Source organism: Meriones unguiculatus, chromosome 16 (genome assembly GCF_030254825.1).
Source record: "Meriones unguiculatus strain TT.TT164.6M chromosome 16, Bangor_MerUng_6.1, whole genome shotgun sequence".
Lineage (NCBI taxonomy): Eukaryota > Metazoa > Chordata > Mammalia > Rodentia > Muridae > Meriones > Meriones unguiculatus.
Window position 1 is genome coordinate 29,064,199 of NC_083363.1, and position 118,365 is coordinate 29,182,563.

The 118,365-nt window shown below is 49.7% G+C and overlaps 4 protein-coding genes, 1 long non-coding RNA gene and 1 pseudogene across 13 annotated transcripts; 3 read left to right on the plus strand and 3 right to left on the minus strand.

The window, feature by feature from the left end:
* Window positions 1-276: 276 nt before the first annotated feature.
* On the plus strand, window positions 277-3,099 carry LOC132648225 (uncharacterized). Its single transcript, XR_009586595.1, has 3 exons — window positions 277-595; window positions 1,374-1,605; window positions 1,929-3,099. It is a non-coding gene; the product is annotated as an uncharacterized LOC132648225 (long non-coding RNA).
* Window positions 3,100-3,328: 229 nt separating this feature from the next.
* On the minus strand, window positions 3,329-3,997 carry LOC132648260 (coiled-coil-helix-coiled-coil-helix domain-containing protein 10, mitochondrial-like; annotated as a pseudogene).
* A 7,734-nt stretch (window positions 3,998-11,731) lies between these two features.
* Znf318 (zinc finger protein 318) lies at window positions 11,732-61,943 on the plus strand. Of its 5 annotated transcripts, XM_021640152.2 has the most exons (11): window positions 12,398-12,519; window positions 15,008-15,159; window positions 24,657-24,812; window positions 24,902-25,296; window positions 26,616-28,103; window positions 31,336-31,435; window positions 33,761-34,065; window positions 36,283-36,483; window positions 36,933-37,032; window positions 37,555-37,673; window positions 37,929-42,046. In XM_021640152.2, exons 2-11 carry the CDS (start codon window positions 15,072-15,074, stop codon window positions 41,067-41,069), a joined length of 6,093 nt encoding a protein of 2,030 aa, XP_021495827.1. In that variant the 5' UTR covers window positions 12,398-12,519; window positions 15,008-15,071; the 3' UTR covers window positions 41,070-42,046. The 5 variants fall into 5 exon arrangements, 3 of the variants coding, with proteins under 3 accessions (XP_021495828.1, XP_060225527.1, XP_021495827.1); XM_060369544.1 differs by having other exon boundaries at window positions 11,753-12,519; window positions 24,657-25,296; XR_009586769.1 differs by lacking the exons at window positions 36,933-37,032; window positions 37,555-37,673; window positions 37,929-42,046 and adding exons at window positions 46,686-46,835; window positions 61,829-61,943 and having other exon boundaries at window positions 11,732-12,519; window positions 24,657-25,296.
* On the plus strand, window positions 54,407-57,136 carry Crip3 (cysteine rich protein 3). The gene is made up of 8 exons (XM_060368947.1): window positions 54,407-54,412; window positions 54,612-54,773; window positions 55,137-55,194; window positions 55,289-55,420; window positions 56,118-56,189; window positions 56,320-56,414; window positions 56,507-56,564; window positions 56,725-57,136. Exons 1-8 carry the CDS (start codon window positions 54,407-54,409, stop codon window positions 56,784-56,786), a joined length of 645 nt encoding a protein of 214 aa, XP_060224930.1. The 3' UTR covers window positions 56,787-57,136.
* On the minus strand, window positions 56,864-63,652 carry Slc22a7 (solute carrier family 22 member 7). Its single transcript, XM_021640162.2, is given in 13 exon segments — window positions 56,864-56,869; window positions 58,291-58,418; window positions 58,421-58,493; window positions 58,712-58,824; window positions 58,906-59,120; window positions 59,709-59,818; window positions 59,980-60,056; window positions 60,059-60,096; window positions 61,846-62,014; window positions 62,105-62,259; window positions 62,380-62,483; window positions 63,082-63,405; window positions 63,407-63,652. Coding segments are annotated over 13 exon segments (1,584 nt in total). The 5' UTR covers window positions 63,479-63,652.
* A 7,639-nt stretch (window positions 63,653-71,291) lies between these two features.
* On the minus strand, window positions 71,292-114,615 carry Ttbk1 (tau tubulin kinase 1). Of its 5 annotated transcripts, none has more exons than XM_060369546.1 (17): window positions 114,370-114,615; window positions 110,976-111,131; window positions 107,223-107,370; window positions 106,686-106,759; window positions 106,361-106,501; window positions 105,337-105,441; window positions 105,027-105,092; window positions 104,532-104,624; window positions 104,326-104,451; window positions 101,629-101,783; window positions 98,772-99,003; window positions 98,438-98,616; window positions 96,260-96,376; window positions 95,448-96,009; window positions 89,762-90,040; window positions 75,899-77,442; window positions 71,292-75,159 (listed from the first exon to the last, which is right to left on the minus strand). In XM_060369546.1, the coding sequence occupies exons 2-17, from the start codon at window positions 111,042-111,044 to the stop codon at window positions 74,781-74,783; spliced, it is 4,269 nt and encodes a 1,422-aa protein (XP_060225529.1). In that variant the 5' UTR covers window positions 111,045-111,131; window positions 114,370-114,615; the 3' UTR covers window positions 71,292-74,780. The 5 variants fall into 5 exon arrangements, with proteins under 5 accessions (XP_060225529.1, XP_060225528.1, XP_060225530.1 ...); XM_060369545.1 differs by having other exon boundaries at window positions 110,976-111,135; XM_060369547.1 differs by lacking the exon at window positions 96,260-96,376 and having other exon boundaries at window positions 110,976-111,135; window positions 114,370-114,613.
* Between the last annotated feature and the right edge of the window lie 3,750 nt (window positions 114,616-118,365).

Sequence of the window (118,365 nt, forward strand, 5' to 3'; positions counted from 1 at the left end):
ATAGTCTCCTAGTCCGGAGACGTTGGGTTCCCTGGTCTAGTCAGCCTTCAGGAGTCCTTCAGAACTGTCTCCTGGAGAGTTCCAGAACCTCCCGCGAAGGGTCGCCAGACTATGTTCCTGGGATGTGGAAGCTCCTGCTGCCTGGCACCACAGACGTCAGCAGAGACAAGAACTTAATCTTTGACTGTTCTTTGCTCAGAGAGCTGCTGGTCTTCACTGGCTTAGCCCTTCCAGAACCAAACTGCTTCCCACGGCACTTCAGCGACAGGCTCTGTAGGAAGGGGTCAATCATTCTGGAGCTCAGGCTGGCCCCTTTGGTTAAGCGGTTGTCGGTGTGTAGCCGGGGTTTCCGCTTCTTCCCTCGGGGCGTCCAGGCACCGATGCACACAGGTGCTGGACTCAAAGGAACCGAGCTTAGCTGGGAGGGTGGATCTTTAGGATCCGGATTTGGCAGTGAATGCCCCGGAAGAGACTGAGGTCTCCGATAAGGCTGTTCTGATGATGCTGTCGGTCCTGCTTCCTCCTACCCCTCGGAAAGTCCAGGCGCCAGAGCGCGAGGGCGCTGGACCCGAAGGAATGAAGCCTACCCGGTCTGGTGGGTACACACGATCTCAGTCGACGCAGTGAGTGCCTGGAAGGAGAAAGGCTTCTCTGAGATAGCCCTGTAAGGGTTTACATCCCTTTTAGCTCAGAGCTCTCTCTGCGACACAGAAACTTTTAGATGATATTCAGCGCAACAGCTTGCACACTTTATTCGGGGGTGAACAAGGGCTATATGAACCTTGGGGATGGGGAGAGGTTTTCAGGGTGGGCGTATATCATTGGCCGGGGCTGAGAAGCTGCGGGTGCTTCATTTGCATGGAGAGGAATTCCAGGCACTACTTTGAGAGTTTCAGAGGTAGGTGTGGTTGACAGCATGCCCCGGGGCATGCTGGCACAGAGCAGGGAGGGAGCGACCTGCCAGTTTCAAGATTGAGATTTTGGGGGGTTGGACACTTTTCAACTCCCCTCTAACTCCAGAACAATTTCCAGTGTCCCTGGTGGCACGGTCCATGTGTCCCACAGGTGGTCATTCACTTTTCTGAGATGAGTCAGTTTATAAATGCTACTTCTGTAAAATTATATGAGTGTTTTTTGTTTGTTTGTTTGGTTGGTTGGTTGGTTGTTTTGTTTTAGACAGGGTCTCATTATCCCTGCTTACCCTGTACTCACATAGTGAGTTACACTTACTCTGTAACTCACTACGTGGACCAGGCTGGCCTCAAATGCACAGAAACACACCTGCCTCTAGCTCTTAAGTGCAGGGACTGAAGGCAGGCACAACCATGCCTGGCACTGATGTGGGTGTTTTTTATTTTTGTGTTTTTGTGTAGCATTTTTTGTGAGAGACTGCCCTCCAAGCCAAACAACAGCCATCTTGAGAAGTTCAGCTGTGTTCATTGCAAAAGGATTATCTCTACTGGGCTCGTTGACTGTTTACACGACCACACAAGGGTGTGGGTCGGGGTCGGGAGACCCTCTGAGCAGCCAGTGGCTCCCTTCTACCTGCTGTATGCAACTCTACCTGAAGCGCTGGTGACCTCGAGGAGACATTATGATATATAGGTAGGGGAAGGCTAGGGAGAGGAGGCTCATCCCTCCTAGGCGAAGGCTTTCAGGGTGCTTACCATTTCAGGAGGAGTAGCACCCACACTCCTGTAGGAACCCAACCCCTCAATTATGCTCTATAAGGAAGCCCCCCCCCATAAACTCATTGGTTTCCCAGAGTGAACCTTCGCAGAATTGTGCCTTTGTTTGTCACTTGGACCCAGATAGGGGGGTAGCCGCTGTTTCTGTCTCCTCCTGGAAAGCAAGTTTAGCAACGAGTATATAATTCTCCTTTCACTGCATTTTCTTTTTTTCTTTCTTTTTTTCTGTTGTATTTACAGGGTCTCGCCCTGTAATCCACCTGCCCTCGTACTTGAGAGCCTTCTTCCTCAGCCTCCTGAGTGTTGGAATTACAGGTATTACAGAATTACACCATGCCCTGCTCCATGCCTCTCTCCCTCTCTTTCTGTCTTTCTTTCTTTTAGACGTGGTCTTTCATTAACCCTGGAGCTCATGAATTTGCCCAGACTGGCTGCATAGCTAGTCTTTGGTGATTTCTTGTCTCTGACTTCCCAGAATTACTGGGATGCACTGCCTTACTGGAGCTGTGGGTGCATGTGTGCATGTGCATGCGTGTATTTGGGGGGAGGTTTGTGTATCATAGGTCTACATGCCTTCATAGCAAGCACTTTACTAACCAAGGTATCTCCTCAGCCCCCATTAAATTTTCATAATGTTTTCTGACAAGCAGAAGTTAATTTTAATGAAGTGAAATATGTGACTATGTTCTTACTTGTATGCTACCGAGACGCCCCAGAAACCAGAGCCTGATTTGATTAGGGGCTCCAAGGTACAGGGATGAAGGCCACGGACAGAGAAAGAGTGGGGATCAACATGACGATGCTTCAAGTTAAACTACTTACTCATTCTGAGGACCATGATGTCACTAAACAAACTGTATATTAAGACAATCCCAGAGACATGAGCTAGGGCAGGAAATGGGGGGTATTAGTCACTAACTGTTGCTCTGATGTCAATCCAAAAGTTCATCCTGAGAAAGAGTTATCACTCTCACACTCCCCAGTTGGATATCTATGGGTTTATCTAATAAAGCAGCAGTTTTCTTTAGCCCCCCGCTAGTCTCCAAAATAATTGACACAGAGAGACTATGATTTATTTTACAAGCTTAAAGCACTGGAGCTGGGCAGATTTCAACCCTCTAAGTTATGCAGCTATTTCTCAGCTCCACAACCCATACATCATCCTTGCCGGGCTCAGTCGGCTCCATCGGGCCACGACCTCCTAGTACATCTTCTGTCTCTTCCTCCTCTCTCTCCTTGCCTCGCCGTCCCTCGACTCCAGCCTTTGAACCCCAAACTCTGCCTCCTTTTCTTCTGCCAAACCCCAAGCTTCAGCATTCTTTAATTAGCCAACTTTAAGTTAGGCAGAGCAAGGTTTACACAAGAAGGACAGGTCTAAGTGAGAATGTGCCTGGCTGGGAAGCAACCAGATCTTGGGGGCCAGTAATTAGCATTAGAATATACAGCAATATGATCTATGCATTTATACCCTGTGTGTGTCTGTGTGTGTGTGGTCTAAAGTAAACTCTTTAATGGAACATTGACGCCTCTTGTTAATCTATGGGGTGGAAATTACCCTCCTTACTTCCAGTCCCAGGAACAACCTCATCTTGGTCAGGCTATCGGTGAGGGATTAGGGTAAGAGCAGGTCCATGGCCTCTTCACGGTAGGGAGCTCAGACTGGGTTTATATTTGCTCTGCTTCAGGGCCTCCCTGAAGCCCAAGCATAGGGTTAGGTCCCTCTAAGTGGTTGATCCAGGAACTGCTTGATCTCCGAGGAACAAGGCCCCATCTGTGTGTGGGGGTGAGAGGCAGGATCGGCAGGGCCTGCTGGATGGCAGGCTGGGCAGGCTCTGACCTTCCTCCACTGAAGGCACTGGTCAGGATGCTACCCATATGTCGTACAGCTGAGCCCACAGCTGTGGAAATGAACGCCATCTGCGCCTGGCCGGCCCCAAGTAGCAAGAGCTGGGACAGCTGCTAAGGGTGGTGGGCGTACCAGAGGGTGGGCTGGGCATGGAGCTGTCTCTTCCCTGAGACATGACAGCAGTGAGACCAAGGAGGAACAGAGTAAGAAGCGTGGACCATAGAAGCTGCTCCGTGCAGAGAACTCACTCGCATTTACACTTTCAAAAACAGACAAATAAGGGCTGGTGAGATGGCACAAATGGGTAAAGAGGCTGCTCTGAAAGCCTGATGACCTGAGTTTGAGTCCCAGAATACATGTATCAGTGGAAAGAAAGATCTGACTCCATAAAGTTGTCCTCTGACCCCTACAAGCATGGTTTAGCATGCATACAACCTCTCACATACCAGACATGCAAAATCATAAAGAATTATGAAAATTATAGAAATGTGAGAACAGCTCCCATGAAAACAAAATAAACGAAGACAGACAAAGCTCTTTTTGAGTGGGAACTAAGGATTTAGTGGATTAAATCCACTCTGTTTATCAGGAAGGCAAATTTTTGACTTGTTTTTTATCAGCACCCAGGTGACACCAGGATATTGCCATTGCACACACTGAGCAAGGCGTGCGAGACTTGTCATTGCTGTGAAAATGTCTCAGGGAAAGCTTACAGAAGGCTGGTATTTCCAGCCAGCTGTCTGCTTGCTCTGTTGCTCTGGTGGTCTGCGACAAGATAGAGCCTCAGGGCAGTGAGGGTGGTGGTGTGGCAGGATACTTGATCGCACTGTGAGCCCCGAGATTGTGTGCTGGCAAAACCTGTTTCTAGTTGTGATCCGTCCCGCAAGTCTGTCGCCGGAGATCCTGAATGGGGGAGTGGGAATGAAAAAGGGGACAAGGGCTCAAGAAATGAAGACCAAGACAGTTTCTCTGATCAAAGTCTCCGTTTATTATTTTTAGTGTATCCTTTACATAGGCAGTGCAAAAGGAATGTAATTGCCTTTGGTGGGGTTACTAAGTGACTAGAAATCACAGGATGGCCCACCAAGCTGTGCTAATAATGGTTGTTTGGGAAGTTCCTCAGAAGTGTTACTTAGGAAGCCCTGAGGGAGAGGAGGATTTAAGGTATTACAGGAAGATGGTCTTATCAAAAGCCCCAGGTCAGCCAGGGATACTATTGTATCCTGGCAGTAGGCCGGTCAAGCCAGATGCCAAAATTCAGGGGGCAGCAAGGTGCCAGAAGGTCCCCAACATAGTTGTGGTGTGGCTCAGCCCTAGCACACACCTTTGATCCAGGAGCTAAATAAAGTCAACCATAGGTCAAGAGGCGAAGCAAGGAACCAGCTGACAAGGAGTGAATATAAGAAAACTCGGAAGAAGGGACATTGAGGTGAAGGGTATTTAATACAGCGTGGAGAAGGAGAAAGGGCTTTTTTCCTCCTAGGATATCAGTAAAGCAGGATGGTCAGCTGGGTGCTTTCTCTGCCTCTCTGAGCTAGCAGGTTTTTACCTCAGCATCTGGCTGCTAAGTCTTCATTGGTAAAATGGATCCTTTGGGATTTTGTTTAAAAACAGGGTAACAGATCAGAGTGCTTACCTTGTGGCAGCCAGGAGGAATAAGAGAGAAAAAGAACCAGGAGAGGAAAGGAGAGACTACGCAGTGGTCCAGCAACAGATACATCCTTCCAGGCAGTTCCCCCAGCGACTTCCTCCCGCTAGGCTCTGCCTCCCAAAAGGACCGTAATATTTTGAACTTATCAAGATAGCAACCCACTGGTTAGGTCAAAGACAGCATGATCCAACCACTTCCACTTCCCCAAAATCCATCCGCTGGAAACCAAGTTGCTAAAACGTGAGGCTTTTGGGGCCCGCTTCTTATCTGTTCCATCATAAGAGGAGCACCCAGGCTCAGTTCTCTAAAGACTGCCAATGTGTTTATCTTCCCACTCTCTTGGCGTCCACCTCTCAGTAAAGACATAGCCCCAAGCAGAAGGTTGGCAACTGTCTTGTTCATCTTGCACGTAGAGGCAGAGGGGTCCTTGATTGTAAACTGAAAATTTGGCTCAAGTCCTCCTGTTCCTAGGGGCCACTTACGTCTGCATTTCCTCATAGAGAGACACAGCACTGACAGCAACCCTTACTTCCCGATTCATTCTAGAGACCAGGAAGGTAGCAGCTTCAGTATGTTCATAATAAGGGAAAGAGAATCACGTCTCAGGATCTATCAGTCTGCTCAGGCTATGTCTAGTTTGTGTATATATTTTGTGGCTGTGAAAAGATACCTGACGTAAACCACACTCAAGAGAGTGAAGGTTTATTTAGGCTTATGGAGTCAGTCTTCATTGACTCTGAGGTGGAATATAACAGCCTTGGGAACAGGTGGTCGAGGCTACTCATGGCAGACAGGAAACAGAGAGAGATAGAGACGCCTGACGTCAGGTGTAACCATCAGAGTCCAGTGTTCAACATTATAAAGATGGAAACTTCAAGAGCAGGCCCCTAGGAGCCCATTTCTTCCTAACATTTCCATCACCTCTCAGAATAGCATCATCACCTGGGACTAAGCTTTCACCACATGAACCTACAGGGAACAGCTCATATTGAAATCAGAACATTCAATCCCTAATTCCCAAAGGTTTACAGAGATTTCATAATACTGTATTTAGTCCCAAAGTGATCCAAATCTTAACAGTTCCAAGATTGTTCAAGGAGCTGGAGAGATGGCTCAGCACTTAAGACCACTGGCTGCTCTTTCAGAGGAGCCGAGTTTGATTCCCAGCACCCAACATGGCTTGCTTACAATCATCTGTAACTGCAATTCCAAGGGATCTGATGCCCTCTTCTGCCTCCATGGGTACCAGGTACACACTTGGCGTTCAGCTACTCATGCAGGCGAAACACCCTATGTTGTTCAAAAGTCCATATTAAAAGCCAATTTTTAGCTGTGAGCCCCTGAAAAAGAGAAAAAAAAAAGTATGCTTCTATTATAAATGGCAGAGAGTGAACATTCTCATTCCAAAAGGGAGGAATAGCAAGGAAAGACTGGATCAAAACCCAGCAGGGTAAACACCAGGTTTCTTAGCTTTTCGTTCAGCAACAGGGCATATGATACCATGAATAGGAGCTCCACAGGGCTTGGGCAGCCCTGACCCTGTGGCCTTGCCTTTTGTAGCCCATGTGACATCTTTCTACAGCTGGCTCCACTTACTGTCACCGACTGCTTTGGCTTTCCTTGGAAGGAGCTCCGTGTTTCTGGCATCTCTAACATCTAGGGCCACGGATGAGGCTTACTCTTTACTTGAACATTGCTGTCTCAGAGGCGGCCTCCAAGGGCTTACGCCTTCCAGATATTATTTGCTTTCTCAGATTTCCTCTAGAGCTTGAGTGAAAACCTCTGCAACCCTACAAGCCTCACATTCTTTGTGCCTGTGAAACTAGTAGCACGTGGAAGGTTTCAAGAGCTTGGTTCAAGCAGAAGCCAGGCCCCTCAAGTGTGAACACATTGGCCTCCCTGAGCATTTGAGTGTGGTGACACATGTCCCAGGAAAACAACTTCTTAGGCATCTCTGTATAGACAAGGTGTCCTGAAGGTACCTTTTTCTCTAAGGAAAAGTCTTTCAATGACTTTACTCTTTCTTACTATCAAGTTGGTAATGGGGTGAGGTCTGGACAAGTCTTGAGATTCCTTGGACGTGTTTCCTACCATCTGATGCAGAGGCAGAAAGATCAGGGGTCCATGCATCTTCACTACACAATGAGTTTGAAGCCAACCAGAGCTAAGTGAGACCCTGTCTCCTAATCACAGACAGTTATTTCTCATAGTTGTAGGGGCTGAGAGGCCCATCATCAAGGTGTCAGCAGCTCAGCACCTCATAAAGGCTACGTTTCTCATTTGTGGTTGGCTCTCTTCTCTGTGACCTCACATGGCCGAGAAAAGGGCTTCCATGTCTTTTTCTCTTTTTTTAAATTTAATTTTATTTTTATTAATTAAAGTTTATTCACTTTGTAGCCCAGCTGTAGCTCCTCTGTCATCCCCTCCCAATCCCACCCTCCCTCCCTCTTCTTCTCCTATGCCCCTCCCCAAGTCCACTGATGAGGAAGGTCCTCCTCCCCTTCCTTCTGACCCTAGTCTATCAGGTCTCATCAGGACTGGCTTCATTGTCTTCTTCTGTGGACTGGTAAGGCTGCTCCCCCCTCAGGCAGAGGTGATCAAAGAGCCAGACCCTGAGTTCATGTCAGAGACAGTCCCTGTTCCCATTACTAGGGAACCCTCTTAGACACTGAGCTGCCATGGGCTACATCTGAGCATGGGTTCTAGATTATCTTGATGCATGGTCCTTGTTTGGAGTATCAGTCTCACTAAAGACCCCTATGCCCAGATTTTTTTATTCTGTTGCTCTCCTTGTGAAGCTCCTGTCCCTTCCAGTTCTTTCTATCTTCTTCTTCTTATCTCATCCTGAGTGAGGTATCCCAGAAGTAGAAAGACACATATGGTATATACTCACTTATAAGTGGATATTAGACATATAATATAGGATAATCATACTAAAATCTATACACTTAAAGAAGCTAATCAAGAAAGAGGATCCTGGGTAAGATGCTTAATCTTCATTCAGAAAGGCAAACAGGACAGACATTGGAAGAGGGAGAAAACAGGGAACAGGACAGGAGCCTACCACAGAGGGCCTCTGAAAGACTCTATCCAGCAGGGTATCAAAGCAGATGCTGAGACTCATAGCCAAACTTTGGGCAGAGTGCAGGATTTTTTTTTTTTTCTCTTCTTAAAAGGCACAATCACATTGAGAGAGCCCTGCTTCACCATTTCCTCTAACCCTAATTATCATCACATTAGGGATGGGAGTTTCAGCAGATGAACTGGGCCCACGGCATGTGAAGGCTTTTAGCCATTTTCATCAAAAGTCCAGTAAGAATTTATTGAACTGATGACACACATCAGTTGAAAGAGGTTTTTAGTTAGATTCTTCCTATTGTCTTTGGCCTTTCAGCAAAGGTCTCAAAGGCTGCACAGTTCTGTAAGGATTATTTATATTTTGGTAGGACTTTTCTTTCTTTCTTTCTTTCTTTCTTTCTTTCTTTCTTTCTTTCTTTCTTTCATTTATTTATTATTTATTCAGTGTTCTGTCTGCATATGTGCCTGTACGGCAGAAGGGTGCACCAGATCTCGTTATAGATGGTTAATTGAACTCAGGACCTTTGGAAAAACAGCCAGTGAGTGCTCTGAGCCAACTCTCCAGCCCCTTGGTGGGGCTTTTCTATTCATCTGCTCTAGCTCCCAAATAAATGAGACAGAGACTTATAAGATTTATTGATAAGCTTCAGGCACCATAACCGGGCAGATATTATACTAATCCTCTATGCTACTTTTGTTAGTTCCCAGCCATGCCCCCTCCCACCCAATTGCTTGCCATTGGTCCTGCCTGGGCTGTTTCTGCCCCATCAGGTCAGTTCTTAATCTCCACATCTTTTCTCCACTTCTTTTTTCCTTCTTCTCTATCTCTCTCATGGTCCCTACTTGAGACCCAAGACAATGTAAGTCCCTATTCCTATTTCTCTCTCATCCAGCTATAGGCTGTGTTGCTTTTTCTTTTTTTTTTTTTTAAACCAGTCAGAGATAATTGGGGAGCAAAGTTCACACAATATTGATCAATATATGTGAAAATGCCCTCGTCCTGACTACAACTAGATCTCAGGGTCCAGGAATCAGCGTTTGAATACACAGAGCACCAGACCAACCCCCAGTACATTTCCTCTCCCACCATTTCACTAAGAGAAGAAGTGTCCACATTGACAAAGTCTAGCCCACTCCCTAATTTTACCAGGTGTCAAGGCTGGAGCTGTTATCCAAAATGAAGTTTAAAGGTTTGTTTGGTTTTGAGACTGAGACTCTGGAAGACTATGAGGATGTCATTACAAAGCCTGCTCTCCCAGGAGTGTGCCTCCTGCCTGGTAGAGGCTTTGTGACCCTGGGCTGGGCATTCCCACTATTGTAATGACACTACTCACAATACTGAAAAATGAAAGTGAATGGCTCTGCAAAGACTTTCATTCAAGACACAGAAACAGTTCTGCACAGGACAGGCATGAAGGGCAAGGAGGAGAGATTTTCTGACTATATACTATAGAAACTTGCCCCTTTGATTATAAAATACTTTAAAAAGACAGAGGAGGCAATGTTAATACTAGAAGAGCAAACCCTGATTTAAAATGTACCAATTCTGGCCAGGCAGTGGTGGCACACGTCTTTAATCCCAGCACTCAGAAAGCAGAGGCAGGCAGCTCTCTGAGTTCAAGGTCAGCCTAGTCTACAGAGTGAGTTCCAGGACAGCCAAGGCTATACAGAAAAACCCTGTCTCAAAAAATAAAAACAAAACAAAATAAACCCAAAGACAAAAAAAAAATGTTCATTCTGATTTTAAAAACTGTATTCCATATCTGTGTTCCCAGCATCTATGACATAGAAGCAGGAGAATCAAGAGTTCAAGGTCGTCCTCTGATATATACCAAGTATGAGACAGGCCTCAGGTAACTAAGACCCTAATACACACAATAAGCATTCTAATACACACAATAAGCATTGACTTCAAGTAACTAACTAGTCATAGCGATTTCCGTTTTCTCACCTTTACTTAAATTCTGTGGGCTTGTAAATAACTAATTACATGAACAGTGTGATAAAGACAGTGTTGGGCTGACTTTTTCATTAAAATAACTTGTGTATTTAAAAAATATTATCAATTTTATGAGATAAAATAAATGGGAATCCAGCTGGTAAGCTTTTTATACTGAGGCCAGGTGGGAGGCAGAGGCAGGCAGATCTCTATGAGTTCAAGACCAGCTTTATCTACATAGAAAATTCCAGACCAGCTAAGGCTGCTAGTGAGACCCTGTCTCAAAAAGAGAAAACTGGAAAATAAAGAAGCAAAATTTTGTTGTGAAATATGAAGCATATGGCATTTATAAATGTAAATTGGTTATATTTTAAAAGTAATTTTAAAACAAATTAGCAAATAGTAATATTTTACAATTTAAGTTCTTTGCTCTGCCTTTGTTTTGAAATCAGAAATCTGATTTTTGGTTTTGGTTTTGGTTTGTTTGTTTGAGTCAGGGTTTCTCTGTGTAGTCCTGGCTGTCCTGGAACTCTACAGACTAGGCTGGCCTTGAACTCAGAGATTTGCTTGCTTCTGCCCCTGAATGTTAGGATTAAAAGACAGGTGCCACCACCGCCCAGCTCAGAAATCTGATTTTTACACAAATTTCAGATTTGTGTTTAGCTGGTGAAGCTATTGTTTTGGGTCAACTTACTTCCTTATTATTATTTTTTTATGTGTATGGATGTTTTGCCTGCATGAATGCCTGCGCACCCTCTGGATGCTTAGTGTCCAGAGAAGGGTGGGATCCTCTGGAACTGGGGTCCCACCTGGTTGTGAGCCCCCACGTAGGTGCGGGGAAAAAGCTCCTGGACCATCTATCCAGCCCCTATTTTCCTATGTTTTGGCTGACCCTTATTTTGTCATCTTTGTCTTCATCACAACTTTACCGCAGTGCTTGGTCAAAACTTGTGGAAATTTTACTGATGTCTTGCTTTTTGTTTGTTTGTTTGTTTTTCTTCCAGATAGGGTCTCTCTGTGTAACATCGCTGGCTGTCCTCGAACTCACAGGGATCCTCCTGCCTCTGCCTCCAGAATGCTGGGATTAAACACATGCGCCGTCACGCCTGGTTTACTGCTATCTGCTCAAGTTTCACTTTGACCTCCTCTCACTTTCTCATCCTCAATTTAAACCTCTATAAATTATAAATAATCGGGCAGTACGGGGGAAGGACTTCAGTGGGTGCTCTTTGTTGGGGTTCCTAGCCTCTGACAGGGCTTAAGGGGGGGGTGTCATTTGTATCCCCACCATAATCATGTATGATAAATTAGGTGAGAGGAAGAGGGCAGGAAAACCACAGACACGCTCCAGCAGTCTGGGAACCAACCTCGAGATACAGACCTGGGCCACACACACTGACCCTCCCACTCATCCTGTTCTTCGGCCCCGCCCACCGCGCCAGGCCTCTCCGCGTCACGTGGTTACCGGGCGGGCGGGGGGGGAGTGGGCGGCTCGCCGGCCGCCATCTTGCTGGCCGAGAGGCGGGGCCTGTGCGCCTCAGGGCGCGCGTCCCCGGTCCTCCCGCGGCTCCCGCGCTCCTCCCCAGTCTCCCCGGCTCGCGCGGCCGCTCTCGGCGTCCGGCCGCTGGGCGCCCGGGCGGGCGGGGGCTGCGGGGGGTGTGTCGGCGCGTTCCCGCGCCCTCCAACCGCTTGCCGCCCGGGGCGCCCTCGGCCTGGCCTTGGGGGCGGGGCGGCCGGCGGGGAGGGGGCTGCTCCGTCCGCGAGGGCGGCGCGCTGCGGGGTCGGCGGCGGCGGCGGCTGCAGCCTCGGCGGCGCGCTCCCGGCAGCCATGTACCGCAGCGGCTCCCGCTCCTCCGTCTCTTCGCACCGGCCGAAAGACGGCGGCGGGAGCGGTTCGCGCTCCGGCCGCTCCGCCGGCTCCTCCTCAGGCCCGGCGCGCCGCCCCTCGCCACCGCCGCCGCCCTCTTGCTCGTCGCTGCGGCTCCCCTCCCGCCGCCACCGCTCGCCCTCCGGCCACCGCAGCCGGCGGGCCTCGCCGTCCCCGCCTCGGGGCCGTCGCGGCTCCCGCTCCCCGCCCCGCGGCCACCGGGCCTCGCCGTCTCCTCCTCGCGGCCGGCGGGCCTCGCCGTCCCCTCAGCGGGGTCGTCGCGGCTCCCCGTCCCCGCCGCGCGCCCGTCGCGGCTCCCCGTCGCCGCCGCGGAGCCGGCGACTCTACCCGCCGGGCCTGGCTGGCTTCCGAGGCAGCATTCGAGGCGAGTCCCGCGCCGACTTCGCCCGGGACGGCCGCGGAGACCATCCAGGCGACGGCGGCAGTCGGGTAATCCCACCCTTCGCCCGGGTCGCCCCTCGGTCCCCAGCCCCCGGGCCTTCACGCCGCCGTCCGAATGGCCAAGCGTACCCCGCTCCCTGACAGCCCTGGGCGCCTCCTTTCCACAATAACGGACTCGGGACCCGCTCGGTCACTGGGTTGGAACAGAAAGTCCGGTTTCTTGGGAAGAGGCTTTCGCTCTTGTCGTGTGGAGAAGTTGACCAAGGCGAGGGGAATTCATCCACACTTTGTGGCGCCTTGGGTGTTTTTTTTCCCCCCCTTGGGTTTGATGAGTTTCATTCCCTTAAGGCCCGAGTTTAGAAAAGCGTCCGGAATGCCTGGTGGCGAGGTAGGAGAGCTTGAACCAAAGCAGTCTGGATGCTTTATCTGTCACGGAGTCGCAGTTGGATCTGTTGCTCTGAAGAAGGTGTGCACAAGCAATTATTGTGATTGCTGCCACCAGCTAGCGGTGTAGCAGCAGCTACCCGCAGTCTGAAAGCGCTCACAGTCCCCTTGAGGTAAAGCGGACGAGTGTTACTCCTTATCGCACAGCTGAGGAAACAGCTCAGAGAGGTTTCAGTAACTTGATCAAGGTGACACAGCTACAAGTGATGGGGCTGTGGCTTAGTACATGCTTGAGTCCCAAAGCCCGCGATTTTCAATGTTAAAGTGTGCCGTCAGAAGAACAGAGTGAGAGGTTGATTTATAGTGGTGGTGGGTAGAGCGGAGGTAGTGCAGGGCTTGCAAAAGTGTGAAATGTGACGTGGATCCTTAGCATCCTCTTTTTTTAAGTATTGATGTGATGTTGACCTGTCAGGTAACACTACAGTTCTAGTAGAGTCTCCAGCTCGTGTTTTGGATTTTTTTTTTTTTTTGTTTTCAGAGCATCTATCTTTGTTAGTGAAGAGTCTCTCTGGGACAGCACTATATGTAACATGTATCCTAGGGCTCTCATCATAGATCAGCTGATTTGTCACATTGTTAAGACTTTTCAAAGTCTCTCACTTCAGAGGAATGAAGAATAGAATATTACAGCCTCCCTCTTCTTCAGGGTACTGTATTTGCTCCAGTTTTCTGTCCCGTAGGAAACTGTTATCTCTTTTTCCATCTGATCTGAACATTGACCTCATCTAACCTGTTAGATGTACCTTCAAGGGAAATCCCCACGCTATCCTTCTATCACCTCCCAGCACTCTGATGGCCCTGTTACTGGTTCCTTGGATGGTTACATTTGTTTTCTTTATAATTTAGCCTTGCTATATAAATAAGTGTATTTTTCTGTGTTCAGCAATCAAATAGATTTTTAAAAACGTTTTTTGTTGTGTGTATTTGTTTCCTGTGTGTGTGTATGTATATACATGGGAGTGCAGATGGTTGGTGGAGACTTTGGATCCCTTGGAAGTAGTTGTTAGCTGTGAACCAAAGTGTTGCCCTTTGCAAAAAACAGTACTCATTCTTAACTGGAACCCCAAACTGATTTTAAGCCTTCACTTTATACTTTTAGTGGGTCTATACTGGTCATCTGTCATGAATTAGACAGTTATGATAAATAGATGAAGTTAGAAATTCTGTGGTGTGTTAAATGTGATTAAGGGCTAAAAACAAACTTAAGCAGTAGTTTACGATTTTTGATAGGGTTTCAAGGGAACAAGCCTCCTAAGAAGTGAGTTTTGAATTAAGACCTTAAGAGACTGAGAGATCAAGTCGTTCAAGTGCCAGGAGGAAAGTTCTGGTTGGGTCTCATGAGTTGAATGCTTAAAACCCTCCTATGGCTCCTATCACATCAAGATCAACCAAATTTCCTGATTAGTTGTGTCTCTCTCCTCTCTGTCACATCACTGTACTGGCCTGTTTTCTGTTACCCAGAGCATGCTAATACATCCTGAGATGTTGCCTCCTTCTCAAGTGGCAGCATCTCAGAAATGCTAATTTTACCGCCGTATCTGAGTGATTCCTCCTTTTCCTTAGTCTTTTACAGTTCATTTTTTTTTAGTGTCTGTGCCACTTGTTGCTATCTTCTGCAATACTTAGAACATAATTGGTTTTGGCTCTCTCCTTTAGCTAAACATGTATAGGTCCTGCGAGCAGGGATTTTATTTACTTGGCTATTCCTATGTCCCATAAGAAAAAGAGGTCTTGGTTTTTCAAGATCCGGTCTCTGTGTAGCCCTGCATAAGAGACCATCTTTTAGAGGAGTGGGGATTATAAACTTTTATCTCTCTGGGTGCTGCTGCACACCTTTATTCCCAGTACTCAGAAGACAGAGGCAGGCGGATCTCTGAGCTTGCGGCCAGCCTGGCCTACAGAGAGAGTTCCAGGACAGCCAGGGCTGCACAGAGAAACCTTGTCTTGAAAAAAAAAGGTGTAAAGAAATTTCTGTTTTTGAATAGTTCCTTACCTTGATAGACAACGATTTTATGAGTAGGGAACATTTGGGGCATAGAATGCACTCATGTTGACTACTATATGGTTATTTATTTATTTTTAACTTTTGTAGAGACATTCTCCGGGTCTGTGCTCTGATTCTTCTTTGGAGCAGAGTTTAAGGATCACGGTTGGCAATGACCACTTCTGTCCTAGCACACCAGAGCGGCGGCGGCTCAGTGACCGGCTGGGGTCTCCAGTGGATGGTCTGGAGGACGTGGGCAGGTAGGCTTCAGCTATGACAGGTGTACCAGACTAATTTTGGATGGTAGAAATACTGTTTTCTGAGTGATGTGCTTGAATGTATGGTGCTAGCACTGAAATCATCCCCTGTGCTGTGTCCAGTAGAAGCTATCACACTGAAAAAGGCTTTCTGACTGGGATGAGTATGTTGATAAAGATTCTGTTGCTGACTGAAAAGTGTGCCAGAGAAAACAAAAACAAAATCATCGTGGCACATGTAGAAAGAGAAGGGGACATATATCAAATATTGGATTAAAATCTAAGAAGAGCCTCTTATACAATAAAGGTTTTGGAGAAAATGGAAAGTCTGTTTTTGTTTGTTTTTTTGAAACAGGGTTTCTGTCCTGGTACTCACTTTGTAGACCAGACTGGCCTTGAACTCAGAGATCCTCTTGCCTCTGCTTCCGGAGTGTTAGGATTAAAGGTGGGTCACCACATATGTTTGTTTATATTCTTATTGATAAAGGGTTTGTTTATTTGAAATAGAGTCTCAGTATGTAGATAGAGTCTCACTATGGCTTTGAACTCACAGAGATTGGCATGCCTCTGCTTCCTAGCACTGGAATTAAAGGCTTGTGGTAATGTACTTGGCTTTTTTTTTTGGGGGGGGGTAGGGGGGCAGGAGGCAGTCTATGTAGTTCTGGCTGACCTGGAACTTGCAGAAATCTTTCTGCCTCTGCTTCCTGAGTGCTGAGAAGCATGAGCCCAACAGCCTGCTAGAAAATTATTTTTCAGTGATTCATTTTTAGCTTGCTTGGGCCAAAATATGGATACTGAAAGCATTTAAATAATACAAGTATGTATATTAAATTTATGGAGCAGTAATAGAAAGTTAGAGATCTTTAAAAATATATGTGTGATTACTGCTTACAAATAAACTAAACAGTGTTGAATATAGACCTTAATTACTAAAAATTATATGTGGAGATTAAATAGTTTTATTACATAAGAAAAGTAAAAAGGTAAGCATGGGAGTACAGGACAGCATTTTCTCCATCTTAGAGCATATTTGTTATAGTCTCTGTCTAGCACAGTGGGGTTTTCATAAATATGAGAATTAATCAAGGAAATATTGTTTATTACAGGTAATGTTAAGTATTGTATAGAGTATAGGCAGGCAGATGGGGACAGCTGGGCAGGAAGTCAGGACAGTGGTATTACTGGTGATATTTACTTCAAAGCTCCAGTGGCTATGGATGCAGTGAAGCAAGGACAGTCTTACGTAACACTGAGGCTTCTGATGGTAGGCCTTCAAGGTGTGTGACTGGGTCGCTAATTGAGTCAACAGCTCTTGCCCTTCAGTCTGCTTCTATTTTGGGAGGTGATTGAGTAGGTGGACTAGGGTGGTGGTACAGGGTGTGATTCTCTTCCTTCCTTGCTGGGTTAAGTAACTTCAACATTTCCTTTTGTAGGGCTTAGTCTGGCATTTCCTTTTGTTATGCATATATGCTTCTGAGAACCAACTATCTTTTCAAATTATGAAAAGTTAATTTTCCTCAGAATGTGTTTAGAACTGTAGTATTTCTAGAATCACGTGACTTAAAGAGATCTGTTTTAGAGACAGTGAGAGAGGCTCTAAATGGGAGCTGTGGGTCTACTTTTTATATTTTTACCACCTGCACATTTTTGTGTAGTCCTGGCTGTCCTGAACCAGGCTGCCCTGGAACTCAAGAGATCCTCCTGCTTCTGCCTTCTGAGTGGTAGGACTAAAGGCGTGTGCTACCACCACTCAGCTATTGTTCTGGTTTTCACTCAGCTTTTCTCTTCTCTTCTTTTCTTTTCTTAATTACACTTTATTCACTTTGTATCCCCCCCATAAGCTCCTCCCTCCTCCCATCTCGGTCCCACCCTCCCCACCTCCTCCTTCTTCATGCATGCCCCTCCCCAGGTCCACTGATTGGGGAGGTCCTCCTCTCCTTCCTTCTGATATTTATCAGATCACATCAGGAGTGGCTGCATTGTCATCTTCTGTGGCCTGGTAAGGCTGCTCCCCCTCAGGGGGAGGTGATCAAAGAGCAGGCCAATCAGATTATGTCAGAGGCAGTCCCTCTTCCCATTACTTTGTAACCCACTTGGACACTAAACTGCCATGGGCTACATCCATGCAGGGGTTCTAGGTTATCTCCATGCCTGGTACTTGGTTGGAGTATCAGTCTCGGGGAAGACCCCTGTGTTCAAATTTTCTGGTTCTGTTGCTCTCCTTGTTATGGTTTCTTTTTGTATGGATAATTACTATTCAGTAAAATCAGGTTGTAGATCCATTAGCATATTCATATGTTTCCTGATGGTGGTCTAGTCTTCAGCTAATTGAACCAGCCATTTCCAGGGCTAGAGAGATGGCTCAGTTGTTAAGAACACTTGGTTGCTCTTGCAGAGGAGTTTCTAGAATTCATGTTCAATGACTCAAACCAACTATAAACCTGTAACTACAGTTCCAAGGGATCCAGTGTCCACTTCTGGCCTTCATGGGCATCTGTACTCAGGTGCACATAACTACACAGAGAAAGAAATGCACGTGTGTGTGCGCGCACACACACACACACACACACACACACATTCTTTTAAAAATAAGATCTTTAGGCCATTTCTAATAGGCCATTTTAATTTTTTTCTTGAGACCCCCCCCCCAATATTTTTTCTCTTTTTTTGAATTTGTCACATCTTGTTATTAGGTTTTTGAGTAAAAGCCAAATGTCTTAGTTAGGGTTACAATTATTATGATGAACCACCATGACTGAAAATAAGTTGGGAAGGAAAGGATTTATTTGGCTTACACTTTCACTTTGTAGTTCATCACTGAAAGAAGTCAAGACAGGAACTCAGACACAGCAGGAACCTGGAGGCAGGAACTAATGCAGAGGCCGTGGAAGGGCACTGCTTAGTGACTTGCTCCTTATGGCTTGCTCAGCCTGCTTTCTTATAAAAACCAGAACCACCAGCCCAGGGATGGCAACATCACAGTGAGCTGGGACCTTCCCCATCAGTCACTAATTAAGAAGATGCTCCATACCCACACCCCAGTCTCATGGAGCGTTTTCTTTTTCTTTCTTTCTAGCTTTCTTTCTATTTATTTATTATTTATACAGTATTCTGCCTACATGTGTGCCTGCACACCAGAAGAGGGCACCAGATATCATTATAGATGGTTGTGAGCCACCAGGCAGTTGCTGGAAATTGAACTCAGGACCTTTGGAAACGCAGCCAGTGCTCTTAACCTCTGAGCCATCTCTCCAGCGTAGGAGGCATTTTCTCAATTGAGGTTCACTCCTCTCAGGTGACTCCAGCGTGGGTCAGGTTAACATAAAACTAGCCAGCACTCCAGACCATCAAGATTGTGGTCTTGCCTTAGCAGCTCTCTAATGGACTATAACTTACTCTAAAAAGGGAGTGTGAACAAGTTGAGTGAAAACTTTTAAGACACTTGGATACTGAGACACATATTCAGAGTTGTGTATCCATAATAGCAATACATTTTAGAACATTTTTATTATTTCTGGAGAAATCCTAACACCCTTAGCCTTATCTCAGTTCTAAGCAATCTTTATTTTTTACTTTAATGAGCTTCCTATTTATATAATGTATGATTCTTTGTGACTAGCTTTCACATGTTTTAAGGTTCATCATGTTCATGGTGTTTCTTTTTATTGCCAATAATATTTCATAATGTGTATATAACAAGTTCTGTTTATTCATTATTAGTAAGTTGTTGAATATCATTGGGTTGCCTTTTCTTTAGCTGTTATAAAGAATTCTACTAAGAACGTTGTTGTGAAAACTTCTTTGTGGATTTATATACCTATAGACCAGTGGTTCTCGACCTTCCTAGTGCTGTGACCCATTAATAGAGTTCCTCATGTTGTGGTGACTCCCTAACCATAGAATTACTTTAATTGATGCTTCTTAACTGTAATTTTTTGCTACTGTTATGAATCGTCATGTAAATACCTGATATGCAGGCTGTCTAATATTTGACCCCTGTGAAAAGGTCATTTGACCCCTAAAGGGGTCATTGTGACCATAGGTTGAGAACCACTGCTAGACAAACATTCTGTCATTGAGCTATACCTCTAGCCTTACATTTTAAATTTGTTTAATGGATTTTTGTAAACAAACAAAAAAGAAGGGATACTATTTGGTACGAGGAAAGGATGAGTAGGAAGAATGAAAGGGATTGAAAGGGGCAATGGGGGAGATATAATCAAAGTATATTTTGCATATAGGAAAATGTTATGCTATTTTGTACTACTAATATATGATAATAAAAATTAAAAAAAAAACGGAATAAAGTACAGTGAACACTCATGTTCCTATTATCCACATCTAACTCTTTGTTTTTGTTTTTCGAGACAGGATTTCTCTGTGTAGCCTTGGCTGTCCTCGAACTCTTATCTGTAGACCTCTAGGCTGGCCTCAACTTACAGAGATCTGCCTATTCTGCCTCCTGAGTGCTGGGACTAAAGGAATGCACCACCACTGACTGGCAAAAAGTGCTTTCTTGTCTTTACATAAAGTTCTATCAGATGGCACTCCTGAATGATTTTAAATGTACATGTAAGAGTCAGCTGGGTAGTGATAGCTCATAGGACCTCTGAGTTCGAGGCCAGCCAGGTCTACATAAAGAAACCCTGTCTTGAAAACCTAAACCAAGCTGGTTGTGATGGTGCAAGCCTGTAATCCCAGCACTCAGGGAGGCAGAGGCAGGTGGATCTCTGTGAGTTTGAGGCCAGCCTGGTCTAGTTTGAATCCAGGACACCTAAGGCTACATATAGAAACCCTGTCTTGGAAAAAAAAGAAAAGAAAAGAAAAAGAAAGAAGAAAAAACAAACTCAAATCAAACCAAAACTAATTGGTCTTAGCCAAGGTTGTTGTTACTGTTTTGAAAGAGGGTCTCTCTGTGTAGTCCTGGCTGTCCTGGAACTCAGAATGTAGTCCAGGCTGGCCTAGAACTCAACAGAGATCTTTCCTACCTCTGCTTCCTAAGTGCTAGGGTTAAGGCATGCTCCGCCATCTCCAGTTTAGCCAAAGCTTTTAGAGTGTCTGTCACTGGACTGTTTTGTGCTACAAGCAGCTGTGATTCTTTTTGTTTTTGTTTTTGAGACAGGGTTTCTCTGTATAGCCTTGGCTGTCCTGGAACTAGCTCTGTAGACCAGGCTGGACTCAAACTCACAGAGACCTGCCTGCCTCTGCCTCCTGAGTGCTGGGACTAAAGATGTGTCTGACCACTGATTGACAGTTGTGATTAATGTTAAAAATAATCACACTTTTTTAATTTAAAAGTTTGTGTGTCTTAAGTGTCTGCTGTGTGTATTTACATATGTACCACTTGCATGCCTAGTGCCCATTTTGGATGCCCTAGAACTGGAGTTTCAGATGGTTGTGAGCTGCTGTATAGGTGCTGGGGACTAAACTCAAATCCTCTGGAAAAATAGCCAATACTCTTATTCCCTGAGTCAGTTCTCTCCTAACTGGTGGGAGTCCTGAAAAAAGAGGGTTGAATTTCTAATGTGCAACCTGACTCTGGACTATGTTTACATGACAGCTTCTGGTTTTGTTTTGTTTTTCTAACTGTTCTTGTGACGCCTTCCATTATATCCCTACTTTTGTTGGCAATTCAAAGTCACACTAAGGCTTTATGAGGATTATCGTATTTGTAGCTTCTTGATAACTTAGTGTCATATTAGATCTTGGGTTAATGTTTTATTTGGTGGTGACATGTCCTGGTTCTAGTGAGTAGTGGAACATAGGTGACCCTGCTACTGTACATATAGTTTATGGGGTTTTTCTCCTACACTATTATGAAGCCTGTTGCTGGGTGATTTGGTGAAGTGAGTCAACTCATGAACATTTTCCTTAGAAATAGATGTCTTTATAATTGATAAGATTAAAACTTTTGAGTGTTTTTTTTTTTTTAAATTCAGAGGCCATTCTTAGTTTATTCCAGTCCTGTTTCATAATGCATTAAGACCTCAAAATTATCCAGATATTTTTTAAGGTCATTTCTATGGGTCTGTAAGGATGGGTCATTGGTTAACAGTGCTGGCTCTTCTTCTAGAGGACCCTGGTTTGATTTCCAGCACCTACATGGCAGCTCATAACCACCTGTAACTCCAGTTCCAGGGACCTGATAACCCTCTTCTGGCCTCTATGCATATATTTGGTGTGTAGACATACATGAAGACAAAACACATGCATAAAATTTTTAAATATTTTTAAAAGGTCATTTTTAGAAACACATTATTAGAAACAACATAGGACAGCTGAAGAGATAACAATGGTTAAGAATGTACACTATCAAAAAAAAATGAATGTACACTATCTTTTAGAAGACCTACGTTTGGTTTCTAGCTCCCAATTGTCTATGACTACAGCTCCAAAGATCTAAAACACTTCTGGGCTCCTGAAGGTGATCAAATAAATGAACCCACCTAAATAAAAATTTAAAATAAATCTTTTTAAAATTTAAAAAGGGAACATATTAATTTCTCTGGATGGTAATTCATTCTGTTTTTTTTTTTTTAAGATTTGCTTATTTATTATTTATACAGTACTCTTCCTGCATGTAGTACTACACACCAGAAGAGCGCTCCAGATCTCTTTACAGATGGTTGTGAGCCACCATGTGATTGCTGGGAATTGAACTCAGGACCTTTGGAAGAACAGCCAGTGCTCTTGGCCTCTGAGCCATCTCTCCAGCCCTGGATTTTTTAATAAACAGTTTCTTTTTCATTTTGAGACTTTGAGGAGTTTCTCTGTTGTAACCTTGGCTATCCTGGACTCGCTTTGTAGACCAGGCTGGCCTCAAACTCACAGAGATCTGCCTGTCTGAATGTTGGGATTACAGGAATGCCCCATTGTACCTGGCCAGTGCTCTTAACAGCTGAGCTATCTCTCCAGTGCCATATTTTTTTCTTCTTTTTGTATTGTTTGAGGCTGGGTTCCACCTTAAAACTCACACTGGCCTGGAACTCATTCTATTCAGTCTGGTCTCAAACTCAAGGTGATAATCCTGCCTCAGCCTCCTAAATCCTGAGATTATTTGTTTTCTTTTTTTATGAAATTAGATTTCTAAAATTCTAGAGGCTATCTTGGTATACAGGATGTCTGGGTGAGTGAGATGGCTCAGCAGATAAAAGCACTTGCCACTAAGCCTGAAGTCCTAAGTTTAATACCTTGGACACATACAATAGGACAGAACCAATTCCCACAAATTGTCCTCTGACCTGTATACATGTGCCACTGACCACATGTGCCCAGAAACATACAGACATATACATACACAAAACTATTTTAAAATGCAATTTTAAAACATTGGAGAGGAGCTGAGCAGTGGTGGCTTAGTCCCAGCACTCGTGAGGTAGAGGAGGCAAGTTTGAAGCCAGCCTACTCTACAAAGCTAGTTTCAGGGCATCCAGAGCTACACAAAGAAACCCTGTCTTGAAAAACCAAAAATCCTAGAGATCTTTCTTTCAATCTACAATTTAAGTCAGAATCCTTGTTTTTTGGGTCATAGAAGCTCTATGGCCATAGTGCCCCCAAATAGCTAAGTTTATTATTTGCCTCTGAGCTAGAAGGAAAACTATCTCATCCTGAATTTTGACCTTTATGCCACAAAGGTCTGAGACTTTTCTATTTCTGAAAAATAAAAATACACAGTGAGCCAAAACATCACTTATTTCTGGGTCCTACAGTAGGAGACTGCTCGTGGATATCCAGGCAAGGCAGGAAAGAACATGACCAAACAGTTTTAGGGTTTTAGTTATCCTTATAATGAAACTTTTCCCCCAGTAGAAATATATCAGGTTTGAGGATGTAGACTGAAGTTGGGACTGAGACAACTTAAAGGAGATGGGAAGTCCAGGGCCTCCCTCACCGCTTTCCCAACGTATTTCCTTTAGGCAGCCCCTAAGTGCTTTGTAGAAAATCTGTGGGCTTGAGATACATATGCTCAGTGATTAGGCACACTCCTGTTAGACGCAGAGGCCCAGGTTCAGTCCCCTGCACAGCGAAGGAAAGCCAGGTTAAGAATTGACTCCAAACCATGAGACAAAGCTCAAAAGCCATTGTTCTTGAATGTTGTTTCTCGAACCTTAAAGCACATACAAACCACCTGGAAATCTTGTTAAAATTAAAACTCTAGTCCATTAGGCCTGAGGTAGAGCCCAACAATCTGTATTTCCTTTTTGTTTGTTTTATTCTGTTTTGTTTTTGAGATAGGTCCACAGCCAATCTGTCTTCAGAGTTGCTAGAGCCCAGATTGGCTCTGAACTCTTACTGTTATCACCTTCTCTGGTTAGAATCATTACTTAAAAAAAAAAAAAAAAAAACAATATATATGTGTATTTTAATTTATTTTTATTTTATATGTGTTGGTGTCTTGCCCACATGCATGTCTGTGTGAGGTAGTCAGATCCCCTGGAACTGTAGTCACAGACAGTTGTGAGTTGCCATGTGGGTGCTGGAAATTGAACCCAGGTCCTGGAAGAGCTGCCAGTACCAACTACTGAGCCATCTCTCCAGTCCTAGAATCATTACTTTTTAATAAATTCTCAAGCAATGTTAGGGCTGTTGGTCCTGACAAAGAGCTTTAATTTAACTGGTCAAGTTTTTGTTATTGTTTTGTTTTTAAATTTTGTATTTATGTGTATGGGTGTCTTTCCTGCATGTATGTCTGTGTACTATGTACTTGCATGGTGCCTTAGGAAGAAGCCTGAAGAGGGCATTGGGTCTCCAAGTTAGAGATAAATGGTTGTGAGCCACCATGTGGGTTCTGGGAGTCAAACCCATGTCTTCTAGGAGAGCATCCAGTGCTTTAAACCAGTGAGTCCCCTCTCCAGCCCCTGTTTTGTTCTTTGTTTTTCCAACATAGTGTATCAGGATGTAGTCCTGGAACTCAGAGCAGTCCACCTGCCTCCCTGGTGCTGGGATTAAAGGTGTAGGCCACTATACCTAGTCTAGCTAGTCAAACTGTATCAATTAGGACTCTGATTTTTTTTTAAGATTTATTTTTATTTTTCAGTTATGTGTGTATGTGTGCTTCTGTATGCACATGAGAATGCATGTGTGCTCTAATCAAGAAGGGGAAATGTAATGGAGTAAGCCATTAAACATGGGTACTGGGAACTACACTTGGGTCCTCTAGAAGATAGTATGCACTCTTAATTGTTGAATCATTTCTCTAGCCTCTTTGTTATGGTTTTTTATCTCCTGAGCTCTAGTGTGATACTCAGTATCCTCAGACTAATTAAAAAAATAATTAGCCTAAGAGTTCTGTTAGTGTATTAGTCTCTTAATAGAGTCTAAAGCTGTTGGTGACCCTGGGAAAGGAAGAGGAAATGTTCCATGTCTAATCTGTCTTTGGATTTCATGATTATTTACTTTAAGCATTCTATTGTCCCCCTCCTAAATAATAGTATTTTAGCATTGTCTGGCTTTTCTTTCTCCAAGTCACTATATTCAGTGATCCTTGTCTCTTTCCTCAGGGATGACCCGACTGATGATTCTGTCTTCACTCGAAGCTCCCAGTGCTCTCGAGGCCTTGAACGATATATTTCTCGGGAGGAGGGACCACTTAGTCCCTTCTTGGGACAACTTGATGAGGACTACCGGACGAGAGAAACTTTTGTGCATCGATCTGAGTATAGTCCCCATATCAGTTGTCATGATGAACTGTTGAGGGGAACAGAACGGGATAGAGACAAACTCAAAAGCTCCTCCTATTCCATAGGATCTGAGGAAAGAAGCCGAGAGGCCAAAAGGCCCCGTTATGATGACACAGAGAAGATACACGGCATGGGAGGAGATCACTCAAGTTTTACATCTGGGACTCGCAACTATCGACAGCGAAGAAGCAGCCCAAGCCCTAGCTTTCTTGACCCTGAGTTTCGAGAACTGGACCTTGCCAGGAGAAAGCGAGAGGAAGAGGAGGAACAAAGTAGGAGCTTGAGTCAGGAGCTGGTGAGCGTTGATGCTAGGACTGGATGTTCCATCCCTGGGTTGTCAGGTGTCCTAACAACAGAGGAGCCAGGATATTCTTTGCATCGGCCTGAGGAAGTACCTGTGATGCCTAAGAAGTCCATTCTGAAGAAACGAATTGAAGTGGACACGAAGCCTTCCTTGCAGGTCTTTGTTGCATTTCTCTTGGTAGTCCCTCTAATATCCTAAGTCCTGATACTTTCCTGGGACTCTGCTCCTTATTAGTGTCTGTGTAGCATTTCTGTACTAACAATGTTATGCTTAACCATGAGCAACCACTCCTGGGATTCCCAGAGTAAACTGAAGACTCATAGTGAGTGTATCAACAAGGCCTTCTATTGCTATATTACTTTCTAAAAACATTTTGGAAAGTATCTGCCTTGACTTTTCCCGCTTAAATTGAATAGCTCTATAGGGAATCTTTGAATGTGAGTTTTTTGGAAATGAAAGGCAAAAGGAGAAGATAATCCTGAATTCTTCATCTCTTTAGAAGAAAGAAGCATATGAATTGTAGAACATTAGACTAGAAATGACGTGATTCTGATTTTGGAAGCATCAACTTCCTGTGTAAATTTCAGACAAGTCACAGCATTTCTGGCCTTGACACTGTTTCTCCTTCCTATGAAAAGATGGTCAGGCAAGACTATAGTTTGACTAAAGACTTCTGAGCAAGTACTGAGGTACTTAGAGAAACAAGAGAAGGCTGATTAGTTAGAGTTTTAGAATTTCCTGTCGCCAGAGTAGTCCTGCTTATGTGCTTTTTCTTCTGGTCATCAATAGAAATGAAAACAAGTTGGGTGGGATGGTACACACCTATAATCCTAGCAGCTGAGAGGCTATTGCCTGAGGATTCCAAGTTCAAGGCCTGTTAGAGCACACTGAAAGTTAATGTCAGCCTGACCTATGTAGTTAGACTCCTAGCAACAGGGCTGGGGGCAAGCCTGATGACCTGAGTTTGATTTCCAGAACCTAATTCCTGAAAATTCACACATATACTGTGCTTGTGTGTGCCCATGTATTCACACACCTGCCCTCTCCCCCAACATATTCAAAGCTCATGTGTGCCCATATAGTTACGTATCTCCCAAACATAAACTGTATTTATGTGTACCCATATAGTCACACACCTCTCACCTCAACAACAGCAATAATAAATACAGTTCTTAAGAGAAAACAAAATATAAAAGGAAAATAGGCTAAGGAAGATATCTGCAATCTTTTGAATTCATATGCTTTGATAAAGAATGAAGCACAGGGTAAAGGTTCAGAGCACTTGGTTTACTCAGCCCCTCTTTCTCCTTGCCCTGGCAGAGACCACTGGAGAGGGGACTTGTTTCTCGGGCTTAGGCAAGACCACTTTTCTTTTTATCTGTATATATCTCCCCTATTCAGGAAATCTTTCTCTCAATTGCTAGTGCTCTGTGATTCCCTCTTGGGTGCTAAATCAAGTTTGTTTGTGTTTGCAGCTTGAGAGCTTTTCCAGCAGTACCAGCTCCAGCCAGGATTGCCCCCTCTATTCTGAGCATCCACCTCTTCCACTAAGTGGTGCTATTGCTGCTTTTGCTTCAGAGATTGAAAACAAAGGAACTGCAGTGGAGGCCAACCTGAAAGAACCTCAGGGTAACCTGTACCAGTGGGGTCCCTTCTGTGAGATACCTAAAGACAACAGTGAAAAAGTCGACAGCTTTTTGTGCTATAAGGAAAAATTGGATTTGAAGGCTGAGGGACTTGAACGACATACGGACTTTTTACTGCCCCATGAGAGAGCTAGCCAGGACGGCAGTGGCTTTTCTCGAATTCTGAGCATGTTGGCAGATCCTACCAATACACAGGAAAAAAGAAGACGTAGCTTCCCTGATATTGAGGATGAGGAGAAATTTCTCTATGGGGATGAAGAGGAGGATATAAAATCAGAATCCCCACCTAAGTCTCTGGGGGCTCCTGAGAGTAAAGTTGCGAGACTGAAGGCAAGCTCTCTGCCTTCAACTCCAGCCATCAAGCTAGAATCACTAGAAGAGAGCAATCCAGAATATGCCAAGATTCATGACTTGCTTAAGACCATAGGACTGGATATTGGAGTAGCAGAAATTAGTAAATTGGCTGCACGCACCCAAGAAAGACTTCATGGCAAGAAGCCATCTTCACGTTCCTTAGCTGACCGACGTTCATCTGCTGACAGACATTCATCTGCTGATCGACATTCATCCGCTGACAGACACTCATCCGCTGACCGACGCTTTTCAGATGACCGCTGTTCCTCAATTGACCACGGTTTCACAACTGATGGGCCCTCATCAGATCCTCACAGACTGGAGAGTAGGGAGGCACATCACAGCAATACTCACTCCCCAGAAGTATCCCATCCACACCCAGCCTCCCCAGTGGATCCTTACCTGCTCACAAAAAATAGCCCTCCATTCCTAAAGTCTGACCATCCAATGGGTCATGTTTCAGGACCAGAGATAGTTGGCAGTGGGTTTCAGTCATCAGTTGCTGTTAGGTGCATGTTGCCTTCAGCCCCATCTACCCCAATTAGACTTCCTCATTCTGCTTCTTTATCTCAGTATCACATACCAAGGGCTCCTCAGTTTGCTACAGCTCGGATACCGCCAAACTACCAGGGACCTGTCATTCCCTCTGCCTCCTTTGATGCTTATAGGCACTACATGTCCTATGCAGCATCAAGGTGGCCCATGTATCCTGCCTCTCAACCATCAAGCCACCCTTTGTCTGACCCACATAGGCTAATACCAACAACCAAACAAGCTACTCGTAGTCGTCCAAATCTCCGTGTGATCCCCACTGTGACTCCTGCAAAGCCCAAACAAGGCGTATCAGTTCTAGGCTCAATTTCTGTTAAGCGAGTTCCTGTTCGGGTGTCCATTCCATCACTCGTAAGATATAATCCAGAGAAGATCTCTAATGAGAAGAACCGTGCCTCCCAGAAGCAGAAGGTGAGTATTAGGTTTGGACATCTCATACCTGAGTTTTCTGTTTTAACATGATGTAAGGCCTTTGTACTTTTTCTTTTTGGAAGTTTATGTCATTACTCAAGTAATGTATGTATTAGCCCCTTTGAGCTTCTCATGTTTTGTCATTATAGCCAAACAAAAAGTCTGATCATTAGGTCCCGCTGTAATAGCTAGCCTTTTAAAGGTTATTTCTCTGTCTATGAATGGTCTGAAGATGCTGACAGTAGAAGCTGGGATCCTTGAACTATCTTATAGTCTCATCTTTTTCCATTTCAAAGAAATTTAATCCTTGGAAGATAAAAATATTTTAATTTTCTATGGTATTCAGATACTTTGAACTTCAGCCTTAAGTTTCAATAAAGACAAAAGTTTTAGGAAAGTGTTTAGAGACTAAGCACTTTCTCTTTCTCTTTTTTCCAAGACAGGGTTTCCCTGTGTAGCCCTGGTTGTCCTGGAACTCATTGTGTAGAACAAGCTGGCCTCAGATTTACAGAGCTCTGCTTGCTTCTGCCTTTTGAGTACTGGGATTAAGGACAAACACCACCACTAGCTAGTTTGTTTGAAAAATCAGTGTGAGGGTAATACTCTAAATTATTTTTCTTTGGATTCATTTCTTTATATATGAGTACTCTACCTGCATGTATGCTTAGGTGCCAGAAGAGAGCATCAGATCCCATTATAGATGGTTGTGAGTCACCATGTGGGTGCTGGGAATTAAACTCAGGACCTCTGGAAGAGCAGCCAGTGCTCTTAACCACTGAGCATCTCTCCACAGTGAGTACCTTCTCTTTAAGAGCCTTATACTAAGTCAGGGCTGACAATACATGGTTTTTCTCATTCACCTATTAAAGTCAAATCATATTTGCTTTTTTTTTTCTGTTAGCTGGTAGTAACATGGTTAAGAGATCATAAAATTGAAGACAGCTATATCTGTTACATAGTTCGTTTTTAGACCAGGGTGTTGCTATGTAGCCCTGGCTGGCCTAGAATTCATTATGTAGATGAGACTAGCCTCAAACTCAAAGGATCTATCTGCCTCTGCCTTCTGAGTTATGGGAAATGCTTGTGCCACCATACATAATATGTGTCTGTATTTTAAATTGTATGACCAAATTGTGTGACCTTGGATGAATTTTAAGATTATTTTTAATTTAATTATGTGTATGAGTGTTTTGTCTGTATGTAAGTCTGTATGTTATATTCGTGCCTGGTATTATAGAGATCAGATGGGTGTTTCAGATCCCAGGAGACTGTAGAGTTACAGGCAGTTATGAGCCACTATGTAGGTGCTGGGAATACATAGAACCCAGGTTTTCTAGAAGAGCAGTCAATATTATTAACCACTAAGCCACATCTCCAGCCCCAAGATTTATTTTTAATTATGTAAACATGTTCCTGTTTGTATCTGGGCATGTGCACATGTGAGTGCAGGTACGCAGCGAGTCCAGAAGAGGATGTGGGATACCCTGGAACTAGAGCTACCTGGTGCAGATGCTGGGAACTGAACTCAGGTCCTCTGCAAGAGCGGTACATACTCTTAACTGCTGAACATCTCTAGCCCCAAGATAGTTAATCACTTTTCCTACCGTAAAATAGAGAAAATGGTGAAGCTCAAATAACATGAAATATGTAATAAGCTAATACAGTTAGTCACTCAGATCTACATTTTAGTTCTTTTCTTCATGTGTCCCCACCTGGGTTCTATCCAGTGCTGCTGTCGGTGACTTTAGGTTCTTCCTGCTTGAAACTTTTCGTGGTAGTATAGCTCCGAAGAAAAGAATAAAATTCTGGTCTTGACCTTGTATCTGAATGAAATGTCACTTTGATTGCAAAGATTCTAGGTGCAGGCATTTGAACTTTGGGTGAAGGTGTTTTGTTTTGAGACTAGGTCTTGCCCTGTGGCCCTGGCTTACTATGGAGACCAGGCTGACTTTGCACTTACTGCAGTCTTTTTGCAAAAGCCTCCCAAGTGCTGGGATTTAGAGGTGTATGCCACTACACTGGGCTTTAAGTTTAAGATATCAGCATAAGAGCTAAATAGAAAAAGCATTTTGGAAGTTGAGGGTCTCCTGTCAACACAAAAACACAGTTTTCAAAAGGAACAATCTGTTTTGTAACCAAATGTGAGTGGCTATAGCCCAGGAACACAAATACCACATTCCACTGTGTGGTATGAGGTCTGAGTTATATGAGGTGTGTTTTTTGGGGTTTGGGTTTCTGTTTTTTGTTTTGTTTTGTAACAGCCCTGGCTGTCCTGGAACTTGCTTTGTAGACCAGGCTGGCCTCATACTCAAAGAGATCTGCCTGCCTCCTGGAATTAAAGGTGTGTACACCACTACCCAGTGTTATGTGAGATTTTTATTAGCTACAAAACAAAATAAGTTATAAAAATATATACAGAATACATTGGTAGGGGGATACAAGTAAGACATGTTACAGCAGAGGGAAACTCTGTTGTAGATTCCTGATGTTCAGCGATGTTCATTCTTTCTCTCTCTCTCTCTCTCTCTCTCTCTCTTTAAAGATTTATTTATTTATTATGTATATAGTGTTCTTCCTGCATGTGTGCCTGCAGGGCAGAAGAGGGCACCAGATCTCATTATACATGGTTGTGAGCCACCATGTGGCTGCTGGGAATTGAACTCTGGACCTTTGGTAGAAGAGTCAGTGTTCTTAACCTCTGAGCCATCTCTCCAGCCCATCTCTCTCTCTCTCTCTCTCTCTCTCTCATTTGTTTGTTTGTTGTTGTTTTTTCAAGATAAAGTTTCTCTATATAGCCCTGGTTGTTCTGAAACTCACTCTGTATACCAGGCTAGCCTTCGGTGCAGAGATCTGTTTGCCTCTGCTCCCGAGTGCTGGGATTAAAGGTGTGTGCCACCACTGCCTGGCTTCAATGATGTTATTAGCTTTTGAATTGATGAAAACTTATGATCTGCTAAGAATACATTGTATGGTTTTGGTAGTCATAAGGATGTTAGGTTGGATAGTCCATAGGTGTGGGCCATAGTTAACTGTCACAGGGAATAAAAGAAACTCAAATTAGTTTGTCTCTGGTCTTCAACATTTTAATTCTCCATAATCGTCAAGTTCAGTCATGTCACCTTATAGAATCTTTAACATGGGTGTAGCTTTTTTCTTTCTTCCCCTCACCCTACCCTTCCAGCCTATTTTTGGAACTTCAGATCACATTCTCTCTCCATTTTGTACTCTATAGGTTATTGAAGAGAGGGAAAAGCTGAAAACTGACCAGGAAGCCCGGCAGAAGAAAATGTTTTATCTCAGGACAGAGTTGGAGCGGCTTCATAAACAACAAGGTATCAGTAGAGCAGTAGACCCACATGAAGAGGCATTGGTACTTAGACAAGATCAGTGAAAACAATTTGGCCATAAACCTAGAGAAAAGCTGTAATAGCCATGCAAAGAATTCTCAGGTAGTTCTCTTCTCTCAAATTAATAACATTTTACCATACTTTCTGTTTTTGTTCTCTCTCTCTCTCTCTCTCTCTCTCTCTCTCTCCTCTTTCTTCCTGTCTTTGTATCTGAATGTGTAATTTGTTGTTGTTGAGCCAGGATTTCTCTGTGTAGCCCTGGCAGGTCTTGAACTCACTGTAGATCAGGCTGCCTCTAACTCTCAAACGCTGGGGCCAAAGGTGTGCCACCATGCCTGGCACTACAGTGTACTTTTTACTGAACTCTTTTAGAGTAAGTTGTAAGTATGAGATACCCTTGAGAATTTCAGTCTGAATTTCCTAACAAGAATTCAGTACACAGTACACTAATCAAATGAGGCTTGGGATGGTGGCTCATGGATACTTGTTGTGTAAGCATGAGGATCTGAGTTTAGAGTCTCAGAACCCACAGAAAGTTAGATAGGGTACCATGATCTACAATCCCAGTATTCAGAAGCCCGATGTATGCAGCAGCAGATGAAGTCCTATCTCAAGCAAAATAGAAGGGGAGGACTGGCACCCAAAGTTGCCCTTTGACCTCCAGTAGGATGTGTGTGCCTGTATCCACACATGTGAACATATGCCCACACAGAGAGTCATACACACACACCTCACAAAAAGATTTTTAAAATTAGGAAATTAAAAAATTATCACATTTAGTTGTCACAGTGTTTTAGTCTTTTACCTCTTAATAATAATAGTTCCTGAGCCTTTCTATTTATAATTTGATATTTTAGGTATTTATAGAATATCTGTTAATTTTAATTTGTCTGATGTTTATGATTGAGTTTGGATTGTTCATTTTTGTCAAGACTATGGTAAAAGCAATGCCAAGTTCATGTCAGGAGTGTCTTTCCAGGGAAATCTTTGAGACTGTGGTAAAAGTCACCCTTGAAGCTTTTTCTCACCAATTTTAATCACCTTTCCTAGCCTGAGAAACTTGCTTTAACGGTTAAGTGGTTTTTCTAATTTTTTTACTTCCGTGTGGTGAGTTTCTGTTTTAATAAGCAACTTCTGATCCCTGTCTCAATTTTTCCAAATTTAGCTAGTGGGAGTCACTTTGAATTGACTGTAATGTCCTTATAATGTCCCCTCAGCACCTACTGAGAGCTTTCTTTTTAGCCCAAAATGTTTTGTGATACTTTACTTTTTATTCTATTACCTTCTCCTTTTATTTTTGGTTTTGGTTTTTGTTTATTTGTTTGTTTGTTTTTGGTCTTTTGAGACAGGGTTTCTCTGTGTAGTCCTGGCTGTCCTAGACCAGGCTAGCCTCAAAATCAGGGATCCACTGCCTCTGCCTCTGCCTCTCCAAGTGCTGGAATTATAGGTGTGCACCACTGTGCCCAGCTGTTTTTATTGTTTTTTTGTTTTTTGTTTGTTTGCTTGTTTTTCAAGACAGGGTTTTTCTGTGTAACAGTCCTGGCTGTCCCGGAACTCACTTTGTAGACCAGGCTGGCGTTGTTGTTTTTTATTTTTTTGTATTTAGAAACAAGATCTCATGTAGCCCACACTAGCCTCACAGTCACTGTATAGCTCAAGAGGATTTTGAACTCCTGATCCTCCTGTCTCTACCTTTAAAGTGGTGGGATTCCAGATGTACACTGCTGTTCCTTCAATTTCTTTGTCTGTGCTTTTAAGAATGCACATATGCAGTGAGGGGAAAAGTAACAATGTTTCTAAATACTGAAACTGGATTAATAGTATGAAAGAGAACAGAAAAGGATAGTTGTTTGTGCCTGAATATGTATTGTTTAAGATGAAAAACTTAGTTATTTTGTAGTGTAAGGATTTATCCACAAATACCTGAAGTTTGAAATCAGAGACAACATTAAGCATAAACTCAGTAAGAAATTGGTAAAATGTTCTTAAGTTAGATAAAGTCAAATAATCTTTTTAGAAGACACTACAAACCTTCATGTGTTGCTTGGGAGCGTTTACAGAGCCCCTGAGGTCCTGTCCACAGAGCCTTAGCTGATTATCTTTATATAAAAGAGATATGATCACTTGTCCTTTACCTTCTTCCAAGCCAACTCCATAAGGAAAGAGAATCTTACTTGCTTTTCAACTTTTTGGTGGAAAATGATTTTGTAAACGTATAACTCTGTAGATTACTACCTATAAACTTTCAAAAAATGAATTTTCTTAGTTTTTCTTCCTTGGATTTCTTTTGGTAAACATTTGACCATTCAGGGGAGATGTTGCGCAAGAAGCGAAGGGAGAAGGATGGTCACAAAGACCCACTTCTGATGGAGGTGAGTCGACTGCAGGACAGTATCATGAAGGATATTGCAGAGCTACACAAAGAGACTGAAGAGGCAGAAAAGAAGCAGTCTGAACTGGACAAAGTGGCTCAGATCTTGGGAATTGACATCTTTGATAAATCTCTGAAATCTTCGAATGACTGTAAAGAGTATACAGAGAAGCCTGAAAAAGGAGAAAAATCTAAGAGCCCAGAAAAAGAGTTGTCACCCTCAAATGGTTCCTCTAACAACAAGGTAATGATCCAACTTTTTGGTTATTTTCCCCCTAAGGATTACTGTAGACATTTTTGTTTTTGTTTTTTGAGGCTTTCAAATATATTTTTGAAAGAGGATCTCACTAAGTAGCTGTGGCTGGCCTGGAACCCACAGACACCCCCTTGGCTTTAGAATGCTGAGATTAAGGCATGTGCCACCACACTCAGTAGGACAACATTCTCATACTCTCTTCACACAAAGCTAGTGATTGTGAGACTCTACCTTGTTGCCTCACTGCATATCTCTTCTTTCTTGTTTACTAAAATTCATCCAATCCAATCTTCTCATTTCCTAAATGCCTTTTTTCTCAACCTAGTGACTAATTCACATAAATAAAAGCATTTATTATCAATAGCTTACTCTTGGGAAGTTCTATTTTAAGAGAGAATTCAGGCTGGGGAGATGGCTTAGCAGGTAGAAGAATTTCCCGTGCAAGCTGGAAAACTTGAGTTCAGTCCTCAGAGCCTGTAAAAAGTATGATGTAGTATCATATAAATCCAGCACTTCTAAGATGAGATGGGAGAAACAGAAGAATGAGCCAGAAGCTACAGGGCCACCTAGCCTGGAATATACATCATAACAGCAGAAACAAAAGAGTTCTTTTTGGGGCTGGAGAGATAGCTCAGTGGTTAGAGCATTGTCTGCTCAATTCCCAGCAGCCACATGGTGGCTCACAACCGTCTATAATGTGAACTGATTCCCTCTTCTGGCAGGTGTAAATGCAGATAGAACACTCATACATAAAATAAAATAAAATCTTAAAAAAAAAAAGAGTTCTTGTTTTAATAACATAGAAGGCAAGAACTGACACATGCCATAGCACACACAAACCTGCATATACACATGCACTGAAAAAGTAAATAGAATTAATTGTTAGCTTAAAGTTATTAACTTCTATTGGTGACTTCTAGGCAGTTTAGAAATATCTGATTCCTTTTAGTCATTCTATAGAAATTACTGTCTGCTTTATCCATGTGCAGCTCTGGCTTTCCAGGATATATGAAAAAACTGATTTGACTTATTCATTATTTTCTTCATATTCTTAACCCGCTAACTATCTTTTACATTTCATTTCTCTTTTTAGTTGTCATTTTGGCTTTTAAGATTAATGTATTTGTTTCCATAGGTAAGACATTTAGCATCTACTAAAGATATAGTGAAATGTCTCCTCACCATTGTTCTCCAGTTCCTTTCCTCAAAGGCAGTCAAATTTTTCCACCATCTTGAATATTCTTTTTAAAAATTATATATGTAAGCTGAGTGTGGTGGTGCATGCCTGTAATACCAACACTTAGGCAGGCGGATCTCTGTGAGCTAGAGGTCAGGGTGGTCTATAAAGTGAGTCGAGCACAACTGAGGCTACACAGAGAAACCCTGTCTCAAAACAAAACAAAATTATATATATGTGTGTGTATAATATGAATGTATATACACATATGTATATAACGTGTATGTGTATACATACATATAATTACATTTTATTTAGGGATGTGTGTGTATGTGATAGCACATGTGAGGAGGGAAGAGGACAACTTCAAGAGTCACTTTTCTCCATCCACTTTGTTTTTGAGGCAGGGTCTTTGTTGATGTTTCTGCTGTGTGTTGATTTACAGGCTAGATAGCCCATGAGTTTTCAGGCATTTCTCATGGCTCTGCTTCCTTCTCACCCTAAGAGGACTGGGATTACAAATGTATGACACCAAATCTAGCTTTTTACATGGATTCTGGAAATGAAACTCAGATCATTGGGCTTAAGTTGAGCAATCTCCCTGACCTCATTCTGATCTTGGTATTCTTCTAGAGAATTTTTAGCTATTTATTTTAGAAAGACTTTATTTTTTATGTATATGGCTATTTTTGCTTCTATATATGTTTGAGCATCACATGCATGCAGTACCCACAGAGGTCCGAAGAGGAGTTACAGGCAGTTGTTAGGTACCATGTGGATACCGGAACTGATCCCTGGTCCCCTCTAAAAGAGCAGCCAGTGTAAAAGCCACCTCTTCCAGCCCTAGTAGTTATGATCTTGATGTGAAAAAAACTGTAGGGCCTAATTAATTTTCTTGAGCTTTGAATACAGGTTCTATTAATACTCTTCCCCATCTTATATACCTTTTTATTTTAGGCACTAGACTTATGGTCATAATTCCTATGATTGTGACCACCTTTTTTATAAGTGTAAGTTTTTCTCTCTAGGAATCAAACGTAAATGAAAACTCCTGTATAAAGAACCCTAATTCTACTGAGAGCCTCCAGCCAACTGCTAAGCAGTCTGATCAGCCTGTTGCTGCTTATGAGTATTATGATGCTGGCAATCACTGGTGCAAAGACTGCAATACCATCTGCGGGACCATGTTTGACTTCTTCACCCATATGCACAATAAGAAGCACACACAGGTAGGTATCCTGACACTGTTGTTTCTCCTGTCACTCTCATTCCCTCCAACCTCTGTGCTCCCATCTGCATTACAACACTGGAAAATCCAAATTCTCAAATGGGCAGGAGCCCCAGTTTGAAGAGCCAAGAGACAACAACAAAGGAGATACCATCTCCATTCATTTCAGGGGACCTGCTGTAACTAAACACCATACAAGTGTAAGTGAGGCTGTCTCTTGATTCCTTGAGTACCAGAATTTTTTATTGCTCTGTTTCTAGTACTTGAGCTAACATGTTTTTACCTTTTCCACAGGTGATTCGGTTTAAGCGGTTGGCAGAGTTGGTGGGAGGGGGTGGGGAGCTAAGGACTGCTGGTTCCCTGGTCTGATATTTAGGGGAAGAAAAAGAGGAAAGTGGGTCATTGACATTTTAGTGCTGTTGTGTGAGCACCTCTGCCTCTTGCAAATAGACACTGGATCCCTACAATAGACCTTGGGCTTCAAAGACCCAGAGCGAGGCTAAGCAAGATACTGTAAAGCGAACTGACAAGATAACTGTTCCTGCAAAAGGTAAGTTTCCTTCCTGCCTGCCTTTTCAACTAAAATCTATAAAATATTTTGAAGTGTTTTTATTAAGAAGTAAAGTGAGAAGTCAAATGTCGTTAAATTTTGTTTCTTGCCTTTCAAATAGTCAGTACTCTTGCTGTATCCACTTAGAGATGGTGACTGAGTGCTTAGTACCTATGTTTAGAGATGGTCCCTGAGTACATGAGAGCTCTCCTCATGCAAATGAATGAATTAACTATTTGGGAACATGGTTTCTAAATCTCTTCTAAGATGCTTGGTGCTTGCCAGAGCTTAAGGAATGGATCTAGGATAGGGTGCCTAACCAGGTTAGGCAGTGTTCCCAAGTGGTAAAAAGAATAGTTGTATAGAATTAAAGCCATAGGTTAGAAAAAGTATGTCCTTGGGATTCATCTGAATGCCACTTCTGACTCCAAAGTACTTACTGCAAAAGAGTGATGGGATTTGCCTTTTGTTTCTGTCATCCTTGATAGAAAGGGCTTGCTTCCTCTTTTCTATTTCTTTCAGGCTCTGAGTTTCTGATTCCCATCACTGGATTTTACTGCCAGCTTTGTGAAGAGTTTTTGGGGGATCCAATTTCTGGAGAGCAACATGTGAAGGGTCACCAGCACAATGAGAAATATAAGGTTGGTCTCTGTAGTTATCTATCTGCACAGCTCCCCACTTTTCTGTACTAATTCCTTTGACCTTGTCAAACATCAGAGTTAGAAAGCTGCCAACATTCACGTCCCATCTAACACTAGGAAATTCTCAGTCCTAATTCTTGAAGTTATTGTCCCAGTGATTTATTCTTAAATGAGTTGTAGCAGAGGCAAAGACCAAAATTTTTTCTCACATATCAATTTGACAATTTACTGAGACTTTATCTTTTCTCTTTCCAGAAATATGTGGAAGAAAACCCATTGTATGAAGAACGAAGAAATCTGGACCGCCAAGCTGGCTTGGCTGTTGTCCTAGAAACAGAGCGACGGCGGCAAAGTGAGCTAAAGCGCAAACTTAGTGAGAAACCAAAGGAGGAAAAGATAGAAAAAAAGGCAAAAATTATGAAAGAAGCAAAGGAAGATGACAAAGCCTCTGAAGAGCTTGAGGACCAACTCTCTGAGGGTGGGAATACCCCTGAGAAAGGTGAAATTAAAACAAGTGCTAGCCTCAAACTCCAAGTAAAAGAAGAGGTAAAGAAGGAATCATCAATAGCATCTTCTTTTGGAAAGTTCAGTTGGAAGAAGCCAGAAAAAGAAGAAGAAAAAAGTTCAGGGGTGGCTCCAAGTATCCCTAAGGAAGACACCATGGAAAACGCTAAGGACAAAGATGATGGAAAAGCTGAAGTTGGAAAGGCAAAGCCTATCAAAATCAAGCTTTCTGGGAAAACTGTTGTTGCACATACCAGCCCCTGGACACCTGTTGTTACAACTTCTACACAGACTAAGATCCGACCCAACTTGCCTATCCCATCCACAGTACTCCGCAAGTCAGGTTCAGCCACAGTGAGCAAGCCTGCTCCTCTTAACACTTTTCTGTCTATCAAGTCCTCTGGAACCTCTGCCAAGCCTCTGCCAGTGGTTAAAGAGTCCTCCTCGGATCTTCTCTTGCCTCCAGATATCATCTCCAAAGCTTTTGGAGGAGAAGAGGTGGTTCTAAAAGGGTCTCCAGAGGAAAAAATAGAACCGGCTGAAAAGAATGAGCCATCCCAAGTACCTGAGCAAATGTTGGCTCTCCTTCCACCACCACCTCCACCACCACCACCTCCACCTCCACCTCCACCACCCCGGGTTATACCTCATCTTTCTACCCCATCTCCTGCTCAAACAAATGCTGTCTTAACTCCAGGAAAATCCAATTTGGTTGTATCTCAGACTCTCGGTCTTGGCTTCCAAGGTCCTAACATTTTGAAGCCAGGGTTGCCTGTGACCTTCATGGCTGCAGAACAACCAGCTACCATTCCTTCTGATGAGACAGCTCCTGGGGTGAGTGAGAGTGATCGGGACCAGACCCTGATCTCTATGTTAGTACGGCCTCCACCACCCCTCTCAAGTGTATTCAGTGAACAGGCCAAAAAATTAGAAAAGCGAAATTCGTGCTTAGCCACAGCCAATGCTAAGGACCTCTATGACATATTCTACAGTAGTGGTGGAAAGGGGGCACATGAGACTAAGCTGAGTAGTAGTCCATTGGCCAATGGGGAAAACAACAGCCTCTCTAAAACAGAAAGCTCAGATACCTCCTCCACTTCTGCTGTGAACAGTAGTATAACCCCAGAGGACCTGCCTCAAGATAGTGGTTTGGTCACTCCTCCTATAATCAGCAAACTTGAAAATCCCATTTCAAAAGGACTGGTGTCCATAGGGAAATGGTCAGTTGTAGATCATATAGACCCCAAAAACAGAGACAGCAGCTACAGCTTCTTACAGCCTCTGACAAGATTATACCAAAATAGGCCTTATGAAATGGCTACCCCAAAGACAGACACTTTGGCTGTGTGGACTTCTAGTTCCTTCCAGAATGACAGTGATAAGCATAGACCTCCAGAGGGGAAAATCAAATTTGACCTGGGAGAGCCAGGGCCACTTGGTACAGACTCAGCTTCTCATCTGTCAGATATACACTGTCATACCAAGGGGTCTCAGAAGTTGCTAGAAACTAACCTCATAGATAACCAAAACACGAGCCAAGAGCTGTACCAATCTGAGGACTGTAGAGAAAGTAAACTGAAGAGAAACACTGAAGTAAAAGGAAAGGAAGCAGTTGAAGAAGGAGCAGGTGCCAACACTGGACTCCATAGCACAGAAGATTCTAATTTGAACCATGGCAACAGAAACACATGGGAAGAAGAAATAGGACAACCCAAATTGTCAACAAATGACAAAGAAGTGGGACAGTCTAGGGAATTGATGACAGGACATGAAAATACAAGTAAAGTAGTAATTGACTTGAGTCAGTCTCTCTCTCCCAAAAGGGCAAAAATAGACTCATTTCCATCGTTGCTCCAGAATCCAAAAGATGTGCCTGAATTACTTCTGCTGTCCCCAACTGCATCAGGTATGTGTTTAAAGAGACAAGAGACTTGGGAGAGCCCAAAGAAACCAGAAAGGAGCCCAGAGAAACCAGGAGTGGAAGCTGTAGAGCTGCAAGATAACTGTCCGGAACTAACAGTGACAATAGAAAGCAAAGCCTTGGAAAACTTTGGAGCTACACACTTAAAGGTAGAGGGGCTTGCTGCTCTGAGGAATCTGGGGGATGTGCATGCTGATTTCTGCAATACTCAGATAGAACGAACACATAGATCACCAACTGCCCTGTCACAGAAAATGTGTGAAGAAAATTCTGTGTTATCTGTAGTGTGTAATCCTTCCAGTCCCAGTGACTTTGAACCAGTACCATCTTTTTCTGGGTCTCCATTAGAATCTTCCAAAACTTTGGTGCTTAATTTTGAAACAGAAGGTGAACAAAGCTCATCTAATTCCAGAAATGGTAGAATCACCGCTAAGTGTGTGGAAACTGGACACCCTGTGGAAAATGGTGACCATGACTTAGTTGGTGAGAGAACACACCAGGCCCTTGATCTTTTGGCTGGAAGAATGTTGTCTGAGGAAGCAAAAGAAACATCACAACTACAGAAAGATTTACTCAGAATGGAATCCACAACAGTCAGTCCTTCAGGCCTTGGACCATCTCCTTGCCTTCCAGATCTTGTTGATTTTGTCACACGGACATCTGGAGTTTCAAAAGAGAAACCATGTTCTCCACTCCCTGAGCCCGATGACTTTCTTAAGTGGAGTTCCTTGGAGATGGGATCACCACCAGTAGAAATTCCGAATGTCCCTGTCTCAGAAATGGCAGTTCCTCAAGTAAGTGAGGGCAATGACAGTGCTTTGAATTCGGTAAAAACTCCAACCTCAGGGTCCCCCTCAAGGGATCAGGTAGTTGGAGGCAATCTGGACCCTCAGGAAATACCTGAACAAACAGCTGCAGTTGATGTCATCCCAGACCACACAAGGTCCAGTGTTCATGACTACAACAGCTAGGACTTCATTCAGCCAGGACTGAATGGATGAATCATTGGATTGTAGAAATTGGACCCCAGGTGATCCAGGAGTTGGTAATCTCATCTGGAACCTTCACAGTAAATGTTTGTGGGAGCTTAAAAAAAAATTGTCTCTTTTCCCCCTCACTCTTTTCCCTATAAAATAGTAGACAAATAAATCCTAACTTCTTTACATATCTGTAAAAAATATTTTCTGTTAAATTTTTAAAATTTTTGGCCAAATTATTTTCTCTTTGTCATTAAAGTCAAATGTCTATCTGGCTCACCACAAAGTGTGCTTTGATTTTGGCTTTCAGGCTGCCATTTCTGGAATGTGAGGGGGGAGGGAAACGGCTGACTTCAGTTATTGTGTTGTATTACTTTTCTGGGCAGCTGATGGCTCTCTGGAAGAAACAGCCAAAAGTTTGCTGCAGTGGAAAACTTCTGAAGAAAGAATTGCTCCTCCCTTAGGTTCCATTCATTCGGATGGGCCTGCCTTAACATTGTTAGGAGTGCACTCTGAGGAGCCCTTTGCTTGCTGTTTAACTTCCCTTTTTGGCACATTAGCTCTGTCTTTCCTCCCTTTGCTGCCTTTGCTCCAAATGGTCCTAATCACCTACAGACTTGTTTGGACATGGCCTCAGTAAATAAAAAAGAAAACCTGGCAGGCTCAGTTTTGGAAGACAGCAAACGGGTAAGGCTTACTCCTGGCTCAATACCAGAAGCATTTTGTTTCTGAGGTCACTTTTAGTTTTGAAATGGCCTTTGCTCATTATATTGTTGTCAGTAACATTTTGTGTTTAATTGTTTATCAGCCATTTCTGTTGTGAACTCTGGAAGATCTGAAATTGGGATTGGACTCACTCTCCATTCCACAAACATAGATGTTACCCTCTACCTCTCCTTACCCAAGTTATTACCATCATAGTGTGATGTTTTGGGTTGTAAATTTTGTTTAATAAAAGATTAAAGAATTTATGAAGTTGGCTTGGACAAGTTTAACTCCATATTTAATGTGTTAATTTTCTGTAATAAATATTCATCTTTTGCTTCTTTCTATATGTTTGTCTTGACACTACACACATTTGAGCTTCAAAAGAAACCAAAGTAGTGAACTGCTGCCCTGCTGTCCCCTAGCCTGCAGCTGTCCTCATCAGAATAGGAGGTTGTATAGTCTACCCTGTGCTGCCTGAGCGTGAAGTAAAGATGTTACTCTGCTGTTAGTCTTCCCATTGAGACACTCTCTTTATGCCTTGCGTTGTCTCTCCTCTAGGCACTTCCAGAAATGGAGCTCCAGGAACACATTCTGGAGCTTGATAGGTGCACTTGGGAGTCAGGGGGCTCAGGCCTCGGGTTTTGTGCACTGTTCCAGTGTCCTGCCATTCATTTGTCAGCAATTTGTCACCTGACTCAGCAGAGACGTGAGCGGGGCCAGCTTCCACCTGCTCCTCAGCATTCCTTCAGTTCATTTCCTCAGGGTTCCTTCCCTGCTTCCTTATATACAGAATCCCTAGATTGAATTTCCTGAGAATATTTCGTTTTTCCAGTGCCTGAGTTAATTCCAATTTCCAAGTGCTGGCCTCTGTTGTGAAAAGGCATGGGTGTGAGAGACCTAGGTCCTTGGAATACGTCTCAGTCATTTGCTTTGCCATGATTTCAGATAAGTTGCCTTACATCACTGCCTCATAGTTGGTATGTTGCATTTGTTCCTTTGAAGGTGAGGGTTATTACCTCCTCTAAGGATCAAATATGTACAGAATCCTGAGTAACCTTTATAGAAGTGAGAGAGTGTGAGTGTATGAGTGTGTGAGAACACATGCACATGGATGTCAGAAGGCAGGTTTGTGGAGTTGCTCTGGGGATTGGACTTAGGTCATCAGACTTGTGTGCAAGCACTTTTACATACTTGTTCTCAGGTCTTTTTAAACTCAAGTTCGAGTTGAGTGTACTGTGCCTGGAAACCACAGAGTGACTCAAAAAAGTGCTCTTTAGAAAAGCTTAAACCGCAGTGGATTTTAGAGGATGTGCTTCCTCAGAGGGCTGCTCCTGTCTTGTAGGAGGTTATCTACAGGAATTTAGGGAAAAATAATTTAAAATGCCAGTTTTTACTGACCTCCGACCTCAGCTGCACTTCTCTTTGGAGAGAGGGAGCAATCAAATCTAGATTTAGCTTCACTCCATTTCAGAGTAAGAACTTAACCTCTAGGATAGGAGGGATTATGTCAGAGGGGTCGGAAGGGAGAGGCAATATCTAAGAAGAGCAGGCCTGGGTTAGGCAGCTGTAGCTACTGAAAACAACACAGAACTTTGAGCCTTAACTTTCTCTTGTAATTTCAGAATTGCTTCAGGGCTTATTCCAAAATTGTAAATCTAGAATTTCTTCTAGAGTTGAAGGAATAGCATTCTTCATCTCTACCTCTCTACCGTAAACCAGCAGAGGGAGCAGTGCTTTTAGGATACTGTAATTTGCAGGACCTGTGGCTGGCGCCTTTGATATGAGCTTTGGAGCTCATCCAGAGAAGCCATGTGAAAGTAAGTGCAGAACTTAGACACTTTAAGGTTTTGTTATCACAGCACTAGAGGTTTGATCTTGAAGATTAGGAATGGACTCCGATCTTTTACACAAGCTTGGATTGCAATAGAATTATGTTTGTCAGGAATAAATCTTGTTTTTCTTAATTTATCTTTATGTTCACTGGTGTTTTGCCTGCATGTGTGTTTGTGTGAGGGTGTCAGAAGCACCAGACCTGGAATTACAGACAGGTGTGAGCTGCCATGTGGGTGCTGGGAATTGAGTCCTCTGGAATAGCAGCCAGTGTTCTTAACTGCCAAGTCATCTCTCCAGTCCCGCTCAGCCCCTGGAACAATTCTTACTGGATGACTTAAGCAGTGAGAAATTAGCAATAGTGCTTAAATATGGACAGATGTCTACTTTTACCCAGTTTGTTTAAATTATTCCATGAAAGTCCCTCTTGCTTTGTGGATGCTTTTTTTTTTTTTTCTTTTTCTGCCTTACGTGCCACCTTCTATTCATAGCTGGTCTCACAGAGCATATAACACTTTAGTGATCTTTCTGCATCATAATAAAGTACTCACACCTAACCATTCTACTTCGTCTCTAAAAAACAAAAAAGAAAAGTGTTTTTTGGTAGTAAATCATGTGAAAATATATTTCTTATCTAATCTCACCAGCTTCTGGGACTGAAGAAAATGGAGAGTGGACATACAGAGTATAAGAACTGTGTGTGTGGGGAGGCATAAGTGGAAGAGTCTCAGAGAGGAGAGAGCCTGTAGCAGAATTAAGTGAGGTTTCATTTTCATGTATTTCAAAGACTTGGATATCCACACTGAAGTTTACCTACTAGATTAAGAATCTAAGTCTTCGTTTATTGATAATTTATGTGAAAACATAGAAATACAGAGCTAATTTGGGATTATAAGTACATTGTCTTTATTTAGTTTTTGGTTTTTTTGAGACAAAGAGTTTCTCTGTGTAGCCTTGGCTGTCCTGGACTCCCTTTGCAGACCAGGCTGGCCTTGAACTCACAGAGATCTGCCTGCCTCTGCCTCCTGGAATTAAAGACATGTACCACCATGCCAGGCTAGAGTTTATATTTTTAATACATTTGTATTTATCAACAGTATAATTAGTGTTGTGTGGCCCAGTGCAACATAAATACATATGGTTCTTTAATAGACTTTATTTTTCTTTTCAAGATTATAATCACACATTTCTCCCTTTTCTTCTCCAAACTCTCCCATATACCCCTCCTTGCTCTCTCTCAAATTCATGTCTCCCTTTTTCATTGTTACATGCATATATTTACACATATATATCTAAATATAACCTGTTCAGTCCATATAATATCACTTGTATGTATGTTTTCAAGGCTGACAGTTTGTATGAAATAGTCAATTGATGTGCTCTTTTCTGGAAAAGACTGTTTCTCAGCATTCCTTAGATTCCTGAAGTTTTTTGTGTAGGTTGAGGCCTCATGGGCATGTCTGTTGGTGACATGGTCAGCTCATGTTTATGCAGTCAGATTTTATGGGTGTATCTACTGATACTACTAGAAGACACAGCAAACTCCCCAATCCTCTGGCTCTTATTAATTCTTCTCCCTCTTCTACAATGTTTCCTGAGTCTTGCTGCAGGAGTACTTTATAGATGTATCCATTGGGACTGGGTAGAATTAGGTTTTTTAAATTATGTTTACTTAATTTCATTTTGGTCTTATGAGGTATGCTTTTAAAGACAGCTTCCCACACTAGACCAGGCTGGCCTAGAACTAACTGTGTAGAAAAGGCTAGACCTAAATTTGCAACAGTTTTCTTGCTTCAGCCTCCCAAGGGACAGGATTACAGGCATGTGCCAAGATACCTGGTTTGCGTATATAATTTTAATTCTGTATGCAGTGATAGTCTCGCTGATAGTACAGTTTTTAGAGTTTATAATCTTACAAGATCACCAGTATCCAGATATCCTGATCTAGATATCCAGCATTATATATCCATATATCCATAAATGTGTATGTTTATGTTGAAGCATAATATGATGATAATTTTATTGTTATGTTTCTCTCCAACTAATATATGCCCACTAACTGAGTTCAACTTCTGCCATTTGTTTTCTTTCCATCAGTATCAATAGGTCCTGATATTTTTTCCCTTTAAGACTTAATAAATTACTGCCACTGCTATCAGGGAACCACACTGTCTTCAAGAATCCCTAACCATCTTTTAAAATTCTCCTTATGTACCAAATACTTGGACATTAAATGTTATAAATCAAGACATTTGTCTTTACAAATAGAGTGGAAAATAATACATATGTAGATGTAATGACTTAAAGCTTTACAGGCTTTTGTTCCTTCCATTCATAAGTGATCCAGGCCGATAGATAGATAGATAGATAGATAGATAGATAGATAGATAGATAGATAGATGCTTCTGTTTATGAATGATCTAGGCCAGTGAATGAATGAATGAAGTTTTAGGGGTGGTGAGATGGCTCAGCAGGTAAAGGTACTTGCTGCCAAGCCTGATGACCTGAGTTCCATCCCACCCATATGGTACAAGAAAATAACTGACTTCTGTAAGTTGTCCTCTGATTTATACATGTGTGTGCCTATATACATAACCCCACACACAAATGTAAACAAAATTAAGGAGTTTTGTAGAAAATAAGTATGTGTAAGGTAAGTGAATGAATGAGCAGGAAGAAATAGAATCAATTATATAATGAAAGAACAAAAAGCAGTGACTGTGAAGAAGGGCTGGAGAGAGTTCAGAGGAGAGGAATATGTCCTGCTCTGCAAAAGATGCCAGTTGAGATCCCAGCATGCACATCCGGTGGCTCACAGCCACCTGTAACACCAGTGTCAGGGGATCTGATGCTCTTTTCTGGTTTCTGTAGGCGCCTTCCCTCATGTGTACCCTTACACACACATTAGTTAACAGTGTTAATAATAATTAAAAATCTTTTTGAAGCATTTTTTTTGCATCTTTCCTCTGAAACTCTTAAGATTTCATTAGCTTTTCTGTACCCTACCCACATTATAATAATTATGACCACATTGTTAATGGTTCTCACTGATCTGTCTCTTTTTCTTTCCAGGGGCAGTCCCAAAAGTCTTCATATTTTCAAAAGGAAGGACTGAGGCAAACATTTCTGCTCCAGTGATGCAGGGAGAAACCACAGAGACTGTGGAAATAATGAACGTCCTTGTGGCCAGGAGGCAAGTGACTCTTAGGTGACTTACTGAAGGTAGGTCTGGCTGTTTGCAGCTATATGGAGAAAGCCCTTTCATTTTAGCTACCAGGAAACCGTGGATTGGTGGGTAAATATGTGTGTGTCTTTATAACTGGAGGAAGGACAATCTAAGACTAGACATACTGGGTGTATATTTCAGCCTTGCCACTCTACGACACCTTATTGGATTGAATAAATTACTAAACTTTTAACATAGAGGTTAAAATTAGTTTAACCTCTATGTTAAACTAATGGGAGCTGTTAAGATGTCTCAGTCAGTAAAGGGCTCCCTGCCAAGCCTGACGACCTGAATTTGATCTTTGGGACCCACAAGGTGGAAAGACAGAACCAACTCCTACAAGTTGTCTTCTGATCTCCACACATACCACTGCACATGAATAAATAAATAAATGTAGTTTTAAGGAAACTGAACTTTAGGCTTTCCTAGTCTTTCTGGGGCACATGTTTCAGTATCTTTAGGTGGAATCTGTCTTAGTTCTAGCCTCACTTCCTAGAATAAAGGTAGAATTGGATGTGGTCTTGGAGAAATGGGATACAAATAGGCTGAGGAGGCTCAGGAGGGAGGGACAGTCACAAACATGTTTTAAAAGTGCTAGGCTAGGTTGGGTATGGTGGGGACACTCCTTTAATCCCAACACTCAGGAGGAGAGGCCACCCTGGTCTATATTTTGAGTTCTAGGCCAGCTAGGGCTAGATAGTGAGACCCTGTCTCTGGAGAGAGAGAGAGAGAGAGAGAGAGAGAGAGAGAGAGAGAGAGAGAGACACTACATGCACACAGGCCTAAGGACACCTGAAGAAGGTGTAAGGCTCTTTGGAGCTGGAGTTAAAGACAGCTGTAACCTACCATGTGGGTACTAGGAATTGAACCCAGGTCCTCTGGAAGAGCTGCCAGTGTTGTTAACTAATGAGCCATCTCTGCAGCCTCCCGCCCCCAGTCTTATTGCATCTATAACACGTGGTTGGCACATAGGAGCACATAGCATTCTTACCAGTTGCCTAACAGAGTAAGGCTCCTTAGTCTTTCGTCTAATACTACTAAGGTGGGGCTTTTATAAGCCTGACTAAGATATTGTGGGCTGAGAACCATAGTGGGGAGGAGAACCAGCACCCAGTAAAACTTAGCTTAGTCCTTTAAACCCCTGTGATTATTTAACTTTCACCTACCACAGCTACAGGTTGATCCAAAACACTGTTAGCCTAACTTTGCTGCTGGTTTGTAAATCCAGGCAGTTTTAGAGTCTGGGACATGTAGTTTACTGTCCAAATCTGTGGTTTGTTAACTCTCAGGAATACTCATAACACTGTAAAAAGTAATCTAAAAAGAGCATGAATAGCTAAAGCCCTAAAACAAGAAGGAAATTACCTCAGGGCCTTTAGCTACAGAGAGGTTTCTAAAGCATGATGTGCAGGTGAGCTGTGGAAAACAGCTTGGTGCCAAGACAGCAACACTTTGTCAACACTTTCACCATCACCTGTCACACTCCTCTTCCCAGGGACAGTCAAGACTGTGATTCTGGGTACAGGCCAGCTCATTGGCTGCTTTCACCTCAGTCCTCTAGTCATGTCTGGACTCCATGGCTGAGGTGTGCTGCGGTAGGCTCGGGGGTGGGGGATGAGAACATTTCTGAATAATGCTTTCCCATTGGGTTTGTATTTACTATGCTGGAGTCCACATATGTTAAAATGATAAACAGTTAGCTGAGCGGTGGTGGCACATGCCTTTAATCCCAGCACTTGAGAGAGTTCGAGGCCAACCTGGTCTACATAGTGAGCTCCAGGACAGCCAGGTCTACACCTGGCTCAAAACAAACCAAAACAGAAGTTTATAAGGGTAAGATGATGCTGGAAAACAAGAGAAAGATGATATGGGATCAACCATACAAGTTCTTTACAAGTTAGGGATTGCTATGTTTATAAGAAAGCAAATTCAGAGTCAGTCTCTCAGTCTCTTTCTCTCCCTTCCTACCTCTGCTCTGTGTGGGGTGGTAGTGATGATGTGCATGTGTATGCATTTGTGTGATGTGTGTGGTGTTATATGCCTGAGTATGTATGTGTGTGTATGTTTGTGTGTGTGTGGTGTGTCTGTGTATGGTGGATGCTAGGATGCTGGGGACTGAGCCCAGTACTTTGAAGATGTTAGGCATGAATCCTATTACTAAGTGGCATTCTCCTCTCTGTTTTTATTAAGGGATACAACTACAAAAACTAGAGCTTTCTAGGTAAAGGTCTAAAACGGTGAGAAAACACAAGGAACATTGTCAATAAGACTAAAAAACACACAGGTAATTTTTCATTAACTTATTAGAACCGAGTTATTTTCCTTTCAAATGTTTTCTAGTCAGTTCTTTTTTTAAAAAAAAGATTTGTTTAATATTCATGGATATGAGTTTTTGCTTGCATGTATGTCTGTGTACCACATACGTGCCTACAGAGGTCAAAAGAGGATATTGGGTACACTGGAACCAGAGTTACGGATGGTTGTAAACCAAACCCCTCACTCTGCAAAAACAAGTCAGTCTCAAAAACCACTGAGTCATCTCTCCTGTCCTCTAGTCAATTAAAGTTTTAAAAAGTTACCTAGAACAAAGTTGGGTTTTGTTTTGATTTGATTTGTTTAGGCGGCATGATGCTGTTGGGATAAACTCTTGTGTAGCATTGATGGGCCTCAATTTGCCTGTTGAGCTCTTGAATGAGGTGATTACAGGCATTGGCCACATATCTAGCTCAAAGTTCTTGGCATTGTCTTAGAAGTCACAAGCATATATGCGAGCAAGTTTACAGAGACATAAAATTAGTGGTTTATAATTGTGATCAAACTCCCTGCAAAGTTAACAAACACATAATAACAGTGATACACATGTGAAGCTTTATAGTTTGCACCACACTTTCCCACATTCTCTCATTTGCCACATATTTAATGATACACATAATTTGTACTACATGCTAATTAAGCTTAATTAGCAGGTCTTGTGAATGACTGTAAATAGTAGGAATGGTTTGCTACCAAAGCAAATTTTCAGGTTTTTAAAAATTAGCTACCTGATTTTTTTGTTGTAGGTTTTTTTCCGAGATGGTTCCTCTGTGCAGCCCTGGCTGTCCTGCAACTTGCTCTGTAGTCCAGGCTGGCCTCAGACTCAGAGATTCGCCTGCCTCTGCCCCCAAGTGCTGGGATTAAAAATGTGTGCTACCAGCTGGCACTTCTTTAATCCCAACACTTGGGAGGCAAAAACAGGAGGATCTCTGTGAGTTCAAGGCCAGCCTGGTCTACATAAGCAGGTCCAGGACAGCCAGGGCTACACAGAGAAACCTTTTCTTGGAAAACAAAAGCAAAATGTGTGCACCACCACAGCCCAGCTTAGTTACTTGATATTTATAATTGTGCTTAGTGTAATCATATTGTCTTGCATCATACATGTAGACAGTTATGTATTGACAGAAGTGAGCTGCATGTTTGAGAATATAACAGTGGTAGAGCACATCTTTAGCATGTTCAGTCCCTGAGTTCAATCCCAAGTGCTGCCAAAAAAAAAAAAAAGAAAAAGACATTGCGCCTGGCAGCTGAGCTTCCCTCCCTCCATGGCCTTCCTCGTTACCAACTCTTAAGTCCTCCTGGTCCCCTCTTTTCTTCACATCTCTTCCAGTGGTACCAGTATTTACACCCAAAGGAGCCTGTGTATAGTGTGCCACATTCATTTACCAACGTGTATTATTTATTGAGCATTAGGTGCAAGGCTTTGAGCAAGGCACTGGATATATAGGAGAAGGCAAGACTGCCCTGGTCCTTGCACTGACTAAGGGAATAGCTTATATTTGGTTGTGTGGAGGGGTGAAGAGGAAGTTGGCAAGCCTATTTTACTTCTAGAATATAATGTACACTCTGATAAAGATGGTGCCTTTTTGTTTTGTAATCATTGATGTTGAGCTGTTTGGGCTTGGGCTTTGTCTACCCTCCGGCAGAGGATGATACTATGGGAGAGCCCCTAGTGCCCATGCCTGGTATTGGATACATAGAGGGGAGCTAAGGTCAGGCAGGATTGCTAAACTGGTATAAGCAGAAGTGTGCTTCTTTTGTTAATGGTTTCATGGTTCACCTGTGTGATGCACGCATCAGTACTGCATTCCTTTTCACCCTGAATAATGTTTGATAATGTGGATGTGGTTCTCGTCTGCTTTGTACTGCCGTGATAAACACCATGACCAAAAGCAATGGAGGAGGGAATGGTTTATTTCCTCCTGCGACTTACAGTCCTTCATGAAAGGAAGTCAGGGAGGGAACTCACGCATGAGCCTGGAGGCAGGGACTGAAGCAGAACCACAGAACATTGCCACTTACTTGTTCTCCATGGCTTCTCAGCCTGCCTTCTCACACCGGCAGGACAACCTGCCAACGAGTGGCACCACACAAGGCAGGCAAGGCCCCAATGTCAATCAGTAATGAAGAAAGGGTCCCTCAGGCATGCCCACAGGGTAGTCTTGATGGAGGCAGTTCTTCAGTTGAGGCACCATCTTGCCAGGGATCCTAGTTTTGTGTCAAGTTGATAAAAACTAACTGGCACATGTTTGTTTGTTCGTTTGTTGTTATTATTTGTGTGGTATTTATATATCACATGTTTTTTAATTGGTGAACTTTAGATTTTTTTTCACCTTTGACCTATTACAACTAGTTTTGGTGTGAATATTCAAATTAACTTTTTGTTAAAAATAGTTAAAAACTTATGTTATCAAACAAACAAAAAGCCATCAGACCCAAAGACTCAGCAAACTTCCATACAGTTAGAGAAGCCGTTAGAATGAAAGCTATGGAACTCTACACTGGATTTTATACTCTCCCTGGCAACTACGTACTGCAAACTACTAACTGTTTTATATGCTGTAAACTACCAAAAATGAAAACAAAAATAGTTTTGAGTGGTGGATTTATTTTCTTTTTTAGGACTTTAAAAAATACCTACAGATATGTCTGTGCACCTCTTGAAGGTTGCTAGTCTTGGAGGCCAGAGAGGGCATGGGATGAATCCCTGGGAACTGGAGTTACAGATGGCTGTGAACCACAATGCGGGTGCTGGGAATCAAACCAAAGTCCTTGAGTCAGGGCTCTTAGGCATTATTCATCTCTCCGTTCCTTGAGGGCATGTTTCATTTCTCTTCGGTTATAACTGTGAGTAGAATTAGAAAGTGATAATGTTAACACCATTTTTAAGGTTTTTAAGAATCTTCCTTTCACCATTTTACATTACCACCAACAATGTGCAAGGAATCCAGTTTAGCTATATCTTTGCCAACACAATAGCAACCATCCTAATGGTGGGTTTTAAATGAGTATCCTATTGTGGTCTATTTTCCTAATGACTTATGATGAATCAGGAACTGTAAGCTGTTCTTTAAAATACTGCTGTATTTGCTTTGTTTTTGGTTGCTGGAGTTTTCATTATTTATTTTATTTTTTTGTTTTCCAAGACAGGGTTTCTCCATGTAGCCCTTGCTGTCCTGGAACTCTCTGTAGACCAAGCTAGCCTCAAACTCACAGAGATCCTCCTGTCTTTGCCTTTTCAGTGCTGGGATTAAAGGTGTGCTCCACCAGCACCCAGCTGGTTGCTGGAGTTTTGTTTGCTTGGTTTTGTTTTGTGTTTTGAGATAGGATCTCATATAGCCCAGGCTAGCCTTGGACTGTAGCTGAGGATGGCATAAAACTCCCAATCCTGTGTCTACCTTCCAAGGTCTGGAGTTATACAAATGCATCACCATACCTGCTGTGGAGCCATTCATGTTGGGGGGGGGGGGTGGCATTCAGGTGTCTCCTCAAATGTGTCCCGGCCTTAGTTTTTGAAATGGAGCCAGGGCCAGGTGTAGTGGACACCTTCAATCCCAGTACTCCGGGCACAGAGGCAGGTGGGTCTCGGTGATTTCGAAGCCACCCTGGTCTACAGAGTGAGTTCCAGGATGGTTAGGACTGTTAACACAAAGAAACACTGCCTCAAAAAAAAAAAAGGGAGGGAGGGAGGAGAAAGGAAGGAAGGAAGGAAGGAAGGAAGGAAGGAAGGAAGGAAGGAAGGAAGGAAGAAAAGAAATGGAATCTGGAATCATTCACTGAACTAAGAGTGCTTTGATTGGCTAGCTAAGGATCTATATGGATTACAGGTGTATACCATAGCGTCTGGGTTCTAGAGATCCAAATTCAGGTTCTCACGATTATGTAATAGGGGCTTTACTAAGTGAGACCACTCCTCAACCTTTGACACATTTTTAAATCTTTTCACATCTGTGTTTTTATTTACAGTATTTTGTTGAATGTCTTTTTTATTCTGTTTGAATGGGGCTTCAGAGATGGCTCAGCAGTAAATGGCTGACATTACAGACAGCTGTAACTCCAGTTCAAGGAGATCCCACTCCCTCTTCTGGTCTCAGTGGGCACTGTATATGGGTGCACCAATATACAGGCAGATGAAACATAAAATAAAATGAAAATAAAAAATATATCGGAGTAACTGCATAGCTGGTAACAAGTTTAATATTTATAATAAAGTCTGGTTTAAAAGTTAAAATGCAGTCTGCAACTTAAATTTATTCTGTTAGGCTGTGGGGGCTGGGACTTTCTTTTTAAATCAACTTTGTTGTCAATGTCATACATGTGTGTAATGTATTCTGGTTAGTGCCATCCTATACGCTTTCTCTATCTCTTTTCAGCACCACCCCCACCACCCCTAACCTACTAGTCCCTTCCCAGGTCCATGACGTTCAGGTTTGGGTTTTGGTCTGTGACCAGTTCCTTTTAGTTGGAACTGTCCACTGCATTCTGGTGTTGTCATCAGTGACAACACAACACTTTAAAGTCTTAAACTAAGTAAAAAATATGTGGCTGGTGTTTAACTTAGATTTTAACTTAAATTTCAGGCCATAGATTGTGTGCAGGACCACAATGTGGGACTTACACACGGGGTGAAGAGTACATTTAGGGGACTCTCCATACTGCTTGCATAGCAGTTATGTGCCAGTTATGTGTTGATATTAACTTGTCCAATTCCCACTTCAACCCTGTGCCCTGGAGACTGTTAACATGTTATTAGTCCTTGTACAAACAAACAACAACAACAACAAAAAATGACAGAGGGAGGGTGATTTAGCAAAGGGGTTTCACATCCCCTTGCTCTCAGCTCTGCACCACAAAGGAGGAATTAAACCACTTAGAAAAATGCCTGTCTGCCCCTCTGTCCCTGCTTTCTTCCTACTGACCCAGAAATGAGCCATTGAACTCAGGGTCCTTCCCTCCTAAATCTGGCTCCCACTGGTTGTTTGAAGTTCTTTAAAGTAAACTGATAAATAGCCTCGGTCCCTCAGTTTTAAGTGTGTGTGTGTGTGTGTGTGTGTGTGTGTGCGTGCGCGCCCCAATGAGCAATCACAACTGAAGGGCTCAAGTGGGCGGGGCTGGCAGAGGGGCGGGACATACCTGCGGGTGCCTATAGTTGCTGCTCGGACTAAGCTGTCCCATGAAGAACCATGAGCTGGACTTGTCCGCGTTGCCAGCAACCCGTTTACTTCGGTGAGGCTGGGACTGAGGAGGAGTAAAGATGAGTGTGAGCCCCCTGTGCCCCTGTATCATTGAGTGTGTGTTTGTGTGTGTGTTTGCATGCACCGTGCCTGCCCTGCCACACCTCCAAGAGCCCAAGGCAAGAGGGTGGGCTGGAGTTTCCTCCTGGAGACAGCATTGGAGACAGTGTTCATGGTCTCCAGGGAGCAAGGCTGGTTGGTCTGGTTAACCCGGAAGGCTGAAAGGGCAAAAGAAGGGTGTCTGGCGTTGGGCTGGACTCCTTGCAGCCTGGATCCACCTTGTTCCCCACAGCTGAGAAAGTGAGCTCCTTAGGCAAGAACTGGCACCGTTTCTGCCTGAAATGTGAACGCTGTCAGAGCGTCTTGTCCCCTGGAGGGCATGCAGAGGTGAGGTCTGACTAGGGTAACAGCCCTCTATCATACCCCCACCCCTATAGACCCCAATTTCAGCCTTGGAAACGTGTCAAAGAACCTGAGAGCTACCCACCCGATGGGCCTCCTACCAGCCAGAATTTGGCAGCCTCAGTGATGCTGTTGACCCATGGTTTTGAGGGCGGGGTAGGCAGCTGCTTGTCTTCCGCCCATCCCCTCAACCCCTAGACCACCGTGGCAATTCTGACATGCTAGCCTATCACCCACCCTTCCCAGACCCGTCAGAATAGTTGCAGTGCACCTATGCACCTGACAGCCTGTACAGGCGTGCCCCCTTGGCCCTGAGTGACCCTTCCCTCTGCCTGTGCTTGTGCCCAGCACAACGGGAGGCCATACTGCCACAAGCCTTGCTATGGGGCTCTCTTTGGACCTAGAGGTAAGTTCCAGCCCAGAAGGGGCCAGGGGCTATAGAACTCTCCCTGTGGCTAGGAACTAGAGCTGACCTCCGTGATTGGGTCTTCTCTCCGCAGGGGTCAACATTGGTGGTGTGGGCTGCTATCTCTACAACCCCCCGACTCCCTCCACTGCCAGGAGCATTTCCCTCAGCCCCAGCAACTTTAGCCCCCCCAGGCCAAGGATTGGCCTCCCCCAAGCTAAGAAAAGTAAGTGAACATGGGCTTGAGCTGTTGTGCTCCCCGTGACCCTTCCTTCTTCAGGCTGCAGCAGACAGGGTAACTGCTCTTGGCAGTCCTGTCGGTGGCCTGTTTTTCTGCTGTCATGTGAGTTGAGTTAAAAGGTAAATTGGACAGATAGCACGATCACCCTCATTTTGCAAGGGATGTCCAGAGTAGACAGGTGGTTGCTAATCAGAAGCAAGGCTGCTCTGGAATTTGGGCCCCTCCCCCGGCCAGGACCATAGAAGAGAGACCTAAAGCGAGGGCTCGTTAGGGTGGCCCCCACTCCTCAGATTCTTCCCTAGTACTGTTTCTTCTCATACTCCCCAGAGTGGCCAGGAACACCATGCTCCCCAACACCTGACACCGCTGCCCTGGCCAGCTCCTATATCAGCTCAGGTTTCCTAATGATTGAGTTACTACAGCTCGGAGCTGTTGAACTGGTGGGCTCCTCGGGCCCTGGGAGGATGACAAAGAAGCAGGTGGTCCCTAATGAAGGTGACAAATAACATGGAATGAGTCAGAAGGGACTGTGTCCTGAGCTCATGGCTGCCTGGGATCCGGTGTGGGTGTGGGGATGAAGGGGTTTGAGGAGAGGACAGTGCCATATACAGCAGGGGCTAGAGGGCCCTGCTGAGGGCCTGGCCCCCACCATAGCCCTGCCTGGGGCCTCTTCCCATTAAAGGACCTCCTTACATGAAGACATTCACTGGGGAGACCTCACTGTGCCCTGGATGTGGGGACCCTGTGTATTTTGGTAAGTGACAGTGGAAAGCTTGGAGAGGAACACTGGTTAGGCAACAGGGCGTAGGGAGGTGATTCAAGGCAGGTGGTTGTCCCTGCCCTGCCCTCAGAATAGAAGAACTATCACTGCTCTCCACCGACAGCTGAGAAGGTGATGTCTTTGGGCAGAAATTGGCACCGACCCTGCCTGAGGTGCCAGCGTTGTAGGAAGACACTGACTGCTGGAAGTCACGCGGAGGTGAGCAGGGCAGGGTTGGAGGTTATGCTGGGAGGAAGGAGGCTAGAAGCAGGAAGAGAGACGGGCTGAGAGATTCTTTTTCTGTGTTCCAGCATGATGGCATCCCTTACTGCCACATCCCCTGCTATGGATACCTGTTTGGCCCTAAAGGTGGGCAGCCTGACCCCAGACACTGGCTTAAAGTGCCATAGCCATAGAGAATGTGTGGACAACTTCCCTTGTGGTCAAACATCCCAGGCCCCTCCCCTCTCCAGTCCTCACCCAACGCCCTTTCCACCAAAGCCCTTGGTAACAGGGCTTTCTCCTTTAGGAGTGAACATCGGCAGTGTGGGCTGCTACATCTATGACCCAGTGGACATAAGACCCAAATGAGCCATTCCCAGGAGTGATCACCTTAACTCAGGCTTCCCACCATCTCCCTCGTAGTCCATGGGAAGCTCTGGAATTCTCTAGTCCTTCCGGGGAAGGAGAAGGTGAAATCCTCAGGGCTTGGGCCTAGGCTCTGCGGTGGACCTGAGTCTAGACTTTCTTTGCCAATTGTTTGCTTCCCCATTCCTATCTGGATGCGCCTCCCCCTCCACACACACACCCTAGAATGGTGATTGCCTGGCTCCCCAGTTCCTTCTCCCAGCAGTGCTGGAGCTTCAAAGTGTATTCATAATGGTCACCGAGTGTCAAGCTCTCTGGCTTCTCCAATAAAATGTTGACTCCCATACCTTCAACTCTTTGTTGTTTTGTTTTGTTTTTAGAGACAGGTTTCTTTGTGCAGCCCTGGCTGTCCTGGAACTCTCTTTGTAGATCAGGCTGGCCTTGAAATCTCAGATCCATCTGCCTTTGCCTTCTGAGTGCTGGGATTAAAGGCATGTGCTACCACCCGGCTCAACTCTTTAGGGATGAAGCCTAGACAGTGAGGGGCAGGAGCCTGCTATGTCAGAGGTAGCCCTGGCAACAAGAAGCTCTAGGTGTTGGTCCCCTGGCATTGGAATTGGGCAGATCCTAGCCTTGCAACTGTATACAGCATACCCACCAGCCTCGTGGGTACTAGAAATAATCATAGAAGTGGCCTTTACCAATATTTCTAGAATCAGATTGTTCAGTTTGAGCATGACAATAAGTCCTGTATGTGAGGAGATTTCATTATCCATGTGAGAGATGAGCAGTGGCAATGCTGGGTTCAGAGCTGAGGATCATGCCTTCCCATCTGAGGAGCTTCCCAAATCTCACTGCTGCCCCAACCCATGAGCATCTTTACAGAATCCCCCAGCCATGAGAGGGGCGCCCAGAATCCTGGCAGCCCAGAGCTCCAGGAGGTATTCCTGTTGCTGGAAACTGGATGAACACAGGCAGAAGGCACCAACGACTGCTCCATCCTTAGAAGGATTTGATGTCCCAGACACAAGGGACTTTCTTTCCCAGGTCCTGCAGGGGCTGCCCCTAGTCCCACACAGTCCTGGACCTGCATGTCTTCCTCCTGAACGCTGAATAGGACGATGAAGAAGGAAGGGTCAGGAACATGGTGTGGGTTAGTCCTGGAGCCTACAAGGGCTGGCTCAGCTCGTCCAATACAAACACTCCCACAAGAGAGTGACACATGTCTGCACATATTCTGGGTGCATAGGCATAGCTAAATGGACACATGTGCATCTCTTCCTGGGCATTTGTGTATACATAAAGGTATGGACTCATGTATGCTTTTATCTAGACAGTTTATGCACACCAGGGCATTCACTCAAATTTATACACACCTGAAACACTCACCTGTGTTACACATGCCCAGGTGCCAAGTGTAGTTAGTTGTGCAGCTGTCTTCCCCTTTGCATCCTAAATGTCAGGAGATGGGTACCTGAACCCACGAATACTGCACATGCACACATACCTCTTTTTTTTCTACTTCCTGGATGGTCTCTGGCAGCTGTGCCTTCTTTGTCTCAGGGAGCAGGAGCGCAATGCAGGCAGCCAGGAGGGCAATCCCTCCGTAAGCAAGTTTGGGCAGCGAGAGCCATATCCATCCAGCAAGACCGCCAGTGGGGCCAAAGAGGCCCTGAGCCGGCCCATGAACGCAGCAAGTCCCAATCCTGTCTGTTCAAAAAGAGTTAAGGGGGTCAGGCATCAGAAGGCTCCCCTCCCAGGCTGGCAACCCCTGAGATTGGCTTCCCAGCACAGAAGGTAAAACTCCCTGTGCTCTCCAAGACTTGGGCAAACAACCATTGTGCTCTGGCTGTGGCTAAAGAAGGGGCAGGGCAGCTTGTGACCGTGGAAACCTAGATTAAGGCGAGTCAGTCGCCTGGGACCCCAACTCACCTGAGCACAGTAGGATACAACTCGGACGTGAACAGGTAGGCTGTGGTGAAGGCAGCTTCAGAGAAAGCTTTTGCCATCACTACCAGAGCAGTGGTGGAGGTCTTGGTCCCTGGAGGGAAAGGGATAATGCCAGGATGTGGGGTCAGAGTGCCCTCAGAGGGCTGAGCCCAACTGCCAGACCTTGGCTTACCTGGGGACACCAGCAGGCTGAGGCCAAAGGTCAGAGCTGTACACAGCAGCATCCCAGTCTCCGTGAGGCGGCGGCCCACGTGACGCACCAGGAAGTAGACGGCGATTTTGGAGGGTAGCTCCACAGCCCCTAACAGCAGCTGAGTCTGGTACACGGTCAGCCCCAGCCCGGACAAGTCCAGCGTCACGCCATAGTAGGAAAAGTTCACTCCAAACCTGAACAGAGTTGTAGTCCTTTCCTGCCCCACCTCTCCTGCCACTTGGCTCTTCAGAGCCTGCAGCCTAGGACACCCCTGACCCCCAGCCACCCATAATCCCCAGGTAGGTACCAGTGGCCAAAATGCCTTTACCCCAATCTTCCCCTCCCCCCAAGACAGTGTTTCTCTGTGTAGCCTTGGCTGTCATGGACTCACTTTGTAGCACTGTAGACCAGGTTGGCCTTGAACCCAGAGATCTGCCTGCCTCTGCCTCCCAGAGTGCTGGGCTTACAGGCATGTGCCTGGCCTTTAACCCAATCTTAATAGCAACCCTATGACACAGGAACTAACAGCAACCTTTCCTTTCTCGAAAATAGATGCTAAGGGTCAGAGCAGTTAGAGAATTGCCCAGGGTCAGACAGTAAGGGAGTCATAGAGCCTAAGGCTGAGTCTACATGTCTGTACTTGGTACTCTCTAGACCTGTGGCAGCCAGATTCCCCTCTGGGCCCCCAAGGGCATGGATGAGCTTCCTGGTTACACTCTTGGCCCCGCCTTTCTTCCACCCTCACTCCACCAGACCCAACTCAGCCGCCTCTTGCCTCTTACCACAGCACCATGAAGCACAGGGAGATGTGTCGGAGCTGGCTCGTTTGGAACAGGTCCAGGTATGACGGTCTTCGCAACACCTGTTCCATGGTGACTACTCTGTTCAGGGCCTGGTGGGGGAGGAGGCAAGGTTGCGACATCTAGAAGTGCTGGGGTGGGAGGGCAAAGGCTCTTCTGATCAGATGTGGTGGGCCCAGGAGAAGGGGGACTTAGACACGTTCCCCACCCACCTCACCTCTGTGTACTCTCTCACACATACTGTCACCCTCACCTCCTGGCTCAGGCTGTCCTCGCCTATAGGCTGCCCATTGAGCCTGGCACAGTGGAACAAGTATGTTTTTGCTTCTAACCCTGGGTTAGAAGCTACCGCGGGGACTCAGGTACCCACCTAGAGGAGAAGCCAGAGAACCTTCAGCTAGAAGCCAGCCTTGCAAGCCACCTCTACCTCCTCAGATCCCAGGCTGTCGACCCCCCTCGGCCTGAAAAGACATCTCTCCCCCAAGTCTCCTACTGCCCAGCCCTGGGAATGCTTGTTCAGGCCCAGTTTCAAAGCTGCTGCTTCCTTTATTTACTTGTTCAGGCCTAGACCCCCAGTCCACCAAGGGGTCCCTTCCTTACTCAGCTAAATTAAGTTGGTCTTACCCTCAAAACCTTAGCTCCCAGCACCAGCCAACACTTTTGGCAGGGGGTTGCAGGATGACGCTGGACGGACATACTGATACACAGTTCACCGTTAGGAGACAACGAAGCACCACCTTGCCAGGCCCTCTGTCCTGCCTTAGTTTCCACCACCATGCTGGCTGTGTCCCGTCCCTGTCCTTTGAAGGCAAACCCCAGCCTCCACCTGAGACTGTCTAACTCTTCATCACTGTCTCTCCTGTCCGTGTCTCCATTGGACCCTTTGAATTCACTCACTACCTCTCTCTGGTCAGTCTGTCTCTTCACACCTGCTCTCTGCTTCCATGTCTTGTGCTATCTTCTTTCTACTGGCTTCTGTTTTTCTGACTTCTCTCGATATCTTATTGGCTCCTTCTCTCTCTGTGTGTGCACGTGTACATGTTTGTATGTGTGCACACATGTACACAGAGGCTCAGGTGACATCATGTGTCCTTCTCAATTGGTCTCCACCTTAGCTTTTTGAGACAAGGTCTCTCACTGAACATGGAATTTGCTGATCCAGGCAGACTGGCTGGCCAGCGAGCCCCAGACTGTCCTATCTCTACCTCCCAAGGGATTATAAGTGTACGGCTCTGTGTCATGCTTTTGACATGGTGCTCCTCATGCTTTCATAGCAAGTATTTTACCAACTGAAATGTCTTACAAGACACCATTTTTTACTTTCCTTTTTTTTCAACCCAGGTTGCCCTTAAACTCCCTATGCAGCTGAGGGTGACCTTGAACTTCTGATCCTCATTCCTCTACCTCCTAAGTAATGTGAATAGGAGCGTACACCATTACAGCTGGTTTATTCAGTGCTGGGGATAAACCGAGGGCTTTGTGCATGCCGGGGAAACTGAACCCCAGCCACCATCTCTCAGTCTCCTCGTTCTTTTTGTTTGTTTTCATTATTTTTAATTGAGTGTGTGTGTATGTTTGAGTGTGTCTGTTTCTGTAAATGTGTTTGTGTGTGTCTCTGTGTCTCTGTGTGTATGTTTTTGTGTCTGTCTTTGTGTTTGTGTCTGTGCATGTGTGTGTGTGTGTGTGTGTTTGGGTGTGTGCTTGTATCTCTGTGTATTTCTCTTAATATGTTTGTGTTTGACTGTGTCTATGTTTGCTTGTTGTCACTGTGTGTGTGTGTCTGTGTTTGGCTATGTCTGTGTTTGTGTGTATGTATGTGTCTGTGATTGGGTATGTGTTTGTATCTGTGTGTGTGTGTGTGTGTGTGTGTGTGTATGAGCATACTATGTGTGTGTGAAGGTGGAGGTATCCACAGAAGCCAGCAGTGTCTGGTCTCCTGGAGCTGGACTTATATTCTGCCCAATGTGGGTCCTGGGAATTGAACTTGGGTCCTCCGGAAGAGCAGTGTGTGCTGCTAACAGCTGAGCCAGCTCTCCAGCCCCATTCTTGAATCTTAGTCTCTGACTAACTGTGTCTTGGCTGTATGTGTCTCCCACTCCCAGCTGCTTGCACTTCTCACCAGATGCTGATGATGCCTGGGACACAGGGCAGGGTGACAGCTAGCAGAAGCCACCGCCAGCTCCGGATCAGGTACCCAACCAGTGCCAGCAGCAGCGCCCCCACTGTCCAGAAGATGGTGCTGATGACCCCAGCCACAGTGCGGTGCTCCACATCCAGCCACTCCAGCTCTGGAGCCGGGACTGGAGAGACAGGGATGGGTCCATCTCACCCAGACAAACAACCTCCCTCCAGCCCTTGTTCGTGTTTGTCTGCCTCACCCAGTGGCAGCACAATGATGGTGAAACCAGCCAGGGCAGAGCCAGTGAGGGTGCTGGTGATAACAAACATGATGTAGTTGGCTGAGGCTGCGGATGCCAGGCCCAGCACCAGGGAGCTCACATAGGCCACGAGCAGAAGCCGATGCCAGCCAAAACTGCCAAGGGGCATGCAAGGTCAGGTCCCCATGGGCCTTCCCGGATACAGCTGAGTGATGTGGCCTGTCCCCACGCTGTGGGGGAGGGTCCCCTCAGCCTGCCCTGGCCCCTTATTTCACCTGTCAGACAAGCATCCATACAGCACAGCCCCCGCCAGCACACAGACGAAGAAGCAAGTGGATGTGGTTTTGTTCAGTCCTCTCTGCTGGCGCACCAGATCCCACTGCAAAGACAGGCAGGGAGGCCTTCCATGTGCACAGGCCCCTCTCCAGCCGGCACTGCTGCCCTCCTTTCCAGGCATCAGGGCAACTCTGATGGTCCAGCAGGTACCCCATCCCTGGCTATCAACCGCAGCGTCAGAAAGGGAAGACTGCCTCTCCCTAGTTCCAAAGCTCGGCTTCTTCCCAGGAGGTCCATCACCACCACCCAGGACTCCTGTTGCCCCCCCCCCTCTCCTCAGGGAGACTCCATCTCCACCCACCCTTTCTCTCTGGATGAATCATGTAACTCTCAGACCTGGGATGGAAAGGGGGGCAGGAATCGAGGCCTCTGCAGTTTCTCCATCTCTTACTGCAGAGACATCCTAGCCAGCTGTCTGTTCCAATTCCCTGGAGTCACCTTAGCCCTCCCCGGCCTTCATCAACCTCTGCTGAATTATAGCAAATGAACCCCTCACTACGAGCCGAGAACTGAACCCCAGGGCTCTAAATCCACGGGCTTTCCACACTCTGGAAACAAAGCCTCTCAGAGCACAGGCAGGTTACCCAAGGTAATGGCAGGCCCAACCCACTCGCACAGTCTCACCCTCTGGCCTCAGGTACCTCAGTTGCAATGGTGGAGGAGAATTCTGAGCGGTCGTACTCCCAACCCTGAGAACAGGCCACTGTGGAGGGGTCACCCTCAGGCTCTCCAGGGCTGGGTGCCTCTGTCCCCAAGGTGGTATTGGGGAGAACCTGGGGATGGGCAAAGCGGAGGCAGGAGCTGAAGGTGCCGTCAATCTCCCGGGGTAGATGGGTCTCCAGCCACAAGCCCGGATGACTGAGGTTGGCAGGGGCACCAGGCAGGGCACAGTGATGGGCAGGCACAACAGCCATGAAGATGGGCAGGAAAAAATGCATAGGGAGCAGCACTCGAGGCAGTGCCATTCATTAGTGCCATATTGCACAGCTGGAAGGGCCCGAAGCCACCTACCTTCTCCAGCAGCTCCTCAAAGCCCATGCTGCCCACCCGCCCGAGGTCCCTCTGTAGTGCCTAGGACAGCTCACCCTGCTCGACACATGGACCCTTGGACTCTGGAGGTGGAAAGGGTTATATGGATGAGTAGACAGTTAGTGGCCAGAATCCAGCCCCTCAGGGGCTGGCCCAGGCTTGGGCCCTCCCCCACCATCCACACGTCCAGAGATCCCTACCACATTCCTCTAGTTCCTAAGGGGAAGGGCTGCTGCCCATCAGAGGTCATGGTGTGTACTGCTCCGGCCTTTACACACTGGGCTGGGGAGCCAAGGGGCCGAGTGAGAAAGCGGCTGGATGCGGGGAAGCCGGGAGGCCCTAGCTACTCATTTGAACTCCCAGGCTGTCTAGGAGGGGCAGGTCCCCTGGGCACAGTACCTGCTATCCTGGGTGGCCTTTGTCCCATGAAGCTCTAGGCCAACCTCTTCTGTTTGCAACCACAGCACAGTTTGGCCAACAGCCCAGGACTCAGGATGAGGGCTGACCTCTCCTTTTGGAAGGGAGTCCCAGTCTTTCCTCACACCCCTGGCTCCTGTCTGGAATAGACACCCTAACTGAAATCACCCTGGGACTGGGCTGGCTGCTCTTGGGGTCCCAGGAACACTGTTCTGCTGTCTAGCCTGCCTCTTTTTGAGAACATCCCAGACAAGGCCTTGGATCAGTGGTTCCCCCTTGTTGCCAAGGGTACACATAGCACCTGGGAGAAGGGTTTGTTGCTTCTGATGTTCTGTTGATTCTCACTCACTGCACCAGCTGCTTTTATGTCAACTCAACACAAGCTAGAGTCAGTTGAGAAAGTGTCTCCTAATATCAGCTGTAGGCAAGACATTTCTGTGGCACATTTTCTTAATTATTGATCGATGAGGAAGGGTCCAGCCCATTGTGGGTGGGGACACCTCTGGCCTGGTGGTCCTGGGTTCAGTAAGAAAGCAGGCTGAGCAAGCCGTGAGGAGCAAGCCAGTAAGCGGTGCCCTTCCATGGCCCCTGCATCAGCTCCTGCCTCCAGGTTCCTGCCCTGTGTGAGTTCCTGTCCTGACTTCCTCTAGTGATGAACAGTGCTGTGGAAGTGTGAGCCTAATAAATCCTCATGCTGTTATTTTGGTCATGCTGTTTTATCTCAGTATAGACAACTAAGGCACTCGCCCTGTAACTTTCAACATTGATGTCAGCATTTTCTCTCTTTTTGGGGGTTGGGGGTGGGGTTTGAGGCAGGGTTTCTCTCTGTGTAGCACTGGCTGTCCTGGCCCCACTTTGCAGACCAGGCAGGGCTGGAACTCACAGCAATCAAGCCACCTGCCTCTGCCTCCCCAAGTGCTAGAATTACAGGTGTGTGCAGGCTTTTATTTATTATTTTCGTTGTTGTTTTTGTTGTTGTTTTGTTTTTTTGAGACAGGGTCATGTGTAGCCCAGGTTGGCCTTAAACTCACTATGTTGCTGAGGATGACCTTGACTTCATCATCTTCTTGTCTCTACATCCCAAGTGTTGGGATTCCTGACATAGACCACCATGCCTAGCTCAGATGTCTTATTTGGTTGAATTATTATTATTGTATAAACAAAAACACAGTAGTCCTCTTTCTCTCTCTTTACCTTGGATCATCCTTGAAACTTCCTCAAATCTAAACCTGCCGCCCTTTCTTCAGAGAGACACTTGTTATAGCTTGTACCCTTGCTTCATCTTCCCACCCCACTCCACATAGCAGTGCTTTTCTCGAATGTCACTGAGAATGGTGGTGGCAATAATCATGGTGTTTAGGGACAGAATGTGACCCGGATGACAGGTATAAAATCCTGAGTCTGACAAGAATGCAGATCAACCCCGAGGAAACAGTGAGGAAGCGGCTTCCATTGGAGTGTGTGTGTGTGTGTGTGTGTGTGTGTGTGTGTGTGTGTTTGTGTGCATGTGGAGGCCAAAGGTCAACTTAGATGTCAGTCATCAGGAGCTGTCTGCCTTGGCTTTTGAGACAGGGTCTCTCTCTGGGCCCTGTCTGCCTCCCCAGGCCGGGACTAGGAATATGCACAATGTCAGCTTTTTAAAAATTTGTTTTAGGTTTATTTACTTTCTCTTATAAAGATTTGCCTGCATGGACGTGTGTGCACTATGTGTGGCTTGTGCCCTCGGAAGCCAGAAGAGGGCGTCAGATCTCCTGTGTCTGGAGTTAGGGATAGTCGTGAGCCACCATGTGAGTGATGGAAATGGAACCATGTCCTGTGCAAGAAGAGCAACTACGAGCTCGGAAACACCAAACCAACCAAACACAAACAAAAGACGTTGCAGCCCTAACCTAGATTTTTATATAGGTTCTGAGATGCACACTCAGCTTACCCTGCTTGGGTAGTGTGGTAGTTTGAGTGAGAGTGGCCCCAGCTGGTGGAACTGTTTGGGATGGATGTGGAGGTGAAGATGTGTGTCACTGGGGGCAGATTTGGAGGTTTCAAAAGACTCATGCCGTCCCGAGTCTCTCTCTCTCTCTCTCTCTCTCTCTCTCTCTCTCTCTCTCTCTGCCTCCTGCTATGGATCAAGACGTGAGCTCTCAGCTACTGTTGCAGCTCATGGCTGCCTGTCTGCTGCCATGCCCAGAGCCATAATGGTCACCCTCTGAAACTGCAAGCCCCAAATAAACTCTTCCTTCTATAAACTGTTGTAGAGGGATTTTAATTCAGCAGCATGGCTGCTCTAGAAAGGGATAACATCCAAAGACCTTCCAGGTCTGTGATTCACGTGGAATGACACATCTTTAATCCCTCTGGCTGGAATATAACACACCCTTAGTACACACATTTAATCTCAAACAATGAAGGTGAAGTTAGTTTGTAGAGTGACGTCTAATTGAGGAGCAGACAAAGTGCTGAATCAGAGCAAGATTTGACAGAATAGGATGTTCCCAACTCTCATGAGAACAGAGAGGAAAGAGACGTGGCTTAAGACAACAGTGCAGAGAGAGAGAGAAGAAGCAATTTTACTGGAAGAGTTTTACAGAGACAGGTTGAAGAGAGAACAAGCCAGAGAATGAGAAGGACCCAGAAGATTAACAGATTGCTAAAGTTAGTTTGAGGCCAAGCAGAGCAATTCAGTCAGAAGCTGAGAGAAGCCAGTGTGAATCTGTCAGCTTGGAGAGGAGTTTGAGCCAGAACAGCTGAGTTAAACCAGCCAGCCAGAGTTCAGAAAGATCTAGAAAGGGTGAGCTTACTCAGCAGTAAGTCTCAGAGACTGCAAGCATTCTAGGACTAGATTAGGTTGTATGGGGGCTAGAAGCTTCCAGGACAAGGCCTAGGTTAGCAGATGGAGGCAGTAAGCCTCTGAGGTGATAATTACATCAGGTGAATAAAAGATGTTTTTATAAGTTGTCTCTGTACAGCAATAGAACAGTGACTAAGAAAGGCAGTGACCATGTTACTGAGTTATCTTCACAGCCCCCACTGGATTTCCAAGCATCCCACTATGCACCCCAACCTGGAAATCCAAACCACAGCTCAAAGGCCAGCATAGAGACTTTCACATACAACAAACTGGGTGGAGTGAATACTTTAAAAATGGAAAATGAAAGAAAAAAAAAAAGAGCAAACACCTTGTCTCTTGTTTATCATTGTCATCAAAACCTATTGTTGATGGTGATAGTTTGAGGGAATGGGGTACCCTGAATGATGATGTGAGCCAAGCTGGGGAGCAGAAACAAAGGTGAGTAATGAAGAAGGTGAGACTGGCTACAGTGTTAGCACACTGTGAGTTAATGATACACAGGTGATGAGGAGTGTGAAACAGAGATGGTTGCAGGAGCTGATGAAAATGGCTTGTATCCCTTTTCCCTCTCACCCATGGCTGAGTTCTCAGCACTTTGCTGACTCCTCTCAACACCTTGCACAATGGCCTCAAAACTGCCGAGAAAAGAGATACCGGACCCTCCTTTAGCTGTGGACTCGTTGGATTTCAGCTATTTTCTTTCTTTCTTCCTCTTTCTTTCTTTCTTTCTTTCTTTCTTTCTCTTTCTTTTCTTCCTTTCTTCTTTCTTTCTCTTTCCTTTCTTTCTCTTTCTTTGTCTCTCTTTCTTCTCTTTTCTTTCTTCCTTCCTTCCCTCCTTCTTTTCTTTCCCTCTCTCTCTCTCTCTCCCTTCCCCTCCCTCCCTCCATTCCTTCCTTTAAGACAGTATCTCACTTTGTAGCCCAGGCTGTCCCTGAACCCAGGGTGAGTCTCCTTTCTTAGCTACTGAGTACTGGGGTTATAGGTGTGAGCGATCCTGTCACTGGATGCATAAGATGATCAGAGACATCTCAGTTTCTTCTCTAGGGTGTCCCCTCCACTTGACAGGAGCTCCTGGGGCGGGAGGGATGGCTCAGTGGCTAAGAGCACTTGCTCTCTTGCAGAAAACCTGGGTTCAGTTCCCAGTGCACACACACATGGTCACTCACAACCACCTGTGACTCCAGTTCTAGGGGAGCCAGTGCCCTCTTCTGGTGACCACAGGAACTGCATGTATTTAGATATAGGCATTAATAGTCACACATGTAAAATAAAAATAATTCTTTCTTTAAACCCCTCCCACTGTTCTTTGTCTCCACCCTCCATCTAGACCCTGAATAAATGACCTTGCTTCTTCCTTCTCTGGGTCTCTGTCTCAGTCTTGTCTTTGATCACAGAACAGAAAAGAGAAACCTTTCTTAGGAAGAATTGGGAGGAGATGTGACAAGGGATACACACGCTTTCTTTCTTTTGTTTTGATTTTGTCTTTCTTTTTCTTTCTTCTTTCTTTCTCTCTCTCTCTTTCTTTCTCTTTCTTTCTTTTTTTCTTTCTTTCTTTCTGTTTTTCAAGGCAGGGTTTCTCTTTGTAGCCCTGGCTGTCCTGGACTTGCTTTGTAGACCAGGCTGGCCTTGAGCTCACAGAGATCCTCTTGTCTCTGCCTCCCTGAGTGCTGATATCAAAGGCATGGGCCACTGCGCCCACGTGGTTTTGGTTTTTCAAGACAGCATTTCTCTAAAGCTGTGGCTGTCCTGGAACTCACTCTATAGACGAGGCTGGCCTTGAATTCACAGAGATCCGCCTACCTCTGCCTCCCAAGTGCTGGGATTAAAGCTGTGTGCCACCACTGGCCAGCTCTGATGAGCAGATTTTTGTCTGTGGACATCAGGTGGTCCCTACAGCTAAGTTGGATTTAGGAAAGGTACTTTGGCAGGTCTTCGGCTCCTGGGAAGGGGCTGAGCAGAGGGCCTCTGAGCACCCCTCCCGGGGCTGGGCCACTCCATCTCTAATCTCCATTTTGTTCTGCCTGCTTTTTACCCGTGAGCAGCAAGCAACACTCGCTCTCACACTTGCTCTCTTCAGCTCTCCACCCCTTTTGGTCCCAGAGGCACATCCGGATGCAGTGCTGCTGTGGGGAGGTGAGGTGTGCAGGAAAGCCCCTACCGTGGCTCCTTTTGCTCCAGATGTGCCCAGAGCAGCATATCGGAAGAAAGGGTACACCCCGCATCACGAGCTAGCCGAAGGAGCAGCAAGGCGGGATCGGAGCCAGCCTGCCTCAGGCCGAAGGTGATTTCACGCTGGCAGCTGCCATCCCTGAGAGGCATGAATTTGAAACCCCCCACCCCCACCCCATGGATCCGATTTCTGACCCTAATCATCCAAGAACTGGTTCTGGCTGAAGGACTTGTCTTAATAGTCTCATCTTGCCAACAAACGGTGTGCAAAGACCATCCGTCGCCCCTGAAATCTTGACATGCATTCGGCCGCTCACGTCAGCAGCCAGCCCTGGTGACACACTGATGGCTGACAATTCCCCGGTATTTAAATTTGACAGGCCAGCTTTCCTCACAGATGCCAAACAGTGGACAGAGAAATACGCAAGACAGAAACAGGGGCCCGTGAAGAACGGATGCTGGTCAGGTCAGCAGACACTGGCATCCCTGAAGGACACAAGTCAACGCAGCAAAGGAAGACCAGGCAGCTGGGAAGCATGGACATTGAGCTCAGGGGTCTTCTCTGTTAAGGGATCCTTTGACAAGGCAATGTCAATTGTTTGCTTTCTTGCATTTTTTCCTTTGTATTTAATAATTTTGTGTCCTATAAAATACATTGCATGCTTATATGTGTTGCTACACAGTGACTCCCTAAAATAAAGTTCATTCATCCATTCACTGGCTTGTGGAGACAGGGTCTCACTACATTGTCCTGGCTGGGCTGCTGGAACTCACTCTGTAGACCAGGCTAGCCTTGAATTCACAAAGATCTGCCTGCCTCTGCCTCCTGGGTGCTGAGTTAAAGGCACGTGCCCTTACACCTGGCTAGTTTAGCTTGTACTTGTGTGGTTTTGAAGGGTAAATTTAAGTCTTTGCGAGTGTGTCTGTGTGTGACGTGTGTGAGCATTTGTGCATGAGTTCAGGCACATGTGTGGAATTCAGAGAACAACCTCGGACATTACTCCTCGCATTCCACCTTGTCGGAGATGCTCGCTGGCCCCATCTCAGTGCAGGAGGGCGCTGAGTCTGTGCACGCTCTGTCCGGCTTGGTGTGGGTTCAAGGATCTCACTCAGACCCCCTCACTCCACCCATACCGGCACCTTGGAAGCTTTTTATTTACAAAACTTTTTATGTGTCTAGGTGTTTTGCCGGCACGAGTCTTTGCATCATGTGTGTGCCTGGTGCCTGCAGAGACCACAGAGGAGCCCTGGGTCCACCCAGAATTGGACAGCTGTGAGCTGCTGTGTGGGTTCTGGGAGTCAAACCCAGGTCCTCTGGCAGAACAGGGGAGGCAGGGGAAGGTGGATCTCTGTGAGTTCAAGGCCAGCCTGGTCTGCGGAGCTAGTTCCAGGACAATGACATCAAGGGCTACACAAAGAAACCCTATCTTGAAAAACCAAAAAAAAAAAAAGTCACATTTCTGAACAGTATGTACAATATGTTCCTCTTTTATTTATAAGAAATATATATGGACAGAGAGAGATAGGCATTGTTATAAACATAAAAAAAGGTCTGTGATGGTGTACACCAAGCCATTCACAAGTCTCTCGATGGCCAGAGTCATGCAAGGGGTTGTCGTTCCTTTGATATATGCTTTTAGCATTTACTACAAGTATGTCCTGCTCTGGACATGTTAAACAAGGAGGTACACTGGGCCCCACAGAAGGCCCCGGAGCCCACTGGCATTCAAGTTAGCAGGCTGGATCTCCAAGAGCAGCAGCACCTTCTGGAAGGGCTGGGCTTTCAAACCTGTGTGGTCTTACTCCCTGCCCCAGGTGTGGCTCAGAGCCAGGCCCGGGGGAGAAACCGCGTATGTGTCCACTAAGCGACAGATTCAACTCTGGTTTAGGATTTGGGATTCAGAATACGAAGGCTATTTTCTGTCCCTCTGCACGGCAGCCTCTCCTCATCCAGCCCACCCCTTGGAGGGCACAGACGCTCGGCATCCGACTGCCTTGCTGTCCCCAAAGCCTCGGAGCCTCGTGCGTGGCTTTTTCTTAGCTGTGGAGACTGGCCCAGAAGAACAGGAAAGGGCCGCTTCCTTCAGTTTGGATCTCACGCTACCCCACGCTGGAGTCCTGTCACGCGTGTGGACCTTGCTCTGCCGATCAGCCCCAGCCAATGGCTATTAATATTGCTCTTGAGTCATTTCTTTTCCTGGTCCACAATCTCTTACCAAAACCAATGACATCACAGAAGATAGATGAAATACTTTTTTTAAAGGAAGAAAATTCCATGCATAGTCCATATATTATAAATAGGGTCAAGAGCAGTGTCTCATCATCAAAGACATTAATATCTCTACCTTATTTAGCTTAGTGGTACATGCCTGTGATACCAGAGCTTCTGAGTTTGAGGCAGGAGGATGACACATTGGAACCAAGCCTGGGCTACCTGGAAAGAACTTGTCTCAAAATTTTTTCATTCTACTGAAAATATGTATAAGTGAAATTAATAAATATAAACAGTTTGCCATGGCTTTTATTTTTCTTTTTTGAGACAGTTGAACATTTAGCCTAGGCTGGCCTTGAACTCTCAAAAATCCCCCTGCTTTAGGTCCTTCCGCTACTAGGCTTACAGGCATGAGACCTCAGAGCCTGGCTTTCCCTTTGGATTTTGATACCAAATGAGCGCATACCCATCTAAGGAGAAAACTCTGTTTTCAGAACTTCTTGTGTTTCAGATTTGTAGACCAGACTCCGCTTCTGACTCACAAGTGTGGCCACAGGACACACTTGTGGGAGTGCGGAGGCCTGGGCTACAGGCCGGGGTGGCTTTTATGATGGCTTTGCCCCTGAGCTGCTACGCTTTCTGCTTCTTTCTGCTTCCTTTAGGGCAATGATAGTTTTGCTTCTTTCTTTCCCTGTGCGCCAGGCCAAACAGAGTCCACAGCTGTCAGCAAAGACAACCAAGGAGCCCGGAACAAGCTTTGCTAGGACAACCTTTCCTTGTGTGAGACGCTGAACAAATTAACTAAACCAGACCAGAGCTTCCTGCTCTTCCTCTGTGCCCACTTGGCACCCTCCTGTAGCTTCTCTCCTGCCCACCCCCACCCTCAGGGGCCGGGTTTTTGCCCTGCCCTCCCTAGAGGGAAAAAGAGTCCAGGCCAACAGAAAGGTCCACAGGCTTTTTAATGGTGTGATGGCCACTTCCCTTCTGAGACCCCATCTAGTTGTGACAGCGTCTTGCAAGGTGTTGGTGTCACGGGAGTGGGCGGGCCGCAGGGTGGGCAGAGGCCATGCAGTGACTGGGATGGGGTGGGCAAGGGTTGTTACATTCTGTTTGGCATGTAAACATTCTTCTGCTGCTTCCCAAGGAGGGCAAGGGCAACTCCCTGTCCCAGAAACGCCTGCCCAAGGGGCTCACAAGACTGGGCAAGCCAGGCCCCTGGGGCAGAGCTGGGAAGCCAGAGGGCCATGTGGCTGGGGCAGGGCCCTTCTCCTGCGCCCCTCTGCACATGGTACTGCTGGCGAGGGGGAAGGCGCATTAAGGTGAGCACGCCCCACTTCTGAGCCAGTGACAAGGGCAGTCAGGATGGGGACATGAGGGGTGATGGTGCTTCTGGAAGAGGAACCTCAGGGGCCTAGCGCAGGGGATGAGTCTTGGGGAAAGGCTGCAGCTCCGGGGTGGGGGTGGGGGCATGGGGAGGTGTGGCTCCCGATGCCCTGCTTCCTTCCCCTCAGCACCCACCTCTACTGGTCCTCTGTCCCTAATTCCTCCTAGCCTGATGATGCTATTGACTCAGAGGCCTGAGGTCAGTTGGAGCCCTGTGGAGGTCTGGAATCCCAAGAGTCGATTAGGTTTTGCATCTGTAGCAGCTCAAGCACTGGGGGGGGGGGGGGGGAGCTGGGGGTTGGGTTGAGCCTGGGGCTTTCTCAGGCCTCCCCTTCCTCCCATCTCCAAACTAGGGTGGTGTTGGTCCTTACGGCGGAAGTGAGACCAAGAAGGCCTACATTCACAGTTCGGTTGGTGGCAAGGAGCAGACCCAGGGCCCCAGGCACTGGGGTCACACCCTGGTCCCCACCTGGCATGAGCTGATTGTCATTCATAAAAGCTCCAGGCGGGAGGAAGTGAACCCTCCACCCGTCTGCTAGGCTAGGGGGGTGACTTGAGGGCCTTGGGGGTGACAAAGATAACTGAATCCAGAGAGGTTTCCTGAGTGTTCTGGGAGCGTTTGGGTCCAAGTGGGACAGACCTCAAAGGCTATCCACCCTGGCGTCCTCCCCTGGCTGGTCTGTAGAGCTGCCTTCTTGGCATGGAAGCAACTGCCCAGACCTGCTGGCTCTCCATGAGGAGTTTAGCTGGCACTGAGCCGCTCCCGGCCAGTCATCATGGGTGTAGTTTTGGCGGGACCGCTGGCACAAGAGGCCTTCCTTCATCTGAAGGTCTCAGTTTGCTCTCTGTGGCTCAGGGGAGGGGACAGGGGCCAGAAGAGGGGATGGAGGCTGCCAGTGCTTTCTAGGAGGCCTGTGGGAAGTGCCTGCCCCTTCTGTAGCCAGGTTGCTGCTTGCCCTAGATGTTAGCAGCTGAGGCTCCTGATGAGGTGGGCGAGCTATGCAGAAGCCAGAACTCCAGAGGAGGAAGAGAACGAGGAGGAAGAGGCCCTGTGCCAGGCACAGAGCAGCTCAGCATGTGTGGGCTGTGTCAGAGCAAGAGGGGCCCAGGGTGACTTGGGGTGGGGTGAGGGAGGGCACCAGCTGGCATCATGTACAACCTAAAGTGAGAAGGGCCTTCCGCCTCAGGGAGCCCAGCCTGCCTCATCCTGCTTCCTCTGCCCACTTGGGGTTGGGAGGGTGCCTGAGCCAGCCTCTTCCCACAGCAGAGATGGCAAGGAAGGATGACAAGGGCCAGGGCAGAGTCCCTGAACCCCCAAATGAGCAACACACAGGAAGGTGATACCCAGCCTCTCCCCACCTGTGAGGAACTCGCAGAGAGAGGAGAGCTGGCTGGAACTGCAGTATGCAGGATTGAGGTTAGAGAGCAGGAAGGAATTCCTGATGGTAACGGGTCCTGAGTACTAGGCCAGAGGACCAGAGAAGTGAGTAGCCATTTTAAAGCCCCAGCCCAAATTCCCTCTACGGAACACTTGCCCAGGAAGGCCTAGCTTCCAGAGGCCCAGCTCATTCCTGTTCAGGAAAGGGATTTCTGTTCCCCAGAGACACAGGGAGCAAAGAATCCCATTCTCTGTACCTCATAGAGCTGACTTTACCAAGGCCAGAGATATCCCTTCAGCCTAAATAGACCAATGATCCCTGGGTCCCACTTCCCCGATCCCAGCTTGGCCTTCTATTGCCACCATGGCTCCTAGGAGACTGGGCAGGCCAGAGCCTGCACAAATCTGGAATTTGAGGCTGTTTTCTCCTGTTGGGTAGGTTTGGGGGGTTGGCTGCAAGAAGACAGGGATGAGGACAAGGTGGGCCGCTCGAGGTGTTAAGCAAATGTAAGCCCCTTGGGTGGGAGGGGCTAGAGATCAGGCAAGATCTGGTGCGTGAAGGGGGACTGGCTCCGGAAGCGGAGTCTTCGGTGGCGGTGGTGTAAGTGGCTGAGCCTTCCCGGGGCAAAGGATGTGCTGTGAGCCCGTCCCTGCAGAGGGGCGGCAGGACGGAGGGAGGACGCCGAGAGAGGACCGGAGACACGCACCCTCCTGGGTCAGTGGGCTGGCTTGGCTGCTGGGCACAACGTGTGCTCTCGTGCGTCCTGGTGAGTGCAGGCGGGAAGCGAGGGCCGCGGTGGCGCGCGGGCGCGTAAGGCTGTGCTGGGAGCTGTTCCAGTGTGGCCGGCTGCGGGTGGGGACCGGGGCGAGGGTAGGGGGTGCCGCAGAGAGCCGCGGGCGGGTGCCATTATCTGGTCCCGAGCCGGCCCTCTGAGACCGCCGCCCGGCCTTTGGCTGCTGCGCGCTGAGTCTGCAGTTGTTTCCCTTTGGGTCCTTTCTTGGGGCCCCCCGGGGAGACCTCGGGCTGAGATCTAGCTTGGAGGACCCCCCGGGGTGGGAGGACACCGGTCCGGGCTTGATGCGAGGGGGAGGAGCTCTCTTTGCGGGACAGGGACTGGCTCCGCGAGGACCCGCCGGGGTGGCGCGCGGTGGAGGCGGGGAGGCCGGAGCTGCGGGGCGGCGCTGCAGGCCTGGAGACTTGGGCGCGGCCTGGACCCCGGCTGGTGGACTTTTTGGGACGGAGGTCAACAGCAGTGGCCGACCCTGAGGGCTTCTGCAGCTGGAGCCTGCGGGGGGGGCGGGGGGAGGGAGGGACAGAGGGCAAGAGGGGGGGCGGGGGGAGGGGGGGACAGAGGGCAAGAGAAAAGGACGAGGGGGTGGGGAACAGAGAGGATGTCTTCAGAATGCCTTTGAGCATTGAGCCCTAGAGAGCTGCCTTCTCAGAGCCCGGTAGAAGGTGGAAGAGGCCAGAGGAGTAAACAGAGGCCTGGTGGTCCACCCTGCAGTGCAGGGCCTTTGGGGCCATGGCTGGAGGAGCCTGCTACAGGTTTTCCTTAGGGGTCTGGCGCTATCTTTAAAATTCCCATGGGGTTTTGCACTCTCATCTAGAACGAACTTATGTTAACATCAATGCAAATTACCATTTCACGCCAGTTACTGTATGATCAAGACTTTACACTTTGGTTTCAAATGTCCTGTGGCATACCAGGGGCTGTGGGCGGGGGGGCCCTGCTGGTCCCCCCCCCCCCGCCCCCAGGCCTCCCCTGATCCCCTCTAATCTTGGCTATTTCTGTTCCCTTGAGCCCAGTGACAGAGCTAACACTTGAGTCACAAGTGACACAGTGCCCAGCTGGGAGATGGTAGGCCAGGGAGGTAATCTGCGGGGGGGGGGGGGGGTGGGGGTGAGTGGGAGGGTCGGGGGTGGTAGTCATGGCCTCGAACATTGGCTCTGGGAAGTGCCCGGAGGTCCCCGGAAGTCCTCTGTGCTCCCTCTGCCTACAACCAGTACTGGCAAGGGTTTCTCACCTGCTGGTGATGGCCGTGTCAGACGAGGCCGCACCTTGAGGTCTGCCGGGAAGCTGCTGGCTCTCTGTAGATGTGGACACACTGATGGGGCGGGGAATCCGGCTCCGGGTGGTCAAGGCCCGCCTGGGCAAGGCTGCCGTGGGCTCGGAGGCAGGTGCGTCCTCCTCAGAGCCTGTGCCTGAGAGTGTCTCCGAGGCCCGGCGCTGCTCCTCGCTGGAAGAGGACGAGGCCCCTGAGGCCAGCCGCAGCAGCAGGCGCCCCTGCCTCTTCTCCATCACAAGCCGAGCCAGGTCCTGCTGTGGCCTCGCCCTCTTGCTCCACCGCTCTTTGGCCGACAGCGAGCCCGAAGGCTCTGAGCCTGTATCCTCTTCAGACAACAAGACAGGAATCCGGCTCCTGGGGCGAGAACCCGGGAGGGCATGGCGGCTGGGAGAGATGGTGGTCCCTTTCTTGGCGATGGGCTCCAGTGGGGATGCGGGGACTGGCCCATCAGCAAGGGCTGGGCCATGGGGTAATAAGTCTGTGACCACATCTGAGGGTGTTTCCCCGGGAGGGCCTGACAGGGCGCAACTTTCCGTTTCAGTCCCGTCCAGCCCTGACAAAGCCACGCCATTCTCCAGAGGCACTGGGGGCCCCTGCTCTGCGATGCCTCCCTCAGAAAGCATCTCCAGGCCCAGCTCGCCCCCAGCACTCAGCTCCTCTGGCCTGGAGGCCTGTCCTCCGGAAGACATGACATTGAGGTGGGATTTCTCTGCAATGTGAACAAAGGTCCTCTCGACTTTGGTGAAGGGTGAGGAGGTGACAGCTATGACCCCGGCCCCAGGGGCCACCAGCCCAACCCCAGGCCCTGCTCCAGGTCCTGAGGGCTTGGGTTCTGACTTGAGGATGGAGGACAGTGTGCCCGGCTCTGATACATCCAGCTGGCTTCCAGTAGGCTGGGGCCGCTCGTGCTGCGGGGTAAGTGCAGCCAAGGTGCCCAGATCAGGGTCAGGGGCCAGTTCGGCAGTGACTGGCGACTTCTTCATGTCACCAGGAGAGACGAGCACCAGCGTTTTGGAGCCCTCCTCAGGCTCTAGGTCCCCATCAGCCATGGAGGCCCGGCCCCTGGCCTCTTTCTGATCATCAGCTAGCAGTGTGGACGGGGCGCCCTCCTGGCTGCGCTCAGTGCTCCTCTCGCTCCCCTCGCTGCTGGAGCCACTTCGAGGCCCCAGCACCTCCCCAAGGGCCCCTGCCTCCTCCTCCTCCTCATCTTCTTCTTCTTCTTCTTCTTCCTCCTCTTCTTCCTCCCCCTCCTCCTCTTCTTCTTCTTCCTCCTCCTCCTCCTCTTCTCCCTCCTTCCCGTTGGCCTGAGGCTGAAAGGGAGCCAGCGGCGCCTGCGAGCTGGTGAGCAGCATGTGGGAGAAGCCCACCCTCCGGACCCTGTTGAGCAGCCGGGCCCGTTCTCGGTAGTCGGAGAGGTCTCTCTTGAAGTCCTGGTAGGGCAAGCCCAGAGGCACAGCTCTCGGAAGGCCATTCACCTCAAACGAGGGCGCCACAGAGAACACCTGTAGAGGGGCACACACAGGGACCCGCTGAGGTCACCCACCCTCCTGGGCCCCCAGGAGGCCTCACGTGCACCCTAAGCCAGGGGACTCCCCGCCTCCCCCAGGGGCGTCTTCCAGAAGGTAAGCGATGGCTCTGTTTTCCTATTGCCATGTCCTTAGTTTCTAGAACACTCCCTGGCACCTAGTAAGGCTCAGGGAACCCCTGAGGTTCCAGGGTCAGGCCTAGGTCTTAGGCTCTGCTGTCTCTCTGCCCTTCCCTCCCCTCCCCCACACCAGGCAGAGCCAACGTGAGAGTATGCCTGGTAGCAGGGAATAACCAAAGGGCAGGCGCATTTCAAAAGACCTGCTCTTTCACAGGTGACCAGGCAGGAGGAGCTGAGGCTCTCTCTGAGATGGCCAGCCTGTGTTATTCCTATTAGCCAGCTGCAGGTCCTCCGAAGCTGATGCCCAGGGCCACAGAGACCCTGTCAGGGATGCCCTCTCACACTAGAGGGCAAGCTGGGCCACTGGAGCACCAGCCTCCTTCCCTGTGGTCCCTTGCCTGGCCTGTCAGCACGGAACTTTATCCAGTCCTTTGAAGCTCTGTGGGAGCCCTAGGCAACCCCATCATGGCTGAACTTTTTCCTGCTGTGAGACTCCTGCTACATTGTCTCTGCCTCCTCTCTTCTAGACTAGAAAGGCCCGACCTCCTTGGCAAAACCGTCTCCTACACTTCTTGGTCCCTTCTCTGTCTGTGCCCCCAACCCACCCTACAGACATCCTCAACTCTACAGCAGGCCTGTCGGTTTGACATGGCTTTTTTTCCACAGCTTGGGGTGGGGGGAGGGAAGGATCCTCAGTGTCCAGCACTTTCGGAGGCTTTTTGGACACACTGGGCCTCTGTCTTCCTGAACCAACACAGTCCATCCAGACCAGAAGCCTGAGAGGGGAAATAATTCTGTCACCTCCAGCACCACCACTGCCCCGTGTGACCATCTCAGGGTCTGCTCCCGAAAGGTTTCCGTGGACTTGATTCTGCCAGTCCAGTGTTGCACAGCCACCAGCCTGTTATCTCCGTCCCAGCCAGACATCCTCCTTACAGCTGCCGGACTGAACTTCCTGAGACTCAGGTCCCGTTCTGACTCTCTCTGCAGTGGTCCTCACAGAACCCATCCTTGGCTTTGCACTTGAGCAATCTTCCACCCCCGTTCTGTCTCCCACCTCCTCCCTCCCTCCCTCAGCCCTGCTCTAGCCACTCAGCATCCCCCCGAGTGTGTCCTGCATCTCATGCTAGGGTCCTCCTTACCCTCTCTCTAGTCACATGATAAATCCCCGCCATCTTTCAGCATTTTTTTCTTCTGCAAAGCCTTCCTGTTCATCAATCAAGTCAACTTCATTAGCTTGCCTTTCTACCCACTTACCAGATCCGTCTATGTGTTTATATGGCTCTCTCTCTCTTTCTCCCTCCCTCTCCTCTCTTATAAGAAAGGTCTTTTGTTGTTGATTGATTGATTGATTCATTCATTCATTCATTTATACATTCAAGAGGTCCTTAGCCACCAGGGGTGACACACACTTGTAACCCAAGTTCTTGGGAAGCAGAGTTACAATGATCAGGAGTCCAAGGCCAGCCTTGGCTACAGAGTGAGTTTGAGGCCAGCCTGGGCTAGATCCAACTGTGTTTTTAAAGGGGTGGTCATGGGGATGCACCCCTAAACAAAGAACCATAGACTACTACGGATCCCTGAGAATTAGTCTTTCCTGGGCACCAGCCCCGGAGCGCCTATCTAATAGAAAGCCAGCCTGATCATATACACTCGTATACACGAACTCAGCAGGTTGTGTTTACGTATTTGTGTGTGTGTGTGTGTGTGTGTGTGTGACAAAAACAATCAAAGACATGAGGCTGTCAGTTTAAGAAAGTGAGGAGGGCTACAGGAGAAACTGATGGGAGGGAAGCGCGAAATGATGTAATCATTTTAATTATTATTATTTTTTAAGAGCAAGGACTGGGGGATGGTTTGGTTGGTGAAGCGTGCGCCACCTAAGTTTGAGGCAGGTGTGCTGTGCGCCTGTAATCCCCTGCTGGAGCCAACTCCTCAGCCAGCCTAACCTGCAAGCCCCAGACCCCATCGAGAGACTGGGTGTGGTGGTGCACACCTTTAATCCCAGCACTCAGGAGGCAGAGGCAAGTGGTCTCTGTGAGTTCGAGGCCAGCCTGGTCTACAGAGTGAGTTCTAGAACAGCCAGGGCTACACAGAGAGACCCTGTCCTGAAAACACAACAATAAAACCGAGTGGACTGACTATTCAGGAACAGTGACTGAGGTTGATCTCCACTTAGACACACACACACACACACACATAAAGTGTACTGGTTGTTAGGTTATACATTAAAAATATATGGGTCAGGTATCAAATAAGGCAGACATGCATTTATTTGAGTGGATCAAGAGATTTCTGCACAAGGATAGGAGCTGGGCTGAATGCACACTCCACAAAGGCCCTACGCAGAAAAGAAGGTCACATGCGCAAAGGGCCTGCAGATAGCTCGGAGACTTTGCTTCCTCTCCCCGCCTCTGCTCTCTGCTTTGCAGATCCCTGCGCCTTCCAACCTGGATACCAGGCCTTCTGGAGCCAGCTGAGGGGATGGCCAGCCAGCAGCTTCAGTGCACACAGCTCTGAGGCTGGTGGAGAATGAGACAGGAGTCTCCAAGAATGAGTATCCATCAAACTGGTGACTTCCCTTCTTTAACATGCATCGTCTTCCTCATAACCCGCTGTCTGAGACACTCAGTGCAGAAGCAGAAGTACTGGCAAGTAGAAGAGCCTGTAGCTGGTGAGGCGGAGCATGCCTGTAACCCTAACAGGGAGGAGACTGAGGCAGGAGGATTGCTTTGAGTCTGTGCTCAACCTGGGCTACATGGTGATTCAAGGACAGACAAGGCTATATCATGAGACTTGCTCAGGAGCACAGAGAGCTGTTCCTGTGGTAGAGAAGGTGGGGTGATGTCTCTCTCAGTGGTAATGAATTCACTGGCTGCATAAGCACCAGGACCGGAGTTCGGCTCTCTAGCACCCAAATAAAAAGGCAGCACGTAAGGTAGCAACACACATCTGGGGGGGTGGAAACAGGGGAATTTCCCTGGCTTGCTGGCCCACCAGTCCAACCAATTGATGAGCCCTAGATTCAGAGAGAGAGAGAGACCCTGTCTCAAAAAACAAAGTGGAGGGTATGGAGAGAAGGCTCAGCAGGTAAAAGCACTTGCTGCTCTTGCAGGGGACCGAGGTTTGGTTCGCAGCACTCATGTGGTGGTTTGTAAGCATTCCTAACTCCAGCTCCAGGGGATCTGATGCCCTCGTCAGACCTCTGTGGGCCTCAGACACACACGTGATACACATTCAAATATTCAGGCAAACACTCATAGTCATAAAATAAATGAATTTGTTGTTGTTTTTTATTTGAAAAATAAGGTGGAAAGTGATGGGGGAGATGCCTGACATTGACCTCTGACCTCCACATTCATGTGCACACTGTTATTCAAACACATATGTGGAGACAGGGTAGCCTTGGCCCCCACAGGAACTTCTATGGTCTAGAAGCTTTCTTAGAACTTGGTCCTCTTTCATCCCTGCTGAGGTTCCTAGTAATTGTTTTCTTTTCTTTCTTCCCCACACTATTTTTCACTCTTACTTCAACCATAGCAAACACTAAGGCACTGACTGTGTGCTGGGCCACCCCTGGAGTGCCTTGCCCGTGTTACAGCTACAGAAAGCAGCTGGCCGAGCCAAAAGGGCTGCTTTAAGTGGTGGTGGGGATCACGGGCTGGACGAGAGCGCTGACAACGAAGGACAGGGAGACACTTGGGAGCTTTGCTCATGCCTTCCCACCCTACCCCAGACATGCCTGCCCAGCAACCGACGCCCTGGGCCCGCCTAAGCATCCTGTTCCCAGCCTTTGAACATTTCTGTCAGAATCACCTTTTCTCCCCACGCCTGGCCAAGCCCAGGTGCCCTCGCAGGAATCCGTTCAGTGGATGAGCCACAGACCTCCTCTCCCTCCATCTACGGCCCTTTCTCCTAGTTCTCTGGGAAGGAGCAGCACTGAGAACCAACCCAGCCCACGAGGCACAGGAAGTGCTGAGCAAGCACTGGCCCAAACTGGGAAATGTGTTGACAAGGGCAACCAGGCCTAGAATTTGGTAGTGCCTCTCTGTCCTCACAGGAGAACGGAGGAGCCAAATTTGAGGGGGGGGAGGTGTGTGGAGTGTAAATCCCGGAGCTCTGCTAAGGGGATCAAGACCACCCACCCGCAGCAGCCCGGGGCGGGTATTGCTGGGTGTTCTGTTAGAATACTGCTTCCACCCCACCCCCTCCGGCCACTGTTTTGCTAGGGAAGGAGCCCCCTGCGTCTCAGGGATGCCCACTGAGCTATCTGCCCCCTTAAGCTTGTCTTCACTCTCAGCCTGATGGTGTGTCCAGGACACTTTGTGTATGTGTGGTCCGGGAAGCCTGAGGAAACCGGGAGGACAGCGGAATAGCCAGCCCCAGCGGCGTGGAGTGCTAGCAAAGGTAGCTGGCCCGGAGAAGTTGACAGCTTTCCCAGGGCAGTGACCTTTACTTGTTTGGTTAGACTCCTGGACTTGTCTTGGCTCCTCCAGACCGGATGTAAAAGTCCAGCACCCGTTGCTACCCTTTGCTCTGCAGGTGCTGAAGCTGAGAAAGCCCTCTGATTTGAAGCCCCCTGGCTGCTCTAACCCCAGCGCTCAGGAGGTAGAGGCCAGGGGGCCCTGTGAGTGAAAGAGAGGCCAGCCTGCTCTACAGGTTGAGTTGACTGTTTTGAAAGCAACAACAACAAAAAAGTGCTACCTCCCTGTTGATTCAGAAGGTGGCCTGGGTTGCTTTGTGACCTGAGGGGAAGAAACCGCTCAAGCTGAGATCCTTAGAGAGCAAAAGCCCCAGGCTCCAGCTCCCTCCACTGATCCCTGAGGCCTGAGGCCCTCTGGCTTCAAAGCTCAGCTGAAGTCACTGCCCATCCCACAGCACCACACACAGAGGGAGCGAAACGGCCCAGACCCTGCCTCCCTTTGCTACTCACTGAACGACTCACTAGTCCAGGAAGAATCTGCTACAGTGAAGGCTCAAGGCCTGCCCCTCTACCTCATCCCAGTGCCCACACACAGCGACTCTCCTGCCTGGACCCCGGCCAAGCTTAGGACCTGGAACCACACTCCAGCTCAAAGTCCCAAGGTTATGGGGGAATGGGATGGTCTGAGGGACAAAAACAAATGGGTTAGCTGGCACTCCTCCACATGGACCAGGGGAGGCATTCGTAGCTATCATTTGCCCTACATCCTCTCCTCTGCTCTGGAAAGCTGAGCACCTACGAGAACCCGCTCTTCCACCCTGGCTCCCAGCCACGCAGCCTCGCTAGGCCTGAGAGGAAAGGGCTCGGAGACCAAGCAGGCCCTGGCTGCAATTCAACCACACCTGCTCCCTGGCTCTCCTGCCTCAGTCTACCTGCTCTTAGAGTGTTTCCGTGCAGCCAAGAGCCAGCCTGCCCTCCACTCCACAGCCTCCACTAGAGAAATCCCCGCCCCAGGGTGGATACTCTGATGAGGAGAGGGGAAGGTGGGAACACTAGGGCTCCCAGATCTCAATGCCTACCCCCACACGCTCCCCTCATCTGCCCTAGGGCCCAGAGCTGGGGGAGGGGCGCCTCCGAACCACCTAGGGAATAGGAACTGTGGCTGTCTGGCCCCTTACCTACCCCTGGCTTTTGGCCCCAGGAAAAAGGTGGCTTTCTCTTCTGCAGCAGGAGGGAGGTAGGTATCCGCTAACAAGAACCTGTCAGCCGGTTCCTGAGGCCCAGCCAGGGTGACCGACTAAAGGGGGTCATGACACAAAAGGAGACTGCATCTCTCGAGACGCCTCAGCTGGGGGTCCCAGCGCCTTCCCTGCCTCCACACCCTGAGCTAACTCTGCTCGGGGCTGTCCCTTCACCGACCACCCCCTAGCTCAGGCAGCACGGGGCTTGCTGACACAGTAGCTTGGTCAATGAGCCTAACCCACTTCCTATCGGATTCCTCTCTGTCCATTTTGGCAACTGGAAGTTGGATTCTAGAGACCAGAGTCCACAGGTCAGCTTCCCCCAGGAGAGGGGACAGCCAGCAGGGGGAGGGGGAGTCCAGCAGCGGAGCCGCTTGTCCTCCGCCCAGCCCCCCCTCCTGGAGCTGAGGTCCCCGGTCCCGGGATGGGAGCGGTGAAAGAAAGCAGGCCAAGGCAAAGGTTCCTGGAAGGCGTCTTTAATCAGGATTTGGTAGTACACAAGCTCTCCGGATTGTCTGCAGGAACATACAGGGACTTTAAAAGGCACAAGATCCCTCGCACAGCGACGCCTGACGGCCGGGCGCCCCCAGCCCCGGGCCGTGCACGGCCGTGTGCGCGTGGGTGCGTGTCCGTGTCCCACCCCGGTGGCGGCGCCGCGCGCGCGTGTGCGTGTCGGTTTCAAGTGTTGGATTTGTACAGTACTCGCAGTCTGGGGTGGGGGTGGGGGGCTCAGTGCATGCTTTTCTACCCGGGTCCGGGGCCCCTGACGCCGCGATATATACACTAAGGAGGACGCAGCCCGGAGAGAGAGGAAGAAAACGGGGGAGGGGCGGGGAGGGGGGCGAGAGAAAAGAAAAGAAAAAGCGTCCCGTCTTCGTGTGTGTGGTTTTGAGTTTCGTGCATGCTGAAGCTGGCCGGGTTAAGGGAATAGTGCAAGCGTATCATACAGTATTATTGCAATACAAAAAAAGAGGTCCAGGAAAGACTTGGGATGAGGGGGGTGGGGGCGGGGGCGCTCAGGAACAAACCGGCTGGGACTGGAGAGACCTCCGGGAGGCTCTTCTAGCCAACCACCCTCCCCCCTCCCTTCACCGCACCCCCTGGAGGGGGATCGGGAGTGTCAGTAGGAAGGGAGCTCACTTAAGTCCCCGGGCTGTTGGCCCAAGCCCCCAGTCCCCCCCTTTCACGGGGCAGGGGCCAGCCCCTCTCGGCGTCAATACTGTCAGCTCAAGGGGCCCCGGGGCCCGCCCCTTCCCCTACGGAAGCCCCTCTGTCTAGGGGAGGGGTCGACGGAGCAAGTGCAAAGGAGGCAGGTGTTGGTCCCTGAGTTTTATTTTCGGGGGTGGGGGTGGGGGAAGAGTTGTTTGGGGAGCCCCCCAGGGCCCTTAGTGGCGGATGGGGTGAAACAAGGGACGCGGACTGGAGCGTGGGCAAAAGGGCGTGGGGTCGGGTGGCTCTGTGAGAGGCCTAGGCTCAAAGTGTGTGTCCCCCCTCAACTCTGGGCTCTTTGGCATCCAACTGCAAGGCCAAGGGTGGTGAGGTAACCGGAATCGGGGTGAGGGGTCCCGGGATCTCGGAGCCAGCTCCTCCCCCCCCCATCGCCCCTAGTCTGCACCCTAACCCTAGAAGCACTCAGGAGTCCCCCACCGGCCCCTACCTTGCCTCCAGGCCAGGGACCCAGCGGCCGAGAGCCGGCAGAAGGGAAAAGCAAACAAAACTGAGCCCGAAGGCGGGCGGCGGGGGCGAGAACCCAAAAGAGCTTTAGCAGCAGGCAGCTTGGCGGAGCGGAGACCGAGGCGGGGGTCCCAGCCAGGCTGGGCGCGGGGCGGGGCGGGGCGGGGGCTCCGAGGCCGGCGGTGCCAGGGACACGCCAACTAGCAGCTGATTAGAAAGACCGAACGTACATTCCTGGTGTGACGGCTGCAGGGGCGCTTGGTGGGGTGAGGACGGGCCCCGGGGCGGGACAGAGTTGGGGAGTGGGCGACGGAGGTCCTTACAGTCAGAAACCTGCGACGGGGTCTCGGGTGTGCGCCGGGTCGGGGGCTGCTAGGTCTGCTGTCCGGAGAGCGGGTGAGGTGTGCGTGAGGCTGTGGGGTGTGCGCGAGCTTGTGCGTGGGTGGTCATTTTCCCCCTCCCCCCCCCCCCCCTACAGCCTGTACAGGGTCCCGAGGGCAAGTGGAGTGACAGGAAAACCCAGGGCAAGGAGAGGGCTAAGGAAGGTTTCCCAGCGCCTTCCCCACCTCTTCTTGGGTGGGCTCGGGGGCCTCCCAGGCTGGGAAGTCCACCGAGTGGGGGGGGGTTTATCTGAGCGAGATGGTCCTCAGCCTCTGAGCCTCTCCCTTAGGGAGAAGGGAAGAAATGTCAGACGCTAGGGGGTGGGCAGGCTCCTTCCTCTCTGGCTGGGAGTGTCTGTCCCACCTCTAAGCGGAGATTGGGGTAGTATGGCAGAGATTACCCTTAGACGGCTAGACCTGCATCCCCAATTGCCACATCAACTCAAGGACAGCAGCGAATACATCATCCGTGTCCCCACCCCGGCCGAGCACCCCGACCTCCAACAGGAACCGCGTCCTTCCCCAAACCACCCATTAACACTGACACAGTTCCTGCCCTCCTCCTCAGTGGCCCAGGCCCCCACCCCCTGCCTGAACAGACAGCACCACCCTGCCCCAGAAAAAGAGACCAAGGCAAGGCAGAGGACAGAGGTAGGAAGGAGGGTGCTGGGTCCAGCCTGGCTCAGAGGTACCACCCTATAACCCACTGGGAAGGGCTGGATCTATTTCCCCTCAAACTGGAAATTCGGAGAGAGATTATTGGGCTCAGAGTTAGTGGTTGGGACGAGTGCTCAGTGGTTATTGCTGTGACCCAAGTTGCCTTGAGTGTGCGGAGGGTATATTAATTATGAAGAATTTAATACAGCATTTTTCACTGACCTAGAATCCTCTGGACACACCCTCACCCGCTAAGAAAATACTGGCCCTATCAGGCAGTCCTGCTCACAATGAAAAAGTCCAATGGCTCCATACACCGGGCTCACCACGGCAACATGCACACTGTTACACACACACATACACACACAAGCGCACGCACCACCACCAAGCTGGCTCGAAGCTGGCGTTCTGAATGGCTGCCTGGCTTGCCTGCTGAAGAATGGCCTTGCTTTGTAGCTGCAGCCCTGGACAGCGAGGAGGGGTCTTCAGGGTTAGTCCACTGGCTTTTCCCAGAAACTATCAGGTCTGTGTGTGTGTGTCCGTCCAACAATTAAAAATTCAGAGCGTTCACATACAAACTGGAAGACAGTAGCAACAATTGGCTGAGCTATGGCAAGTGACTGGAATGGGGGTTTCCCTTGCAATAAATTCTGTCCGTTTCGCCTCCTGAGTGGATTGGTGACTCGCTCACAAAGCTCCCTGTCAGTGCTCAGCAAGTAATTCCTGAGCCCTAGGACCCCTCCAATGGGACCAAAGCCAGAGGTACAAGTGCCTGCCATCTTACAGTTTCTGGGTCTTCAGTGCTGCCCTGGGATGCATGGGGCCGTGTAGATCAAGGGAGTGGTCATGGGACAGAGTCCAGCCAATCGGCTGACCCCAGTGCCGTGGGGTGCCTTCTTTCTGGATGCAATCCCGTGACAAGGTGGGACTGAGAAGAAGGATGGAGAAAACCCTCTCTTCCACAAGAGGACCAGCAGAAAAATTACACCCAGACCGAAACATTTAGACCCCTGCGGAGCAGGACCTCAGCTACTCAGCATCGGGCGGCTTTTCTGTTCATTTCTCTTCCTGTCAGGGGAAGATCTGATTAATCCATTAAGTGAAGTAGCATCAGGATCCATCTCATAGGTTAGTGTGGGGTTCAAGTGAGTTAATTCTGTCAAGTGCTCAGATCATGGCCTGGCACAGAGGAAGCACTGCGTGCCAATGATGAGACAAAGTACAGACTATCTGAGGACTCACACAGGGTGTGAGTACCGAGTTAAAAAAAAAAATAAAAAAACACCACGCTTCAGGCGTGTGGCCCACTGGCAGAGCTGACTCCAGAGAAGCAGTGTGCTCCCCCCCCCCCCCCCGCCCGCCCGCCCCAGGAGCACTACAGAGGAAGGGCCCTACCACACCTGGGAGCCAGGACTCCGCCCCAGTCCCCCATGACCGTGGTGGAGACTGGAGCAGTTTGCAAAAGTGGCCCCACCCCTACGACAGGACACAGCTCTGACTGGATCACCTGCTGGCTTACAGAACCCCCCCCCCAAAAAAAAGAGGCCAAAGGATGACTTCGGGAGGGCCAGATGTTTTGAATGGTGACCTTGCCTGAAAGGACTCCCACCTTCCCATGGGTGTTGTCCTTTGTGACTGAGAGGTGGGGGTGCAGACCCCCCCTAAAAGCTTGGGAAGCAGTGATGTGTATAGAATGCTAAAACTGAGGCTCAAGCCAGTGCCATTATCTTTGATAGGCCTTAAGGCACTTGAGAATCTCAGAATACTTGCGGGGTAGGGGGCGGGTAACTCCGGCCACTGAGGGAGGGGACTCAGCTCAGCTCTGTGCTCGAACTCTCTGGAGAGGAATGCCAGATAGCAATGCCAGTACTTGGTTCCACGGAATCCCAGTGCTTCTGACTTGTCCCATGTCGCATGGGGGAGGAGAGCAGAAGGCAGGAAAGGGGGTGGTGCTGGGAGCGGAGAGGGGCTGCTGTGTACCCCCCAACCCCTACCTTTGTGCTTTGTGTTTCGGTTCCTTCTCAAGGAGTCTCCCTGGCCCCCTCCCCCACTCCTGCCTGGGCGGCAGGCAGAGCCATCCAGAACATTCCCGAGGGCCAGAGAGCTGAGGACAGTCAAAAGCAAGCAGCCAGGCTCGAGAAGGGCATTGGAGTAGAACAGGAGTCTGCCTTTGGTTGCTATGTGGAAAAGATGCTCTTAGCCCAGTCATTAAAAAAAAAAAAAAAAAAAAAAAAAAAAAGTTTTAGCAAAGTGGTGACTGGAAGAACTGAATGCAGAATGTTGGCCAGGTGCATACTTGGAGAGCTTGGCTCCTGGGCAATGCCCACTAGCTATAAGCACCCCCATATTGGTCCAGGGGCCCTAAGACCTAAAATCAGGGATAGTTAGGGGAAGCTGATGGATCACAGGTTTGGGAGGTAACAGAGGTGGGGGGGATGCATAAAGAGAAGAACACAGCAAGATTAGGGACCTAGGAAACTACCAGGTGCTCAAACACACGCACATACACACACACACACACACACTCACACAAGCACAGCTGCAGCACCATGTCGCTTCAGTAGGTGCTGGTCATCCTGGGGTCTGCGTAAATGGCGTTCTCTGGAATTGTGCACAAGCCCAAGCACCCATCCCGACAGCCCTGCCGTGTGCGGTGATAGGTAAGCACACGCACAATGATACACGGATGCCCCCAAACTCACCCAAACGCACGGTCTGCAAACTCTAGCTCCTCCACTCCCCAGTCAGGCACGAGCGGCCTCCTCACCACCACTCTCCAGGCTGCCCATGCTGGCTGGCTGGGCAGGAATGAAGGGAGGAAAAGGCGGGGTCCCTGCCGAGACAGGCTGGGGAGCTGAGGTGGGCGGAGGGGAAGGGCAGGTTTCTGCCCTCCGGATCCTCTTCTGCCCTGCCTACCTTGGGCTCTGCCTGCACCACACCCAGGAGGAATGGCAGACTGTCAGGAACTTGTCCTGTGCCCAGGATCTGCCTCCTTTACCACATTCTCCATATTGCCGGCAAGCTGGGTCCCAGAGAACCCCTCCCTCCAGTCCAGGCCCCTGAAGGCCGGGCCAGGCAGTCAAGCCTCTCAGTGAGTGACATGTAGGGGTCTTGGGGATGGTGTGGGTGACAGTGGACGGTGCCTGTGCCTGCAGGGTCATCACATGGCTGGGAAGGGACTCCCGACTCCGGTGGTGGTGAAATGTTCAGTCGGCCACAGGGCCGCCCACCCTCCCATCACACTCAAGTCTGACCAGCCTCCTTCACGTTCCTACCCAGCTCAGACAGACAGACAGACGCACACCTGCTGAGAAGGGCCGAGTCGCCCACCCAACCCAACCCTTCCGCGGGTGGAACACACCCAGTCCCGGCCAAGCACAGAGTCAACAGAACCGCACCCCACGGCCAGGCTACCCCAGAACCCCTCAGCTCCCCAACACCATGTTTTCCCCTGGATTCCGGGCCTCGGTAGCTCCAGCTCAGGGCCCCTGCCTGTCTAGCTGCACCAGCGCACCACCCCTCCCTGCACCAGTTTGGCCGGCCCCTAGCAAAGGAGCCCACCCGAGACAGAGCCCCTGAGAACAGAGCCTCTGGCGGGGTGGGGGAGTTTACAGTATCTCGGGCCAACCTTCTAGGGGGGCGTATTGCACGTGGGTGGGATGGGCTGCGTGGCCTGTGATTATTGCGTCCTGGGGAAGGAGCCACCACGGTCTCTGTCCGCTCCCCGGCGCCCCCCCCACCTGCCCCCTCCAGGAGGGGGGGGAGCCCAGCCTAGGTCTTGTGGGTGAAGCGTGCCCACACCTGCTGCAGCTGGGACCGCGAGATGCGGAGCACCGAGGGCACGAGTCTGTGGTTGCCGGCGGCCAGGGGCGCGTGGCGCCGGTGGGGCGCGCGCACCGGGCTGCTCTCGGCCGAGCGGCTGCGCTGAATGAGGGAGCCGGAGGAGCCCGAGGAGCCGCCGCCGCCGGGGTGAGGGTAGTGCTCCGTCTCCAGCGTGGAGGAGGAGAACACGGAGGACGCCAGTCGTCGCAGGGGGCTGTACCGCGGGAGGGAGTGCCCCGAGAGTCTGTCCTCCTCCAACTGAAAGAGACCAAGAGAGTGGAGGAAAGAGAGGCGTCAGGCACAGACTTGGACAGCTCTTCTCGGGGGCCACCCGCCGCTCACAGCCCCCCGCGGCGCCGGCGTCCCTGGGGTCCGGCCTCGGAACCGCCAGCGCCCTGCCTGCCTCCTCCTCTCACAGCACGGTCTCTGGGCGAGAGACCTTGGTCACTCACCTCCTCGGGGAAGCCTTCCGGGCTTAGCCCCCTCTAGCCGCAGGGTTCCCTCTGGGCTGCAGCCTTCCTGTCAGGAAGGCCCCTGGCTCGCCGCTCCTAGCCAAGTGCGGCCCCTTACTAACCCAGAAACACTTCACGCTCCCCCAGATGGTTTTTTAAGCGTTAGGTGCTTCGAGGATGGGCTGCGACCCCAGCCCTCCTCCTGAGATCCAAGGCACTGTGCTCCTCCCTCCTTGGCACACCCAGCGTCCTTCCCAGAGGCGTCAGGGTGGCAGGGGCAGTAATAGTTGGGTTCTGTTATATTTGCAACAAGTCTAGAGAGTGCTGTCTATTTGTTCATTTGCTTTTCAGGTCCGGGGATAGAGCCCAGGGCGGTGTGCTGGCCCTTGAGCAGGAGAGCTTTTTGGCTTGGTTTTGTTGAGATAGGGTCTCACTGCGGAGCCCACACTGTCCTAAAACTCGCTATCGTAGCCCAGGCTGGCCTCTAACTCTCGCCAATCCTCCTGCCTGCCTTACCCGCACTGGCATCATCCTAACTTCTGCCCAACGATGCTTTAATCCAGCTCTACCCTTTACTGCGGACTAACCTTGACCTCGGTCCTCCGTGCCTCAAGCTCTACCCCTGTAAAATGGGGTAAAAGTGGCCCTCCACCTCTTCGGGTTGGAGGCCTAGATATGCAGGGCCCCAGAGCAGTGAGGGGCTGTGTGTTCTGGAGCCCTTTTAACAGCTCCTCTTCAGAATGAGGACAGGCCCAGAGGGCTGCTGGGCAAGGAGGGAAAGGGAGGTAGCCACAAAGCTGGCAGTGGCCATAAGAATGCTGTCTTTGTGCCTTCCTGTCCCCAGAGGAGACAGGGAACACTTCCCAATCACACGGGAAGGACTTTGCCCATCCCCAGCTCTCCCTGGGGCAGAAGCCAGTTTAGACAGTGTGGCACTGACCTGGCTGGGCCAGCTTTTGGGGAATGAAGGAGGAAAGGGACTGGAGCCGCCCAGCTCCCAGCATGCCTTGCTGGTATCGGTAGGGAGGACATTCTAACATCTTCGTCTGCCCACCACACCCCAGTTAGCTGCCTCTGTCAGTTTCTTTGGGGGCCAAGTTTGGGCTCTTTATTTCCTAGTTAGGTCTGTTCGCACTGAGGGTTAGGTTACTAAAGCATGCGTGGAGGATCCAGGTGCCCAAAGGCCCCTCTCATAGCACCTGTGGGGGCCTTGAGTTCAGCACCCCAATCGGTCTGCTCTCCATCAAAGCGGTCTTAGAGGCTGAAACTGGATCCCAGTGTGTTCCGCCCCTCCAGGCTAGGCCGCACCTGTGACCCACTTGTCCTCAATACCCAGTATGAAGTCACCTTTGCCAGGACATCCCAGCTTCCCCTATGAGTCCCTAGAGTCCTCATTCTCCTGCTGGCCTCAGTGGTAGGTGCCAACCTCCCAGGCCCAGTCCACCCCTCTTGACTACTCAAGCTCTGACCTGAGGACCAGAATGAGGCCTTGCTCGTCCTTATCTGCTAGGCCCAGCACACTGTCCAGCTGGAAGCGAGGTAGCGTTTGCTGGCTTTCCGGCAAATGTCTACGTGTTTGAGGAACGCTAACCTGTTGTGCTATTGGCCTCGGACAGACAGCGAGGGCTGCAGCAGCCAACCGAGCCACACGCTCCACCTGTATTCCCCTGCCCAAGCTGAGCTGCTGCCATGGCTCCTGTTAATTCGCACCTGCGCCACCCCCTGAGGAGGGAGCCCAGTAGCCACATATCCGCACTGTGCACACCAAGGAACAACCGATGTCCACACCTTCTGCCTCCACAGCTGTTCACACATAAAACTCAGCCTGCAACACCGGGTCTAGGAGGGATTCCTCAGAGAAAGGTGGTAAAGAGTGTGTGTGTGTGGGGGGGGGGGGTCCTTTCCAGTCATCCAGGAGTGAGGAAGAGCCTCACAGGCTTATTGCAATGTGCCACAAAGCGGGCAGGCCCTGCCTAGCCCCGGGCCAGCCCCAGCAATGACGTGAACACAGCCAGTCCAGTTTGCCCCCTCTGCCTCGGAGAACAGAGGTCTGGCCTCGTGCTCATGTCCTGAAACACGCGTGGAACACGTCCTGTGCCTGTCTGTTTCACCCACAGGCACCCAAAGGCCACCATGCACACTGCCACGCTGGCTGGCACATCTGCCAGTTGGGGCCAGCCAGCTGGTGTGCCCAGGCCTGTGCATTCATACACACACTCTGGAATGCCGCAGGCGCTCTTGAGCCTGCGCGGACTGACCTGCTACCCTGTGTCTTCAACAGCCATGCCCTAGATCCCATGGTTCCCAGCAGACACCCTGCCCCACCTGCCTGGTGTCAAGGCCCAGCTCTACCCCTTGGAGGCTCCAGCCTGGAAGTTCATTTCTTAATTTTCGGTGACTGCTTTGAGGCTGTCCCTTCTCCCCACCCCCGCCTGCGATTAGTGTTGCTACACAGACTGTTCACACGAATCTGCACATGTATCTTCCGGTGTCCCATGCTGGCAGCCACCAGTTCGTTCCCGTTGTCCTTCCTGTTCTGCTTCTCCCACAAGCGCCCAGACCTGCTCCGTACCCCACACAGGTGCTATGGCGGGCGCGCAAGTGTCCACATCCACACATCAATGCACACTCAAGATCATCGGGCTCGGAAAGGCACACACGTCATCGCAGAATGTTAAGCGACCTCGGGTCTGCGCAGTGCAGGGAAACTGAGGCTGGCAAACTTTCCCTCTCACCCTGCAGACACAACTCGCTTCCCTGCCCGTGTCAGACGCCACTGGCGCACAATAGGCCTGTCCCTGGTGCTGAAGGAGGTCCCCAGTGTTCGCCCGGCACTTAGGACGCATGCGTGAGGCTGTAATCGAGAGCGACCTGAGATGGAACCTGGCTCTCTTGTTCTGAGACCCAGGAGGAGACTGTGGCTGGCCCACAGTGGCCAGGGACACGCGGCAGAACAGCCAACTTCCATCTGTGTTTCTCTCCACCTGGGTCGCTGTCCGTGTCCTTCTCCCTACTCCGTATTTCCTGGGGTCCCAGCCACTGTGCCTGCCTCCCTGGTATCGCTGCCACCTGGCCGGTGACAAACGCGCCGGGGCTGATGAGGGCACGGGGAGAGAGAAATCCCGAGGCCTTGTCCGCACCCGGCCTCCCCAGAGCCATTTGTGGGAACACTGCCCTGGCTGTAGCCCACGCCCTGCCGGAGGGAAGCCCCTACCCCAGGCCAGCTAGGGCCTCTTTGTGTGGGGACTCGCAGCCTCCAGTTTGCCACTACTATTTCCAGCGTACAAGGCGAGGCCAGGTAGGTATTCTCCCGGACGGTGGATCACAGCGGCAGTTCTAGAAAGGACACGCACAAGGCCCACCACACTGTGCCCCACAGCTCCCCTGTTGAGACTCCCATGTCATCCCAGGCCAGGCCTCCCAGCCCAGGCCTCCCAGCCCGAGGAGTGGCGGAGCTGGCTCCTAGCCCCACACAGAGCCCCAACCTGAGGCTGCCAAGTGGAACAAGCTCAGGCCCTGAGCCCTTTCCAGACTCAATTCAGCACACAGCACAAGAGGCGATGTCCGCTTCCCAGTCAGTGCTCACCTGGCATCCCACATAGAGAAGCCTGGTCAGAGCAGTGGCCTACACACCTGTCCTGACAGGGTTGTCCTTACCAGGAAGCACACACACACACACATGCACACACACACTCACTCACACACTCTTACATATACTCTCTCTCTCACACACACACACACTGCCACCGCCACGAGACCTGCTTCAGAGCCTCAGAGCAGCATTTCCCCAGCAGCCTTTATCTCCCCGCTTCGCTGCTTTCGCAGTCTGCTCTTGGATCTTGATACAAACGTCTGGCTCTTCTAAACTAGGTAGAGTGGTGTGGGCCTGTAATCTCCTGTGCTCTGATGTCTGAGTCAAAAGGATTAGAAACCAGCCTGGGCCACACAGTGGGACCCTGCCTTCAAACACAAAGAGGAGGGGGAGGAGGAGAGGGAGGAGGAAGAGGAAGAGCAAGAGAGGGAGGAGGAAGAGGAGGTGGCGACACCACTGAGGCCAGGCAGGCCTCCAGCATGCCTGTCCTTGTCTACTCACTATGCAGCTGAGGATGACCCTGAACTTCCGGTCTGCCTCCCTATCTCCCAAGTACTAGAATTACAGGAGTGTGCGCCAACATGCCTAGTTTTGTGTGGAACTTTGCACTCTTTCCTCTCCAGAGCCTTCCCTGACCAGGAATGGAGGCAGCTGCCCATCAGTGCCGCCCTCCCTGGTTTTGCTCCTCTCTCTCCTCAGGCTTCTGCCATGTTCTGATCCCTCTTGGGTCATGCCTAAAGGCTCCATTTTCTCACCCCTCTGTGCGTGAGCATTTCTTAGCTTCTGCCCCGACTCTTGAGCCTCCCCGCCCTGCATGGTTCTCTTGGGTGACATCACCCACTCCCACGGTTCCTGTGAGTTCAGAGGAGCTCCCTCTCCTGAGCAACAGGTAACCCAACATAGTCATCCTTCAGATCTCAGGAGGTCATTGTGTCCCGTGTGAACCCACGCACCAGCCTGCAAAGCCACTCAGCTGTGGTGCCGCTGCCATCCAGAGCCCCGGGCATCTAGTGAGATACTGCTGTGCCCCCAACCTGCCCTCCATCCCAGCCCTTCTGTCCTCCATCCACCTGGTACCATGTCACACTCTACTTCCTGGCCCAGGCCACCAGGGTCCTCCTGCTACTGCCCGATTTCTGGCCACCTTCTTCTCAGTTTTTACCCTTTCAATTGATGTTCTACAAAGCAGCCCCAGGGATCACTCAGAGGTCTCAGAAGCCACCATAGCGCCATGCTCCTACTTAAAAGCTGCCTGTGGGTTACTAAGCCTTCAGGCCAACCCTTCAGTGTGGTCCCGGGGCTTCTGCGACAGCCCCGGACCTGCTTTCACAGGCTCATCTTCTTACTAAACACTGTTCTGAAGATCACCAGGGCTCCCCGGCCCCAAAAGGCCTTTCTCCTGCTTTTGTCACCTAGCCATACCGCTCACAACACAAGACTTAACCCAAACCTCAGGCCTCGTCTGTCCCCACAAGTAGTGTGGGTGCTCTTACAGCTGCCTGTCTGCACCATGGCTCTGTCACTGCTGGGTTCTTAGGCCAGGGAGGCCTCTGGAACACACCAGGCCAGCTTTCAGAACTCTAGGGGTCTCAGGATAGGGAAGCATAAAGCCCAGTCTTACCTGTCTCTGAGGGCCCGTGGGGTCCGACTCTCTCCGTCGAGGGCGGGGTCCCGAGTGCAGGGGCGAGTGGGAAGGGCTGCCAGGCGTGGGTGGCTGTGATGTCTCTGACCGGCCATCAGCCTGGCTCAGCTGAGGTGGTGCCGGCTGGGGCAGCATCTGCCGCAGGTCCTCCTCTGCCAGCGTCTGCATGCCCCGTCCACGGGGCCTGACGGCAGGCTCTGTCCCCAGGCGCCTCCTTTCCTCGCCCTCCTCGGGCAAAGGCCGCAGCTCCTCAGGCTCTTCATCCGTGGTGCCTGACGTGCTAGGCTCAGCCCCAGGAGGGAAGTCCTTGAGCTCGGTCTCCTTGTCGATGATGACCCATTCCTTGCTGTCAAAGTCTTCCTCCTCAGCCAGCGGCACGGAGCGGAAGGCGTTGCTCAGGGCCTCCTGCTCCACCGAGGCAGATACATCCATGCGGCCGCTCGCCTGCCTGTCAACATGGCCTGTGTCCACCGACAACATCTGAGCTGGCTGTGAGGAGCAGGCCTGGCGTGAGGGTGAGCCAGGCAGATCCATCCTCGACCTGCAAGAGCCACCCGTGTGGAGCTCAGTGCCGGCCTCTGAAGCCCCAAGGACATCAAGCCAGGGGCAGGGCCGTGAGCATCCCTTTCTAGAAACCTTCATTATCTATCCACCTACCGTGCGTTCCCTCAACAAATGGTCCTTAATGCTTACCATATTCCAGGAACAAGAGCGTGCAGAAAATGAACGCGTCCCTCCCCTCTGGCCTACCCCAGGGATTCTTGTCCTTCTAACGCTCATCAGGTACTCACACGCCATTTGGGGCTCCCTCCTGCTGCATCCAGGGCAAAGGCACCAGCTGGCTCTTGAGTTTACAGATGGCTTCTAGCTCCACCACAGACACCCTCCAGTCCTGCCCAGCTGGTGCTCTATAACCCCAAGCAGGCAGGGCCTTGTCAGTCCCCCGCCACAAGCCCGAGAAGTCTTCGCTCCTTAGGCTGTACCCAGGGCCCCTCAACCCGGCCGTATGGCCCTTTCCCTAAGCAGGACCATTTCAGAGACACTCGCTTTTCTTGTGCTGTCCACCCTCACCCCCACAGCCTGTGCCCCTGTCCTCTGCTCTCTGACCTCCACTCTGACGCACTTCCTGTAGCGAGTCCTCCCCTTCCTGCATGGACGGTTACTTTCCCCTCCGGACAAGGCACCCTGAGCCCCAACCACACCACGCGTCTCAGATCTGCTGGTATATCAGTCTCCCTCACAGACAGACGGCAACCTCTGCCAAGCAGGGCCCGGGTTCCTTTAACCTTTGACCACAGAGGCACAGATCCTGCCCGGGGCATCTCCTGTTACCACCTGGAACTGTGCCTGGGACTCTCACATGACACTGGAACATCTCTGCTTGGCATGACACCACCCCCAAAGTGAGTGTGCTTCTTGTACAATGGGGTAGTGTGTGTGTGTGTGAAAGAAGGAAGACGTTTGGCTTGAACCCCAGGAAAACCACCAGGCCTAGCTCACCTTGGATCTGTAACCCACTCGCACCGGGCAGGGCCTGACTGGTGTTCAGTGAGTGGCCCAGCCGCAGAGGGCAGATGTGCAGGGCAGAACTTCCTGTCAGCCTTTCTCGAAACACCCTGCCCAGCCTCATGGGAACTGCCCAATCCCATCCTACAGCATCTTTGTATCAATCGGTTAGTTGGGCTTAAAATAAAACACCATTGGCAGAGGCCGTCTTGGACTCCCGAGAGCACAGTTTGTTCTGATGGACATAAAGGACGGAAGGTAACAAGACAGGAGGTGAAGGGCGCGCATGCCTGTCCCTGCGTGTGACAGGGCCGGGCCACCCCTGCCTCGTCTGCTCCATACTTCTCTGTGCCCCGAGTGCTACCAAGTGCCTCCCTGCCCCTTCCCTGACTGCGACATCTGAGCCTTCTGTAGCAGAAACTCCCTTCAGTCCCTTCCTGCCACTCCTGAAGCCGCGCTTCCTGGGACCCAAACCTGCGTGCTCATGCTCCTTCTAAGCGGAGGCTCTTCAGAGCTGTCCTGCTCAGCACACTTGACCCTCTCGTCTGCACTCACATCCCTTCCTGGGTCCAGAGCCCCCTGTACCATGCTGCCATGGGTGACCATGAGGTCTCAGGGGCCTGGCAGGGCAACCCAAGTAAGTGAGCTCTGTCACACACTCGGGGACCCAGAGTGTCTTGGGTTTGTCTACGCCCCAAACGGCACCATGTTCCACCTGGGATTGGTTTAGGGCAGAGTCCAGGGGAAGGGCCATGGCTGACGTAGGTCATTAGTGAGTATCAGAAAGGATGCCCTCTTCCCGCAGGGCCAAGAAAAAGCCTCCTCTCTTTCCTAGTGCAGCAAAGGACCTGGTCGACTACGGAGCAAAGCTCCTTGGAAGCTAGGCAAAGTCAGGGACATTCCATCGCCCCCATCCTCCCGTACCTGGTGCCCTAACCACTGAGGTACAGCACCCACTTGGCCATACCCCACCTACGGCCAACTTTAGCCTCTTCCCGCGTCCCAAAGGCCAATTCTTTCAGCCCTCTCCTCTCTAGCCCTTTCTCTCACCCAGTTCCTGCTGGGAGGAACCAGCTCTCAATTCCTATCCTTCAGGCCACCAAATCCTGGCCTGGCCTGCCATTGGCAGTTCACTGAACCCAGGAGCTTTCCGCCTGCAGGCCGAAGGAAGCCCACTTCCGCTGCTCTCCCGGCCTTTGTGAATTATTTTCTATGAAAGAGTTAGCTGGGACCAGGTCTAGGTCCAGAAACTGGCCTGTCCCATTCTTTCCTCTCTGGATGGATGCATCACCGTGGGCCTCCAACAGACTCCAATCTGTGCAGCCCACGCCTCACCGTACTTTCTAGGTTCCCTCTAATTTGCTCCTCCCATGTGACCTTTCACAGAGCGGCCATGCTGATGAAGGCAGGTGGGACGGGAGGGCCTTGGACACGTCATCCCGAATCCCCGGCTACAAACTCACCTCCTCTCGTGCAGCTCTACCCGGCCATCAGCTGCTGTAGACAGCCTCTCCGACTCTGGGCTGTTGACCCTCCGGTAGCGTAGGGACCGTACTGGAGTTGTTGGGGAGTCCGCGGGGGCACGCACCGGGGAGCTGGGGACCCCTACTCCTCGACTCTGCTCTTCCTCCACACAGGGGGTCTGTAGAGAAGGGGGTGCTGTGAGGTGGGGTTGAAGAGCTGGCTGTAGGGGGTGAGCCCCAGGGCAGGGTTGCTGCTGGGGTGGGCGGGGCCAAGGGCTGCGGATCCAGGGGGAGGCGGGGAGGCCGCCACACCCTTCCGCCTGGGCGCAATTACTTTGCCGATGTTGATGCGCAGTTTGTTGCGGTTGACATCTGTCTCCTCCCACACTTCGGCCTCAGGCCCCCCGGGGTGGGGGACCAGGTGGGGACTAGGGCCCAATCCGTCCGGAGGCCTCCCGGGCAGGACCGGCGGTGCGTTCTCCTGGTCGCTCAGGTGCTCTCCCTGCAGCACGTCCTCAGTGTTCTCACGCAGCAGGTCCCCGGGCACCGGCGTCACGTTGACCACTCTGCGGAGGCCAGGGAGAGGCGTGGGTAAGGCTTTCGGGACGGACGCCCTTTCCTCCCCTTTCTCCTTTATCCTCTGCCCGCACAGGCCCTGAGGACCCCCTCCAGAGCGGACACAGAGAGGGCCTGTTACCATCCCCGGCCCACAAGGCCTCTGACACCAGACCATCCTCAAGGTGGCAGGGGCTATGAAAAGTGACCGGCAGGGGCCGGCACCCCCCCACCGAGCCGCACTCTTTCCCGAGATCTGTGGGTTCCCAGGCCTGTGCTGCAGTGTACCGTCAGTATCTGGCTTCCTTCAAACCCCCAACAAGTCTGAAAAGACTACTCTGGACTCCTTTTAGAGAAACCTCTTAAAGAGAGATTTGTTTATTTTTATTGTATGTGAATGAGAGTTTTGCCCGCAAGTATGCAGGTGTATCAGGTGCACACCTGGTGTGCGAAAACGCCAGAAGAGGGCATTGGATCCCCTAGGTCTGGAGTTACAGACAACGTGAGCCACCATGTGGGTGCTGGGAACTGAGCCCAGGCCCCTCGTGAGAGCAGCCAGTGTTCCTGCCTGCTGAGACATCCTCCGACCCCAACTTTTGGCTCCTTAATTAATTTTTTTTTTGTTTGTTTAGTCTGTTTTTTATCTTTGTGAGCGTGTACATGACACAGTACACATGTGGAGCTCAGATGACAACCTCAGCTGTTGGCTGTCCTTCCATCTTGAGACGTGTGTGCGCACGCGCGCGCGTGTATGCATGCGTGTGGAGGTAGAGGTTGATGGGGGGCAGGGCTCTTCCTCTACGGTTCTTCACCTTGTTTTCTGTTTTTGTTCATTTGCTTGTTTTGTTTTTTTTGAGACAGGATTTCACAGGCTGGTCTGGAACTTGCTATGTAGACCAGGCTGGCCTCAAACTCCCAGAGATCTGCCTGCCTCCAGTTCCTGAGTACAGGGACCAAGAGGGTGTGCCACCACAGCTAGCCCTCGCTGTGTTTTTTTAAGACAAGGTCTCTCAGTGAAAAGCCCCAGGCTCCAGGTAAGGTTCTGTGAATCAGGCCAGCTGCCCGGCAAGCCCCCAGGGGGTTTGTTTCTGGCTCCCGGCTCACCGTAGAAACACAGAGGTTGAAGAGGCACACTGCAGTGTCCCCCTGTACCCAGGCTCTGGGGACCCACACTCAGGTCCTCAGGCTGGGACAGCAAGTGCCTCATCTACTGACCCATCACTCAGCCCCTCCCTCCCTTCTTCCCTCTCCCTTCCTTCTTTCTTTCCTTCTTTCTTTTTTTGTTTCTCTTTGTAGTCCTGTCCTGAAACTCACTCTGAAGGCCAGGCTGGCCTCGAACCAAGAAATCCACTTGCCTCTGCTTCCTGAGTGTTGGGATTAAAGACGTGGGCTGCCACCACCACCTGGCTCCTTTCTGTTTTTTGTTTGCTTTTTCTTTGTAGCCTTGGCTGTCCTGGACTCACTTTGTAAACCAGGCTGGCCTCGAACTCACAGAGATCCACCTGCCTCTGCCTCCCTGAGTGCCGGGATTACTGGAGTGTGCCACCACTCCTGGCTCCTTCCTGTTTTTAAAACGAGGTCTCCCTAGGTAGCCCAAGCTAGCCTCAAACTCAAGATCCTCCTGCCTCGTCTTCCCGGATGCTGAAATTATAGATACGTACCATTCTGCCCGACTTCCCTGAGCAATGCCATCACAAAACTGGCCCGCCACAGTATGCCGGTAATTTCTGTGGCATCTCTCTCCCAAAGATGGCCAGGATTGGGTGAAGATGGCTACTCTTGGTTGTCAACATCTGGAATCTTGGTTGACTACATTTGGAATTAACTGAAACCCAAATGGCTAGATACACCTGTGAGGATTTTCCCCCCATAATTAAATCATTTGAAGTGAGAAGACCCACTTGTAATCTGCAGTTTTGAGGTGGGAAGTTCCAGATTAATCCAGATCTTTTGAAGTCTGGATTAATCTGGGCCATGTCTTCTCCTGGCAGCCTAGAAAAAGGACTTGGAAGAAGGAAGCTTGCCCTCGAGCAAGTCCATTCTTTCTCTGGCACTAGAGCCATCTTCCTCAGGATTCCAGTGTACACTGAAGACCAGTCGAGACATCCAGCCTCAGGGACTGAACTACTACTAATTCTTGGGCCTTCTGTTGACAGACGGCCATTGCTGGACTAGCTGGATCACAGCCTATAAGCCATTCAAAGAAATATCTTCATTCTATACGTTCTGTTCCTCCAGGGAACCCTGACTAATATAGGTGCAGACCCTTCTCAGTCAGGGTCCTCCCAAGGATGCCTCTCTGTGGCTCACATGGTTCTGAAGTTGGTACTGGCCACATGACCACAAATATCCCAGCATCAGCTGAGGTCCTGTTAAATAACCTCAGGGTGTTTTGATGGTGTGAGGCATGCTATTTACAATGACAAATGAAGCTCTAAAGGGAGAAGATGCCCTTTCCATGCTCAGATTCAAGGCAGAGCTGTGATAAAATATCTAAAAAATCCAGGACTCTGCTGTCCAGCACGGAGAGCAGGAGACACCGCCAGGTGTGTCCAAGTAGGAGGACAGGACTGGCGACAGCCCAGGTGAAGGTCACTGGCCGGCCCACCCACCATGCTGCCCCCACTCAGACTCACCCAAACATGGCTGCTGTCTGCCGGGTGTTCTGCTGGGGTGGGGTGGAGGTGCTCGTGGACAGGAGGGCATCGGTGCCTGCCTTCTCCCAGTCAAAGGCCTCATTCTCAGCAATGCCTCGCTCCTTCATGCTGTTCTCAAACACCGACATGATCAACTGCAGGGGACGGGGCAGCAGGAGGACAGAGAGGTGATCCCAGGGCTAGCCAGGTGGGAGGGCAAACAGCTTGGAACGCAGTGGGGGAAGATGGGGACTCCCAGGGCAGGGGTGGGCCTAGAGGGGCCATCGGAGGGAGAAGCACACATTGCTTTTAAATGAAGACATAACACAAAGCAGCATGCAAACACCTCGGATTAAGCCCCGCCAGATGGACACTGGTCCTCCGAGACCTGTCTCGTCTGCCATTTCTGTCATCTCCACAGGCACACCAGTGGGCGGCCCTAAACCACTGGGGTCGCCTCCCAGTCTAATGATGCTCCTCAGACCACCGCCTCGGGTGGGGTGCCTCTCCCACTCTCCTTTCCTGACACCCGACTGGCTCGCCCATACAGCTTCCCTCTCACTTCCATGCCTCTCTGCCAGTCCTACGCCTCTAGCGGCCATCACAGGGTCCTCGTGTAGGTGATCATAACTGTGTGGGCCACGGGACTCCCTGAGGCTGGGCCAGGACCAGGAGTGGGGTCTCAATTCCAGCAGCTACTGGGATGGACGCTTCGAGAGGTATCGCGTGCCTACAAAACCTCTGAGCAGCCCAGGCCATTCAGGACAGGGCTGGCTCTCTTCAGAGTCCAGGGCAGGCACTCTGCTGACAGGAGGACACACTCGCTTCAAGGTCTGTGACTGACACTGCACCTCATCCAGAGTGGCTTCCTGGCAAGCGCTGATGACATGTCTCTCTATTCTCCAAATAGAGAATAGCAGGTCCCAGGAGGTGTGCTCACGGAGCCGTGGGGAGCACATTAGACCTGGAGTCGGCTAAGTGGCCCTTCCTTCATCGGAGTGGTGAATATGAGGGTGGGGGCATGAGGTGGCTGGAAAATTCCTGCCACCTGGTCATGTCACAGCAGTACGACATTACTCTATGTGGCGATGCTGGCGTCCTCAGTCACACACAGAATGTGGCACACATAATTACATGTAATACTGTGATTTTGTGTGCGTGTGGGTGTGTTTACTTTACTTTTTAAAAATAAGTGTTTGTGGGGGGGCGGGTATACACATGAGCGCAGGTGCCTGTGGGGGCCTAAAGAGGGGGTCAGATCCCCTGGAGCTGGAGTTGCTCGTGGTTGGGAAACCCCTGACAGGGGGGTCGGGAACTGAACTCAGGTCCTCTGCAAGTGCAGCCAGCGTGCGCTGTCGACCACTGAGGCCTTTCTGCAGCCCTGAGTGTTGTTGTTGAGACAGGATCTCTCTATGTAACCCAGGCTAACTTCAATTCATGATCCTCCTGCCTCCGCCCCACACACCCTGTGACTGCAGCACCCAATGGGACAATGCTATTTTTTAAATCACTGTTTTAGAACACACACACACACACAAGGTTGATTGAGGTTGGCCATGTGGCTCAGTTAGTAGAAGGCTTGCTCGCCCAGCGCACAGGAAGCCATGGGTCGAACCTCAGGCCCAGGGCAACACTGTGGACACGTTTATAGTTCCAGTTGGGAGGTGGAGGCAGGAGGATCGGAAGTTCAGGTTATCTTCAGCTAAATAATGAGTGTGAAGACAGCTGTTCTACAGCAGAGCCTGTCTCAAAACCAACAGAAATTGTAAGTTGCTACAGCATGCTGTGAGGCCAGGAGAGGCTGGGGAGTCTCATGTTTACTGCTCCTCTTGTTGGAGTCATTATGTCCTGCCACACTGTAGGACAGGGTACAGGAAGGGGGGAGGGGCCTGTCCAGGTTTGGGAAGTAAACTCTGCAATTACAGTGACATACTAAGAACAGACTTCTCAGTCCGTACCTCGTCACTAAGCGATGCCCGACTGTCTCTGAGCCCAGCCCTGCTCTTCGCCATGATGTCTAACCTCAGTTTCCCAAATAGGAATCAAGAGCAATCATCCCAGTTTACTTCCTGCAGGCTTTTTCTGTCAAATAGATCACCGGCCTTCAGTCCTTTGTTTGTTTTTTTTTTTTTTTTTTGAGAAGGGGTTTCTCTGTGTAGCCTTGGCTGTCCTGGAATTCACTCTGTAGACCAGGCTGGCTTGGAACACACAGAGATCCACCTGCCTCTGCCTCCTGAGTGCTGCAATCAAAGTTGTACTCCACCCTCGCCCTACCCCAGTAATCTCACGGTCCTTAAAGGCTCCTTTGCGGGGACAGGCTCTTACTACATAGCCTCAGCCGGCCTAGAGCTTTGTATAGAGCAGAGATCAGGCTGTCCTCAAACCCACCGGGACATCTGCCTGTCCCCAACCCCCAACCCCAAGTGTTAGGATTAAAAGTGTGCATGACCGTGCCCTGGCCCAGGCCCCTACTTTGAAGCATGATTGCAATGACCGAAGAACAGCGCTGGCACTGAGGAGGGTCAGATCTTGAGAAATCTGAGCCGTGACTGTGACTGCTGTTCGCCAGGGCAAGAACAGTCTGGTAGAGTTACAAGACCAACGGGCAGGGCAACCTTGAGGTATGCCAGACTGCTGGGGGCAGGCCCTGCTGGAGGGCCAGCAGCCTCCCAGCGGTGCCGCGGGCTAGGGTCGCACCTGGTAGTCAGGCTTGGTGAAGTAGTCGAGGCTGGCGATGTGGTCCAGGAAGAGGTGGAATTCCGACGGCATGTGCTTCAGCAGCATCCGGTGTTCGTACTTCTCCTTGATCATGCCCACCTGCTCCTGGAGGTTGAGAGGGCACAGGAGATAGAGCCCCGGCTGCCCCACCCTCTGCCCCTTCCGCCCAGCTGTGGCGGCCTCACCTTGTCCTTGATCTTCCTCCAGGGCAGCTGGCCCACCGCAAACTCCACCAGCATGTAGAAGAGGGACCACAGGTCATCATGGCGGCCCATCTCCTGGGAGGTAAGGGGACAGTCACCCGGAGTCCTCCCCCGGGGAAGGGTGGCGAACCTTTCCTGGGTGACGTGTCAGAGAGGCCTGATCCCGATCCTGGGATCTCTCTGAGACTGTGGCCCCGCCCTGTACCTCAGCATACACAGAACACCGCAGGGAAAAGTTCTGACTATGTTTTGTTCCTTCATTGGGGATTTTCAATGGCAAGAGAGATGCCGAAGGCCCAGAAGAGAAGGATACCAACGGCAGCCACCGGCAGGCCTTCTCCAACTCTAGGCTTCCTTGGTGACTGACTGCAGCCGATGCCCCGTTCTTTTCTCCCCACCTTCACCTCCCAGCCCACTTCATGCCAAGCTCTGTCTTTCCGCCCACAGCCCTCAGCCCAGGCTCTGCTGCTCACTCACCCGGTTCTTGTGGGCATTGACCGAGGCGTATCGGACGGTCCCCCGGAACCCGGCCACATTCCGAGGCTGCCGAGAAGAGACCACACCTCAGCCACACTGGCGACGCTACCGCCACCTCACTGCCCATCTCGTCCCGATACCCAGGCGCCCAGGCAGGACAGCGGGCCAGGCTGTCACCCCAGGGCCGGCCGTACCCACACTGAGGAGTAAATCAAGCCTGCTTAGACAGCTACAAGGAGGACAGCCAAGTGTTCCCACACCAGAGAGTGGAGAGAGCCTTCCCCCCATCCTGACGCCCAGGGGGACTCACAGGCCGGACGTCCCCCGTGGTGTTCGTGTACTGCCGGGCCAGCCCGAAGTCCAACATGTAGCACTTCCGGTAGGTGGACGGCAGCCGGCCCATGGCAAAGTTGGACTATGGGAAGACAGCAGCTGTGAGCCGAGGTCCAGCTCCCCAACGCCCACTCGGGAACTGCCAAGCCCGTGCTGAGGGACCCCCAGCCTGTGGACTCTTATGCCCACCCACATTCACTCGAGAAGGGCTGACTGGGGCATCTTGGCAGCAGAGCGGGTGTGACTATTCTCACGTTAGAGAGGCGGAAAGGAGGGGTCAAAGGTTGAGGGCGCATCTCTGGATCACAGAATTGGGAAGAACAAGCGTTGGTCTCTGGTCAATCCTGCTCTAACTCCTCAGCTCCCCGGGGGGCAGCGGGGTTTGGCACGACTACCCAGCTCGGAATCAGCTGCCCTGCATTCCTCTTGCTGTGTGCCCTTGGGACATTCACTCAGCCTTCCCAGCCTTCTCTTATTACCCATTTATTTGTTTGTTCATTCACTCATTCATTCATTCTTTCTCTCTTTCTTTTTTTTTTTTGGTGTTGTGAGACAGAAGTTTCTCTGTGTAGCCCTGCTGTCCTGGAATTGACTCAATGTGGACCAGGCGGGCCTTGAACTCACAGAGATCCTCCTGCTTCTGCCGCCTGAATGCTGAGATCAAGGGTGTGCACCACCACTTGGCTTCTTTTTCCCCTTTACATTGGGTAAATTTAACTTTCTTTTTCTAGCACCAAGATCCAAGATGTCACGGAAACTTATGTGTCCTCCCCTGACCTCTTCACCTTTAGACTGAAAGACTACATGGTGTCATGGCTGAGAGATGAAGACAAATGGAGCGCAGAGGTGAGCGCTGGGTACTCGGCCTGGCACGGCCAGGAGGTGAGAAAGAGGAGCCGAGGCTTGGCATGGATCAAGAACTGTTCAAGTAGAAGGGGCCCGACCACTGCAGTGGGGGAGGAAGGACCCACAGACAGGGAGCACTCGGGCGAACTACTCACCGGCTTGATGTCGCGGTGCAGGAAGCCCACGGAGTGGATGGCTTCGATGGACTCCAGGATCTGCTTGCCCAGCCGCAGCGTGGTGCTCAGCGTGAAGGTGCCCCTCGGCTGGCTGCGGCGCAGGTCGGCCAGGTTCCGCCCCTGGGAGAGGTGAGGGAGGTGGGTGGGAGAGGGTGGGAGACTCCCCTCAGCCACGTCCCTACCGAGGCTGCTCTGTCTGGCCACCCAGCCTTGCCTTAGGCTGTACCCATCCCAGCGGGAGCCAGTGCCTCTCTCCCCGTCGCCCCACCAGGTCACACGCCAACCCCTGGGCTGGAGGTCGTACCTGGAGCTGCATCACCACGTAGTTGAACTTCTCGTTCCTGCCGCAGCCAATGAACCTGCACACGTGGTCCTTCCCTGAAGGGCACAGAAACAGGGGCCTCCCAAGTCCCACACCTTCCTCCTCGCCAGACAGACAGGCTGCGGCGAGCACCTCCCCCCCAAACACACACACACACACACACACACACACACACACACACACACACACACACGTGTTCGGTATGTATGTATGTATGCCATGTCTGCCTAGCTCTTCTGTGGGTTCTGAGACTCTGAACTTCGGAGCTCCCGTCCTCATGCTGGCAAGGCAAGGGCTTTAACCTGGGAGCCACTAGCCATCCCCCTGGCACTCTCTTGAACCACGTTCCCCAGCCTGGGGCCCCAGGAAAGCCCCTGTCATGGCCCCTCAATCCCCACCCTCCGCCATCACTACCATCACTAACACGGGTCTCCCTCATCACTCTCCATTGCTGTCCCAGACTCTCAGGCCCTGGTCCCATCGCCTCTTCCTTCCCACACCCCGGCCCCAGGGCGGTACCTTGGAGTTTTTTGAGCACAGCCACCTCCATCTTGAGGACCTGCTTAGGCTGTTGGGCTGATTCCACCTTGAGGGCCACATTCTCCCTGGTCAGCAGGTCCATGGCCTCGTAGATCTCACCAAAGCCCCCGCCCCCGATCTTTTTGAGCTGTGGGTGAGGGGAAGAATTGTGCTCAGGGACCAAGCTGGACAGCTCCTCAACCCTCCTCCACTGACTCGTCCCTCCACGGATGAGCAGGTGACCCACATGCCGACCCTGTCGGTGCCCACTCCACCAGGGTGTACACCTATCATTCCCAGCACTGGGGAAGGAAGTAGAGGCCAGAAGATCAGAAGTTCAGTACCAGCCTGAACACACAGCAAGTGCTGGCCTGGGATATTTGAGACCCTAGCTCCAAAAAGAGGGAGGGAGGGAGGGAAGGAGAGAGGTAGGGACACGTGGCTCAGGACTTAACAGGCAAAGGCACTTGCTGCCAAGCTTGACGCCCTGAGTTTGATTTCCAAGGCCCACATGGTAGGAGAGAGCTGACTCCCCAAGTTACCCGCTGACACACACAAGTCGTGACACACGTGGCCACAGCATCCATCAATAAATGCAAAGTTAATGACAATAGAGGGCTGAAGAGAAGCCAGAGCTATGAGGACAGGTGAAGTTTCTTGAGCCAGGGAAGGAAACAAGGCAAGAGGAAGGGAAAAGGGCAGCGAGAAACGGGGGCACCTTCCTACTCCGGATGGAATCTAGTCAGACAGCAGGAACTTTACAGCCAGGTGGGGGCAAACCCAGACTCCAGGGACAGTGGCCTGTCTTCCTGGGGGGGCACTAACCACCTAATAACCCCTTCCTCGTCCTTTTACAGCCTGCTGTGTGTGAGCACGGGAGACAGGCGAGGCAGGTGAGGGGCTCACAGACATCACCTCAGTTTCCCAGGCTCCACTGCACTGGTGTGGACGATCACCTGACTCCCCACCGTGGGCAGAGGGAAGAGTCACAAGACCCAGGGCCTGACATGCCTTGGCTAGGCCACAGCTCGTACATAACGAGGCTGTGTTTCCTCTAAATGCAATCAACTCGGGGCAGAGCCTACTGATGTAGGACCCACGCATCTGCAGGACACGGACCCACTCGTCAGAGTGTGAGTGCGGACACTCAAGCCATTACAGTCCCTGCTGGTGGGGCCGTACCTAACACTCCCCAAGCACCCAGCGCCCCACCTTCTCTGTCGGACTTTTCCTCAAACTGAGCCCACTTCTTTGCCCCTGTGCCATCTCCCCCTAGGGTAGGTGTCTAGTTGCCTGCATCCATTCTGCCCTGTGGAGGCAGGCATACTTTTCCATTGGCCACAGTGACTAGGCCCCTCACATTCTGGGGGGGGGGGGAGTGATGTCCCTGAAAATGTTTTAACTTATTTTGTATCAACAGATAAAGTGACGAACTTTTAGGTCAAAGAGAAAAACTCAGAACAGAACACCCTTCAAAGCCTTTGCAGGCCCTGTTTCTTCTCTCTGTCTGTGTGATTGGGGGGCCCCAACCCCTGCCGGAAACCTCCCTAAATCAGAGAAGAAGCACACTACAACTGAACCTCAGCTCACTTGGAACAAACACCCTGTCTCTTGGCCCCACTGTGGACAACCTAGAGTAAGCCCTGGCTGACCTGCTGGAACTCGCTCTGTAGACCTGGCTGACCTCAAACTCACAGAGCTCTGCCTGCCTCTGCCTCCCCGAGTGCCGGGATCAAAGCTGTGCACCACCACCGTGGCCACCACCACCCAGCTATAATCTAAGTTTCTTAAACTTTTTGAACCTCCGCTTTTTCTCCTCCATGAGGGAGAGTTGTTTTGGAATGAGTCCCGAAGACCTTTCAGCCTTAGGTCCCAGTTCTCAGATGGACTGATTTTTGCTGACTCAGGCGATGCCACAGATAGACCTGGTCCTGTTTTCTGATCACGGGAACTTGGCAAGTTAGCTAGTCACACCTGTAAAGCAGGGGTGTGCTGGAAATTGCCGTATGTGCTCCACAGTTCCTGAGATAACCCACAGAAGGCGCTTTCACAGCCTCAGAACAAGAAAGGCACAGAATAAGCACTAAGATTTTATTACTGTTGTTTGCTACGCTGGCTGCACGGACCACCCCTCAAGGGTAGCTCACTATTTTTAATTTAATTTGTTTTTGTTTTTAGGGCCAAGAAATTTGTTTACAACTTATTATTTTTAAATATTGCTACCAGTTTTCGGAACCCCATTTTCTCCTGGCTGCAGCCCATCTCTGGTCCATGATTCTTGGTTCCCGAACTCCAGCATCAGTCCCACCCCTCCCTGAAAATGGCTGCACTTGGCACCTAGTCTGTCCAGCCCTTAGGGGAAGGGACAGTAGACGGCCATAAGGAGAGTCCAGGTCTGGCATACTCTCCCCCCAGCCCCCCCGCCATTTTTCTCCTTCACAAAGGACAACAAAGTCTTAGTCTAAACTCAGAGTGTGTGAACAGTCTTTTTTCTTGCCTTTCAGCACAAATGTTATTCAGCCATTCCCATCTGCCAGACACGAAGCTCATGTGCCAGGGACCTGGGGGTCTTGAAGGAACGCCTCTCACTTTGCCAAACACCCGTTCCTTTTATGGCTGCCCTGGCTCCTCCTGCATTTCTGTCCGGTTACTCTCCCTTTCAGGAACCCCCCTTCAGGGGCCCTGAGAGTCTCCTTTAACACCCCCACTCCCAATTCCTGAAAATGCTCCTTTGCCTCTCTCCCTGGACCTCTAGGGGATCTGCGCAGCTGGGTGACTGTTGCCATGGAGATCCGCCTGCACCCAGGCCCCACCCTCCTCTCCAACCCAGCACCCTTAGTGAGCCTGAGCCTCACCACACCAAAGCACAAGGACGCGCACACGCCAACGTCACGACTGTACACAGTGAAAATCTGACCTCTGTGGCTCTCTCTTCCCCTCTGGATCCCCATTGCCGTGCAGACCCACAGTTTTCCCACACTTTCCCCACACTGTAGGAAGGCACTAAATCACCCCACCCTACAATAAAGAGGACACCAGGGTGCTCTGAAGCGACGATGGCGAGGGGATTGGACGGAGGCTAGCCGACAGTAAGTCGGATTCCCTAGGCACGACCACTGCTCCAACCCTCACGCAGCCCTCTCCCACCCCCACCCCGCCCCGACCAAGAGTCTCGGACTACAACTCCCAACAGGCCAAGAAGCCTTTCGTCCTGGGTCAGAGGAACAAGGCACACTGGGAGATGGAGTCTCGGCGTGTTGCACCTGCCGCAGGCACCCGGGAAGGGAGGAGGGTGGCCGGAGAAGATGGAGTGAGGATGCGGATGCGGTGGGAGCAGCCTGCGCTGCCTCCTTCCCCAGACCCAAGCCCTTCCGTCCTCTGCGGAAGCGGAGGAACACATGCTCGTTCAATGTCCTTCCCCAAGGTGCGGCAGAGAAGGAGCCCCCTCCCCCACCGCCCTCCTCCGCACCCCCCGGCTCTGCAGCTCGCGCCCAGAAGTCCAACCAGGAGTTGTTCAGGCTGGGACTGGACCAGCACGACCTAGCTCGGCAAGGGGTGAGAGGGAGCCGGGATGGAGAGAGGGTACTTCGAGAATGTGTGGGGGGGAAAGAAAACCCTTTAAGCAGTATACGAATGAGCTCGGGGACACCTCCCACTTAGGGTAAGGGCTCCAAGGGCACCCGTCTTAGGGAGTCGCCAGCTCTCTTCTTCTCCCTTCCCAGACCCCTCCCTCTGCCCAGCTAGGTCACTCACCACCTTCCAGCGATCTTTGACCACGTAGTTGGCCGGCAGGATGTCGGCCTGCTCCCCTCCCCCACTCATGTTGGTTTCGTCCTTAAGAGCAGCCTAGGCACTGCATCCGCCAGCCGGAGGGAGGGGTGTCCGCAGGGCTTGCCCTTGGGGGGCCATCTACCTGGGGGAGTGAGGAGGGGCAAGTGAACAGCCTGGCTGCCACCCTGGGTCCCCTGACAGCTGTGGAAAGGAGCCCCATCCTTCCCGAGCCCCCTGGGCAGATGCTGCAGGGGTTACTGGGGGAAATCCTCATGATGGAGGTTAGTGGAAGGGAGACATGGAAACCGCAAGCCAGGAGGTGTGAAAAAATCGGCAACAGGACACACGCGATGAAGACAGAGAGCAGGAACGTGTGAATAAGCCATGGGAGAAACGCTTACCATAGAGACATTTCCAAACTAACGAGGGAAAGAGGTGCTAGCCAGGGGCATCCTAGACCGAGACCCAAGAATGACAAGCCTGAGTCACTCTACCTGTGGTCCCAAGCATCATCCACACTTTCCCTGTGTCTCACACACACACACACACACACACACACACACACACAATCTCTGTGGAGCTGTGCTTTGCCGGCTGCCAGAGAGGGCACCCCTGCTGAGCAGGGGTTAGCTGTGGGATGCCCACATCAGAGCGACTAGCCAGCCAACCAGAGAGAGGTGACCGTCGAGAAGGACGGCGACATGCAGGACAGCCCCTTGAGGGTGGCACGGAGGCAGATGGACTGTTGAGAGGTGCACAGCGTGCTCGGTGGGGGCTGGCCCTGCCCGCAAGCCATGAGACCAGGAAGCCAGGGTATGTGCCAACCACAAACACGAGGCCGTGGGCTCCAGCTGTGGGCGGCAGAGGGGTGGAATCCCAGTAGCCACTCCGCAGGGGCCAAGCTAGACTGAACTGGGGGAGAGCAGAGTTGTGGGGTGCCATCTAACGGAAGGCGGGGCGTGACAGAGACCCACAGGTCTGGGCAGGCAGGGTTGAGCAAGCCCCTGAGCACCTCGTTCTAGGTCTTGTCAGGAGTCAGCCCCAAGGGATGCAACTTCCCATGTACTTGGGTGGATCAAAGTTGAGCGTTGGAGATAGCATCCCAACGGTGAGAGGCACTGAAACACAAGTCATCCAAAGGAGCGTGTTTGCGCACGCGCGCATCGGTGTGTACCTGTGTTCACGTTCTGTGTGACCATGTCTTTCTTTGCGTGCACATGTGTAGGGAAGGGACCAGAAAAGGCGACTTTCTGGGCCCGCTGCCACAGTCTAACTGTCACCTGGGGAGCCAGGCAGGAGCAAGGGAGGCCATTCAAGCTGGGGACTGGGTATAGGGAGGAGGAAAGGGAGTGGGCTCTACGTGAGCCTGACTGTCCCTAGGGTGGCTAACTTCTCAGATCCCATGCTCCAGGCATCCTGAGAAGCGAAGGGTGGCTTGTGAGCGCACTGAGACAGCCTTCCCCAGGTCACAGTGTACCACAGGGATATGGAGAGAAAGCGTCTCCGTTTCTTTCTGAGGAAAGATATTGTTACTCTATAGCTTTCTTTTTTTTCTTGGAATTCAAATCCATACACTATCAGGCACAATGAAGACGATGGTAATGGGAAAGCAGACGGCGTGGGGCTCTGGAATATAGGTCGAGGACAAGACTGAGGCGGCCGGGCGTGGTTCCACACACCTGTAAGCCCAGCACTCGAGAAGGAGGGGCAGGAGGAAAAGGGATCCAAGACTATCCTTGGCTACGCAGCACGCTCAGGACCAGCCTGCGCTACAAGATATCCTGGCAGAAGACGAGAGCGAGGGGAAAAAAAGAAAAAAGAAAAGAAAAGAAAAGAAAAGAAAAGAAAAGAAAAGAAAAGAAAAGAAAAGAAAAGAAAAAACTAAACAAAAAAGACTGGAAAAGGAATGAAACTTGTGTGGAGGGGACCTTGGCTGGAACAGGCTATTGCTTCATGCCTAGAGTGCTGGAGGCCATGGGTCCCAGCCCCCGCAGAGAGGGAAAGCGGGGAGAGAGTGAAATTCAGGCTGGGGAGGAAGCTCAGTGGTTGAGCGCATACCCAGCATGTTCAAGACCCCAGTGTCAACTCCCAACACCACCAAAAAAGAAAAGAATAAAAAATATTTTAAAGGAGGCTGGGACCCTGCCAAGTCAGGTCTGTGGGAAATGGTCCTTGCTACCCTTGCTGATAGCCTGAGTTCAATGCCAGAGACCCACATGGTGGAAAGAGGGGGGCAGCGCCTGCAAGTTGTCCCCTGACCTCCACAAGTGTACCCCGGCACGCATACACTCTCCACACACACAATAATTAAATAAACCGTAATCGAAAGGGGGGGGCGCTGAGATACAGCTCAGTGGCAGAGCACCAGTCCTTCAGCGGTCTCCAGACCCTGAAGATGATGAAGAGGAAGATGAAGAAAAAGGAAGGAAGAAGATGAAGAGGAGGAGAAAAAGTTGAACAACTGCGTGGGCCTCTCAGTCCTGCACGGGGGAAAATTTGTGCGCTGCTCACACTTTGCACATGGGGAAATCTAAAAGAAATGGACGAGAAGGGAAAAGAAGGACCTGGCCATCCTGTCCACCTTACTTCCCAGGGGATGCCTCCATGGAGCCCCCGACCCAGACTGGTTGGCAAGCTTGGCTGCCCAGTTACACCCTGAGGTCCCGTGTGTGTGTGTGTGTGTGTGTGTGTGTGTGTGTGTGTGTGTGTAAGAGAATGTGGACTAAAGCAGAGAGAGCGAGCTAAGTGCTTAGGGGCATATGGTGGTTTGGGAGCCGAAGTGTTGATGTGTGAGGCAGGTGAGTGTGGGAATCTCAGAGCCCGGGTGAGGAGAGGTGAAGCCACGAGGAGCGATGGGAACAGGAGAAAAGAGGTATGGAGGAAGAGTGCAGGGAACTGGGCACGTTGGAGTGACAAGAGGAGGGGAGGCGGGGGTAGATAAGACAAGGGCTAGGACGAGATGATGGTGGCGGGGACAGGACCACGGGAGGGGCTTCTGGGCCCAGCTGGGAAGCGGAGAGGGAGGCCCGAGGGGAGGAAGGGAGGGACTGAGGATGGCAGCGAGGGTCTGGAGACCGCTGAAGGACCTGTCAGAGGTGACAGGGGGGAGGCCACAGGGACGAGGGACGAAGGCGAGAAGGACGGGCTGGGAGGGTGGGTTCGTGGGGGAGGGCTGGGGGGGGCGGCCAGGGAGCGGCTCCAGGCCTCAGGCCGCGGCCGACCCAGGCAGTGTAGGCCGGGCGTCCCGGCTCCTGGCGGCGGCGACGGCGACGGCCGAGGGACGGGAGCCGAGCGGTGGGAAGGCGAGGCCGGCGGGAGGCCCGATGTACCCCACCAGGGACCCCCGGCCCGGCCGCCCCGCCCCGCCCCGCCTCACCTGCTCGGTGTCCGCTGCGGCTGCGGCTGCGGCGGCTGCGGCGGCGGCGAAGGCAGCGGCGCGGGGCGGCGCATCCCCCGGGGCCGGGGCGGGGCGGGGGCGGCTCAGTGCGGCGCTGGGCGGCCCGCTCCCTCCCGCGGCGGCGGCGGCCTCCCGACCCCGACCATCCCGGCCCGGCCCGGCCCGGCCCCGATCCTCCTCGGGCGACGGCGGCGGCGGCGGCGGCGGCGGCGGCGGCGGCAGCAGCAGTGGAGTGGGGAGCTGCCCACAATGCACTGCGCCGCCAGCATCAGCACCAGCCCTGACATCACCGCCCCACCGCCCGGCCCTTACATCACTGCCGTTTTTTCTGACATCACGTTCTACTCTGGTCCCCTAGACCCTGCTTGGGAACTCTCATGTGGGCCCGTTACGGCTGCCAGGTCCTCCTAACTGATCTGTGCCGTTCACTTGGCCATCGGCGCCTTACCTGTTCCCAGAAACCTCACTTGTCTCCATCACCTTTTAGCTCGCCCACGTCCCAGGATCTCCCCTTCACTCCTCCCCTCACCCCATTAGCCTCACCTGATCCCCGATTTCATCCTCCACATAGCCGTGGTTCTTCCCTCTCAGCCCTCTCCTCTACCTGTAGCCATCCTTCCCATGTCTCTCTGTCGTGGTCCCTCCCAACAGCACCCCGCATCTGGACACACTACCCCTCCTCTGTCACCCTCTCCTCGAGCACCTGCCTTCTCTCCTGGTTTACCTTCTTTCTTTGGCTCTTTCTTCCAACTGTTGACAAACCCTGTCATTGTTTCTTATTGCTTACCAAATAAGACACACACTCTTTCTTGTGACATTAAAAACTCTTTCCAACTTGTGCCCATAAGGCTATTACTCTCCTGACAGATGGGAGTACTCGGTATTCTCTGAATATACTCTGCCTCTTTCCGTTCCTTCCTCCATGGCTTACCCCCTCGACAAATGCAGGAACTCATCTTCAACAACTATAATAATAGCAGTAGCTACACCTGCCAGAGACGCTAACTTATTCCATCTCTGCAAGTTCCCTGGGAGGTAAGAGCACTTACTGTGCAAACTTGAAGACCCGAGTTTGGATCCTAGCACGCATGTAAAAGGCCAGGAGCTGTGGTGCACATCCAGCCCTGGGGAGCAGTTAACTCCTTAGAGCTTGCTGGCCAGCCTAGCTCCAGGCGCAGTGAAAGAAGAGACCCTATCACAAAGCAATAAAGAGAAGAGGCCTCTGTGCGCGCACACACACACACACACACACACTCACCTGCTAAGATGACCCAATGGATGAAACTGTTTGCCTCGGAGGCCTGAAAACCTAAATTCTGTTCTTAGAACTCACGGTGGAAGGGGAGAACCAACTCCCAAAATATTGACTTCTGTCCTTCACATATGCACTAAAGCATGTACACAACATGACACACACATGTGCACACTCGTATATATACATGTACATACATCTTGCACACATACTAATAATATGACAATAATAATAAATTTCAAGAGAAAAGTGAAATCATAGTATTTTCAGGAAAGCGGATGCCATTGGAAATCATTACAGAAGGTGAATAAGCAGACGCAAAAAGACAAATATTTGATGTTTTCTGTCAAATGCAGGACCTCATCTGCAAAGGTTGTCCTCTGACCTCTACACATGTTTAATGGTTTGCAAGCACACACACACACACACACACTCAAATATATACATGAAAATATTTCTAAAACTGTGTGTGTCATGAAACTAGAAAGCAGCCCATGAAAGAAGTGGAAGAGTTCCTACGTGAGGTGGGAAATCAGTAACAGAATGCTGTGTGTGATAAGGAAGCACAGGGGGATGAATGGGAGGGAAGAAGGGGATCCAGGCAGTAGGGGAGGGTGCGTGAGAAGAGGGCAGTGGAGCAGGCATATGAACAAAACAAATATAGTCACACACATGTACAAAAACAGCTTCATGAGCCGGGTGTGGTGGCCCACGCCTGTAATCCCAGCACTCTGGGAGGCAGAGGCAGGTGAATCGCTGTGAGTTCAAGGCCAGGCTGGTCTACCAAGCAAGTCCAGGACAGCCAAGGATACACAGAGAAACCCTGTCTCAGAAAAACAAAACAACAACAACAAAAACCCAGCTTCATGAAATCTCTCACTTTGTATACTAACACTTAATAAGAAGCTGTGGGGTGATGACGCAAACGGGAGAAGTGGAGATTCAAACTGGGTCTGCAATGTGCTTTAGTCCCAGAGCTGTGGGTGGCGACAAGGGGATGACTGACCAGCCAACCTAACAAAATTGGGGAGCTCCAGGTTCATTGAGAGCCTCTCTCAAAAGATAAGATGGAGAGGAATAGAGCAAGATGTGTGACATCAACCACACACACACAAACAGAGAGAGAATGATAGAAAGTGAAACAAAACAAAACAAAATATCTAGGCCCGAGTGCTGGTACACACCTTTAATCCCAGCACTCAGGAGGCAGAAGAAGGTGGATCTCTGTGAGTTCGAGGCTAGCCTGGTCTACAGAGTGAGTTCCAGGACACCCAACACTACAGGGAAAAACCCTGTCCATCCCAAGTCCCAAAAAATCTTCTCTGTGTTTTAGAGCTGGGATGTCACTCAGGTAGCCGGATGCCTGATCTGTAAGCTCAAGGTCCTGGGTGAAATCCCTGCTCCTCTCCTTCCCAGACTGACTACATTTCTACTTAATACGTTAAATTTTTATATTGAAACTTCGAAAATACGGAATCATTATAATAACTGCTTTAATGTGCTTATCTATTAACTTCATTGTCTGAGCAATTTCTGGATAATTTAATTTTAATTTACCTTCTGATCATGGGTCATACATGTTTCTGTTTATTTCCACACTTAGTATTTTTCAACATTAAAATACATTTTAAAAAATAAAACAAAAACCGGGGTCTTGGGGCTGGAGAGATGAGCTCAGCGGTTAGGAGCAGGTGTCACTCTTGTTTTTGTTATTGCTATTTGGGGTTTTGTTTTCTTGTTCTGTTGTTGTTGTTATCATTTGCTTTTATTTGAAATGTTTTTTTTTTCATCCACACATCTGGATTGCCTCTGTACCTTGTCCACCGTGCACAATGCTGAAAAGTATGTGAAGTACACATGTTGTTTAGAGATTCTGATTTGAATGCCTTTAAAACAAGATTTTATTTATCTTACTTTATGTGGAAAGGTGTTCCGTCTGCATGGAAGGCTGTGCAGACTCCTGGTGCCTGAGGGAAGCCAGATCTGACCCCACAGAATTGGAGTCACAGGCAGTTGTGAGCCACCAAGTGGGTTCTGGGAATCGAATCCTGGTCCTCCGGAAGAGCAGCCAGTGTGCTTAACAGCTGAGCCATCTCTCCAGCCTCTTGATTTATATTCCTCAGTACACACAGCCATAGCTCGGATATCTGAACCATATGGAGTTCCTTTTCAGTCGCCTGAGAAATCTCATACTTTCTTCGTGAATCTTCTGGTCCTTCTAGGGTGCCCAGTGAATGCACCCTCACGACCCAGCGGCACTCTGGGTTTGGGTGTTGGTTTTTAGTTGTTGCTTTGTTCTCAGTGTTGTTTGAGGCAGAGTCTTCTGTAGCCCAGGCTGACTTCAAATTTTCTATGTAGCTGAGCCTGGCCTTGAACTTCTGATCTTCCAGCCCCCCCATCTCAAGTGCTGTAGGCATGTGTCACCACACTTGGCTAATATTTTTCTTTTAATAAAACCCATTTTTGTTTTAATTTTATTTCAAAATGTCATTATTTGTTATGTGTATGAAGGCTTTGTCTGCAGGTATGTTTGTCTGGCATGAACATGCCTGGTGCTGGCAGAGGCCAAAAGAAGGTTTTGGATTCCCTGGACCACAGAGTAGCTGCTAGAAGCCAAACTCTTGTCCCATTCAGGAGCACCCAGTTCTCTCGAATGCAAAGCCATCTCTCTCCCAAATATAGTGACACTTAATTGGGTGTCAAGTACTGTGAGCCAGCTTCAT

Bases quoted from the DNA above. Each gene is read 5' to 3' on its own strand.
- Znf318 (XM_060369544.1), top strand. From the start codon at position 12,031: ATGTACCGCAGCGGCTCCCGCTCCTCCGTCTCTTCGCACCGGCCGAAA. The intron at 31,436-33,760 runs GTATCAGTAGAG...TTGACCATTCAG, and splicing joins GCGGCTTCATAAACAACAAG to GGGAGATGTTGCGCAAGAAG. The intron at 37,674-37,928 runs GTTGGTCTCTGT...TTCTCTTTCCAG, and splicing joins AGCACAATGAGAAATATAAG to AAATATGTGGAAGAAAACCC.
- Crip3 (XM_060368947.1), top strand. The intron at 56,190-56,319 runs GTAAGTGACAGT...CTCCACCGACAG, and splicing joins TGGGGACCCTGTGTATTTTG to CTGAGAAGGTGATGTCTTTG. The intron at 56,565-56,724 runs GTGGGCAGCCTG...TTTCTCCTTTAG, and splicing joins ATACCTGTTTGGCCCTAAAG to GAGTGAACATCGGCAGTGTG.
- Ttbk1 (XM_060369546.1), bottom strand. From the start codon at position 111,044: ATGAGTGGGGGAGGGGAGCAGGCCGACATCCTGCCGGCCAACTACGTG. The intron at 77,443-89,761 runs GTGTGGGCACGC...GCCCCTCTACAG, and splicing joins CGCGGTCCCAGCTGCAGCAG to GTGTTCTCTGTGGCGCCCTC. The intron at 75,160-75,898 runs GTGAGAAACCCT...CCCCCCCCGCAG, and splicing joins GACACGGCCATCACCAGCAG to GCTCCAGCTGCAGAAGCCCT.